General features: G+C 41.7%; 6 protein-coding genes across 12 annotated transcripts; all 6 read left to right on the top strand.

Annotated features, from left to right (window-relative positions):
* Positions 1-18,663: 18,663 nt before the first annotated feature.
* On the top strand, positions 18,664-26,976 carry onecut1 (one cut homeobox 1). 2 transcript variants are annotated; one of them, XM_010737196.3, is made up of 2 exons: positions 18,664-20,151; positions 24,393-26,976. In XM_010737196.3, the coding sequence occupies exons 1-2, from the start codon at positions 19,086-19,088 to the stop codon at positions 24,683-24,685; spliced, it is 1,359 nt and encodes a 452-aa protein (XP_010735498.3). In that variant the 5' UTR covers positions 18,664-19,085; the 3' UTR covers positions 24,686-26,976. The 2 variants fall into 2 exon arrangements, with proteins under 2 accessions (XP_010735498.3, XP_027137701.1); XM_027281900.1 differs by having other exon boundaries at positions 18,664-20,166.
* Positions 26,977-35,101: 8,125 nt separating this feature from the next.
* On the top strand, positions 35,102-63,844 carry atosa (atos homolog A). 3 transcript variants are annotated; one of them, XM_027281285.1, is made up of 13 exons: positions 35,102-36,358; positions 51,219-51,397; positions 54,584-54,768; positions 55,238-55,434; positions 55,961-56,086; positions 56,373-58,248; positions 58,876-59,001; positions 59,739-59,827; positions 60,924-61,020; positions 61,374-61,532; positions 61,689-61,757; positions 62,038-62,231; positions 62,582-63,844. In XM_027281285.1, exons 3-13 carry the CDS (start codon positions 54,724-54,726, stop codon positions 62,733-62,735), a joined length of 3,132 nt encoding a protein of 1,043 aa, XP_027137086.1. In that variant the 5' UTR covers positions 35,102-36,358; positions 51,219-51,397; positions 54,584-54,723; the 3' UTR covers positions 62,736-63,844. The 3 variants fall into 3 exon arrangements, with proteins under 3 accessions (XP_027137086.1, XP_010736649.2, XP_019134431.1); XM_010738347.3 differs by lacking the exon at positions 51,219-51,397; XM_019278886.2 differs by lacking the exons at positions 35,102-36,358; positions 51,219-51,397 and adding an exon at positions 37,916-37,961.
* Positions 63,845-66,835: 2,991 nt separating this feature from the next.
* On the top strand, positions 66,836-71,947 carry arpp19a (cAMP-regulated phosphoprotein 19a). Its single transcript, XM_010739476.3, has 3 exons — positions 66,836-67,072; positions 68,002-68,124; positions 70,278-71,947. Exons 1-3 carry the CDS (start codon positions 67,016-67,018, stop codon positions 70,446-70,448), a joined length of 351 nt encoding a protein of 116 aa, XP_010737778.1. The 5' UTR covers positions 66,836-67,015; the 3' UTR covers positions 70,449-71,947.
* A 2,405-nt stretch (positions 71,948-74,352) lies between these two features.
* myo5aa (myosin VAa) lies at positions 74,353-123,142 on the top strand. Of its 4 annotated transcripts, none has more exons than XM_019278890.2 (41): positions 74,353-74,611; positions 87,687-87,797; positions 89,226-89,397; positions 90,177-90,321; positions 92,093-92,249; positions 93,839-93,982; positions 96,066-96,147; positions 97,543-97,650; positions 97,793-97,899; positions 98,671-98,936; positions 99,048-99,129; positions 99,225-99,365; positions 100,641-100,766; positions 101,569-101,652; positions 104,013-104,015; positions 105,025-105,180; positions 105,579-105,676; positions 105,857-105,943; positions 106,495-106,603; positions 106,745-106,956; positions 107,125-107,281; positions 107,416-107,655; positions 107,743-107,991; positions 108,821-108,914; positions 109,026-109,171; positions 109,366-109,479; positions 109,580-109,714; positions 110,091-110,147; positions 110,280-110,507; positions 111,022-111,030; positions 112,576-112,676; positions 115,720-115,918; positions 116,648-116,741; positions 116,834-116,983; positions 117,321-117,475; positions 117,615-117,704; positions 117,803-117,953; positions 118,059-118,341; positions 118,423-118,597; positions 118,734-118,814; positions 119,307-123,142. In XM_019278890.2, the coding sequence occupies exons 1-41, from the start codon at positions 74,585-74,587 to the stop codon at positions 119,457-119,459; spliced, it is 5,478 nt and encodes a 1,825-aa protein (XP_019134435.1). In that variant the 5' UTR covers positions 74,353-74,584; the 3' UTR covers positions 119,460-123,142. The 4 variants fall into 4 exon arrangements, with proteins under 4 accessions (XP_019134435.1, XP_019134433.1, XP_019134436.1 ...); XM_019278888.2 differs by lacking the exon at positions 74,353-74,611 and adding an exon at positions 80,537-80,660; XM_019278891.2 differs by lacking the exons at positions 74,353-74,611; positions 111,022-111,030 and adding an exon at positions 80,537-80,660.
* Positions 123,143-123,663: 521 nt separating this feature from the next.
* gnb5b (guanine nucleotide binding protein (G protein), beta 5b) lies at positions 123,664-135,732 on the top strand. Its single transcript, XM_010741737.3, has 13 exons — positions 123,664-123,737; positions 124,495-124,645; positions 127,046-127,157; positions 128,757-128,893; positions 129,008-129,049; positions 130,193-130,269; positions 130,611-130,743; positions 133,256-133,399; positions 133,559-133,650; positions 134,169-134,217; positions 134,448-134,544; positions 134,737-134,903; positions 135,235-135,732. Exons 2-13 carry the CDS (start codon positions 124,520-124,522, stop codon positions 135,244-135,246), a joined length of 1,188 nt encoding a protein of 395 aa, XP_010740039.1. The 5' UTR covers positions 123,664-123,737; positions 124,495-124,519; the 3' UTR covers positions 135,247-135,732.
* Positions 135,733-138,195: 2,463 nt separating this feature from the next.
* Positions 138,196-141,982, top strand: bcl2l10 (BCL2 like 10). The gene is made up of 3 exons (XM_010742859.3): positions 138,196-138,350; positions 139,267-139,725; positions 141,035-141,982. The coding sequence occupies exons 1-3, from the start codon at positions 138,291-138,293 to the stop codon at positions 141,155-141,157; spliced, it is 642 nt and encodes a 213-aa protein (XP_010741161.3). The 5' UTR covers positions 138,196-138,290; the 3' UTR covers positions 141,158-141,982.
* Positions 141,983-144,179: the final 2,197 nt, after the last annotated feature.

Here is a 144,179-nt window from a genome sequence, read left to right as displayed (position 1 = left end):
GTGTGTGTGTGTGTGTGTGTGTGTGTGTGTGTGTGTGTGTGTGTCTGGTTTTTTGGGGGCTATTATGTGTAGTTTGGTGTCTGTGATGTTTTTTTGGGCATGACCTCACCCACCGAGGAGTGCTCCCGTGTCTCTAATCTGTTTTAGATGGGATGCCTCACTTTCCCATCATGTGTTTTTTCCTTGTGGCCCCTGGGTAATAAATCTAATGGTCTAAACTTCTACTACATCTCATCGCTATTTCTCCCAAAAACTATGCGCTTTATGTTCTCTCGAACTTCGTTACGCTGGGCCAGAAAGGAATGATTTCACAGGAAAATGTATATATCGGCTTTGATTTTTGTCTACTTTCTCGCAATATGGGCCCGCTTTAGTGGAATAAAAATTGATTTTTTTAAGCTTTTTGTGCATTAGCTTTTAAATTTGAAATTGTATTTGCAGAACCTGTTTGTGATCAATGAGAGAAATCAAGATTTATAGCTGTGATGTAATATAGGAGGAACAGCAAGATCTGACTGCCTGTATTACATCCTGTATTTGGACAGTGTTGAGTGCCTGTACTCACTCTATCTATCTATCTATCTATCTATCTATCTATCTATCTATCTACCTATCTACCTATCTACCTATCTACCTATCTATCTATCTATCTATCCCTATTTTTCTCATTTGTTCACTTAAAATAAAAACTCTTACGACTTTACTTTAGCCTCTTAAAGGCTAAAGAGATAAAAGCAGCGAATCCATTTCCTCTCATCTCCTCGTAATTACTCCTCCTCATCATCATCTTCATCACATGCCTCTTTATTTCTGAGAAAGCCTCTTTAATGCCTGGGTTTGATGTCCTGTCTCCAACATCATGGAGGGCTTCCTTGAAGACCAGCAAGTGGCCTTTCATAAATACACATACAAATACTGTAAACATTCACACACACTCACGGACCATGCTCCAGACTCATTGTGTGTATCCGCAGCCTTGAAGAATCTTGAGGAGAGTCTTAAAAGCATGAAGGGGGTTCTAAGAGGGACACACAAACAAGCACATACACTAATGGCCTCACATTAGCCTCCAGTGGCAGGGGAGACAGACAGAGACACACAAACACACACACACACACACACACACACACACACACACACTTCACAGGGTCCTTTCTTCTTCTTCAAGAGGAAAGGACTTAGAAACACCTAAAACATAATCTTTTTTTCTTTGTTATGTTTGGTCAAAAAAATGTCTAATTTTGCCTGACCCTGCAAAGCCCTGACAGTGACCCTGCAATTGTTTGTGTTTAATACTACAACTTGTGCGGCAGCCGGCTGTGATGCTGGATGTAGGATGTAGTAAGGTACTTTTATGTCAAATTCTTTTGAGTGGTTCAATTCACCCCCCCAAAAAAGACATTTTCTGCAAAGCAAACCGCTATTGACGACTTCTTCAAATACTGAGCAGCAACACAAGCCTTCAGTATCTTGAGTAAGGATGCTTTCAGCTGCTTCTTTTTTAGAAAACGGTATTGAGTTTGTTTTTTATTGGAGGAGGTATTTTAATTTTTACATATTTATGGAACTATAAGAACACATCAGTCCAATGGATGAAATGTTAACGTTTGAGAACATTTGTCTCCAGCATAGTCCCAAGATGTTAAACCACAAAACCTGAATAGATATTTAATGGAATGGCACCAATATTAACTTGAATTATAAATTATTTATTTGATGCCATGTGGAGAATGGACTATCCTTATCTATGAGCATAAATATTCATGAGCATGATCATTGATGATATTTACATACCAGGGCAGCAGGGCAGCATTTCTGAATTTGTCACCACCAACAACAGAGTTTGAGAAGATACATTACATAAAGTTTGTTAAATTCCTCTTTAACATTGAGTCTGCTGTTAAAATCCATGGTTACTGCCAAGCAGTCTTCTTCCTCCTTGCCATTGTTGACACATTCACATTGCTGCTTTGTTTTTGTTTTTTGGCATCTTACACCACCTGTAGATCAGTGCAATAGTGTGAAACCATTGGTGGGTTTATCGTGTCACCCTCATGCATGCGCATGCACAAGATAAAATAGTGACCCACTCATAAAAACACTGCTCTACTGCACAACTGGAGGTTGAAAAGTCGATCTTTTAATTTAGGGAAACTCTCACTGTTAGTTCAGACCGAACGCAAAGAATTTCAGGGGCAGTATCACTGTGAAAGAAAATAATAGATATATGGAAAACAACTCTTTTTACAGTAGTTTTCTGTTTCTTTTAATTCGAATTTATTGATGGATTAAAATCTTCTGCAAATTAACAATTATTAACTGTAACTACTTATTTGAAGCATTACGCCAATAAGGACAAATTACTATTTCTCATTTTTGTATCTGTGTTATTATATTATTATTTTTGTGTTACATAAAAATGTATGTAAAATGACAATAATGACTCAGTCCAGTCGAAGTGTCCAGAGCAAGATAGTGAACACCTCCATGGCTGTGGCACTGGTGTGTGAATGTGTGTGTTAGGTTTCTCTGCCGAACTATTAGTATTGTCACTTTATTGAAGGTGTTTGTAAAACCTTCTTCTTCTTTTTTTTATTGATTTCTAATATTTGACCTGCTGTCAGTCATTTGACTTTTTTTATTGCTTTGTTACAATGCACAGTTATAATCAGAAGTCGTTTTATGCTGACATTAGTATGTTGTATTCTGTGTAGATGCTTCATTTGTAATAGGTAAACTAATGTCAGTTAATAATGCTACAATTGGTGCTAGACTTGCATACAGATGTTAGACTAGATACTCTGAGACTGAGTGGGTTCAACCACCTATGTGTAAGTTCACTCCTGAGCTATGGTCGACACCAAAGGTTTAGTTAGTTTGTAATTAGCAACGAAAATGTGTTACACCACGATTACTTGTGTAATAGAAGTAGTTTGATTAACTTGCTGGCTAACCAAATCCTGATGTTATCCAGGGCCATAATGGCCAGATCTGGGCCTCGATCTACATGTAACTTTGTTACTCTCTGACCAAAAAGCATTTTAGTGTTTATTTCTGGAACCAAAAGAAAGAACCCCTTTAAAAGTTTTTTAAAAATCTCCGTTCTCTGAAGTCCATGAAGTCCATTTTTCTGCAAAGTGCTGCCCTTCTGTCCCTCCTTCACTGTTTCCAGTGTATCGCAGAGGCTTGGAGTACATCAGCTTCAGTTCAACGTTCAGACTCATTTTGTCACTGCATCAACATGATCTTGGCTTAGAACAGAGATACTGCAGGTTTACAACAGCATGACAAATGGCATCAAATATAAATATCTACAGCTGCAACAATTCGTCGTCAACTATTAAATCAGTTGCCAACTATTTTTATTTTTTAATGAATTGTCCTCATTTTTGGAGAAGAAATGTCCAAATTCTCTGACATCGGCTCTGAAATGTGAATATTTTCTGTTTTCTTCAGTCCTCTGTGACAGCAAACTAAATATCTTTGGGTTGTGGACAAAACAAGACATTTGCAGACTTCACCTTGGGCTTTGGGAAACAGTGATCAAAATGTTTTGACGTTTTGATCAAACTAATTGATTATGGGAATATGACGTCATATAATGCTTTATCCTGTAACTCTGGGTTTCTCTCTGAATATTCTGTTTACCACTATAGCAGATACATCTTTTAATGACCTGCTGAGATGTGTAAGACTAAATTTCACTGGTCTCCTCCCTCAACACAGGTAGCTACTGTAAATATGTTTTAAATCTACTGGTTATATGTTATAAAAAAGAGAATAGAACACATGTTCTTCTTAATCCCGCAGGATCGTTACCTATTCAAGCTGCTGTTATCAAAAATATCCCAGATATACTGCTGTCCACTTCCTTTGGTGAACAAAAATCAAATAAACAGATTTACGATGCAACTTTCTTTTCATTTTTCAGTCTCCTACTGTCTGTGTATGCATGTGTTGACGTGTGTACTTGCATGGCGGCAGCCTGCTAGGCTGAGACTGCTGTTGGTGATGGGGGACATTGATTTTTTTTCTCCCCCCTCTGTTTTCTCTGGGATTTTGACAGAATCATAGCACCATGGAAACAAAGAAACTGCTTTGTGACAGAGGAAAACCTTTCATTTCAGCCGGAGTGAATGGCGGCTTGCCGCTGATAACAGCATGGGTAATCACACGCACACACACACACACACACACGCACATTTCGAGAAACATGCACACACCAAAGCACTGACATATAAGGGTATGTCAGTATGATGATAAAGTATGATTGTTGCACGTGATTGTGAAAATAAACAACTCAAAGGTCCATTTTCACTAAGCTGCAGCTCAGACACACAATCACAGTCATTATCAGCCTCCACAGGAAGAGACGTTAGGCAAAGAGTTATTTCTTACTCTGTGTCACAAATAACATGCATATAACTAGTGTTGTTTTAATATAAAGATCTTATGTGTCAAAAGAAATGTCCTTAAATTGAAAACACGTGAAAGCCAGCATCCTACATGGCTGCAGTATTTCGTTGGGCCTATTTTACGGTAATATTTGGTAATGAGAACGACTGCAGAAAGTGTCTTTTTAGTTGCTCACAATATTTTTGTTGATCTAATAATCTTCTTTATATGTCTGTCCTCTCTCCACATACTTCATATGTGTCATATTTTGTCCATCTAATGTGTCATCTAATCACATAAATAACAAAACAATTGCTTGTATGTGTTCATCCGGTTATAATTGAAATTATAGACCTGTTCTCTTGCCGTATGACTGATGTAAACAAACTGTAATAATAACCGTAACAAACCTTTCATTACTATGTGGTGTTTTGCACGCTGTTCCTGTCAAATATGTGTCAATCAAATCTGAGAGTTGTAGCTGGTTTACATTTTTTGTTCGGACCCTTTTATTTCCCGGTGAGACTACAGATTAAGCCTCTGAGAGCTCAATCAGCCATATGCCTGAAATGTAATTGTACTGATTTGTTAGAGTTCCTTTAGACAATTTTGCAGTATCGTTTCAAGCCAACCGTAATCCAACAAAGCATCTGGAAAAACAACATCCTAATAGATAGCATGCAGTACGAACAGTGAAAATCCAGAGTCAGATTGCTCTTCATTAAACGATTTGACCCCAAAATATTAGATTTCAGAGATTCTATTGCATTTAGCATCTTTTCTATCATTATTGAGATGACGAGGGATCAAATCGATTCTGTGTCAAATTAACTTGAAGAACACCAGACTGCCAGGCTTTCTTTGTGTGTGTGTGTGTGTGTGTGTGTGTGTCCCTGTGTGTGTGTGTGTGCGCGTGTGCATGTTTCCAGATGTGTTTAGGTGCACTTAAATGAAATTAATGTCTATGTGCAGGCATGTGTGTCTTGATGTACAGTTTACAGTGATTGCCTGTGTGTGCGTGTGTGTGTGTGCGTGTACATGTGTGTGTGTGTGTGTGTGTGTGTGTGTGTGTGTGTGTGTGTATACGAGTGTGCATGTGCTGCAGCATGCTGAGTTTGTCTCTATTGAGCTGTTGGTGTAATCTGAACAGCTCTACTGAGAGGCTCCTAACCTGAACCTAGAACAGACGGACAGCGGTCAGTGGTCACTGCGAACGGACAGTTAAAGGGACAATCTGCTCTAAAAACATAACTTACCCTGCAGAGGTTACAAGAAGCTGTAAGCTGATTGGTTAGAAGGTACCTCTACCATCAGGCGGCCTCTTGAGAAAAGCCTTTGAGCTCCCCCCATTACTCCACCTCAGTGATGATCACACTGGCTGGTGGGACCTGCTGTAAAGAGTGAATTAGAACAACTGCATTGCATTGACTGAATAGTGGCGAGCCGGTGAAAGACTTTGGTTGAATAAACGCTCTTGTGGGAAGAACGTGTGATATGCAACTTTTCACAGGTTGTGAACACTGATGGTAATTTTTAAGCATTATTAATCCCTGAAAACGTGCAGTTTGATGTGTGCTTGCATGTAGTAGCTCAACAATTCCTGACTTGCAAGTTCACATTCACGCAAATCCGTTGTGCATCCGTCACGTTTGTCTGGTGATGATGTAGCAAGAGAAAACCTTACATTCCTACCAAGTTTGTGCCAATGTAAACCTGAATTAAAAATTGTAGTAAATTTCTAAGTATTGCCTTTCAGAAAAGACAAGAGTCTGGACGTCCCAGTAGCTTGATCCTTACATGAGTGGCACAGGTTCAGTTCCAGCCTGCGGCCCTTTGCTGCAAGTCATCCACCTTCTCTTTCCCCCTTTTCTGTCTGCCTTCAGCTGCTACTATAAGATAAAGGTGTAAAAGCCCAAACAATATAAGAAAAGACAAGGATCATGACTGTAATCAGAGGAGTTCAAGAGCAGCAACTATTTTAATTTGAGTGTGTGATCTTCAATGTTTGTTAGGCCCGGTGTCCGATGTTTGGTGTATCGGCTTCTCTAAGCATTCGTTCACTTAAACCCCAAACTATGAATTTAAACAGAACTCCAATGTAACTTCAGCAAATTCAAACATCTTGAATCTAATATACGTGCTAAAATCTCCATGCACATGAATTAATATACCTCTGAATTTGATGTTGAATTGAGGATTCATCCTGAGGGAAGGTCTGGACAGCATTTGGTGTTTTGATGTGTATTCGCTGCATCTCTCTGCCCTGGCCTTTCGAGGATGACTCGTCTCATCTGAAGCCACTCACAGCTAAATGTCCCATCTGGTAACATTTCCACGTTTCTCCGCCTTAAATCAATAGCAATAATTTTCCTAAGACCCTGATGCCGCACACACACATACACACACACACACACACACAAAAATACAAGGACACATGCGTGGGTCCGCTTCTCTTTGTTTCAGCTCCCGTTTAATTTGATTGCCATTTGTGTGGGTCTCTGTCCTTTGAGCAATTGGCTTTGAATGTGCACTTCAGTTTTGAAAACAAAACGACATGTCCGTTCCTTGATGCGCACCCCATATCCTTCTCATATTCTCATCTCCCGATTGAATTTTTGATTGTTTCCCCGCCAATATTGTTGATTTGTGGTTCATTCTTTTAGCGTTTTGGCTTTCCAACAAATCCATACACCGATACTGCAGATGCATACAGAAGCTAACACACACATGCACCGGTCTCCATCTTAGCTTGCCCCCGCTGCAGGTTGGGCTCTGTGATGGCCGACACTCTGCTTCGAGATGCATCGCATCGACGCGGCTTCCTTCGAACGTGCATGTGAACACACAAGAACGAACACACACGAATGCACACACTCTCTTTTCTCTCTTTTTCACACATGCAAACACACACTTCGCTACACTACGCCGTGATTGATTCGGGACCGGTGGAGCCGAGGTAACGGTGAGTGATGCTTCGTTATTAATGTATCCAAATGAGATAATTACTCAGCCCTTCTGCTCCTCCACTGGCCGGGCCAGTTAGTTAAACACGCGTCAGGGATTATGATGTCAGCCAGATTAAATGATCAATTACACGCATGCGGCAGAGTGCACGCTCGCTCTCCCTCTCTCACTGAAAGCGCACACATAAACACACACACATACAAACACATAGCGGCCTATGAACATGTATTGATATTGTGTGTGTGTGTGTGTGCTGTATGTGTGCGTGTTGGTCAGTTGCCGGTTGGTTGGGGGCCCTGGCTTTTGACCTTGAGCTCAGGGGTCAGGCAGCAGACGGCCAGCCAGCTGGACATTTCCATCTCAAAGACCCCAAGGACCCCTCAGCTCTCTCTTGTGCACACACACACACTGACACACACACACACACACACACACACACTACCTCTAAGATCCCCTCCCTCCTTTTACTTGTATCTCATTTTCTCCTGCTGTGGACGGTTGGATGGTTTATGAGTGCGGAGAAGCTGCAGCCATTCATTTCTCCCTAACTGGGGGTCTAATGGAGAGGTCTACACTGGAAACCTGAGCTCTCACTGAGTAATGAGCCGCCCCTTTACTGTCCAGTGTGTGTGCTTGAAGCCTTGTGTGTGTGTGTGTGTGTGCTTTTTCTGTGTGTGTGTGTGTGTGTGTGTGTGTGTGTGTGCATGTGCACTGCCCAGCCAGCTCTGTGCGGCCAGGCTCTGACCCTGTAAATGATGTCTCTCCTCCCCTCATCCACAGTGGCTCTTTACTGCTAATAACCTCTGATCAGATCTTAGATGGCAGAGCCCTCCAGTGGACCTGGACTACCTCCAGCCCAACTGCCTGCTAATACGCTCCAATCAACCGTGGGCTTCTCTATTGGAGGTTGATACGCGGGGATCCGCGGCAGGGACGGGTCACGCCCAGCGCCCCCACGTAGTAGCCCCACCAAAGCCCCACCGACTATCTCTGAAGGAGCGGAGGGAGCTGGGAGGGAGCGGGGTGGTAGCAGCGGTGTGTATGGGGGAGGGAAAGGGAGCCAGCCACTTCTCCACAGTCTAATGTAGTTAGGGCCGGGCCGATCAGTCATCCCGACCAATACTAACCATGTCGCTGGCTCTCCTCCCATCTTCTCCACACAGGAGCCACAGAGAGCAGCACTGTACATTTACCTGCAATTAGATTTGCCCGAGTATCCTGCTGGGAGTGATGGAGGCCCCTCAGACCCGGAGATGGCAACAACTCTCGCTCTTTGTGTGTGTGTGTGTGTGTGTGTGTGTGTGTGTGTGTGTGTGTGTGTGTGTGTGTGTGTGTGTATTTCATACATATGTACATGTATACAATGTACACCGTGCTTGTATTAGCTTGTTTTTTGCCTGTATGTGCATTCCTGTGAGAAGAACAAGTGTTAACATAAACGCTTAAGGAGTTTGTGTGTATGAGCCTTTGTGTGTGTGTGTGTGTGTGTGTGTGTCAGTAACATATTAAGGACTGGTGATGCTTGGTGACAGCCCAGTAGTGTTTGCCTGGCCCTTTGCTAAGGTGGTGGATGGATAATGATTTAACCATTGAAGATTAGTGATCAGACGAATACAATGGAGAGGCTGATAGCTGCCTCTGTCTGTTTGCTCTGTCCCTACTGGGAACAAGGCAGATCACACACACACACCTACACACACACACACACACACACACACACAGTTACGTTAGTTTAATCCCCTGACGTCGAGCTCAATGCTAAACTCAATGTAAGCATGCACACGACACAGGAGCACCTTAACTAAAGGGAGGGCTCGACGTGTGTGTGTGTGTGTGTGTGTGTGTGACTGTGTGAACCTGTGCTGTGTAAACACGTCTGCAGTTTCGGAGGGAGGCTCTCTCCGCCTCGTCAGAATGCACACACACAGATTCCATTCCCCTCGTCCCTGAACCTCTCCCTACCTCCCCTCTCCTTCTCCAATTGCTCCTTTCTTCTCCCCTACGTTCCTCTGTGATTTACAGCTCCTGGCCCCTCCCCACACATCGGCAGCACATTAAGAGCATTTAAACTGTGGCCGTTACTAAACAGGGGTCTTTATGGAGCCGGTCCACACATCTAAAGCCCATTACAGCTACATCAAAGCTGGATAACAATGACTAATGAACAATAGATATCATGAGAGACTGTGCCAAATCAGTATTCACTAAGAGAGGGTGTGTGCATGTGTGTGTGAGGTAATCATAGCTCCATTCATTTTTTTTTTCCTCTCATAAAATGTGTGTGTGTGTCTATAGTGTGTGTGTGCCGCATGCAGCAGGCCTCTTACTCCGAGATCTCAGTGTTCATGTGTGAATGCAGCTGTGCAGCTTATAAGGTGTGTTTGTGTGGCTTTAAATTGTGCTTTTCTATCAGCGGGTGTTGCATCCATCTCTACGTATATCCACACAGCACAAGTGTTTACAGTCCTATCTTGGATTAAAACAGTGGTTTACAGACACATTATAACCTCCAAACTCCAACAGGCACTATCCAACTATCTGTTGACCTAAACAGGACCACCCCCCTCCTCATTGAGGCTTTGAGCCTATATGAGTGCGAAGGTATTTCAAAGGCTTTGCCCTGCACTGCAGTGTTGAACAGAGAAGGTGGAAGTGGCATCCGTAATCCCATAATGGCAGGTACATGATGACAGGGGGAGCCTGTGTAATCCTCTTTTAGATGCAGCTATCGTTGTCCTTAGCCCAGCCACTTTCCCTACTAATCCTTCCCCCAACAACCCCAAAACACACACACACACACACACTCGAACACAGAAATACTCCTGGGTGTGTACTGTACATGATTAATTATGACTAATACACTTTGATACTTTGCACATGAGCATCATCTATTTCCACATTTTGCCAACACGCACCAATTCACCTGCTGACCGACTCTCATCAGCACAAACACATACTGTAGCCACATGCCTGCAAGTGACTGGAGGGGGATCAATTCATCTGAAATCACCTGACATATCCAATATTTCCTCAGAAACTGCAATTTACGGTGAGGACACATGAGCATATTTAGGGTCAGTGCTAATACAGTACCACCCAAAGAAATCAAATAGGCAGTGCTGAATGACACATTGGACAGTTGGAGAAGTGGAAATTAATAAAATAAGAGATAGCGCTGCTTTTAGTGTAAACTTGGCCTCCAATTTCATGCTGAGATATGCTGTCATTTATTTTTTTAAATCAAGGTTATTAACTGAAACCTCAGTATTTACTATAGGCTTGAGTACAAACAAGCCTCTCTGTCACCGCATCACCTTCATTGATAAATATATTAGGAACACACATAAACATCTTATCTCTGATTGGCCGATGTTAAAGTCTTAACGTTAAGGTTGATTCTCTGATCCACATGAATCATTGATTTATTGATTTGTGATCATTTATTTTCATTTGTCAGTAAAATCTGATAAAAAAACGTTGTGTGTTCTAGAAAATGTAACCAGGCCGTGTTGACTGAGTAAAGACAAATTCAAGGAAAATTTTCAGCTGTGAATACAGAGCTGGCATGAAGACGCTCACCTGTGTATTTACACGCCACACACACTGTCGCACCCATGCTAGCAGAAACCTAGTGTGCACAATGGTAAACCAATCACAGCCACACACACTCGCACAGAGGAGAGGACAGTCTCTTGTTGACATAAAATATATAATCCTTCCCCTTTCCTAGATATAGATTTTCGGGCACAAGTAAAGGACAGCAATCCTTGACTTAACCGCCGAGCGCCTTGTTAAATCTTCACACACTGTGCGCCGCACACACATCACTTTGAACAGGTGGATAGTTATTAAATATGGCACCTCCTATAGTGTAAGTGGCTGAGAGGATCTTAACTGATCAAAAGGGACCCTCCTGTTCAAAGAGTTATTAATGTTTAAACAGAGATTTTCACTTCTGAGCATTTCGGTCCAATGGGACACTGTACTGTTGTACATGTGTGAAATCACAGGAACGACCTGTATTTGTTTTGGAACGAGCTTTTAATGAAATTTTACTGCTCTTTATATGTAAACATAACAATTTAAAACAACTATAAGACAGATTAAGGTCTTTTTGACAGGTCAACTAGATATCCAAACCAACCAGGAGAGCATTGCACCTTATTGTTTTATCTTGTAGCTGGTCGACTAAAAAGAGGGATTATTATGACGTAGATACACATAAATACATCACTTCTCATCAAATATGGCTTTCACAACCATAAAGACAGTACATTAAACCTATAAGATGTCAACTCTTTAAAATAAAAGCTCATAAAAAAAATCATAAAACCCATTTATATATCTATACAATATATGTACATGCACAAAAGCCTGTCTCCTAAAATTAACATTTGACATACTGTACATATATATGTGTATACATGTTGTCCAAATTCCCTAAATTATGTAAGTAAGAATGTAAACATCTATGATTACATAACAACTGGGCAAACTCCATTTGTTTATGAAGGCCATATAATGTGTGTTATCAACAACATAGAACATATTGAGTAATGCCTACATTTTTATGTCCTTTTTCAGTACATAAAAACAAATTGCATTTCACATTAAGAGCATCAAAATCTCGTAAAGCGAACAAATAAAATGCACTTTCACCCATTTCAGTTGACTTGTTGTTAAGTAGACTTAACAGACTAATCATTTATGTTATCTTTCTGTGGGCTGCATGGTCGTGGTTGTGCAAAACAAAAGCATCCTCCTTTTTTTTTTTTTTTTTGTATTTACCTTATAATCCTGTCCGCAGTGTGTGTACCTGCAAGCGCACTGACCACAGAGCCCTCAGGCCAGCGGGTCGCCGACCCTTCACCCCTGACCCCCCCCTCAGCTGGTCAAAATCTAACCCTGGAACAGATGGATAACGGACTCTACGCTTTATCTCCTCCTGACCACACTCTCCTTCTCCCTCCCCTTGCCGCAGCCTTTCCTTTCACCTCTCGTTGCCCTTCCTCTCTTTTCCTTCATCTTCCCTGTCCTGTTCTTGATTGCTTAAACTCTCAGACCCACTCCTGTCATCACCTCTTTCTGTGTGTTTCACTATCACTCCTTTTCCTCCTCCTACACTCCTCCCCTGCACTGCTGCTCTTGTGTATTTCACTGCATCGCCTATTTTACATTTAGCCTTTTACATTTCCTCTCTCAGTCTATGCAGGTGCTACTTTTTTTGTTGTTTTTTTGCAGTGTGTTTATCAGCACCCCTTTAGGCTAAAGTTTGTGCTTTACTTAAGAGTATTAAATCCAATCATATGACATATGTGGCTATAAAACTGTGTTCATTTTACATCATTCAGCATTCAACGGCTCATTTCAAAACAAGTTGTTTGGTGGACAAAAACACACACATTTTGTTGTGTAATATCTGATCAAAATTAAGAGCTCTGGTTATATATATATATATATATTTTTTTTACACCTGCATACTCCAGTGATTACAGGCAAATTTACCAGAGTTAAAGATTAAACATCAGTTGTAGCTTATAAAACAGTTCATACACCCTGTGATGGGTGTGTGGGTTTGTGCCACTAAAAACTGTGTATGAGATATAAGTCTCAGGTCTGAGTCACCATCTACATCCTTACATTTACATTTTATTTATCCTATCCAGAAGCAAATTTTGGTTACATCTTAATAATAGTCCAGTATTTCCTCCCTCTCTCTCAGTGTGTGTTAATATATGGGATCATTATAAACATTTATGCAGCAAAGGAGCCTCTCGTGCCAAAGGGGCTGACGCTCAGCGGATCGAACCTTTCGATTGATACTGAAACAATTTGCATACTGATTCTCTTTCAGTGCGCACGGATCCATAACAACACCGGCCAGCTATTCAAATGCGCCTGCATCGAGAAAAGCACGGAGACAAGCAAACGGCACCGGAGCAGGAAAAGAGAGGCTTTTATTGCGGGATGGATAATTTGCGATTGGAAACGGGAGAGACGCGTGGAGCGGCTAAGGATGTTTACCTCGGTCAGGATTTGGGAGGACTGTGGCAGCTCTGGAGGGGGGGAAAAAAAGCTGGAAGCCGGAGAGGAGGAGGACGAAGGAGAGGGTGGGACGGGGTGAAAAAACGCAGAGAGACGCGCGGATGCGAGTGTTTCTGTTTTTAAAAACTCGTTTGTTGGAGAGAGTTTATATGTGTGTTCATGTTCATGCTCTGTTCTTGTGTGCGCTGCTGTGTGGGAGTGAGCTGAGAGACTGTTAAAGATGCATGACAGAATAGGATCCTGCGGTAAAGACGGGGACTACACTGAGTGTGTGTGTGTGTGTGTGTGTGCGTTGTTGATGCCTGTCTGCGTGCATGTGTATGTCTCTGTGCGTGCGTGTGTATGTGTGTGTGTGTGTGTTTTTATGCGTGGCACAGAAGATGAAGAGTTTAAATGCAGACATTTTGCACTCTGGCACCCTGTTGAGAAGAAACGTGGACAAAAGAGCGCAAGTGCGTCAGACTTTCTCTGCGCGCAAACTTAAAACACGCAGCTTCGACACAATTCAGCCTGTCATATGCGCGTGATGGCATCAGCTTATGGCCAAACAGGTTGTCTGGAGGAGAGGTTTCTTAATTAAAGATCAGGCCTCATTAAATAAGCAATATAATAAAACAGTGTCAACCCGCAGTGGGCAATATTATAACGCAATACTGATTGATTTTCTGCATAATGCAGCTCTGTGTATCTGCACAGTCTAGTTGTTGTATTTTAAATGCGGGCTTCCTTTACTTAGAGTCGCTTTTATAAGCTTTTACTACTGCTCTTAATAGTGGGTTAATGGTGTGTATGATCATGCGCACACACACACTTTTCAGACTCAGGTTTTAGCTGTTTTGTAAAATAAAATTTCAAAGAAAAAAACGCATCCTGATCTGAAACAGTAAAGTTTCTGTTGATAAACGGTTTATTTAGATGTTACGGCTCTGAGAAAGAGTGATTATGCCGGCAAACATGTTGTCAAGTGTGTTATCAGAAAGCAGCCCCACCCTCTTGTTGTTATCAGACCGAGAATTATCATTTTTATTTGACATCATGCTTTAAAAAAAAAGATTAAAATAATCCTTAATTATCAGGCTGTTTTTAAATGAGGAAATCTCCATGCACGTTTGTATTTTATGTCTATCTCAGAGAAATAGTTATTTCGCAGTGATATAACCAGCCCAATCATCCCTGTAAAACCTTGTAATTCACAAAATGGCAGATATTTTTTAGAGGTAAGTCATCTAAAAGTTTGATTAAAAAAAATATTTGGGCTGAAACGATCAAATGTAGAGAATTCAGGGCACCAAAAATCAAACTATATATATTTTTTGCACCAATCTCGGCATTGATTTAGGAAAAAACGCTTTTCAAACTGATTATTGATGTTCATGAAGCTGTCTCTCAGTCTGTCTCAGTCTGTCCACATTTGGAGCATCACGGTGGGGCTGGTTTGGCTATCGTTGACATGGTTTTGCTGTCATAATTGGACTCTTACCAAAGTTACAGAGCGTAATTGGGCGGCATATGGACACCTTAATGTAAAGTGATGCCTTATTAATTTCACATGAATGCACGAATCAGAGCAAGTGACGCGGAAATAACACAAGTGGAAGAAGAGGCAGTTGATTTACCCCTGAGCAAGGCAGCAGGTCCGGCATCTGCTGCTCGGCCATGATGGCATTTGTATTAATTAGAGAGAAAACTTAAAAACAAACAAACAAAAAAAGTAAATTCCTAAAACAACGTGGACAGATACTTTTATTAATATATCTCACAGGTTTGTTTGCTTCTGTTTGGTCACTTTATTTTAACTTTACACCAGTTCGTCTTAAATGCTCCAATGCGAGATTTAAATCTGTAAAAGTTTATACAGAAGATGATCTGTCTTTAATTAATGTAATCTTAACTAACTGTATATCACTGACGTCGAAATGGTAATTTTTTTATTCATGTTTCTTATATTTAATTTGTTTTTTTTCCACCCTCAGAATAAAGTAAAACACCAAAACAACAACTTAATATTATTTTAACGCGTGTATTAGTTGACGTGTGTGTTTTTCTTTGAGCTATAACTCGCTTTCTAATCTAAATAATCGACTTATTTAAATAAAAATGTAAGACATATGCGCCTAAAATACCAGAGACAATCTACACCTTAAAAAAAAACATATATTTTTATCCTAACAAATCAAAGGCCTGAGTTCCTCCAGAATTATAATTTTATTCAGTATTGATTGGCGCGGTGTGGTGTGTTTTCAAGGCCTATGTTTCAAATATGCTGTAAAGGCCAGCCACAAACACTGCAGTGCACTTCTTTTTTTTTTTTTTTTTAAGAAAAGAGCGAACAGAAGAATCATTTCTATCTCAAATATTTTCACGTTCAACATATCTGTATTTTCCACTAACATTTAAGGTTTGAGGATGGGTAAAAAAAAAAATCAGAAAATAGATTTGCAGGGCAAACAATATTTATGGAAGTCTAGAATTAAAAGGTGAACCGATAAATGAGTTTATGGGTCCAAAAGAAAGCATCAAACAAAAGCAATGTGATTTATTTTTCAAAAGGCTAATTCACTTTCCTCGTGCGTCCTTGTATCATACAGGGCTCATACGCCATAAATGACCATATAGGCCAAACTCGACTAGCCTCATTTATAAAAGTTTAGTTTCACCAGATGCCATTTAGCAGAGGCTTATTCCTAAACGAGCTGTAATTGTCATTTTGAACATCTATAACGCTTGCAACGCTGTGTCACTTTGCAGAGCTGGCGAAATATTGATCCACGGTCCCTCTCTGCGAGGCATTATATTGTTTCTGTTCGGATATGCTGCTGTGGGTTTCACGGGAATGATGCCCCTGATTAATAATCAGCGTGAAACCTTTAAGTAATTGACACAGTGACATCAGGTGCCCCATTGGGCTGTCTGACTTTATTTCCATATCAGGCTGGATTATGGTGCAAACTAAACAATACAGTGCATGTCCGTGGCTTTGTGAGCTATACTTGCTGGCATGTGCTTCTGTCTGCTTTGTACTAATTGAGTTGAAATGCATCCTCCTTTTTCGAGACGTGCTCCTGTTCCTTATATTCTCTGCAGAGCAAATGTCACCGGCTCGTACTAGGGCCAGGCCTATCTCATGCACAATGGCCATAGAGAGCCAACACACATAAACACACAGCTCAGGTCGTGCAGACATGGCAGGAGCCTATCGATCCGTATGAGAATGTGTAGATGAGGTTTGCTGCCATGTAAGGCCAAACCTTGGCTTTTTATACTCCTCTTGTTTTCCTGCATGTCGTTTGTCTCTGAAGCTCTGCAACTAAAAAAGAAATAGATATATATTATATCATGAGTAAGAGATAAAAGTGTGTGTGTGAACTTTATAGCCTGTTTTATTTCAATTATCCTAAATGATTGTGTGGAGCATGAGCTAATTTCAAATGTTTGTATTTCCCTGTTGGTCAGTCTGCCTCCAAAGTCTATTATGTCCACAGGACTACACGGTTGGACAGACACACTTCGAGGAATTAGTGTCCCTTTGTCTCGACACACGTCACACACACGCCGTTGACATTGACTTCACATCAGAGACAGTTTAACTTCTTCTCTCTCTCTCTCTCTCTCTCTCTCTCTTTCTTTTCTTTTCTTTTATTTAACTCGTTCAACCGAGCGCTGGGCTCTATTGTGGGGGGACTCCTGACAGATGCGGGGCCCCTATAGCAGGTCCAGGACAGGGAAAAGTCTGAAAGGTTAATCTGTCCCCCCGCAGATGTTGGCTTTGGGAGTCTTGAAGCGTCACCTTTGACATGTCCCTCATTCAGCAGGGGGTCCAGCAGGATACTGACCGCTGCAAGCTGTCACCTCGGCCGGGCTGAGGACGCCCTGCTCTACCACTCTATTAGGATAAACTGACATGTAGTAAGCAGGGGCCGGCTTTTCATCCGGCTGCAGGTCTGAGGAGTTTCATGCACCTCAGTGCAAAACGCAACCTCTTCACTTGTCAGCATGCCATTTTTCCTCCATTTGACTTCATAGAGCTGCTGTGAAAATGTCCGTGAGTGTGTGAATTTGTATTTATGTCAACAGAAAAAAAATAAATATTCTTTTATTTGAATAAACGATGTTGGAGTTTTGTTTATATATATTTTAAAACAATTGTTTTACTTCTCAAACTTAAAAAAAAAAAAAATGAAATGTGCATGTGTCCAACTCCAAATAGGACAAGTGTGTGTGCGCGCACACACACACACACACACTCATCGTGCTGGGCTTGGTTCGTTAAGCCTAATGTTTGAACAATAGACACATCTGCTCATCTTTTTTTCTATCAAAAGAGAAGGTACTACAGTCTTCCTCGTTTGGTTAAACCGCCACTTATTTGGCATGGGGAGAGGAGGGGTGGGGGTGGTGCAGACTGGATCTATGTGGTGCACATTAACAGCCTAACATGTGATCTAACTTTAGTGGCTAATTAAATAATCATGCTTTGTTTTAATCCCTGATGTCTCCTTTTTCTTCTTCTTCTGTGTTTTCATTGGAGGTTTTGAATCCCCAGACCTCACAAGTTAAAAAAATCAACTCCAAATGAACCCGGAAGTTTACTTAATTTGCACCTAATAATTTAAGGAGGACTGAAGGTAAAACCTCATTATGGCTCTAATGAATTTAACATTTCCCGAATAACAATTGGTAATCAAACATCAGGCGATGTATCCAGTCCATTCCCGCGGGTCGATTCCGTGTGGATTTTATTTAGGGATCGGTCTATTTGCAATTTTTGAACATTTCAGTGAAGGCTAAAGGCTGCTGAATATGGTTTATCGCGGAGAGCAGCTCTTAGCAGGTGGTTTGAGACCTCCCTTCCTTAATAAGGTGGCTGACGTAAGAGCAACGGGGGGGGGGGGGGGCGTGTGTGTTTGAGAGAGAGAGGAGAGGGACGGAGGAGGAGGATGAGAGGAGGGGATGGAGAGAGAGAGGATGGAGAGAGAGCGAGAGAGGGAGGTAGAGATGAGGAGAGAGAGAGATTGGGAGATGGAGAGGAGAGATAGAGAGGGGATGAGAGAGGGAGAGAGGGAGGAGAAGAGAGAGACGAGGAGAGCGAGAGGAGGAGAGAGAGAGAGGAGAGGACGAGAGGAGATTGGAGAAGTGAGAGAGAGATGAGAGAGAGAGGAGAGGAGGAGAGGGGAGAGGAGAGGGAGAGGGAGAGAGAAGAGAGGAGAGAGAGAGAGAGAGAGAGAGAGAGAGAGAGAGAGAGAGAGAGGATGGGTGTTTTCGCAGTGCGCATGTGTAGACGGTGATCTGCGCTGTGGAAGAGGGGCTTGGAGACACACAACTAGAGAGATGGCGCGGCACCCGACCGGAGCGCAAGGACAGCTGGTTGGCGGTGGGGGGGCTTGAATCATAACGAGAATCAGAAAATAAAAAAAATAATCACAAAAAAAAGATATTAAGAAAAAACGGGATTCGGGAAAAGGAGTTTCCATTCTGCTTAAAAAAAAAAAAAAAAAAAAACAGCGTCAGAGGTAGGATAAAAATAAAAACATATGAATATAAGGACAGAGAGAAAGCTGCTGCAAGAAGAAGAAGAAAAAGCAACTAAAGCCAATTGAACTTTCCTGGACGTGTTGGACTTCTGGACAGCAGCTAACTGCGGTAGGTCAGATAGATGGTTTGTCCACAGCGCTGCCCGGATCATGAACGCACAGCTGTCGATGGAGAATATTGGCGACCTGCACGGAGTGAGCCATGAGTCCGTGTCCGGTCACGGAGAGCTGCTGAGTGGCCACAGTCCACATTCCCGACCGAGCCCCCGGGGTCTGAGCCATCGCGCTATGGGCATGGCGACCCTGCTGGACAGCGGAGACTATCACCCCAGCCACCCCGGACACCTGCATCCAGCCATCAGCATGTGTGAAGCCCCCGGCATGAGTGCAAGCAGCACTTACACCACTCTAACCCCCCTGCAGCCCTTACCCCCCATCTCCACCGTGTCCGACAAGTTTCCTCCTCACCATCACCACCACCACCACCACCACCATCCCCATCATCCTCACCCGCATCCGCACCAGAGGATCCCCGGAAATGTCAGCGGCAGCTTCACGTTGATGCGAGAGGACCGGAGTCTGGCGCCTATGAACAGTCTGTATCCCGCATATCATCACAAGGATCCCTGCATGGGCCAGAGCCTCTCCCCGCTGTCTGGTTCCGGTCTGGCCAGCATACACACGACCCAGGCAGGCATTCCTCCCTACGCTCATCCCGGTGCAGCCATGCCTGGTGAGAAGATGCTCACCCCCAGCGGGTTTGAGGCTCACCACCCGGCCATGCTCGGCAGACACACGGAGCAGCACATGAGCTCCTCGGCGGGCATGGTACAAATCAACGGTCTCCACCACCACCCTCACGCCCACCTTGGCGCGCAGGGGCACGGCCAGGGGCTGGGGAACAGCCGGGAGCAGGCCTCCGGGCCGGGGCAGCAAGGGGGTGGCGGTGGAGGGGGTGGTGTTTCTGGGGGACAGATGGAGGAGGTGAATACCAAAGAGGTGGCGCAGAGGATCACAACAGAGCTGAAGCGCTACAGCATCCCTCAGGCCATCTTTGCCCAGCGGGTCCTGTGCAGGTCCCAGGGGACCCTGTCCGACCTGCTGAGAAACCCCAAACCCTGGTCCAAGCTCAAGTCCGGTAGAGAGACCTTCCGCCGCATGTGGAAATGGCTGCAGGAGCCTGAGTTCCAACGCATGAGTGCGCTCAGGCTCGCAGGTGAGCGAAGCCTCGGTAAAGCCCCCTTTTTGTTTTCATCCTCTCAATGTGTTGCTGAGAAAAACAGACGCTCAGGCAGCAGGATCATTAGCCCTGAATGCTACATTATAATGAGCAATGGGTTAAATGGGCTGGGAACCAAATCTGGCTTTGTAGTTTTTATTATAAGGGAGAGAGAAAAACAATTTCCAGCACTGGCTGTAAGTGTAATACAAGAATCAGGGTAGCATTCAGGACAAATGTCCCCTCTTGGCTGATTGTTCTTTATCAAAATAACATTCATCACATGTCTCCAATAATGAAACATTTAGTGTTAGATGAACTGATCCTGGTTTCTTAAGATCTGTCTTCCAAACGAGGCTCCTGGATGCGTCACACAGCGTTTTAAACAACACGTGAAGTCTGTGAAGTTGGAAAGTGCTTCACAAAGCTGATGCTTCAGACACCAAACGAGTGGCCTGATATCAATACGCATCCCTTTTTGGTCTCTACACTGATTTTGGGGTTGTGTGAAACAAGTGCTCATGTCATTTTACCTCAAAATATCGACCGCTGGACTGTGTGCGTAAACTGATCCTTCGCCCAGAAATCGTTAGGAATGTGTTTATTTTGGTGTAGATGCAACTGATCACCCTTTTTGGTGTTGCCCTTGGTGTAAACAGAGAGAGAGAAAAGTGTACGCGTGTGTGCACGTGTTCTTGTGGAGTCTGTGATAAAAAAAAGTAAATTTAAATGTCAAGTAAAGCTGAAGCCATGCATTATTTAGTGGGTGAAATGAGCTTTGTCTCTCACTTTGGTAAAATTATCGGCCTTCATGTCAGAACAGAGAAGAATCGAGAGCATGTGTTGATGTTTTTTGGTCGTAAACTAACCCTGACCTGACTGAGGTTTCTCTAATTAACTGATAGACCTCTGTATTAATTTGTCCCTGAGGTGGGCCTGTACACATGAGTCAATTAGGGTGCTCAATGAGGCCCAAACCGCATGTGCGCGTTCACAGACACCCAGTGGATTTTTTTTAAATATATATATAAACGTTATTTGGTTTAATCAATTACCTATAAAGGAGCTTTTCGAAAAGTCCACTTGAGTGAAAAGTGCGTGTATTTGCCTACGTGTAAACGTGCATGTGAATTGTTATTATTTTTCAGATTTCTGCTGCTCTGTGTGTGTGTGTGTGTGTGTGTGTGTGTGTGTGTGTGTGTGTGTGTGTGTGTGTGTGTGTGTTTGGGGGTTGTTGGTTGTTGATGAAGATGAGCTTTTATCACTGACGTTTGCAAATGAGTTAAAACAAATATTCAACTTCAGAGAGCTGTATTTGAATTGGATCATCCAGGTTATAATTAAAACAAACATCAGATCAGGTGACTTATTGATTAGTACCGATGCTTGTTTTATTTATTTATTTATTTATTTAAAGGTACAGAAATTCATACTGGTTATACTGGGCGAAAATGAATTTCTCAGGCCTGCTTCAGTTGTATTCAGTAATTTGAGCATGATGTGTCCTTTCTCGTTTTATTTCTACTTTTCATATGAACAAAATCATGAATAAAATAAATTACAAACTTTGTCGTACACAAACTTAAAATAATAACATTATAGGGTTTTGTTGCAAAAACGACAAAAAAGGTTGTGAGAGGATTTAAAAAATGTACATTTTAAAACTAAATGAATTTGAAGAGAATAGGCTGAGCGCCATTTTATTGATCCGTTCGTTCCTTGGTGAACTAGATATCTGATCGTGTGCTGAAGTAGATGTGATATATACTTATTGATTTTAGGCTTCTGAAATTAATCTCGGGCCCTTTCTCCCTTTTCCCACGTATTCAATTACACATCTGAATTTCTTTGTATAGAATAGAATAGAATAGAATAGAATAGAATAGAATAGAATAGATGCAGGCAGATATGTGTTATTACAGGACTTCAGAAACGGTTTTGGACTCAGTAAATCGGTTGTAACTGCAGAGACAGTTGTGTTTTTCTGCTGTTTTTAAGTGCACATCAGCAGCTCACAGTGAATTAGGCTCCATGTTCTGTCTTTGTCGGTGTAACAGTTGAATACTTGCAGCATTTTGAGCACAGAGGTCTGATTGTTGTTTTCTCTCTGTGAGATGATGAAACGCAGGACTATCCTCACACTATGTCACTGTGTGCAGTGTGTGGAGTTATCTGTGTGTTTGTAATGATTAGCCGGGAGCAGCAGCAGTGTGTGTGTGTGTGTATGTGTGTGTGATTAGTGTGATAACGAGGCCGTTGTTATGTCCCCCCCCCCCCCCTGTTAGTCCTGGGAAAGCTGCTTCTCTGATCGGGCCTCCTGTGCCGGGGCCAGGCTCGCTCTGTGGTGGCTCCTGCTGTCTGAGTGGCCTTCATACCTGCTGATTTATAGCAGCCCTTACACGAGGAGCTCCGGCTCTCTGTTAATATTTACCAGCACTGGAGACACCAGGCTGCTCATACTCACTATTAGACTCCAGTTTATGGTCATGCGGATATAGGTCGCTGCACTGTACTTTACCACACATCTGAGTGAGGGTGTGCTAGAATGAGGTTAGGCGGTGGGATCAGCTTGATTAAATAATGATATTTATTTGAATCACTCCGTGATGAAGCTTACTGTTTGCTGGAAAGCAGTGACACAGATATCAAAACGAAAGATCAAAAAATATGAAAGTAACGTGAACACTGTTGACTACATGCATATCGCTTATGTAATATAAAATGTTCATTTATAGTGCAGTGAGACGAGAGTGGTTTTCTCCATAATTGCGTGTATGAATCTCATTGTTTTATATTTAATTGGTTTTCTTCTTAGTGCTTTGAGGTTTTCTATAATGAAATGGTTTTATTCACTCGGTGCATTTTGAAAAAAAAATTAAATAAATAAAAAATAAGTTTAGGGATTGCTTTGTGGTTAGAATATACTCTTCAGTAATTTCCCTGGTGAGTCCATACTGGGCCTTCCTCTAGCAGCCTACGTCTGCCCCCTCCTGGTCCCTGCTCACCGGTGAGCCTCAATTTGGATGGCTGTACTGGAAAAGAGGGAAAATATATATATAATGAAATGACAAAGAGGTTCGGTGAACTGAGGTTTGATAAGCTGTCAAACGGATTCCCAAGACCGTCTTTCTAATATTAGACGATGTAGTTTATTTTTCCAGCGTTATAATATATAGTGGGGTACCGTTGTTTTCAGCACCGCGGACAGCGCTCATTGTTCCCCGGCTGACAGGTGTCCTGTCTCGGCTGCTCAACCTGCGGAGCCCCTGTTCTGGTCCATGGACCAACACGGGACCATGAGTCTCATAGGAATCCCGGACAAAATGCTGAAGTGTATACTTTCCTATGCAACTTAGCAGTTTTGTGCTGCATTAATATATATATATATAACAGACTGTAGCACTGTGCCCAGGACTATTCCCGCACAGGGGAAGAAAAGTGTACTCTACTCTGCCAATGAAAGAGACTATGTTTGAAGCAAGTGCCTCTGCTTCCAACCTGCAGACATGACACAGTTACACCTGACAGATCTTCTCAACATTTATAGTCACCATGATAAATATGGATTTGACACTTTTCCAGGTCCCTTTCCGTGACTACAATATCAGAGTCAATTGAGTGCATATACAGTGATATACCTGTTTATCATAGCTATTTAACATACATTAAACAGAGTGGAGGACCTCTTCAAATCAGCTGAAGCAATTTTTGTTTGGGTTGCAAAGATGCATAAGCTGTTAAAGTGTTAAAACTGTGTGTTTCCTGATGTTATTCATAAGTTACAGGTCAAAATGACAATTTAAAATCAATACTGACACAAGTCAAACATGTTTAGTGGTGGTATTATACTTGATACAAAAAATCTCAAAAGGAAAAAATGCTTGAATTATTTTGATGTAAGCATCTATGAAAAACTTCATTTGTTTTGGACCTGCATTTGTGTACTAAAATAGTCTATATTAGAGTTAGTTTTGGTCCAGGCAGAGTTGAAAATATCTGGTATTAGCTTTAAATAATGATATCAGTGCCAGTTAGAATTTAAATTAACCTGCTATGAAGGAAGGCGACTAAGACAACTCATTGGTCAGTCCATGGATTTACTCAGATCTTTTTTTTAAATCCAATATGTGATAGAGAAGATTCTTTTTTTCCTGCCATAAATCTTTATTTTTAAACAGATCTATTCAGCCCTCTCTCACTTTCACTTTTTGTTTGTCTCTCTACTGAATTCTCCACAGCATGTAAGCGCAAGGAACAAGACCATGGCAGAAGTGAGCGGGGGAACATGACCAAGAAGCCCCGGCTGGTGTTCACAGATGTGCAGCGGCGGACGCTCCATGCCATCTTCAAAGAGAACAAGCGTCCATCCAAAGAGCTGCAGGTCACCATTGCCCAGCAGCTGGGCCTAGAGTTGGCCACAGTGAGCAACTTCTTTATGAACGCACGTCGCCGGAGCCTAGATAAGTGGGTGGACGACGGCTCCGGTGGTCACTTGGGCAACTCTGGCCCCAACGCCTGCACCAAAGCCTGAAGACGGACTGATTTGACCAACTCATGGACTGACTCAACCTCGGTGGAAAAGCTTTAAAACTTAAGAGAAACAAAGAGAAACTTAAAAAGACCTTGAAGCAACGTTTTGCCCTTAAACCTGTACTATATTGATATTTATAGTATCCAAAGATGAAAAAACAAACCAAAGACTTCTTGTTTGACCTGCTTTGAAATGTTTGTTTCAGCAACACGTTTATGTGTAACATACTGCAAAAAGACTATAGTTTTACCCCCCCCACCCCCTCACACACACTCACTGTCACTGGTCTATAGCTTTACTACACCCCCCACGCCTCCCCACCCAGTATCAATCTGTCATTCGCCATCCTTATCTTTAATCTGATTGGTTGGTTTTAATGATGGGTCCCTAAATGGAGGTTTAATCAGCCTATTGGCAGTCTAATCTGCAGCTGTCCACACCCTTGAAAAACAGGCAGAATGTGGAGCTCCGGTGGGATTGGCCAATCAACTTTAAAGACAAAAAAAAAATCCTACAGGAGCGACTGGATTGTTGTGCAACCTTGTTTGGATCGGTGGCGGTGGACTGTCTGTCTCTCCAGCTGTCTGTCTTTCTATCAAGCATTCCAGACAGACAGGGGAATGCCCATGCGTAGACTGCTAACCCAAAACCAAAATCCCAACCCTGAACCAAACCCCCCTAACCTCAACCCACATGGTAGTGCTTTCTTCCAACATGCTGAAGCGTTGAATCATTTAAACAAGAGAAACCAAAGCCTTCTAAATCCTAAAGCCTCTCATGCAGCTTAGAAATAAAACCACTTGAGAACCTGTTATGAAGTAATTTGACCAAAGAGTATATTTTGTAGTTGATAATCTTAAGAGTATTTTTACCTCATTTCCTCCCTTACCTCCTGAGACTGACTGTTAGTTTGGAGCCACAAAGAAGAGAATGTTACTGCTTATGGTCCGTACAACATTTTGAGTCATACTTAAATATATGCTCCCTGCAAATGGAAATATTATATGACACAACCCTGAAAATTAACTATTGACGTTTGCCTTATAGATGCCTTCTTGAATCAAGCTAAATATTCCAGTTATATCTTTGCAAACAGTCTATGTGAATGTTCCTGTAAATGCTCGTTGTGAAGATTAATCATTACAGATACATCCTTTCCTGTAAGTCTGTTTAGCTAATGCCTACAGATGTGTTCCAATACCAGCAGCTGGCAAACAAAGACTAATCCGTTCAGTAGTGTGTTTTCTCTGCAAAGGTGAAAACAAAAGATGCTCTAAGTGTGTTCTTGACACTGTGAGGGAGAAAGACGGCCTCTGATGGGATTTTTGTTTTTGAGGACAAACTGTGTCACCCCTCTAATAATAAGCATTCAGCGTCGCTCCATCGTCCCTGTGTGCTTCATTTTATCCTCCTCATCAAAGATGTTGGGTGGAGGGGATGATATCAATGATCAAATCACTTTCAGGCGCTTACACAGCAATGTCAGCTCGTCACCTGAATACGAAAGCACCCCATCCTGCCTGTTGCCAATCCCCAGTTCCCCAACCCCTCCCCAACCCCTCCGCCCATCCTGCCTCTGCTGTCCTAGTAAGCTATGCATTTCAGCACTAGGAGGAAAGCACTACACAGGGCTGGCCCAGGGCAGCGTATCATTAAATATATTGAGCTGGCCCCTTGCCGTCATCCTCCTCATGGCCAGGGTTAGCAGCTCTACATTCATCAGAACAAGCGCTGAAGGAGAGGCGAGGGAGAGAGAGAGCTGCTTCTTCATCTCTGAAAGGAAAAAACCAAAAAGACGACAAGAAACAAAAATGTGTCAAGACCTGCTGATGTTTTATAGTGTGAACCAAAGATGCTACCTCACTCAAGTTCCATACGTGATTTCTATCACTTTGATGATACCAAAGATAACCAAAGATTTTTTCTCATTGCACGGCCTCTATGAGTGGTGTTAAAAGATGTTGTTTGTCTCCCCTCCCCCCATATCCTCTCTCTCTCTCTGCCCCTCTCTTCCTTTCTTCTCTCCTTTCCGCCTCCCACCCCTCCCACCTGCAATCAACCCCTGCACCCCTGCTATGCGTGCTCTTGCTTCATCTGTGCTCTGATTACAGCTCCATAGGTAGTCGTGCTGATGTAGCTATAGGCAGATATGCTGATCTAGCCATAGATACACACAAGCGGCCACTCAGGTGCCTGCAGGGTACAGCGAACTCGCAAGCCATGCGATCAGTCTTTCTTTGTGTTTGTTAGCAGTACCAAAGAATGCTTCTTTCTTTTTTTTTACCACTTTATTGGCAGAAAAGTCAGATAAAAATGTAAAAGCTGACATTGTGGCATATAAAAAGTTAAAGTTAAGTTTGGTTCATGATTCATTTCAAAATAATCAATGTGAAATTGATGGAGTACCCAGCTGGAGTCTCTCTTCTTTTTTTTTTTTTTTGCTTGCAGCTTTTGCCCTGCCTCTTAGTGTGTATCTATAGGTTGATAATATCGATCCGCCAAATAGGTCAGTCATCTTTACGTGACAATAGGCAGACAAGCTGACATAGCCATGGGCAGAATTGTTGACTCAACTATAGGCAGACATGTTCCTGAAAGTAGAAGCAGACGTGTTGCAATCTTTCTAAAACTCCCAGGACGAGTGCCTTGCTTGAACCAAAGTGTTAAACCGCTGTTGACCTCTCACCTTTGACTCTGTGAATACCTCAGCCTGTAGAAGGGCCACTACTGAAGTAACAAGGAAAAGGTTGTTGTTTTTTTTGTTTTGTTTTTTAATCACACCGTGGTGCTTTTGCCAGCGCAACCATGCAATGAAAACATACCAAAGGAATTTCTGTTGTCCACTTCTACAGTTTAAACCAAAGGTCTTTGTTTCTCCTCTCCCTTGCCCCCTTTTACCCCTCCATCCCTCCTTCCCCCTAACCTTCCTTGTCTCTCTGCTGTGTGTAGGAAGGTCCAGCACTCTGGCCGTGCATGTCTTTACCAATGTCTCTGAATACCTCATAGTAATAATTCCTTTGAGTTCTGCATTGAGACGTGTATCTGTGAGTAAGGCAGAACTCCACTCTTGTGGTAACTGTTAATGTTACTTCAAAAAGCTGTATGATTATCTATTTTGAAGTTGTTGTGTGTGTTTTGTTTTGTTTTTGTTTTTTATTTTGTTTGGTTTTTGGCAGAAGTGCTCTGCTTCGAGTCACGGAGGACAAGTTTCAGGGTTGATGTATGAAACTTAAGGGATGGAGGGAGAAGCGTATTTTTTATCAGACATTGGGTTATGCCAATATTATGATGGTAGACTATTGCTTTTACAGGGTAAAACCAACTGCTGTGATATTGTGTTCATATTTTCCCTTTTCTCTACTTCTGTGTTGTGATTTTAATTTAATTGCATTTTTGTAATGGTTAACCACTGCTTTAATTTATGCATTTGTAGAAACTCTAGATTTGTATATAGTAGGTTTTTGGAAAAAAAAAAACAAAGAAAAAAGACAGTTTTATGTTACAGCCTTATTTCCCACGCTTAGATATAACAAAGGAGTAGTTTGTATTCTTCTTCAGCTAAATCCTAGCCGGCATTTCAATGTGTGTTTTAAACACTGCCAGAAACCCAGACAGTTGATTTGCCAATGCAGACAAAGTTATACAGGAGCTACTTTGTTGAACAGCTGGCAAAAAGCAGTGTGTACGTGTGTGTGTGTGTGTTTTTTCTATTCTTTTGACTTTTTAAAACAGTTATTTTATGGGTATTACTGCACATCCAAAGATTTTTAAAACAAACCAAAAATTGGAAAAAAAATATGTATAATGTTGAAAAGCACTGGCATTTGTGAGGTAGACTTGTTGAGTTTTGATTTGCCATTCGCACGGGTATAGAATGTAGAAGGCGTAGGGCTATGTAGACAAGCTTACTCTACCATGTGGGGAATCTCCTGTTCAATGTACAATCTGACGCATTTGAAATGAGGGCTGCAAGTCCCGCTCACTTTGCTGTCTCATACACAGAGTGAGGTGGAGTGTAGGCTGGGCAGCCGGTCTGCCAGGGGCTGTGCCACGGAGCTGTCTGTTTTTATTGCCGTGGCACTGCCGCCTCGCTCCATCTAGTATCTGTTCTTTTGGTACGTACTCGTGTAATGACTATGAGCAAAGTCTAATAAAACTGCAAAGAACCTTACCAAGGAATCGGTGTATGTGTATGGGGATGATCACCTGGACTGCTCATTTCTCTTCCTAACTTTGGATGAGTGTGTGTGTTTGTGTGTGTGTGTGTGTGTGCGCGCGCAATTCAAATGTCCTGTACTGCTGAGTTTGTGTGTGTGCTCATATGCATGTATTTCTTTACTGTGTGTTCGTCCATTGTTAAAATGATGCATGTTACTTGCTGGTGTGTCTGCATGTGTGCGGCTGATTGGTGCATATCAAAACAGTAAGTTTGATTCCCTCTGGTTGTCAGAGGCCTTACTGTTAGTACTGCTTCCTCTCAGTCATGCAGACAGCACAGGTCTCCCAAGGACAGAAGGTCATCACCTAAATGTCCATGACAGATCACATCAGCATGTTATTTGGTCGTTATGTCACAGAATGGAGAATGTGGACGTTTATCAGCAAAATACAGACGCTTATAGAGGTCTGTATTAAAGAAGGAATGGATGATGCAGTGTGGATCTATTTTCTCTCACATTTTCTGTTTATTTATTTTGTCCATAAGGAGTTCCCATATGATGGGTAGCTTGGCTACAAGTCTCATAACAATACTGCAGCGCCTAAGACAATCATCTGGATCTCTTACGCTGGGGAACTAGTTTCTCACCCGCAGAGGGGTGTCCTCCAGCTATTCATATACAAAGATGCTTGAAGGGTTTTGATAAACAAGCATATTTGTTGTCATAGACATTTAGGAATAGATTACAGTAGTAGCTCATCTTGCACTTGCATTTCAAAATGAAATCTCATTGCTCTCGTCAGCCTTGTGCTCTTGTCAACCTTGATCGCTTTCTTTTGACCTTCTCAACTCACAATGCTTCTTCAGTTTTCAGTATGGGTGTCTCTGTGTGTATGTGTGTGAAGGTGTGTGTGTGTGAGTGCCTGTGTGTGTGTGTGCCAGAGAGGCAATACTGTAGGTGTTACTCTCAGATGTATAACTCCATGTCTCATGACTTGATTTGTCATTGCTGTTTCCCAGGCTTTGCTACTGCTTTCTCAGTGCCGTGCAATATCATCTGTTGTGATTGCTAAGCAAATGAAAAAAAAAAAGAAAAGAAAATTGAGAAGCAAGTGATGATGTCATCCAGCTTTTTTCAGTGTTCAAATGTTTCAACATTTCTGTAGTCACAAAAAGTAGAAAATAAACGGTTGGTATTTCCAGCTTCTGAATTCTGACTCTTGTTATTATTATTTTATTTTGGCTATGTGTGTTTTTTTGTCTTGCTCAGACAGACAAATTGAATCAATAAAACATCAAATTGGATAAAGAAGCAGAGGACAAGACAAGCAGGCATATGAGTCTGTCTTAGATGAAAACCTGCATGAAAAGTAGCTTCAGAAGATCACTGAATAGTTTATGTCCCTGGTTCCCAACCTGGGAGTCCAAACTCCCAGCAGGTGTCATGGAAGTTAATTCAGAAAAATCCAGTAGGCCTATATCCCAGCATTTCATTCATTTGTGTGAACAAATCTAAATGAATTTTTCATTTTTTAAGTTTTCGAGGGCCTGACTGTCTGGGAGTCTTCACTCTTTACCTCGTCCTGCATTAGAAAAGCACAGAGTTAACAATGGCCAAAAATCAAAGAGAAAAAAACATTACATTTGTCCAAAAAAGACACCTATTAAGTATGTTTTATTGTAAAAGTAAATAATGCAGACAGAGGGTTGTATAAAAAAGTTCCTAACAATATCAAGAAAACTATAATATTCACAGGAAATGGATCGGCTCAAAATTCATCAAAATCACTCGTTTGACATTAACTTCCTGTAGCTATTGCATTCATTGTTTGGGTAAATAGACCTTTTTTACAGCAGCCATTTTGGCATGACATACAATAGTTGGGTAAACTCTGGTGTTTCCAATGACACTAATTAAGGTTCCATCCCATTTATTGCAGCAGAGACTTTCCAGTGAGCCAACGTGCACCACAAAAGCACCATGACTCTGTTTGACCTGAAGGGAACAGAACCTGTGTTTACCCTGATTTACATACAATTGTACAGTTTATCAGCTGCTGTGAACTGTTATTGTAATGCACTGAATATTGTATAGGGGGCTCCATTTTTAAAATGACATGCACTTGTGTTCATGTAAAATCTAAACTTTTTCTGGTCATCAGCAAAATTCTCACACTGAGGTTCATTTTCATAAAATTATAAATTGTTCATTTTATAATACATTTTTTACAATGAATCACAGTCCTGTGTCTGTTTGGGGTCCACCTTTGTCCTTCACAGTGCAATGAGTGCATATTCCAATCTACAGTCTATAGATAGCACCAATGTTGATGGAACCACCCACTCTGACAGAGCACTTCTTATAGCACAGTGCTGGAGTACGTACATATAACCACTTCCTTTCCTTTGTCTGATCTGATCTGATGTTGCTGCTAGATTAAATTTCCAACGAGCAGAAAAGCAAGGTGCTCTGTCTCTTTAAATAATGCAAAAATCACAGTCATAATTCATACGTGAGAAAAGTCGTCTGGTCATAATTTAAGCCTTAATATGGTTTATCTTCAGTTACAGAGAATCACAAATTAATCAAGCTAAGCTGAGAGCTGTCCACACTTCAACTGGTCAATAATTTGATTGATTGGATTCAGCAACACAACAATAAAAGAAGTGAGGAAATAGATTTTTCAATTGCTTTCCTCTGTTTGTGGAGTTAAACCCCACAAATCTGTTAGTAATCTATCACCCCGATTAGACCGATTCAAGGCCTAGAGCCACACTATTGCATGTAAACAGGGGGCGCTAAAATATATTGGTGAAACTGGTTTGTCCTCAGGCAAACACTGAATTCAAATTCTTTATGGTCAAATGGCAAGATAAATACTTTATTTCTCAGTTAAACATTGAGTCTAAATCATTGATTCTCATCAAACTGAGACTGCAGATCTCACCTCTATTTAGGCTTATAAATGCTTCGACCAAGGCTAGATATATGAAATACTTTTCCTTTCAAATGACACACAACTGTTCACAGTGCGTGAAGACAATTAGCCTGGTTAATACCGTCTGACAAGAAATATACACAAGACACAAGACATTCTCTTCTTGTAAGCAAGAACATGATATGATTTAATTACACCTTTAGTGCAACTCTAAGGCCAAGGAGCTTGTGAGCTTGTGCTGCCTGCTACAGATCAATAAACTATTCACGTGTTTGTGAGTATATGTGTGTGTACACTTTTCAGAAATTTAAATGGGTCAAGGTGTATTGAGTAAAGACACAGCAGTGTGTCAGACAGATAAAGTGTGACCTCTTATTTATGAATGTACTTGCCTTGAATGAAGACCAAGGAGTCCCAGTGTAGTGACCCAAGGGAACCCTGAACACCTGGCAATGTGTCCGCACTGTTTCACCTCAGGTGCACTCTTATTTGTACAACATTTGTCTTTCTGTCTTTTTCTGGAGTGTCAGGCCTTCCCCTGCCCTCTTCTTTCCTTCTTCTTTTCACTGGATAGATAGATAGATAGATAGATAGATAGATAGATAGATAGATAGATAGATAGATAGATAGATAGATAGATTGCATTTTCTGTATCCTACCACTAGATGGGGCTATGACATGGGTTTTTCCAAAGGAATGAGCAGGCTGTCTTCCCACACTGGAAAAAAGAGCCCCAGTATTTAAAATTATGTACGCTGTGCACTGTGGATTTAGATATTAAATCCAAATGAGCTTTATATGAATACAGATCTTCCAGTGACAACACGTCTCTTTAAAAAACAGCCAGGGTGTTGTGATAGCTTTAGGGGTTGCTACTGTTAGCTTCAGGTTTTCTCTTTAAATGACATCATTGCAGTAACTACAGCTCAGACTATGTTGCAGGTCTTTGCAGCTCATTGCAAACCACAACTCACAATATTGTCTTCCCCTCGTCTCTTTGGTGCATGCTGGCCAGTGACTGGTCAGTTGCATAACTATAATTAAATAAAGTTTGAGTACTAATAGCACTTACGGTGGCTATTTGTCATACCAAGACGGAGACAATTACTCATTTTTGCAAATTAGAACTGATTATGAACAACATAAAATAAAAAGATATGTAATATCAGTTTTACCGTAGCATTCCCCTTTAACCGTGTAGCTCACAGTATTGTCATGTCATGCTGGTCTGTCTTTCAGTGTTGAAATCTTTGAGCCCTTTCACAACAACAGAACAATGGCACAGTATCTCTAACCCCTGACTGCCATCAACCACCCAGTCACCCTTTACACAGCTGTTTTCTAAGATAACATCTTGAGAGGACACCACATGGTTTCTCGTGTCAGGTGGTTTTGTCATGTGGAGGATCACAGACCAGCTAACAGACTGACAACAGTTGGTTTTTCACTTTAAAAACGTTACTTTGATGTAGACAGTAGACTGAGTTTGTAAGCTTTGCTCCCTTGCCAGACAAATTCCCATAATCACCTGGTTGACATTTACATTTTTTTGTGAACTTTATGAACCTATTCTCTGGGTCACTTGTCTCTTGTATCAGAAACAAAGGACAACTCAGTTGATTTAAATTCAATATGCCCACAGCAAACAGTATAGCAGGCACTATTTCCTCTAAAAATGCATATTATGTTTATAATGTGTCTGGCCCCTGTGACAACAATACCTTTATAGCCATTTTAAGCAGTCGATCCAACATGTTGTAATCATTTTCAGCTCTATAGAGTTCACTATGTGTAGCAAACAACAATAACACACAAAGTGCAAATGCAGCTGCCACACAGATTTGTGTGTCTAGTGTCCTCGTTTTGGCCTTTGCCTTTGTTCCAAGAGGTTTCAGCAGAGAAGAGATTAAAACAAAGAGCTCTCCCTCTGTCCTTTCTCATTTGTACCTCAGTAACAATGGACCACATCCTGCATTTATTAGGATCTAGGTCTTTTTTTTCCACTTTAACTTCACATGTTTAAGTTCACCTTTAACCTAGTTTTACTTTTTTTTAAATATATATATATATTATGTGGGGCACTCCTCACTACAATGATTGGCCAAAGTTGGATAATAGTAGAAATTTTGTTTTTCTTTACCTATATGTCCCCCAAAGATTATGCTCAATTCCTAGGTGCCTACTTCTACTACTAACTGTAAAAAAAAAAATCCCCAAACTACAGTATCTCTGATCCCTTTAAACACCTCTTAGCTTTTATGTGATCTCCTTTTGATAACTAATGTAATATTTTTTCCATTTATTGAGCCTCAACCGAAACTGTTTGCAGCCCCACATCCCACTTTGATATTGCTTTTACCATAACATTATCTTTGACTTGAATATGGGTCTTTCTGGTTGGCTCAATGTTGGGTGACAGTAGCTCAGTCTGTAGGGACATGGCTTGGGAACAGGAGGGTGACCTGGGCATTGCCTGGGTGTCCTTGTGCAAGGTACTGTAACCCTAACTACTCCCAGGACGCTGCTACATGGCTGCCTATCACTCCACCATCTCTCCACATTTGCATGTCTATGAACCCTTTGTGTGTGCATGTGTGTGTGGTTCTACAGTATGCCAGGCCTTTAAAAACCAAAAGATCCATAAAGTATTTATTCTATTCAATATTGGTCTTGCTATGTCTGAGATTTGATTTTGTAACTTACACTCCTTATCCCTCTCTGTTTATATTACACAATCGTTGCAAAACAAAAGATATGATGGTTGACTGATTTTGTTTAATAACACAACAATGAACAAAGAAGGCAGTTCGATTGCACATACAAGCACTTCATCTTAGAAATCACAGACTCGGAGTTGGTATCTGATGTAATAATTAATATGTGATGCATTTACTGGAAACTTCTCAAGCCTCCCCCCAGCTTAGTCGGGACTTTGCACTCCCCAAGATATTTAGCAGCACTGCCTTAGACACACACGATCTTTGGCTTCGTATAAGTGGAGGAAGCCAGGACAAAATGTTCACGACGGGAAAAAACGAACCCTCACGTGCGCACGTGAGCGCGCACCGAATTCCTCTGACCAATCAGCTCGCGGGATACTCTCTGTTGTTTAGTACTTTCACTCAACCGTCCGCTGTCATTCATGTTAAACACGTGCAGAGCAATAAATTAAAGTCTGTTTTTATTTTTGAATCCTACCAAACATGTCATTTATTTCCTTCACTAGTTTTGTTTTGTTTTTTTAATATTGTGGTACCACTAACTAAGTTGGCGGTTGCTATGGCTGCGAGTTCATGCGAGGATGGCGAGCACGCGAGAGAGAGAGAGCGAGAGCGAGGGAAGTGACGACTGGGGCTGTTGTTGGGACACGTGACTGTAGCTGCACTGATCTGTTTTGACAAGCAGCGGGGAGGGAAGTGAGTGAGGAGGGGAGGCAGACTGTGAAGCATCACGACTAGGGAAGGACTCACTGTTCCCTTTCATCTGCATTTTCGTCTGAATAACATTAGTATCGACCTTAAGTCGTCTAGCTACAGCTGCCAGCTGGCATGTCAACGGCGAAATAGCGACCGTTGTTCAGTAAACGGTCGCGGCGGCGGCGGCGGAGGAGGAGAAGGAGGAGGAGGAGGGAAACGTCGCTATCCGTGCTCCGGACTCGGTCGAGCAGAGAGTGAGGGGGTCCTGTTTGTTGTTGCTGCTGCTTTTGAAAAAAGTTTTTAATGAAGACCGCGAAGGAGAGTCAGCACAGGTAGCGTTGAGAGTAGATGGCGACGGCTGAGGTAGAAAAGTGGACCGTGTCCGCTCAACGTTTCGTGAGAGGAATTGATACGTTTTAAATATGTCTCCGTCGTAGCGTTAAAATAAATAAATAAATCAAATACCGAGACCGTCCGTAATCGGGATCGGTGTTGTGGTGGTGGAGGAGCTGAGCTTGTGCCTACCTGCGCTATACAGTGGGGGGTTGGGATGTTTGGAAAGGTCGTCGTCACCACTAGTCGCTTAACCAAACAGTCACGATAAAGTTAGTTAGTTGTGTTTGCTGACTAGCTGCTGAGTTAGCAGCCCCACATACACACACACACACACACCAGCAGCAGCAGCAGCAGCAGCAGCAGCGTTACAGGAGGGGAGACACAGAAATGCATCGCGACGTAACTGTGGTCCAGGTGGAGGAATTTGAGACAGGCTGTAAGAGTAGTCAGCTTGTTAGTTAGATTACTCAGTAGTCGGATTTGGTTACTCGACTCCACTTCACCTAACTGGCTTCAGATCAGCTGTCTTTGTGTTAGTGTTGTCGGACAATACAGTGCGACACGATGGAAGCGTACAGTAGCATGCTAACAAAGCACTGCTTTGTTGTTGGGTAGGGGGCAGCTGGCACCGACACCCAGGCTTCACAGCTGATATTATTGCTTGAGCTAATACAGCAGGTCTCAGTCAAGTCGACAGAGTGGTTCGGAGGGGAAGGGAAGAGGGGGGGTCCAGACACCGTTGTGTTGCTGTGAGTGTCTGTGTGAGAAAGAGAAGAACCTGAAGGCAACCTGATGACACTGGACAACATGAAGCCCGAGAGAGGTATGTGGAGCACCTGAAACACACACACACACATACACACATGTGAGGTGATCATGGTCATGGTCATCGGTGTTCCCACTCCTCTGGGTGAAGAATCAGGACATGGGGAATTATGTAACAGCTGGTCACTAGTGAATTAACAAAGCCTGACCTGAGTCAATGAGGACGTGTACAAACAACATTTGCTGCTCCATTTTTTTGTTAACATGAATGTCAGCTGTTTTCTTTTCCCCCCCCCCTCCCCGCCCACCTCCTTTTTTTTTTTTTTTTTTTTCACAAGCTGCAAGATCCTCTCATGCCTGATGCTGTTCCCTTTTTCCATTCGCTCGTGTTTTGACAGTCTCTTGCACACGGGGCTGCTGCAAAATGTTCTTGACACCCACCCTGTTGTGGAAAATAAGGCTCCTGCCGTATGCTCTGCAACCTGTTTACATGTCGCTGTATCTGCAGCGAGAGGTAAAACAGGGACAGAGGGGGACACCCTCTTGTTTGTCTCACTGCGATCGCGCTAATTTAACGATGACATTCATTTGTAAAAGGGTGCCTTCATCTCTGCCTTGACGCCATTAACATTAAGACACAGTATATGATCCTTTATTGTATTTAAACGATATGATTCACGGTTGTTTGTGGTCCAGGGTTAACTGGTGACCTGATCTGTTGTCAACAACACAATAGCACCATACTTGGAGGCAAGTGAAGGACCACTGTTCTCAGTCATGGTGAGATTAAACTGCAGTCAATATGTTTGCATAGGTTATGAAACTGCAGTCGGGCTGCTGACTGGCCTGGGATCTTCTGTAGAGAACAATGTGCTCATAATGGCACTGCAAGACAAATGGTAAACATGTGCCCTATTTGGGCTTAGATGTTTAACCCTAGCCTTGCCTGTAGGATCCTAAACCTTTATATAGACTCACTGACCCAGACAACTGTGTGTATGTGTGACTGGCCAGAGTAAAGGTCACACTGACTTGCACCGGACAGTGTAATTATAGCCTAATAATGGAGCAAAGCATGCTGGGTCATGTGTAGGAACAAATGCCAGCATTGTTTTTGTAATACTGGTTGGCATATTGAGATGATTTACAACTAAACACCATAACAGTACTCATTGCCAAAGCGATGAGAACTGCTGGCCTAAGGCACATTACTACAGCGAGTCTGTTCCTCACCCTTTCATGGATTGTCACCATGTCACGTTGGCTCACTGTCATGTTCTAATTATGAAAGCTTGTACCAGTAGAAGCTGCTCCACAGAAGTAGCTCCCTGTTTGACTGGCAGGCACTGTGGGGCTATTGTTATTTGGAACACACTGTACTGTTCCTGTGTTGGAGATACCAAATTACTTATAGCCCAGATGCCTTCCTTCTTTTACCTCCCTCCACTCCACTGCTCTCAGAGAAAGGGACTGCAGTGGTGAGAGAAGCTGTTTACTCAGTAGCCTGGACCACACAAAGGTCGTTCTGAGAGCACAGCGGACAGTTTCGCTGCTCTGATGTTGGACTGAGGCTTCCCTGGAGAACGCACTTATATTAAGTTTGAAGGGAGAGAGCTGAACATGTCCAGACATGGTCTCACAGGCTGTGACCTCCCCATCAGGTGGGTGTGAAAAGTCAAGCAGAGGCTTTGTGTGGGTGATGAGGTGTTAAGTTCGGCTGTACCCTGCAACACTTTGGCTCTTATGCCACCATAGCACCTTGAGAGGGGTTTATGGTTCAAATCCACTGGTTCTCAAACTGTGGTACATGTACCACCGGTGGTACGTATGCTCCCTTGGGTAGTATCTCTGAAATATACATAGCTTTGATTTAATTTTAGAAGCATTTTATACTACCTCGATACTTGTTTTGGATGAAAATAGTTCAATTATGTCTTCACAGTAATGTCATTTAAAACAAGTTTTGCGTTTCCTGTAATATTCTTTTGCTTTGTAGTCACAGTCATGCAGGTAAGCGCGCATACATCCATGAGAAGTCATGAGCTAAATATGCTGATGGCTGATGTGACCAATCCAAATTAAGTGCTGTGTCTTAGTCACTGCTGTCACAACACAATTATGAAAGCATCTAGAACAGGGGTGTCCAAACTTTTTTTTTTAAAGAGGGCCAGCTCTTATATAATGCTTCATTACGTCAACCAAAAAAAGCCTGAAAAACTCTTCCAGCCATACAGGCCATTAAAAATGTATTATAAAAATGAATAACCCTTTGGACATCCCTGATCTAGAACAACATAATTAGAAAGTATGAATGTCTCCACATAGCTTAAGAAGTGATGTCTGGTCAGAGTCTTAGATTATACTGAAAAACAAAACTGGTATCAGTTGGGAAGCCTTTCTCAGCGGATTTGTGTATCACAATTGCAGCATGGCGCCTCATCGAAACAGAATTTAGACTTCAGATGAGCTGAATTTCCTTCATGTCTGTGCAAAATCTCTTTGTGGCGTTTTGTGAACCATGCTTTTGTTATAAAAGGAGAAGGAGGGGGGGTGCTCTGCTCAGGGGCCTAACCAGAGTCATTTGACCCCCTTGTTTTTCCTGTGAGTCAGTATGGTGTGTGTGGCAAAGAGTACGCAACAGATTGCTGTTGGCCCTAATAAGCGCTGTACCGTTGAACCATGTGGCTCAACTGACACCTTTTACACGTCCCATAAAGAGCAGCTATGGAAAATTCAGGACCTGTTTACACCCACCGGGGAAAACGTGGCCTGTCGTATCGGGTTTCAGGCTGTTTCAGTTGAAGCGTGGTTTGAGTTGGGTTTTATTTGTATCCTTAAAGACATCATCATTTTGTTTTAGTGTGTTGTCTCCACATGTAGAAGGGAAGATTTATTGAAAAACCAAATTGGAATAGTTTGTATCATTAAAAAAAGGCTGTTTTCACTCGACTGTGATCCTTTTCACAACCGAATCCCTAAAGGGACATTATGAATAAAGAAAAACTCTGCATTAGATGCTGCTGTGAAGCCGTGTGGCGAAATATGTGAGCAAACGGCTAAGAATGGTGACTGACTGCCTCCTCCCTTTATGTGCTCTCATCCACTCCTCCTTTCAGACACGCATTGAACAACATACACAGAGATGACCTCAGAGTTAGTCATGTTGGAGAGACTCAGTCAGCTGGCAAGTCTCAGCTCTGTGCTCCTGATCTCTGTTATGTTATGTGGTGCGTTTGTTTGGTGGTGCTTCCTGTTTGAAGCCGTTAGTCCTTTAAGGAGGACTTGACTACAAGTCCAACCACCCACCCACCCCCACCCAACTTTACTGGCTGCTCTCTCCCGTGCACTCAGCCAGATTACAGCCGATCAGGGTGTACACTCTCACTGAGCGACAGTAGGTACAGCACCTGTGTGGAAGAAGGAAGAAGGAAGCTTCAACATATGTCTTTCTGTGTATAAATCCAAAACTCATCCTGTCACTTATCATGACATATTACGCGTATCACCATTGGAAAGCAAGTACACAGAAACAGAAACATTAAAAACCGTAACTTTGGATTTCTTTGAGACTGTTTCCACTCACACAATCTTCTAGTAGGTGTTTATTTTATCAACAACTTTAGGTCGACGTTTGTTTTTAATTCAGCTGCTATTTTGCTGACTGAGCTGCACCAAACAAGGATATTGTACTCGCCGTTGTACAGTGAGATTCAGAGATTGCCTTTCACAATGAATACCAATACTGGGTAGACATTCAGCTGTGAGTTACTATCCTGCCATCCCTGGAGTAATCAGCCTAAATCAAAGCTGTTGTGACAGGTTTGACTGTAAGTAGCCTAGACTTGCCCTGCCTAGCCACTGCAGGGGATTGGAGGCACCCAGTCCTCCCAGTTAAGCAATGCTCTTACATAATGCTGGAACATTTATGTCATATTAGGACACAAACACAAGTGTACTGTTACCCTATACAGTATAAGCTTAATGCTTAGAGTCAATAGTGAGCTCTGTGCACACACAGCAGGCGTGTATATTTAGTACAACTACTCATTAAGGCTCTGTGTTAACAATCTATATGCTAACAAAAATAAACCATCCAGACATCGTGCTGAACTGACCAAGGTTGAAAGTAGCAGCATGGGGTCATATTTCAGCTGCCAGGGTGCCACTGAGCAAGTGATGTCATTTGCTTGTGAGGTCGTCACATCCTCCCGCCCCACGGCTCCTCATAGCCAACCAGCAGCCAGCTCTGCAGGAACAGGAAGAGCCATCTGGGCCTGGTGGTTTTCTCTTGGTAGGGGTGGTGTTGTGGTGGGGACAGTGTCTTTTTTTTTTTTTTGTGTTTATCTCTGTCTGTCTTTGGCACATTCAGTTTGTCTTAAAGTAGCTAAGATGTTAAAAGGCAACGTGTTTCTTTTAGATTAACGCAGAACACATTAATTAACTGGGTAAGTAAAATGTCCAACCGTTTCCTTAAATGTACACAAAGTGGCTAAGACTCATTAACTTGTCCTCTATCGGGCAGCCGCTCTTCCACTCTAGGATTAATTATGTGACATAAGTAGATCTATGATCTGTGGTACCAGCATGCCTTGCTGAGAAACCACAAACTAAAGGGGAAAAAAAAGCACTCATGCCTGGCACGGATGTTTGGATTATGCCTTTGTCATGCTTCCACCATGTCTGTTATTGTTGTAACTCAGCAACCATCTTGTTACTGCCAACAGTGTTGACGAAGGTGCATGTTAGTGTGATTATTGTTATTCTGCGGGATGTTTGTGGTAAGACCTTGCACAAGGAAATTCTCTCTGACCTTTATGAATCAACTTTCTCACTTCTTGCTCCACTGGTCTTTTTTTATGTATCCTATCTTCCTCAACCCCCCTCTTTCATTTTCTCTCCTGTCCTCTGAGTCACATCACTTCAGCTACTGTAACACCTCTGTACTTAACCCCCCCACCACCACTATGTGATTGTAATATCTAGACAAAAAGAATATTGACATAAATAGAGCTAAGTTGACTTACTATCCAAAACACAAGAAGGAACTAGGCATAAGTATGACCCAACAGATTTGTTGGTATCCTCACGTTGATTTCTTTTGCAGATGCTGTATATTGCTATGAAAAAGTGGCCGATACACATACCAGCGCTGCTTTCTGAGCGTGCCTACGGTGTTTTAAGTCATCTTCCTTAAAAATAAAACAAATATTCTTCAGTCCATGTCATGTCTGGGAAATGTGCATTTGACGCAGTGTGACTAAGTCACCCCTGACAGGGTTTATTTGTTATTTGTTTATTTGCTAAATAAATATTCTAGTTGTGAATCATGAATTATGTGTATACAGTACATTGTAATGCTTCAGTTACTGAAGAGAAGCATAAAAAAAGAACAGCACTACTTTGATAAAAGTAAAAAAATGTTTTGACATCTTCAGTTAGTCATGATAGATAACTTTTCCCTTTTTAACATAAGTGTAAAAAAACCCAATAAAGTAGAACTTAAATAAATAAACTAGTTCTTTGTCAGACTTCACTGATTTGCTACAGGAGGTTAATGTTACTCTTGACAGACAGTCTAGATTGACACTGAAGAGGCTGGGATCCTCTTCATCTGTTAAGGTCTGTTACCAGACACCGTACAGTGTTATGTAAGCCACCGGCACTCTAATCAGGTTCATACACCTGACCGACACCCAACACACACATCTCATCTGTGTTTCCATACTGTGTGGTGTAGCGCTAAAAGTGCTCAGGTTAGAGGATATGTTTTAAATTTTTACATCTGGCCGTCGTAAGCCCAACAACCAACAACTGCAGATGTATTTGAGCAGGTGTGAGTGTGTGTTTGTGTACCCCTGAGTTTAAGCTGGGCATGTTTGCTTTGTTGCAAAAAAATAAATGAACCCCTCACCCTACACAGATTGTTAAGAAAGGAAGTATTCTTACACAATTTCCTTTTATTAAACAAAAATACAACCGTACTTCTGAATTTCTGCTTCAGCTCAGCTTGTCCGCTCATTGTAAAACACATTCAGGCGACAGACACAAAAAACGGCACCAAAGCCATCAGCCGTCTTCTTTCCACTGTTCCAACAATCAGCAACAAATCCTTAATCTACCGAAGTTCAACGTGAAAACATTCTGACCCTGCAGCTGTTTTTCCATACTTGGTGCTCTCTGATACTCTGTGGTTGTCACTCATTCTTTAGAGGCAAAATAAAAATGACAAAAATCTTGGTCAGGTCTCCCAACCCTAAAAAGTACCATAATAGATTATTAAGAGTCTCAGTGTCTGATAACAGTATGGAGAGAGAAAAGGGGGGACAAAAAAGAAAACTGGTTGAAGAATCTTAAGAAATGTTCATGTGCTTTCATACTGAGGGATATCACTAATACTGATTAATCAAGAGACATCTAATATCTTTCAGTTAATGTCCATAAATCTCTAATGTGAGCTATTCCTTTAAAGTAATAGCATCATGGTTGCACATACACACACACACACACACACACACACACCCCCAGTTTGTTAACGCAGAGTACCTCAGGGGCTCATCGTGGCAGCGTGAAGCACATTGTTTATTAACAGCAGTGTGAGGTTAAGTTCATTTGAGACTCATCCCAACTATCCCCTTTCCTTCTCTCCATTGTCTCATCTTGTCGTTTTCAGGCCGACAGCCGGCAGTTCCCCCATCACCCCCAGCACTGCTTCATCCTCACTACAAACCAGTTGACAGTCGGTCTCTAATGTCCTTCTTTTCCCCCTGACTCAGCTGATTTTAAGCGGTCAGGTTTTATGCTTTTCATGTGCGGTTAATGAATGCCGCTGTTGAATTTTGGCGCAAAGCTTGTGAACTTTAAGGTGAAGGTGCTACAGTAAATGATAAATACAAGTAGGCACAGGGCCGTTGGCCTTTTTGTGGCGGATGAATCATTCGTTATAGCGTAACCAAGAATAACAAAGTTTTTTTTGTTGTTTTTTTCCCCCAAGCTGTGTCTGGCCTTATGCTTCTCTGTCCCGAGCGGTTAGATCCAGTCACTGACCACCTTGATCTGCCTGCACCACAACTGACACACTTTTCTCGTTGGCCTCTGAGCTACACTGCTCTGGTTGCTCAATTCAGACTCCCCTTTCTTGAAATTGGCATGGGGAGCAGAGGATAGGTCAAAGGCCCGTGCATTCATGTTGGACAGGGTGGCTCCGGTTACACAGAAAAGCTGGATTGTCCTACTGCCCCAGTGTCCTGTAGCTACCAGCAGTCAGCTTGCTGAAATTGAAACTGCTATAGTAAAGATTAAGTGTCCGATGATGCTGCCTTTAGAGGAGATAAGATTTGGTCGGGGAGACCCCATCTGTGCACACGGTTAAATCTAGCAGCCTACAAATAAGTAAGTGACTAAAAATAAGAGGATAAAATTATCAGCTTTAACGTTGTCATCCTCAGACTCATCACGTTGTTGTCGCCTTCTTGCCAGTGTACCTGATATAATATTGCGCCCTCACGACATCGTGACATCTCTATAAAATCATTCAATCTAAAATGAAAGTCTGTAGCTATAGTGTACATTATTAAGGTTAAATCAGCTGTACCGAGGCTTTGTAAATCCCACTTTGCTCACCTTGCCCAGTACTCACTCCATTCCATATTACATAACCGGTATTAGTCAGACAATGAGTTTGCAGAGGACCACTCTTGCCTGAATAACGGGCTCTGGGCGGCCTGGCTACAGTGTATGTAAGTGAGGTCAGAAAGGGCATTGCAGAGGGTACAACAAGCCTTAGGTCACTACTTCTGAAGATGATCCCTCTGGCATTTCAGGAAAGATGAGAGGGAGATCAGGAGAGAGAGGTGTGATAAAACAAGTAAATGTCACAAGCGCATGATGTATACTTCAATATCTACAACTATGCCTACCTCATTGTTTTAGTGTTTATGAATCCTTATATTAGTATTCAGTGTGTCTTTTTTTTATCTCAGGAAAGTTTACAGCATATATAATTATTTTTTTCAGCTCCACTCTGCTTGCATTTACTCAGCCTAATGCATTTACACCTGGAAGCTGCCCAGTGCAGCAAGTCTTCTTCTTTTAGCCACCGAGCAACTCATCTGAATAATAGGGGGGTTTAAGTACCTTTCTCAAGGACTTCAGTTGCTATGGTCCTTGAAGATGAAGCGAGCACACTGCATTTCATTCCTAACCAAGAACATCCCAGCAGGGTTGGGAATTTAAAATTGACATCTTTGCTGTCAGTAGCTTGCAGAGAGTATGCAGGTATCTGCAATATCACCTCATTTTGACGCTCCTATATGGTTAAAGGTGTGCTACTTACTGAAATCAGCTGACATAGTGTGCGGCTGCAGTAAAATCCTACAGACTCTTTTGCACTCCTCGCTTACCTAACTGTGAGAGGCGACCATTGTTACTGGTGCTTTCATTACACAGTAGTGACCTAATACTGCAAAGAAGCTGTGATTTTAAAGAGGGATTCGTGTGCATGAACTCAACAAAAGTTTGCTGCAGTAAGCGTGGGTGTAAAGTAGATGACCTACTAATGCTGCATATTCAGCTGTATGAGAAAATATGCCTTTTTTTCCCCCCTCAGTAGTCATGTGCAAAAGATGTACAGGAATTTGTCTGCTTATCAAAAAGATTATATATAAAGCAGAGACATGGACATTTCAACAAGCAAAGATTGGTAATTGACAGCAACTCTCTGAAATCAAGTTTTTCCACATCAGCTGAGACGAGTTTTGTCTGTCAAGTGGTTACACCTCATGATGAATCATGATGAAAAGTTTTTTTTTTTTCTTCTCCAGAGGCTCACAGCTTGTTTCCCATGTGACTTCACTTGTATGCGAGTTGCGCAGCGTCCAAACAACAGCTCTGTTTATGGCTGACAATGATGGGTGTGAGAGAGAGAGCCAGAGAGAGGGCAAGGTGGTGTGTCAGTCTGGGTCGAGTGTGTGTGAATTGTTTGCTGGCAGTGGGAGAATAATAGCAGCTGAGTTCACAAAACAGAAGAAGGGTTCTCCTCAGCTTGAACTGTACTGACGCCTCTCAGCCAATCAGGGCGTGTTGCTAAGTGTGCCGTGAATCTGCCCCTTTTGTGTTGCAGAGTAGGAGAGGGACACACACACACACACACACACACACACCTCATAGACTCAAAGTTCATAGTTTGGAAGTAACGCTTCAGTTAATCAGGTGGCAGGAAGCTGGAAAAGTTTTGAGACTCAAACACAACATCAGAAACCTTGACTACAACTAAACTTCGTGGTACAGTCCAAAGTTTGTTTGCTTTGCTGATAGCTAACTTAATAGTAGAATTTAAAGATCAGTGTCCCCCAGCCTGTTATCAGACATTTAAAACAAATGTGACGTGTTTCATTTCAGCACATCAAACCGAATCAGCTCTTTACTCTTCACAGCGATCCTTGCCGTTTTTTTACAGTACTCCGGCAAAAACATACCAGTTTCTTGGCAGACTTCCCCGGCGCTTCCAGTGTATTTCAATGCTGTAACACAGGGCAGACAAAAACAGGAAAGGTGAGCTGGCAGTGACGTGTGATTTGTGTTTCAAAAACTCACTGGAAACACAGCTGACCCTGTTATGACAATTGAAATTTAGCAATAATCCTCTGCTGCTTTGCCACAGAAGAGAGACACAAAGACTCAGGCACACTTGGGAAAAAAAAATACACACACGCACACACAAGGCGAGTGTGATTACCAACAGCTTAACAGACACAACAGACGGTCTGAGTGTGAAATACAAGGACATGGTATACTTTCAGGCGTGCTATAACACAAAACAATCATATGCTGTATATACCCGGTGCACGCCACGCACACCCCGGCCGAGCACTTGAACTGTCTTCAAACTCTTTTCTCGTCAAGCTCACTGTCACGCACAAAGACGCAGATAAGTGCAGCTCATTCCTACACACAGACACTCTTCAAACACCGTGACGGGAATGTTTAACACAAGGTCTCTGTTGCCTTGGTAACACTTGTCCCTTTTTTTTCCCCCTCCTCCCTTTCTTCCCTGGTCAACAGTTGTGATCATTGATCACTGTTCTGCAGCGGTCTCAGGTCAGTCAGGTCTGTCCTTTACTCATTTTACATTATTGGGACGTAAGGATTGTCTCAAAGACAGTGCCACAGCACCACTGCTCAGTTAATTAACGAATTAAATGAAATCCATTTGCAGTTTCTGTAACTATATTGAAACATTTAACACCCCCATAGGTGTGGACGTGTTATCTGAATTTATCATTGAAGGCAGAACATTTGCTAAACATTATATCATTAAAATGTTATGTTCAGCTACTTGTTTGTAGCTTGTGACCGTCTGCCTGCTAAAAATGTATCAGCTGTAATTAAAATTAATTCACTTTTGGGCATCACTTGCCTGTTACATATTTTTGACATGACAGCTTCAGCACACGATATGCTTAAAGTCATGACAACGCATTTGCTAGGACAGCTGACTGCATAAATAAACACCAGACTTCTCCTTGGTTTGGTGTCAAAAACGGTGACTTTTCTTTTTCTTCTGCCCTTCAACATCATTTTGAGGAACAAAAAAATACTAGACGATAGCAATGTTTGGTCCTTTGATTGTTTTAAACAGCTTACCTCAGAAATGTGTGTGTGTGTTTTTTGTTTTTTTTTAAACAATATTTTTATTAATTTTTCCCTCAATTTACATTTGAAGGACACAATATTATTCACAGTAATGAAAAACAAAACAAACAAGTAAATAAAAGCAAATCGAAAAGAAAAAGGAACAAAAAACAAAAACAGAACACCAGCTCAGATCTATATAAACAGTACTCGGGGGTTACAATAATAATGTGCAGTATGAGCAATCAAGAAAATCCCTGCGGCATGATATTAGAAACACTCGGCTCTACATAGTTCAAATAGGGTTAGAACTGTGTGTGTGTTGATCGCAGCCTTCTTGTTTCACCCTCTCATAGCGTAAGGAAACTATGGCTGCTGTGAAACAACAGCCTATCTAGACCCAGTGTTTAGGTTGTCCATTCTGGGATACTGTAGAAATATGGCAGTTGCGCTGCCATGGCGGACTCCATGGAAGAGGACTATCTGTAAATATAAACAGCTCATTTTCATTTTTAGGTGATTATACATTAATGAAAACGTTTATGCATAGTACATTTTCTTTGATATATTCTGCAAATCTTACACATTGGACCTTCTAGGAAGCTGTAAACACAGTGTAAGCTTGTGACAAAGCACTGGATTTTAGCGCAAATACAGTCACACACTCAGAAATTCAATTCAGGATGCTATGATTCAAGTACGAAATGTTAAACTAACAGAATTTGCATCGTAATTGATAGTTATGTCAATGAATACTCGTCATGGAGTGTATCGCTTACCAGATCGTGTTACAGGATTCTTCATGTACACATTCATATGTACATGAAGCACATGGCTGTACATACTGAGGGTGAGACTGCTCGCTGTGATGTAGTTAGTGGTCTGCATATTTTCAGGACACACGGCACGTTTGGAACCACACGAGTTTGGAGCACACACTTTAGAAAAACATAAGCAAGCAGTTGTAATCTTTCAGATATATAGGAAAAAGAGATAGTTTAGTTGGCGTTGCAGACCAGCTGGTCTCCAAATATAGTCGTTCAGACTGCAGAACTGGCCATGGGACAAAAAAGGCAGCATTGCAAACAATTCCCAGGGTGTTGAAATGCATTGCCAGGGTTGCTGACACTTCGAATCTGCCACCTGTTTTGCTATTAGTTCATTTGAATGCTTTGGAAATGGATATGTGCTTATATGTTCTTGGTATCACCACACAGTGGACATCAGGCAGCCTTCAAAAGCCAAGCCCACTGGTGGATTTTAAAGGAGTGCCATATTCTGTCATTTGCAGATAATGTGTGTTGTCTGTGCTTTCCTTTCAGAAGAGGGTGGTACTTGTGCATTAAATGGTTAGCTTAGCCTACTAACTATAGTGCGTAGAAACCAAAGGAGCACAGTAATGGCATACGTGTCTGCATTTAGGCAAGTAACTTGTGCCCATTGGAACTTTTCTCACAGTCTTGCAGTTATTTTTAGCACTTCCATAGTGTGTGACTTCAGCCATTCACCACATTAGCCCTTTTTAAACATCTGGCAGACACCACCACAAAGTCTTCAAATGGTTGATTGTAGAAACCTGCACTTTGAAATCACACACAAAGAGACAAACAGAAAACGGGAGCTACCAAGTTGTGTCTATATTTATCTCACTGAGGGCTGCAGAAAGGACATTTAGCATGGAGGAACTGTCAGTGTAATCTCACATCCTGTATATTCATTATAGAAGTTGCAGACGTGTGTATATACAAAGATTTCTCACTCAGATTCAAGTGATTTTGTCTCACTATTCTTACTGTTTTGAAAATATAAATATTGCCTCCGTAATCTTCCTGGGCCTAGTCAAATTAGACGAGTATGATGTTGTGTAGCATTAAACAGGGCATCGGCTCCGTCACGTTGTATTTTGAGGTGATTATAAGCATGCATACATCTTCAGTGCTTTTGATTCTTTCCAAGTCCCACACAACAGAATATGACCTTTTTTCAGTACGAGTACAGCTGAACTGGAGTTAAATTTAGATTTTGTTTCTGTTTCTGCTTCCTCTGCCTTTGCACAGTTCAAGGGATTTGACACAGTTTTGTCATTTTGTTGAGCAACTTGGGGGAGCAATTAGAAGTCATTTGTTTGATGCAGATGAGATTCCTGCTAATGCAAGTGAAGCAGAACAGTTGAAGGATTTTTCATAGCATGAATTAAAATTGCCTACGTGTAACATACACAGGTTTAGATCAGTTTACAAATGCATGTCTATTCGAGTTCAGATTTGATTATTGATTATGTATTTTTCCGCCAATGGGATAATTTTTTTAATTTTTCCCATGTTGTAAACAGTTGTTGTTGTTGTTAGCATGTTGTTAGAAGCCACTGATGCGTTGGGTTGAGCCCATCGACCAATCGGACGCTGTGTTTCTGATATTTTTTCATTTAAGTGGAATAACATGAAATTGCAGGGATGACGGTAATTCACACAGCCCCGATTTAGGCATCACACTAACACAATTTTGAGGTCATCCAGTTAACGTCACAGCCTTACTAAAAGGTACAAGTGCAGAAAAAAAGTTTTTACTTTGAGTTGGTTACCATCAAGGACATCCGGTGCTGTACCTGATCAGAATGAGCAAGGTTGAACCTTTACCGTTTGCTTCCATTCAGACGTACCTGGATATCATTATGTGTTAAGCTGACACACCCCAGCGAGCTCAGCAGACTGATTGGAAATGCCTTTAACATACAGCCTTCTGGCGTGCTTGTTATCTGGAGTCTGCAGGTCCTGAAGTAAAAATTCATGCATCTTAAAAAAAACAAACATTTAAAATCAGAAATCTTAAGAACACCTCCGGTGTCCTTGCTGCATTGTTTGTGCAAGAAATGTGTCCAGTTATACAAACCTTTGTTCTGTTTTATTATTCATTCATCTTGAGAAAATACGTCACCGGAGCAGTTAGGAGCTTTAACGTCTTGCTCAGGGGAACCTCAAAACTAGCTGTGGACAGTTATTTATTTACTACACATTCAACATTTGAACTGGAAAAAAGCTGTTACAAGTGTACTACTCTTCTTTAAATTGCTTGTTTTTGTCACACATTTAAGTTGATTTGAATATTGGATTAAATAAACTCCTCTTCTTGTCTGTCCTGATATTTTTTCTGTGTGCTTGTTAGTCTGATTCTGCAGCAGCCACTTGAAGCACAAAACAAAATCAAGTAATCTCTCACAGCCAAGTCACGATTTGTTCAATTTTGTAGTACAACAGTTCAAAAGTGTCTTTAGACATTCAAATTATTTTCTGGAATAGATTTGTCCCCAGGAATCTTCCAGATAGTCACATACGGTCACATATGGCCTTGATAATAAGTCTGTTTTTCTGTTTCTGTTCTGACATTCAGAAAAATGACACCAACTTACATCAACTGAGCTGATGCAAATCCAACCTAATTTGCTTCCTCTCTCTTTTTTTTATTTTCGGGTTTCTGCAAAGGTACAAAAACTCTTGCATGAAATCTGACTTGACAGACAGATAACCGAAAACAGCGTGAATATGACTTCCTGTTTGGCTTTTAAACTAAGTGCGCGTGTTTCCTATCTGCCTTTTAGACTACTCGTCTGTCTCTTCCAATATCTGCGTAGACCTTCTGTCTCTCTCCTTATGACGTATATCTCATCTCTCCCCGGTCCCTGCCCTGCAGTATATTAGCTCATATTGTCTTTGATAAGCAGTAGTCCAGTCTCATCAGTGTTTTGTTCCCACTGAGACTTTGATCTGTTACTCTTTTTTTTTTTTTCTTTTCTCATCTGTCACTGGCTTTTGTCTCCAGTCCACCAGCTCAGACGAATCACTAATGAGGAAAGACTACCAAGACTCCAGCAGTGCTCTCTGCTTCATTTCAGTGAAGCGTGGTCATAAACAAATGGCACATACAGTAAAGAGAGCTGTGCTGGCTGAGCAGAGGAGGATGGGAGTGGTTTTATGCCTTATGGCTACTTACACAGCATTCAAATTAGCTGTGAGTGTATGTGTTTGTGCAGAGCAGGACAGCCTTTGGTAATAGAAAAAGGGCTAGCCACTGCAGTGACTGTGTGGCCACAGTGCACGTATTAATGGATCAGCTTATCTGAATTATCTCACTTGCAGTCTCTCTGTCCTTAACGTCCACATCCTGTCTGCCTCTGCGTTAAAATAGACACACGGCTGCATGCAAAAGTAAAAACTGATTTAATTTCATAAGCTTCGTAATCCTTTTGAACGAGGCACTGACATGTTTGACTTGTTCATTTGCCTCCCTGACAGGGCCTTAGGTAATGTGATGAATCACACCAAAGTGTGTGTCAGCGTGTACCACAGTGTGTTTACACTGAACATAGTCTTGGCTACCGAGTGAACGCTCCGCTCTTATCCTGGAGGCCTTTTTCCATCCCACATGACTCTATACTGATCTGTTGGCCTGAGGACACGGAGACAGCTGAGAGGTGTGTGCCTGAGTGTGTGTGTGTGTGTCTGTGTGTGTGTGTGTGTGTGTGTGTGTGTACGCATTACAGGCCGGACCAGCCGATCTGTAGGCGGGGCTCCAGCTGCACTTGGTGGCAGGCGGTCACAGGTCTAATAATAAGAAGGCTGAATCTAAATCCGACCTGTTACATAATTCAAATCACACATTATCAGAGACGGAGGAGAGGTCACACTCGCATGGAAAAGAAAAAGATCAGCGTTCCATTGTGTGTTATGTATTTGGGTGTGGGTCCATAAAGGTCCGACATGTATCAGCCAAGCTTCTTATTGAGACAGTGGGCCTAAGCCTGATTATGTTTTCTGTTTGCATTTCTCCAGCAATGCTAGTAGTTGCTATGGTGCTTCTCTAACTGCATGCAAGGGCGCCAGTGGAGTTTACACACAGATTTGAAAGGAAGAAACTAAATCACATCATGTAGCACGCAAAGACAAAAAGGAGAAATAGGGCAAACAGATATTTGTTTATTTAAAAAAGAAATATAAATGAATGAGAGACAGATTTTAAGAGATGGGGAGGCAGGAATGAATTGGTCACGGTCCGCTAGGAAAAAGAGGAGGAGGGGAAGCAAAAGCCAGGATTGAACATTGAGCCCCGCGTTTAAGGTTTAATCATTGGTAAACAACGCAGATTGTCCCAAATGATATTTACCATTTCCGCCAAGGGATTTAAAATGTCATATCCTGCATCGAGCTGAAACAAGCTTCTGTTTGTTTCCCCGACGATTTAAACATTTGTGAAGCTGTTAAAAAAGGGACAAAAGTCGATGTCAGCTCTGTAAATGTGCTTCTGTATGTTGAACGCATCTCTCTCTCTCTTTTCATGTCCATAGAAAGGTTTTCTTCTCCTTCTCTGCCCTTTTTTTGTGTTGTCCTGCATCCTGATCAGATGCTAGCCTCCATTTAAGCTGTGTCTTTTGTGTGTGTGTGTGTGTGTGTGTGTGTGTGTGTGTGTGTGTGTAGGCTTCATAGGAATGTTCTATTCAGACACGACGCCCTAAAGAATGACAGCTCTCATCTATGCGTATGCAAGCTGGGCCCCCTTAACCAAAGCCTCCATCACTGGTCCTTTTGTCCTGCACTGCACGTGTGTGCGTGTGTTGCTGCATGTGTCGGTGTATGTATGTATGTATGTTTTCAGTGGATTGTCTGTTTGCTGCTGGTGTGTCTGTTGGTGTCCATGTGTGTTTTTTGTCATCTGACACTTGCTCTGCACACATGGTTAAGGCAGTGTATACGTTTGTGTGTGTGTGTGTCTTCCCAGAGGCTGTTTTCGGCTCCTCCCTTAATCACCCCTTTCCTCCTTCCCTTCATCCATCCATGTCCCTTTTACCCCTCCCAGCCTCTCTCATGGATCATCACCTTTAGCCCAAATCTACTGATAGTACTGACAACTGGAACCTTCCCCCAGTGTGGATTGGGAATATACCTTAACAACAGCCCACTACTGTATATTTATCCAGCACATTCAGGCCAGCCGTCGTCGTAAAGGTGATGGACTCCGTGACCTTGAGTCTTGACTTCTGTCATATATTTTCTCCCTCTGCTCTGTCTCTTGCTCCCTTTTGTTCAAGCCTCTCCTATTGCAGTCCATAAAGAAAAGGACCCTGCATATAGCCTCCTTCTCCATCTCTTTCACCCTGCGCTTATTCAGCCTACAGCTGGCTAACAGACCCCCACCCACCCACCCACCCTCCTTTGCACCCTCCCTCCTTCCCTCTCGCCTCATGTTTTGTGTTGGACTGCGCCTCTCTCCACGTGCAGCAGCAGCTTAAAGGCATGTAGGAGGAGTTCCCTGAGAGGAATGTGCGTGACTGGCTGGCTGACTGCAATACGCACACGCACACACACACACACACACACACATGCAGCTCCAGCTCATAGCTCACACTTCTGCAGAGCCAGCTGAGAGGGACTCTGATCTAGCCAGCCTGACTCTAGTGGGAGGAGGACAGGCTGTGTGTATATATATATATATGTGTGTGTGTTTGTACTTCTAGCCTTATGAGGGCCTGATATCCTCGAAAATGATTAAAACACACAAATTATCCACACAATTGTGACCTAATATTTGCTTGACTCCAATTAAAATGAAGCCAGGAGGGAGGGCTCGGGATTGTAGGGCAGGCAGCTTCCGTGCGTCAGTGTTTTTGCTCGTGTGCTGTAAAGAAAGAAAGCTGTGATGATTCTCAGAGCTGTTGTGTATCAGCTGACCTCCTGTGGGATTCTGGGAGTTTTCTCTGGAGGAGTGCAGGAGAGCTAAGACGGGCTCTTCAACCTCCTGCTAAAAATACCCCTACTTTAGATTTAAGCTTGAATTACAACACAAACAGAGCATGAGTTTGTTAATTTTGTTGTGGCAGGAAACAAACCAACGAGCCACAGCTACAATTCAGCGGCTTCTGACTGTTGACCTAATACACAACAGCCCCCATCATGCCCCTTATGAAAGGTGCTATAAATGTAGTTATTATGATTAATAATGCACAATAAAGTGGCTCAATGTGAGCTATTATTATTTTTACAGCCACATGTGTCCTTCTGCTTCTACATAATAGTTAAAGTCTTGTGGTTGGTTCAGAGGGGAAATAGCTTAGCCCTGAATGGTGAAAGGTTGATTCGGCTCTTTGTCCTGCCATGTCCTGGTCACCCCGCCAACCCAACCCCACCCTGGCAAATTTGGTGTAGCACCAGGTGGTGCAGCATAACTCTATTTTTATTCATTAATGCTCTAGTTGAGTTTTGTTCGCAAATGCTTTGTCAGTGAGTGTGAATGACGTCTGTTTCCGCAGTGCCTTAAAAGTGTGTGTGTGTGTGTGTTTACTGTATAAGAGAGAGAGCAGACTGTGCGTGGCTTAACCCCTCAGCTCAGCTGACATGGAAGATCTAAATATATTCATTTGAAGCAGCCAAACTGGAAAAGTTGTGTCATTCAGTACCTTCCCCCACACCCCTTCTCTAACCACTTAAGTTAAAACCTAAACAAAGACTTCGAGACATTCACGTGTTCATCGTGTCAGTAAAGGCATTTCTTTCTGCATCTGTCCTAGATAAATGAGCAGTTTACCTGATACACTCCTCCACTTTGTTTCCTTGTTTTCTGCGAAGCGAAAACATATGCTGACCCCGTGTCTCTCTGCCTTGTCTAGATGCAACGGAGGAGTTTTTCGAGTATGACGCCGAGGAGTTCCTGGTGTTCCTGACCTTGCTCATCACAGAGGGAAGGACACCAGAATATTCTGTGAAAGGCAGAACCGAGGGGCTGCACTGTCCACCGGCCCAGTCGGCCATGCCACCTCTTCACAAGCATGAATGCAGCGACAAACTGCCCCAGGTAGCACACATGTACACGCACAGGATAATTGTGTGTTTTACAAAGACAGCTCGAACTCAGCACCCACTGATTCACTGCAGCAGCTGCAGAGAAGAGCAGATAACATTTTAAATGAATATTTCTCCTAAAGATGGAGTCTTTCATCATTTCAGTGGAGACATTTTTGTGCCTAAACCTAACCAAACCTTAACCACAGTGGTGTCAGAAAACGGTTGTTAAATCTCAACTAATATAGCCTAAAACTGTCTGTAGGCGGACTATCCGTATACAGTACACATCCAAGGTGGAAGGTGATTTTTAATATTGTGAACTGAGATGCGACCTAAATAAAGTCACTGAGAGATCCAGCTCTAAGTGAGGCTCCTTTAGGGTCCCTCTGCTTTGCCCCTAGATTTCAAGGTCCCGATGTTGACATTCACTAATGAGCACTAACCCTCCACCTTTTGTCTGCGGGTGTGTGTGTGTCCAGTGTCGGCAGGCAAGGCGAACCCGTTCAGAGGTGATCCTGCTTTGGAGGAACAGCATCCCCATCATGATTGAGGTCATGCTCCTTCCAGACTGTTGCTATGGTGATGAGTGCCCCCCGAGTGACCCCATCAGCGACCCGGTCATCAAACAAGATGCTCTGCTACTGGAGAGATGGACCCTGCAGCCAGTTCCAAGACAGTAAGGCACACGCTTGTGATCTTAACTGTTTAAACACGGTCAATGCTAGAAAAGTGCACGTTTGTCAGTGTTCATAGGAGATGATGTTCACACAAAGGAGACTATGTTCAGTTGTATATTTACACAAATAATCCTTTCACATACCCTGTGCACTTTGACATGAGGTGGAAATACCTTCAATGTATACAGTATATACAGTGCCTGTGGTGTGGGCACTGGACAGGTTTGAGTGCTTCTGTAATAACATTGTAAATGTGTCAAATTACACCAGAGAGATGCAGAAGTTTCATTTTCTACTAGGTGAAGGCTAAAAAAAATGCTAAAGAATGAAATGTGAAATAAAAAAACTGGCTTGGCACTTAGAGGGTTAATTAGTCATGCAAATTGTCCCACTTCCCTACTCACATGTGTAGAAATAGAGAACACTGTGTTTGAAAAACACACACACACACATCCTTGAACTGTTTTCTCATTAACGTGGCATACTGGCACAATTCCACCTTCTTCTCGACTGTGTTTTTAATAGAAGCGGCGACCGCTTCATTGAGGAGAAGACCCTGCTGTTGGCTGTCCGCTCCTACGTCTTCTTCTCCCAGCTCAGCGCTTGGCTCAGCGCCTCCCATGGCATCGTCCCCAGAAACATCCTGTACAGGTCAGACATAACACTCACTGAAGACTTTGACACTGGTGGGCTCAAGGTTTTTCACTGAGGCTGTTCGGATACCAGGTTATTAAAGCTGCAGGAAGAATTGAGGGAGCTTGATAAAGTTACGTCCTTTTCAAAGACATATCGGTATAAACTTTTGTATTGTGCTGTTTTTCAAAAATCTAATTAGAGGAAGTAACACTGAATCCCTCGAGGCTCTGACAATTCCTGGATATTTTAAGATGGAACAGTTCACAATGGCGTGTTGATTGAATCTTTCCCTGTCGAACAGGATCAGTGCTGCTGACGAGGAGTTGGTGTGGCAGTTCTCCCAGCCGCCTTCAGAGCACATATTCCCTGTCCCAAACGTATCCCACAGCGTTGCGCTGCAGGTTCGTGTCCAGTCGCTCCCACGCCAACCCACCTACCCCACTCTAGCCTGCAGCATCCACACTGGCCTGCCTCCACTTTACAGCAAGACCCCAAGCCTCAACCCGAACTTCAACAGCCATGGTGGCTTGCCCACCCACAAAAAGAGCCAGGACCCCAGCAAAGACAACCACCTTCAAAACTCCAACATGTACAGCAAGAGCTCCAGCTCCATGTCAGGCCTTCTCCTCAATGGATTACCCATTCCTAATCTTCCCATCAACAACATCCCCATTAATAGCCTTCCCCACACTGCCGTGCCACCTCCCTACATCAAGAAGAGCCAGGAGCCCGGTGAAGACCATACGTATCAGAATGGAGAGCTTCCGCAGGTCAACATCCCCCAACGTCAGAGCTCTCCACTGTTCCACCGGTCCTCTCACTCTCCCACGCCACCCCGCGCCCACTCCCCCTCTCCGCTCCCTACAAGTAAAGCAGGGAAGTGGCTGTACTCGGCTCTCAATGGCTCATCTGACCCCACACAAGTAGAGGACTTTGGGTCTGGCACCAACAGCAGTGACAGGTTAAAGGGGCCCATCCCTGAGCCACTGAGAGCTTTTAAAAATTTCTCCCTTGCAGAGCCACCCCGCTGTCCCTCCCCAAGGCCCACTGCAACCGAGACAAACCCCCTGATTGGCTCCCTGCTGCAGGAGAGACAGGAAGTTATCGCCCGCATCGCACAGAGGCTCAACTTCTGCGACCCCACAGCACCGCCACTCCCTCCCGGCCTTTTTGCTTCTGACAACCCTCCCAAAGCCATGTGGGGCAGTAACCATGATGACATAACTGCCAGTAAGACCAAAGAGCCCGAGGTACCACCCTATGAGTCTGTGGGACGTGTGTGGCCCGGCCCCTTCAACACACCTGTGACTGACGCTTCTTTCAGCAAACGGGAGAGCTCGTCCCCTAAACCTGCAGCCTGCAGGAAGCTGAAGATGACTGAGACGAGAGACGCAGAGGAGGAGAGGAACGGAGAGAGGCAGAGCGAGAAAGAGAAGGAGAAAGACAGGGAGAGGGGGAGAGACAGCTCCCTGATCGCCCAGGCAGTACAAGACATTACTAGACTCATCCAGGAGAGACTGTCTGTCCCCTCTTTGTCCCCCAGACACAGCAGGAGTGGCAGCCCTCTGCACCACACACACACAACAACAGTCACACACACGGTTCGCACATACTCTCACACCACACACGTCCCACAAGCCTCATCACACACTGCCACCAACGGTTACGCCAACGGCCACATACCTAGCCACGAACCTCATAGAGGCAGCACGCACACCGCCGCCACACATGCGCCCATTTGCACAGACAAGCCCCATGTCGATCCGGGGACCGAACGCCATTCGCCCCGGGCCCAAAATGGTGCCCATTTTACACTTGAAGAACCTTCATTTAAAGGCCAGACCCACACCCAGGCTGGTCAGCGTTTACGAACTCCCGCACAGGAAAAGCTCAGAGTCAGGACACCCAGCAGCCATGAAACCCCCTCTGCCTCCCCCGTCTTTGAGAATAGCCCAAGAAATGCCCAGATCTTTAGTTGGACTTGCAATGATGCCAGCCCAGCCATGAACTGTAACATAAGCCACAACCATAGCAAGCCTCAGCCTCAGTACCAGTCCCAGATGCAGACCCAGATCTCTGCGTCAGCCCAGGCCTCCTCCACGCAGGATGAGAATCAGGCGCCTTCGGGGTCTGGATGCTTCAGCAGTCCAGACATGACTCCCCCTTCTACTGTCCTGGTAAGGGACTCTTCATTTTTTCCATGTAATTCTGAGTCCATTTATCATGAGTTATTCCAGTGGTCATGTCCTATGCCTGCTTACAGGAGGCTTAACTGCATCACTAAAAATGAATTGTTAAACATTTTGGGAAATATGCTTTTTCTTTTTGTAGCTTGTGTCTGTATATGAATTTTCAGGCAGCAGCTGGTTAGCTTAACTTGGCACAAAGACTAAAAACTGGGAAACAGCTCGGCTAAACCTGTCCAGAATTAACAAAATCCTCCTCTGTAATATCTTTAATCTTCACAAAAACAGCAAGTTGTAGTTTTTTTTTTTTAGAGGTTATGTGTGGGACTACTTTTTGGCAGGGACTTCTGACACCTGGGGAAAAAATACATGTAAATACATTTATCTATTATCATTGATTTTATTTTGGTTAAAATTTTTCTCATTCCATAAGAAGAAGCCTGAGTTACTTGTTAAAGTACTGACAGTTAATCAGCGATTAGGTAACAACAGGCGTCTCAAACTGGAAGAAGCAGGTGGGACTGGAGTGATAATCGAGATGACATATCATTTCTGACATGCAGATGATGTCAGTTTACTTGCGAGCTGCCTTAACCTCTCTCCATCTCTGTGCTCCAGCGAGCTCACAGCCCCTCCCCTCTGCGTCCCTGCAACAGCTGGAAGAAACAGAATCGTCACTCATTAGACGCCACAGCGACCAAGGCTTTCCACCCCTGTACTGGGCTGCCTCTGCTCTCCAGCCCTGTAAGAAACACGCACTCACACATCTGTGCGAAAGTCATCATGAGTTTCTACTTTGTACATGTGTTAACACTCATAAGCTCACAGTCACACTCAAACACTTACTGACTCAGTCGTTGTCGGTGTCCATGCAGTTGTGTCATAACAACACACTCACTGCCCTTTATTTCAAGCCATCTGAAGCATTACTCGCTCAGTATATTGAGTAAGAAGTGAGCCTGTGAATGTTTGTCATAAAGAGACTTTGAAAGGTCTGGCAGGTGTTTTTTATTACTTCCGGGGAGTTTGCTGGCCAAGAGTAACACACAAAGAGACACACACACACACACACATACAAACACATAGGCGAGTAAGACACATGACTCATGTGTGCCTCACCAGCCACACTAAGTAAGTTCACTGAGTTTACCACACTCTTTGATTATCACAGTTTCCTGTTTTCTGAGCAATCTCACACACACACGAGCTCACAAAACAGTTTATTCCACATACAGATCACGACACACAGTGCACAAAATAGTTATACATTAATATTCACATCAGTTTATCTATTTTACAACATATAAATCGTGTATAATTCTGAAAATGGCTTTAAAATGTATTTCTCTCGTAACTGAAGCTTGTGCTGTTAAGTTTCTCTCCTGTGACCTTTCAGTCCTAGATCAGAACAGATATCTTGTTCTTGAAACTCTAACCTATGACCGTAGCCCTGTGTTAATCATGTCCTCTGTGTCTGGCAGGTTCCTCAGAGGAAAAATCAAACAGGCTACTTTGACCTGGACACCTCTCTGGTTGGCTGTAAGGGTTTACCTTGGGCCTCTGGGAAAAGGTACACATTTTCTCACCTGGGATCTTTTTTTTTTTTTTACTGTAGATACCTGACTCTAACTCAGTTTGTCCACAAAGATAAGATCTGGATACTTTTCCATGTTTACTGACTTATTAAGAGTTAAAGGACAAAGATTTTTTTGTTTTACAGTTGCCTCCCACATCATCTGTTTATTATAGTACCATCTGGATCAAGTTACTCATACTTTGCATCATCAAACTTGCTTACTTGTTTTTCTCACTTTGCAACGTTTCAGCTGTTACTATGTGTAAATGCCAGCAAAGCAAAGACTGTATTTATTGTTGTATTTAAAGTTAAATTATTATAATTAAAGCTAGTTTACTGCCGGTGTTAATCGAGCTGTCCAAAGCTTATAAGGGATCTGTATATAAGGGATCTATATTAGAGAGCAGATTACCACAGCTGCCATATTTAAACCCCTAACGCTGACATAACCTTGGATCAGCAGTAGCTTTTCGAAGTATTGTCTGCGTGTTGTGAGATCAGACAATAAAAGCGTTGTTCCTGGTTGGTAAGGTTAGGTCAGCCGTTCTGCTGACTATTCCTCTCACGCTGCCACCTGCTGAAGCTCTGCTGTACTGTGACTGCAGCTACAATCACACACATTCTGCTCAAAATGGCAGACACAGACACAGAGCTTCATGGCACTGCCTACACGCAGCAGATGTGGGTGGTAGCTCAGTGCTGCTTTTGATAAAGCAGATGTTTCAAGAGTTTGGCCTTCAGGGTGGAAAGTTCTGGTCAGTTTGGCTGGTAAAAGCCATTGTCAGTATTATTTCCGATTCTATTTTTTTTTATTCTAGAAGATTTGTTTGATTAAAAAAACATGAGACTGAATTACTTTGTATATGTGACCAGTGTAAATAAGCACCGGTAACAAACATTTCAAGATGGCTGATATCGCCTTTGTTTACTCACAAATGCGGTTCGGTCCTCTATCTCACCCTCGATCCAGGTGTTTTCAGACATACCAGGAATACCTGTCATGTCAAGCTCTTCAGATGCTCTTTCACACCCCATACCTTGAAAACAAGTTGCTCAAGTGTGTGTATGTGTGTGTTTTTTAACCCTTCAGGGTGTGTCCAAAGAGAGAGGGGTACACAGATGAGTCACAGCAGCTGTTCAGTGCCAGTGCTCCACCTGCCAGTCTCAGTCTGCTGGGAAACTTTGAGGTATAACACACAAACACACACAGAAATGTCTTTTTCATCCAACGGTTTATGAGAATAGCGTATTTCAACTCCTGCCAGTTTCCATCCCTAAATAATGCAAACAAACCCGAATGCTCACAATGGGAATCAATTTGGCTGCCAGACTTTGTTAAAGTGCAAAATCTGGACTAGCTATCACGTAGCAGCTTGTACATTTTGACGGCTAACTTTGCGTTTTTTCTTTTTTAAAAGATGACCTAATACTTTACTGGATGAAAAATTTAGTTTCTGTCCCGAAATAGTCAAAAGCTCAATGAAGTCTCCTGTGAGTAAAATTATGGAGGAAAATAAAATAATTGACCTGTTTTCTCCAGGAGTGTGTGCTGAATTATCGCCTGGAGCCTTTAGGGTTAGTGGAAGGTTTCACAGCAGAGGTCGGAGCCAGCGGGTCCTTCTGCCCCAGTCACCTGACCTTACCTGTGGAAGTGTCATTCTACAGTGTCTCCGATGACAACGCTCCCTCACCATATATGGTAAGATTACTTTTTCCTTCTAGTTAGTTAATCTATAATTCAGTTTTGTTTTTCCAACCAGCATGACTGAGCCTTGAACTGAAAGCTGTGTCTGTAATGTGTGTGTATTACCTATTACATGCGTGTTTGTGACACAGTGGTTGTGTTTTCCTGCAGGGTGTTATAAACCTGGAGTCCCTGGGGAAAAGGGGCTACCGTGTACCTCCATCAGGAACCATTCAAGTGGTGAGGAAACTTTTCTAGTCCCCCTCACCCCACAATGTTCTAAAAATATTTATTTCTACAAGAAATCATGATACATGATACACATGGCTGAGAACAAAGAGAGAATTACACTAAATAACAGAAGGAAAGGGAGACCCCTAGTGGTTATAGAGGTAAATTCATCATGAAGGGATCTGCACTGCGTGATGTTCATTGTACGTATCTATCAGAGCGTGTTGTGTCTGTATAGGTCGATGAGTTCAAGTCTTAATCCTCCCATGCGCTCTGGTTATCCCATCAGACCTTATTCAACCCCAACAAGACGGTGGTAAAGATGTTTGTTGTGATGTACGATCTACGAGCCATGCCAGCTGGGCACCAGACCTTCCTACGCCAGAGGACCTTCTCTGTTCCCGTCCGCCGTGACACAAACAATCAGACCAGCAGGAAGCCACTCGGCCATGGACGCACCTTGCGCTACCTCGTTCATCTGAGGTGAGTTGGCTGTCATTTCGTCTCTAGTGAGCACTAAACCTGGAATATATCCATGAGCGGTGACATTTCTCCTCCCTTACGGTGAGGCAGCTGTGGCTCAGGAGATAGAGCGAGTCACCCATGCGTTGACGTGTCCTTGAGCAAGTCACTGAACCCAGAGTTTTTCCTAATGGGCAGGCCAGTGCCTTGCATGACAGCTCTGCTGCAATTGGTGTGTGAATGTGAGTGTGTATGGGTGAATAAGGGAATATTACAAAAAGTTTTGTCCGTTAAGGTAGAAAAGGACTGTATAAATGTCCATTTACCATTCATCGTCCATGTCCTCTGTCTCCTTTCCTTTTTCCAACCAGGTTCCAGAGTTCTAAGTCTGGGAAGATCTACCTCCATAGGGACATCCGTCTGCTGTTTTCCAGAAAGTCCATGGAGGTGGACAGCGGTGCTGCCTACGAGCTCCAGTCCTTCACAGAGTCCCCCATTGACCCACCGTTCTCTCCACGCTGCTGAGGCCCGACTCCTGCCTCCACCACCGAAGCTTCAGTCACACCTCAATGCCAGCGTTAGACTCTTAACTCAGCCCATGGCCGGTGGAGAAAGCTCTGAAAGAGAAGCGATTTTAAAGATGGCAGTCAACAAGAATCAATTGGCCTGTGCCCAAAATCCCAAGTTTCATCCCCTCTGTCACCCAGAACTGACAAAGGGGGCAGCTAAGATGCTGGGAGACTCGTCAGAAATGAAATTTTGTTCTCTGTCAAGTGCACGACCATGGATCAGAGAGTTTGGGTCAAAGGTTGCAGTCATAGTGTATGTTTCAGTTCCTGTACTCATGGTTAAAAAGGCCTTAACAGTTGCGATTGGTAATTCTTCTTCGTCTATCCCCTCCAGCGTCTGGCAGGAGAGTAAAGACCAGTGATTGTCTACAGAAGCAGTTAGACACTTAAATAATTTCAGCAGAGATGAGGCTACTTTACTCTGTTTACTCAAATCAAAATGGTAATCAGATCTCTACACAATGAATGTGTTCAATCTCGATTAGTTTCATCATAAATAAAAAAAAGAATAAGGCCCGTAAAATTTGTTTTAAATACATGAATATTAGATTGATTGACCTAAAAGTGAACTCAGCTTTTGACCCTGTGATTCCTGAGCTCGGAGCAGGTGGCAGACTGTGGCACAACGCCATCCTCTCGTCCAAAAAAAAGAAAAAACCATACGACGGACCACTAAAGAAGTCGAACAAGCAATCAAGCTAGATTCAACTGAAAAGTATCACAGCAGAACATCAGAAGTGCACTGTGGATTTTTTTCTCATTATAACTGGAAAATGAAACAGAAAATAGTAATATTCTAATACTTTTGTACTGTTACAGAACCACTTTACTGGAAGTGTTGCAATAGGAAGAGTAACCTTAGTTTAGTGTTTACACATTCACTTTCAGTTTACTTAACCATCAGTTTATTTAATATTTAAATTAATATTTCAGTTACTACTTGTGGCGTCTGTCATGCTAAGATGATGTAGTGCAAACTGTATATCATAGTATGTATTTTTGACATTAATATTCAAATCTGAAAAAAATATATCTATATATCTTCTAAAGCAATCTTGAAAGCTGCTCTCTGTGTCTTTGTGTCATTATTTTTTACCCCACATGTTTTCTCTTTTCCGGCTACATTTGCAGACAGTCACATGGTGCAGGGTGGAGGGTGAGGTTAAAGGAACACAATGCATGTATTTCTGTTGCTAATATATCTAAAATGTCACACCTCTGCAAATAATTCAAGCGTGTCCACTGACTTGAAGATCAGAAACAAAAGCAAGTTCAAATGAGGAGTCTGGGTTTTTAGTATCATTTCTACACACATGAGGCAGGAATGATGAGGTGGTGTGTGACAGCTGAATTTCTGCTGATGTTTAAACATTGGGCCAATAGTCAGTGATTCAGTCAGTATTCTAGTACAAAACACAGCTGTAAATACTGAATCCATTACTGACATTCAGTACATTGTTTGTTTCAGATGTAGAACAACATGCTCCTCAGAGTACACAAACAATACATCTGCATTATGAGAGAATCACAAAACAAATAAAGGGTTTTAAAAAAACTACAAAAAATCTATTGTTGAAAGAAAATACAAATTTAAATGATTGACAAATATGACCATCTGCAGATGATCACGTCAGCGGTTCCTATATCCATCCATCATCTGTAACTGCTTATCCTCCTCAGGGTCACGGTGGGGCTGAGGCCTGTCCCAGCTCAGCAAGTCACCCGCTCATCACAGGACACATAGAGACAAACAACCATTTACACTCACATTCACACCTACGGTCGATTTAGACTCACTAATTAACCTGTTAAATTCATGTCTTAAGACTGTGGGAAGAAGAAATGGTACTGAACATCTGGAATATTATGAGAAAAACAGAACTCAAATATCTGATATATATGTTGTGTGAATTCAAACCTGTTGGCCCTGCTACTAGTCTTACCAGTTTTGACTTGTAAATAGGTTTTATTATCTATAAAATAAGAAAACCTGAACAAGACTAGTGTAAAGCTAGAGGTTATAACAGGGTTGAGTTTAATGGTTCATCTACAAGTACAACAGTGCTGGGGGTTTATGACCATAACCAGAAACATTTCTAAAGAAATTTTGAGTGTGCCTGACTCTGGACACAGTTTTACAGCAGGATGCTTTAAAGAGCTGTTCTGTCCACACTTTTCTTTATTGTCATTTCAATGTCATTTTTAAACTATGAAAACTGATACTTTTTTTTCCAAGCTTGTCTCAAGTTTTACTCTTTCAAATCATCAACCATCTACAGAACTTATCACTATGTTATTTTTCTACTTCTTCTTCTCATCATCATTATTGAGTGTGCCTGAAAGAGCACACTCTTTAAAACCTCTCGGGCTTATTCTTCCGCTTATTTTTCCGTTTCTTCCGTGTTTTTTTCTGTTCGCTTCTCCTCCCAGAGTTTTTGTCACACACACACAAAAAAGCTATCAAAACGACCGGCTCAGCCGGGAATGGTTGCTATGACTTTTCTAAGAGTTTCGGCAAACGGTTTTATATAGTTTTGGCGTGACACGCAAATATGCGGCAGCAACTGCCATCCTCAGCCTCATATACCCCCATGTTAAAAAGGCGGGAAATTTTCTGGAGGAAAGCAAAAGTAACGTTTCTCTGAATTGCTCCTAAGGGCACATTTCTTCATTTATCGACACAAAAGGACTATGTAGACGATCAGGAAGGGCTCATCCTGCTATAGGTTAAGCCGGTTCAATGATTGGAAATACGGTTTGGGCAGAAATCCTTCTTCTTCGAGGGAAGGTCTCAGCATTTTCTCTTAGTCTGTGTCAGGATTTCCAACTGACATTTTAACAGGTGCAGATTAGCTGCTGCTGATTGGGTCCTGGTTGCTTGGCAACCTCAGCCTGCTTGAAGGAGGAGAGGGGGGAGGGGCCAGCAGGCAGAAGCCTAGCTAATGTTAATTGCTGGTGCATCAGTGCTAACATGCTAATGTTGACATGCTAATGCTATTGCTAGCGTGTGAGTGCTAGCTGCTCCTGTGTCTAAATAAACATGTTAAAAATGACTATTTGAGGTGTGCTTTTTGATTACAGACCCCCGGCAACAGCCCCTCGTCAGTCTCAAAATTTCTGCGGGAATTTTCTAGTACTGACTTTTCTGAGCAGTGTCAGTAATAATGTATGGGGCCGACGTGTCAGAGTCAGGCACACTCAAAATTTCTATTAATGCTGTTTCCAGTGAGCCTCTTATAATTTAACAGAAAAATACATCAAACTAGACAATTTCTATATAATATAATAAGTATAAGCAGAATAAGCGCGGTGGATAACATATAGTGTGTGCTTTCAGGCACACTCAATAAAGACAATAGGTGGACAAACACAGAGGCAACCACTCTTAAACCACTTACCTGTGGTTCTGTGATTCTCAATACACATATTTGTTACAATAGCACATCTAGTTTATTAATCAAATGAGAAAAACAATACTTGTAATGCTTTTCTAAAATATTAAGTCTAATATCAGTCATGCAAAACTGCGTCCCACAAAAGTGTCCTCATAATATTTGGTGGTATAAACAGTCTCTGTGTAGTATAACACTGACATGGTGTGCAGCTTGACGTCTACCGCTTCACGACTACAGGTTGTAACACCTGGAACAGCTGACAACAGGAGGTGAGCGCAGCTGTCAGGTCTGCATGCAAAACTGCAAATAGGTTGCAGTTATTTAATATGGCGGCCAATGACCTCTCTCTCATCTGCAGACCTCATCACCACATTTACACCTTTGACCAAGTCACGCTGTGTATATGTTTATTATGTATGCTGTGCTTAATTCGCCTGTCATTATGCGGGCATAGCAACCGCATATATAAATTATATTAGCACGTGAAACATGACATGGACTGCACTGTGTTAATCTGCGCATCTTTCATCATCCTCTACATTTGCGGATTATTTGACTTTGAAATCTGGATTTGCCTCACAACACACACGGGGTCTTAACAGCTGATCGGTTATGTTACGCAATGTAAAATCCGAAACCCCAGCACTGTGTGCGGGTGCACGGCGGGAGTGCCAACGCGTGAGCGCGCATGGTGTCTCCGCATGTGACGTAGTATTTCTTCTGCGGGATTGCGCGCTCGGCAGGACTCGTATGGGTACGGAAAGTCACAGAGCAGGGGGGTTTGTGGATCACTTGTCCAACTAGTGAGCAATCTCTTGTCTGAGATCACGATAATATAGACATGTCGGGGGAAAACGAAGAAACACAGACGGCCGAGGAGACATCAGTGGACGAGAAGGTAACCGTGCAGCGGATTAGCAGTTTAGCAGCGCTAGCACCACTGACTTTGTTATAGCTAGCTAACGCTACCGCGTATAGCTTAGCTCCGTCGCCCCCTGCGCTCGTTATTGTTGACATATCTAGCTTGCCACTCAGCCACTTATTGTAAATGCTCAGTGTTTTCTGTCAGGCCTCGTCGTGGCTGCTCGGCTGGACTGTCGTCTCGGTTTCTAACCGAGCGGATGTTTGCGGGCGGTTGGTGTGAATGTCACAGCTAACGTTAGCATCGCCGAGCTAACTGTCATGACATTCACACACAGTGGGAAAACAGTTAGCTGCTAACGTTAGCAACATATATGTACATATATATTTATATGTGTATGTATGTGTGTGTGTGTGTGTACTCTGGTTAAAGTCCAGTTACAGTAACGTTGTCTTAAATTTGAACTTCACCCGTTGCTTGTTGCTACACAGCTAACCGCCGTAACAGCAAGCTGGCGGTTATTAGCCGTTAATCCCGACCGGTGGTCCAACCCACTCCACCCGGTGCGGGTCCGCTCGACGGTGACTACTTTGTGTCGAGATAATGCCACACCATATTTCCCCCTTTTCTTTTTTTTAGCTCCTAATGAATAAGGACAGCATCCAAATACAATGCAGCAGCCGTAATTTGAACCTGTACTTTAACAATAAGCTCTTACATACTGCTGTGCTTTTTGTTAATGTCACTTAAACCGGTGGATCTTATTCAGATATGCTGGGTTTGTTTACGTCAGCTAATATTATCTCTAACATTTAACCACAGTGCTATCAGATGACAGGTATTTCAGTGGGAAAACCCAGTGGATGTGCTCTCTCTCTCTCTCTCTTGTTGTGCAGTAATTGTGTGTTTTTCTTGAGCAAACCTTTCTCTTAACCCGAGGCCATATGTTTTCTGTTTGTTTCCAGGAGATTCAGGACAAGGTGATCAGTCCTGAGAAGGCGGAGGAGGCCAAACTGAAGGCCAGATACCCAAATTTAGGAAACAAGCCCGGGGGCTCTGATCTGCTTCGCAAACGCCTGCAGAAGGGGGTGAGTTAATCTGTTTGTTTGCAAAACACTCAGAGTTTAAATTCCCTGAACCCGCTCACCCTTTGCTTAGTAGTCGACAGTTTGGTTAGTTAACTAAACTAACGCAGTTTGACAATATATCAACTCGTCGCCTACTTACTAGACTTTTCCAGAGTGTACCATTTATATCAACGCAAGCAGAACGCTTTTTAGAAACACCTCTCAGTATCACACAGTACAAATCAACAACACCACAAACCGCAGCCCCCAAAATAACTACGAAGTTGAATTAACGCGAACACTATAAAACTTCATGAGGGTACGATTTCTTCTAGACTGCGTTAGTTATAGCCATGTGTATTTGGCATTAATTGGCGACTGTCTCTGTAGGGTGATGATCTATGACGTGTGATGTTGAAATGATTAGTGCATAGACAGAAAGTGGATTATTGTGATGAATGACCCATCCAGTAAAAATACAAGCAAGCACTTGCTCATTTCACTGTAGTTAGTAGTAACGTGTGATAGCACTTGCCGAATGGTAACACTTGATTTATTTTTCTGTAATTACACTAATTAAAAAGTAAACTAAAGATGTTTTTCTTTATACTTAAAAGTGATTTTATAGAATATTAATCTAAACATAATTTCATATAATCGTAAAGTGATTGCTTTTAGGTTTTGTGAGACATACTGAGCAGTTTTGGAACTTGTGTTGAACGTTTAGCAAAAGTTGTGACATTTTCTAGCTTAGTCTATAAAAACTCTTCAAATGAAGCTGTGATACAGATGACAATGATTAGTTTCAACCCTACATTTATCTTTCCTGCACCTTTAAAGGTCACCCGTGGATCTTTATCCTAAACAAAATATCCAGTGTTTAAACATTGTGTGAGTCCGTGGTGTTGAATGCATTTCCTCTCTTGTAAAACAATTGCAAAGTTCCTTTTTTATGAATTGTGATGTGCAAAATGAACCTGTTTGTCAACTAGCGAATCATTTAGTTTTACCAAGCACTCAATAGTAGGGTTGGGTTGGTTTCTGGTGTACAAGTTCAAACTGGTTTGATTTTGTGCAAACCGACTGAACGAGTATTCTGGCAAATTAGAAAGACACAAAAGCAGCTCTCCGTGACGTCAGCCATTTAGTGGGCACTCACTAAAACGCTCTCAGCTCTGACTGCAGCACTTCTAGTTAGCAGAGTATCTATCAATGCCGACCAGACGGTGATGCAGTAGGCAGTGTCATCACAGTGAATTGCTAAATAGTTTGTGAAATACATTGCTATATAAAGTGAAGAAACAATGATGCCATCATTTTCCCTTTTCAGTGTAACTCTAATATTAGCCTCGTCTCTGACAGCTGTCATGTGCCTCATGTTTATCACATCTAGCCAACAAGTACAGTCCGTACGAAGCCTTGATTTGATCCGCTTCTGTTAGCCCCGTTAATTCAAACTCAGCAGCACTTTGCGTGCCCATTTAAAAATTTAAAAAACCTCCACATTTGCAGGAAGATGTTATGGAAACTTGCAACTCCATTCTCATTCATGGCTCTCAGTATGTTTCACTCAGGAAGCGACTGAGTCACCTGCGACACCTAGTGGTCAAACTCCAGTCTTTGGCATGATGTCAAACTGGTTTGAAAATGTATAAATCAGCCTGAGCCTGCTCAACAAATAAATATTAGCTGTTGTTTTTTTGGCTGATAAGTCTAGCAAATCTACCAGTTACTTGAATATTTTACCAGCATTTGGCAGGTGGATGGTGCTAATTTTAGTTTACATCCTTTATTGTTTATATGAGCAGAATAGTGCAGAACCAACGTAAAAAAAAAAATGTCTATCACAATGCATTTATGCTCGTGTCTGCATGTTTGTCCTTGTATGCATGCAGGAAACAGACTCAATCCACAGGATACCTTTTTAAAACAAATCACACACTGTGCCATTTGTTCTTTGTACCACTTAAATAAATTCAGTTAGGGGAAGTAGGCTTAGAATAAATATTATTGTTATTTTACCAATATCAGCAAACCTGTTTGTTACATAATGAAAATTAAAAATTCATTTCTCTTTGCGATGTAATTTTAAACAAAACAACAGAAGTGTTCACTGGGAGCTTGTACTGTTCGTGTTTCATAGTTTTAATAATTCAATCTTCGTCTCTCTACAGCAAAAGTACTTTGACTCTGGCGACTACAACATGGCTAAGGCAAAGATAAAGAACAAGCAATTGCCGACAGCTGCACCGGAGAAGACCGAGATCACAGGGGACCACATCCCCACCCCCCAGGACCTGCCGCAGAGGAAACCTTCTCTGGTGGCCAGTAAACTGGCAGGCTGATGCACTCAGAGCCTTGTCAGCCCCTGCAGCAGCACCTCCCAGCCCCAACCCTCTCCACTCAAGTCTCAGAGCTGTAACATTACCTCTCCCCACCCCTCACCGTACCACCTGTCCCCTGATCTTGTCCCCTCCCCACCAGCCTGGACCCCTCCCCAACAGGAACCCACTCATATCACCCAGCAAACTGGCTAGCTGGTACCTTCAAACCCTGTTTATTTTATTATTTTTGCACCCCATCTCAACCTGCCCCTACTACCTCCTTATCCTTGTTTTTGTCCCTCACTACTCCCCCCAAACTGACTGCCCCTTCTGTCATCGTCCTCCTACATTTCCACGTTCCTTTTTCTTTTCTTTTTACTTTCATGTAAGATACGTTGAAAAACAGGACAACCAAGTTTGATGTGTTGAGCGGACTGTGACGCCTCTGCGCGACTGTTGGACGACTGATACCGCTGTGTTTACTGGATGACGAGAGGGGCACGCGGCAGGAGCTGTGTCTTGTATGGTTGGAGGGCTTTAGTGTGGTCATCAGGATCCCTCAGTTTGGAAGTGTGTGTATATATATATATTTCCTTTTTGTTTGGCACAGGGGCAGACGTCAGCCTTTTAGAGCGTTTTACATCAGATTTGTATCATTCACTGTATGTCCTTATTCTAAATTATGCTGTCAATATGCTTGAGTGATTGACTGATTAGTAATCCAGAGGCCAAGCTCAGTTTTGTTAACACTTTGATTGTGAACCACGAGGAGGGGGAGAAGCTGTACTAAAGGACCAGACAGTGAATGCCAGAGTGCCACATGAAAGTGCATGTGTGACGCAGAGCTCCCAAAGGTGAACATCACTGAGCTCTGTTTTAATTCATCAAGGTGCAAGCTCAGGTGCAGCATACGAGCGCTGGGTGGTATGTAGACGGTGCATTCAAGACATCTTGAAACTGGGAAATGCTTTCAAGAGTGAAAGAGGAGGGGATTGTGGTATTGCTTCAGTTTGAACGGCAACATTTGAAAGCTTGTATTTGTGGTGTGCCATGCATTTCAGCCTCAGATGGCGACACAGTCACTCTCCTCAGGCCAAAAGTCTCTAGTTCCAAGTTGTCCTGAATCAATCCTTAATGCTTGCAAAGGGTTAGAGGAATATACAGGACCTGAAAGCTAAATTCTTGTCAGCAGGGACCAGCCTTTGCGTCCTCTATGGTTTAAAAAAAATAATGTACTGGGAGCAGCTCTTGGCGCTGGGAACAAATAGTGTTATGAATTGTGTTCAGACTTGGGGGGGGAAAAACAAACTTCTATATGCATAAGTAGTTTTATCTTTAAAATATCTTTGGCCCTGTAAAGTGCTTTTCCAGGGTTCGTACTGACTGGATGAAGTTTACCCGCAATGTGGTAAATCTAAGCTAGCACTACATCCGTCTGAGCTGTGCATGTATATGGCTGCCCTGCTGTCACTTTGTGCCATTTTGTTTTGTAAATAAAATAGTTTTGCACAAATGTTTAATTGCTGTGTCGTGTGTGCCTTATGTTAACTTTGATGACATATTGTATGTTTATGTGCTTTAAATTGTCTAATTAGTGCAGAAGTTTGACCACAAGACAGTTTTTAAATCTTGCAGAAAATTTACCAGTTTCAGAACACAAAATCCGAACATTCAGGTAATCTGCCACTTTTAAATTCGACTTTTACATTTTGCCTTTATAGACAAACCCCAATGCTTCCACCAACAGCTGTCAAAAACAATACCTCTTTGATAGTCTTAACACAAATTAAGATTCAAGGAACCCACCGCTGAGGGCCCTCACACATTATTTCAATATTATTTTATTTATTTTCTGCCTCAGTAGCTCACGTGAGAGAGAGTGTGACCCATTTAACAAGTCCTTCCAACTTGCAGCCCTTTGCTGCATGTCTCCCCCCTTTCTCCACTTTCCTGTCTGCCTCCAGCTGAAAAAGCCCAAAACATTATCTTGCATTTAGATCTTCCCCCCTGTGTCTACATGGGCAGAACATGCAAGCTTTGAACCAGGAACCTTCTTACTGTAAGACAGTGGTGCCATGCCACCCATGGATGGAAGTGTCCAGGGAAAAAATATATTTTTCAAACACTAACATGCAAAAATAGATGTGTTTGTAGTGGTGTTTAGCTCAGCTGGCAGAGCAGCCGCCCCACATGCGAAGGCTCAGTCCTTGCTGCGTAAGCCCAGGGTTCGAATACGATCTGTGGTTCTTTCCCACATGCCTCTCCCCACATTCCTGTCACTCTTCAGCTGTCTCTATCCAAATAAAGCTTGAAAAGTATGACATTATTTTTACATGTAAACATGACCATCTAATTACTTTGGAGAAAATTCCAAACATGACTGCATATGAAATAAAAATGTTTCCAGACTTCTTCATAACACTTAGAATAGATGCTGTTTTCATCCCTCGAGGGGAAATTCTTTTTTCATTCAAGTTTTTACATTATATAGTCATGAAATACACATACACACACAAAGGGCTCAAAGACATGCAAATATGCAGAGGTGGTGGAGTGATGGGCAGCCACATAGTGGCGTCCTAGGAGCATTTAGGGATTTGGTGCCTTGCTCAAGGGTTTCTCCTTCAGCAATGCCCAGGAGATGAACTGCCACCTTTCCAGCTACTTGTCCACTTTCCGGTTCCCAAGCCAAATGCCTAGCTACTGCCATTTTGCAGATACTACATTTACATGTCATGACCCAATATTTACCAACTTGACTGCATATGAAATAAAAATGTAATGGTTTATAGACTTCTTCATAACACTTTGAATAGATACTTTTTTGATCCCTCAAGGGGAAATTCTTTTAAATATATAGGCCCGAAATACCACACACACACACACACACACACACACACACAAAGGGCTCATAAACATGCAGATGTGGAGAGATGGTGGAGTGATGGGCCGCCACACAGACCAGCACCTTGGGAGCAGTTAGGGGGGTTAGGTATGAACTGGCAACTCTTCAGCTACCAGTCCACCCTCCGGCTCTCAAGCCAAATGTCTGACAGACTGAGCTACTGCCATTTTGCAGATACGAACACAGGACAAACAACCGTTCACACTCATATTCATGCCTACAGCCAATTTGGACCATTTAACCCAGACACTTTTATACACATCAAAGCAGTAAGCACAAATTATTGCACCTTATTAGTCCATTTGTATATGTTTCTTATGTATATTTTTTAATGATAGAACCATATGTTCCTCCTCCTTAGAGTTTATTCTATTTTATTCTCTCTAGATAGATAGATAGATAGATAGATAGATAGATAGATAGATAGATAGATAGATAGATAGATAGATAGATATACTTTATTTATCCCAAGCTGGGAACTTACAGTGCAGCAGCAGCATTACACACAGTGATAATAGACAACATAAGAATAAAACATATAAAGAACGAACTATACATAATAAAATATCAAAATAGCAATAGTAAATAAAATATATTGCACAAAAGTATATACAGCAAATTGGCAGTGTTGATTTTTTAGCTGTTATTATACAATGTGATGGCATGTGGCAGGAAAGATTTTCTGTATCTGTCCCTTCGACAGTGAAGCTGTAGCAGCCTGTGGGAGAAGGTGCTCCGCTGTCTGTCCACTGTGTGATGGAGAGGGAGCTGCTCATTGTCCATGATGGATAACAGTTTATTCAGCGTCCTCCTCTCCACCGCAGTCTCAAGAGACTCAAGTCTGAGTCCAAGAACAGATCTATCTATCTATCTATCTATCTATCTATCTATCTATCTATCTAAACACCCTTCCCTGCTGCATAACTGTAGTGTGTTTTTGTTGGTGTAATTCCTGTCTCGGCCATCAGGGGTCGCGGTTTCCCAGCAGCCCTCTCTCTGTGTTTGGCTGAATCATTTCATCCATCATACCCAGAATGCAAAGTGAGACGCCGAAACCTCAGCAGCAGCGGCAGCAGCAGCTCAAGCTTCCCAGGTTATCATGGCGATAAGAGGCACATCTTCTCCCTGAATCTCCCGCAGCAACAAAGGATATTTCCCCCGCTACATGGTAGCAAACACTGGGTCTCATGCAGCGAGGAGACCTGCCGGAGTTTTAACCCAGATTGGAGAAAGGACATAGCGAGTGACCGTCATGGCAGCGTCGGAGCTGTACACAAAGGTAAAACAAGTGTATGTTTATATGGATGTAATGGTTATAGCTGGCTGTTAGCAGGTCGGCTAAATAAACATCATGCCCGCGGGGTTTAGCGTTAACATTTCAGGCTTTTTCCTCCGGGCACTTTGTGTTTCTGCACGGATATAAATGTCTTTTTAATAGGAAGTGTGGTGTTGGTTTAAAATGAATGAAAATGCGTGTAGAAGATGATAAAACATGCAGGTTTGACACTGTTTGATGTGAAGGGTGCAGCTGACAGCAGATACCCCAGAGAGTCTCTTACACGTACGTCATTAAATCAGCTTTATTTGTGTCTTTATTTTTGTAATTGTCATGGTATTTATTGCCCAAAACAACAATCATCTCCTCCTTTTTTTTTTAAATCTTTTATTTGACATCATCCCCCTTTACTGGAGGTTAGGGGGCTGCGATGATGCAAAGGCGGTGCCAGCCATCATGGAGGCTCTGTTTTTTCCCCTTTTTCAAACCATAATATTTGACTTTAGCAAATATCAAAGCTTAAATTAAATGCTGGCGTTTTATTTGGATGTTGTGTCTCAGGCTTTGTTTCTTTGCGGAGGGGGGGGATGTGAGCCGAGTCCTGCAGGTTGGGGGTACCGCTAAAGATGCGACGATGCTGCGCCGCATCCGGACACTTTAGCATCCTTTAGCATCCAGGATGTTCAGAGCAGAGGAGGAGGCCCTGAAGCCTCAGTGTAGCTTTTTATACCCTGACATGCTCACTGGACTGAAAATGAAACTGCTGCCTGTTACACTCACAAGGTCATAAGTGATGCTGCTGCTGCTGGTGGTGGTGGTAATTTCTATGGTTGCAAATGAGGTGAAACCAAGACAAGAAAGTGGTCTGTGTGTGTGTGTGTGTGTGTGTGTGTGTGTGTGTGTGTGAGGGAGGGTGAAGGAGATGACTCACCCATCCTCCTATTTTGGAAAGCTGGTGTGTTTCAGCTCGAATAATGTTGATTGTCATACTAAACAGCAGCTTTCGATGGGATCGCTCCCTTTGACAGAGGATTTTCCAGCCTCGTCTTAGATTAGCGCAGGCAGTGACTGTCTTTGAAGCAGACGACAACAGATTTGAACCCTGTGTCAGCAAATGCACACACTGCTGAGACGTTCGAGTCCCTGCCGGTTACTGGGAAGCTGTTCTGCAGCTGACCCTGACCTCTGATCTTTAACGAGAGAGCTGAACAAAAAGGCACCTAACCGAGTGTTGCATTTGGTGCTGAGACACTTACACGATTAGTTGATGAACAGAAAATTGATTGGCAACAGTGTGAATATTTGTTAAATTTTCTGAGTTGTCGGTTTTGCACCGTTAGTCAGACAAAACATGACTATTGACAACATCATCATGGACTTCAGGAACTTGTGAAAGGTCATTTTTAAAACTATCTGACATGTTATAGCCCGAGAGATCAATTGATTACACGTGAAGCTTATTGAAGTTGTACACAAAGGTCAAAGAAGTGAATATTTATGTAAGGGAGGCAGGTTATTGTTGTGAAATAGATGATGCACAATCACCCTGAAGGGATTTATTTCACAACAATGACCGACTCGTTGTACATTTCCTCACTTGTTACAAGAGAAATCAATATTTTGTGTCCAAAGATCGATTTTAAAAAATGATTTTACTGATTAAAAAATGATTTTATAGCGTCTTCTCTCGTCCTTTAGAATCTATAATGAGACCTGTGTTCATAGAAGCAACCGTGTAATGCCGTAACTGACCAATCATGATAGAGTGTTAAACAAAGCCGTTGTAATGAATGTTTGTAGCTGGGAGCCAGCAAGTCGACTGGGCTTTTTTTTAACATTTAATGTCCTAGTTGCACGTTCAGTGTTCTGCAGAATCTCCAACAAACAAGTTTTTTGCTTTCTGTCTTTCTAATAGTGCTGGTGGCTTTAAATTATTTTAAATGAATGAAAACATGCTGGTCTGATGTGCGGTGTGAAGTCAGATTTAAAAACGTTAGTTTCATTAGACATGTAAGTCAAATGGGGCTTGCTGCCTTCTTTTGCTCTCTATAATCAAGCATAATATGTGTTGGGTCTGCTTAAATAAGACCTGGGTGTGAAATTACAACCAGCCTCCGAACCAAATGCAAGTACATTTTGGCTGAAGCTGCAAAATCTGTTTCCTCTGCCAGCAGGATTTAACTTGTAGCCAACCACTGGCCTTATTCCATAAGAATCTTGATCGGTGTCAAAATAGTTATAATTGCAGTGGAAGAGGGCGAACTTTGGATGTGTGTGTCAGCGTGGCAGGGAAACACCAAGTTAGTTTTCTGGTTTGAATGGTGCAGTCTGTTTTAGAAGTCAGCCTCTGATGTCAGACCCTTCACTGTGATTTACTTTTCCAACACAGAGCTTGAAAACACTCTGCTCTTTGTGTGTGAGAGTCTGCCTTATACAAGCTTATTGAGCGGGTCCAAGCTGCTCGGTTAACATGCACAAATACACACACACACGCAAGCATCAGATACATTTGGCTGCTGTCTGACCTGACCGCCAGCATAAAGAGAGGTGAGTCAGAGGTGAAGGATAAGCAGACGCAAACATTAATTGGCTAAATAATAAACATTTTTTAAAATATTTGGGTTAATTTGTTCCGTCTATTTGGGCCAACGTAATGAAATCAAATCACGATCATAACTTATCAGAGGTGGTGTGAATGAAATAGTGCTGTGTAACTAAAGCAGAAATGGAAGAGAGGGAGGATATTCTCATGGAAATGGAAGTGAGCCGATGCTCCATTAGATGACTCAGAGATGGAAAGACGATTCAACGCACAGCCTAGAGTTTTAGAAATATCTGCTGCACTTGAAGGAACCACAAACACATATTTTATTTTTAGAGTTACTAGACTCGGCATTGATTCATATGGTTATAAGAAGACCATCAGAGTTCAACAAAGCTGTGGTTGGCTGTCAGGCCTCAGAAGGAGTTCTGGAAGTGAGACCTTAATGAACTGTGCTCACCAGGTTAAATTACGATAAATTACAATGATTTCATGCCCATTATAATGATGCTATCACAATACAGGCAGTTTTCAAGTATGTGATTATATTCCAAGATGATAATTATCTGCATTACTTTGAGATCTTTGGGAAACTGATGCATCTTAAAGTAGGATGTATTCATACGCTGTGTATTCAATGCAGCATGTGCAGCTTTCAGGTTCACGTCAGCCCTTTGTGATGAAACACACGCATGCTATTGGTGCACACGTGTCATCATTCATAACGCACAGATGGCTGTTCCACATTTAAAATGCTGTTAGCAAAGAAAAGATACACGTCTGCCTCAGTATCACAAGAAAGCCTGTCGCTGTGATTGTACAGTCCCACCTCATACATAAAAGAGCTGCATGTGGTACAGGGATGGGAGACTTCAGGGTAAACCCCAGCTGAATCGTACGGGTCATAAAACAGCATTGTGGGGGTTGAAGCTGTTAGGCACGTTGTACATATGGCCACATGCCACCCAGTGATGTGAGGGAGCGAGTGTCATCATGAACAGCTGTTGGAAAGGAAAACACCTGATTTTGCATCATTTGTTGGGGTGTTTTGCTAAAGCGCAGCACGTCGTCGACTGTTTCAGCAGTGTTTTTTTGTGATTTAGTGTTCATTTAATTTACACCACCATTTTTAGCCATGATGGCAGCAGTTGGTCCACAGTGAAATATCTCAACAACCATTGTTTGATTTGTCATGACGTGGTTCAGACATTCATGGTTTCCAGACGATGAACCCTACTGACTGGTTTTCCTGTAGCACCACCACGAGGTTCACACGTGTGGTTTTGAGTGAGATATCTCGACAGAGATGAAATCTGGCACCAACATTCATGTTCTCCCGAGGATGACTCGTTTAAACTTCTCTGTACTTTAATGATCAAATACCTGCAAAACTAATGACATTTCCATGAGCCTCAGCTACGCTGTATGTCCACTGCACATTAGCATATGTTAGCATGCTACACTAATGGGCAAGCAGCAAACCTCTTCCATTAAAGATGGCTTGTTTGAGCACCCAGGTGTCATTCAGCCCGCCTTAGGTCCGCTGATGATCCAAGCCTTTGCCGGTTTTTAAGATTAGCCTGGAGGCGATAGAAGCAGGAGGCCAGAGCCACATATTCTGAGCTTCAAAGCGGCTCTTCGGTAACCTCTGATGTGACGTCTATTCTTTATATTGTCATTGCTAAGGGGTGAACATGATGTACATACAAAGAGGCTGTGGTCTACAATGATTTTAGGACCGCTGTTGTTTCGCCCTGAAACCCACTTAGCTGTTCTCAAATCACTGTAAATCACAGCTCTACTTAAATATAACAGTTAATACATATATCTGGCAAGATTTCATAAAATAGGTGCACAGCAACAATAAATGATTGATTAAAAAAAAATAATAATAATGATAATAATCTAGCAATGCACTTGTGCACAGTGATGTTTGGTCGCCAAGCAACGCACAGACGCAGTTAATGTTTAAAGTAGTGGTAGTAGTGGTCAATGATGTTAGCACTTCTCTTTCTGGTACAGGCGTGTTTCACTCTTGTTGAGTTTTAATGATGCTGTGCCAGAGGCAAAGATATCGCTCTAGTATCTTCTCTCTTTGTAGTTTGGACACCAGTAAGACCGCAGGACGATTCACATGATGACATGATTTCTCCTGCCTCCAGGCAGAGTTTTTTTTATTTTATTTTTTTATAGTGGTGTCAGAGGCTAGTGTGTAGATTGCAAGTTAGTCGAAGTTACATTGTTAACTTGGTGTTTGAGATAAAAGGTTGGTGGATTGGGTGACACCAAGGAGAGGTATTTCACCAACGAGGCGACATGACTCAAAGATAAATCCACGTAGGCTCTATTTGTTTCTTTTCCTGGTATCTTTGTGTGTTTTTTGTACATTCATTGAATGACAGCTTTGTCTACTTCTGTCCCTGCTTCATTTATTGACTTTAATTTCAGCTTGTCTACTTCCTTTTTTCATCTTCCTCCTCCATCCTGTCCATCTCTTTCAGGCACTCATCCACGCTTGAAAACCAGTAAATGAAAATAAACAACAAAATCTGACATTTTGCAACTGTTTGTCTGCTGTATTGTGGTCACTGGTGTGTGCTCAGGTTCAAACATGGCACAGCCAATCATAATCAAGGACCAAACCTATACATTATATAATTAGTATTATAGCGTAGTAGTTTATATAAATATGTCATGGAGCAGAACAGTCATACTTTGTGTGCTGTAGGTGTCAACTCGTCTACATCTGATGGCAAGTTTCACATTATGTAATGCTAGTGGTTTATTTGTTTTCTCTGCAGCTCTAATTGAGAGCATGTGCATTAGATTACTGAGATAACATGGTTAAAGTAATTGTGCAGTCATGTTGTATATGCTCTGGTATTTAGGCTAGTCATCGCAGTCCTGTCCTGACATACACGCCATGGATAGATGCACAGAGTGGTCCTACATGTTTATAGTTGTAATGAATATTACGTTGAGTGTGACGGTGCAGCAGTTATATCGTAGTGATTTGAGGAACAAACTTTTAGCATCCTTCAGTGTCACAATGCAGACACGAACAAAATTATCTTTATAAACCAAAACTTGCATTCACTTTTGGATATTAATAAGTTGTGCTCCTCTAAAATGGGGAAGACGAGACATTAAAGGTTTACTGCTCATCTGTGCCTCTGCTGTCAGTGGTTTGTGGGAAAGTCCTGTTTTCTGCTGTCTGGCTCCCGACTCATGTGATCGAGAAAGGAAGCCCGGATGTTTGATAGACAGCAGGGACGGCCAGTCATCTGTCACAGGGCGAGAACTCTGGGGGAACGTCGGTGAACGCAGCTTGTGTCTGTGGACACAATGGGAAGGTTTCATTCACCAGCGGGTGCTGGAACTCAGCAGTCGATCAGCTAGTGTCTGGTCTTGTGGTTGGAGGCATCCAGAAAACCATCAGACTCACAGCATGAGCTAGAGACTTGATGAAGATACAAGATGAACCGGGAGCTGGAGTATATGTTTATTGAAGTAAGTTTTTGCTTCTTTAAAGGTTTCGGCTCTCATCCCATCCCTCCATTCATTGATTAAGTTGATGTGTAGCCTAAAAAACCTTGTGAAATTGTTGAAGATGATCGTCTTTGAATTGAATTTAAAAAGTTTGATCTTCCGGAAGAGAAGCTACTTTGTCTTTTTAGCTATATGCAGTTCTTTGATAATTAATCTGTGAGCTCTGGTCTTGAATTTGTCATAGCAATATGTGCAACATGGAGCCCCCGGCTCCGGCACACCCTCCTGTAAAAAAAACATTTTGTGACTGAAAGCAACAGGGCAGTAATCAATCCAGAATAGACACAAATCAGATTTTAGCCCGAGCTGAGTTTTAGTGTCCGAACAACAGCAAAATCTTTGTTTCAAATTTAATCACGGGAAGTAGCTCGTCCTAACCTTTATAGATCCAGGACTGCATGTCTGGCTTCGAGATGACTTAGTTGGCGACATGGAAGAAGCGGTATGTTCTCCAGTTGAATGAGAATCCAGCAGCATGTTGGTGTAACAGGTTGTCTTTGGCAGCGAGGGAAGAAAAGTTTTCGAAAACCAAGAAAATTGTGTTTTCTAAAGAGCATTGCTTATTTTCCATTTGCTGTTTGTCTTTTCCCCATTGATAAAACTATTCAGGCCTGTCGCCTGCTTTAAACGTGAGACAAAGACACAGCTGTGCACTGATTTGTACTCTGACAAAACATACAGAAGTGAACTACACTACTTCAACAGTTAGCACCAACTAAACTAATGCAATTAGGTGCTGGGCAGCGTCACAGCGTCTTAGTAAGTGACTCGGATCTGGCAGTCGCTGGACATTGGCGCGCTAGTTGTGCCAAGAGTTAAGAACTGGCAGGGTTTATTTCTATCCCAACTCTCCACCAGCAGCACTGAGGTCTCTATATCTCGGCGTCATGCTGCGTCTGCCCAGCTGAGCAGAAAAACAGCAGATTCTCACATGAGTGGCATCATGTGACGAGGCCTCTGCAGTCTGGGACTCTATTGACAGCTTCACTGAGAATATGCGAGCTGAAAAACTTTTCACACACCACTGCAGCCGGCTCAGTTGTTCCTGTCAGAACGTACTGCAAAGTGTTTTAATCTGTTTCTTAATAATTCCTCGTCTGTAAAGTTAAAAGAACTCAATTATTCAACTCGCTGGAGCAGAGGAGTCGTTCTATTTGAGGATACATGGATAATGTATCAGCCATCGATGTAATATCTGACTTCTTTGGTTAGAAGTCTCAATATTGTAGGTACGACATGGGACGGTATAGTCTTCAGTCAACAGTGCTTCCTTTCAAAGTCTTGTCAGATCTCAGACTGGCTTCATTCTTCCAATAGAGCCAGTCTGAGATCATAAACATATCATATCTGATTAAGAAATTAAAAATAACAACATTACATCTGATGCAAAAAGCAGCTTGCTCTTGTAAGTCTTGCTGAAATGACACAAATCAACTGAGTGAATCTGATGAGTCTTCATTCAGGCCGTGTCCTTGTACTCAGGAGAAAACCCTGGCAGGGTTCAGAGGAGTCACAGCAGGTCAGGGTGACTCCCCGTCCAAGAGTGAAAGCTCAGAGCTCAGTATTAGCAAGGTGAAGTCTCTCTAATCTGCTGTTGACTTTGTGCAGATTTGTAAACAGTTCTCACGGACGCCCCGCCTTGCCAGTAAAGCCCTACAACCCCAAAACACACACACATATACATACAGTACATGCACACACACACACATACTCTCCCAATGCTCTTGTTGGAGCAGTCTTGTGGTCACGTTTAAATCATAATATTTCTGTGTTTATGTTGTTTTCTGTCTTCACTGTCGGGCCTGAAATACGAACATCCTAAATGTCATCCTCAACGGAGACAAGAAGTTTCTGTAAGGAGACCCTCTGAACTCAGCGCTCAAGTCTTCTTTTAATGTCCTTGCAGAGGTGTTGAAATAGTCAATAGTCAATCATCTTTTGACTTCCATGTTGTTTGATCAGTTTAACCTCACCTCTTTGTGAATGTAAACGCCTACCCGATGTCTCTCTCCTGCCTTAATGTGTCAATTGGATGCAAACATTGCTCCGTGTTCAATATTTCTGTCTGTGGTTCAGGACGACAGTGAGGCAGACGCTTTTGTCACCGTGTAGGCAGCAGTAGCTGCAGTAGTAGTAACCTGCAGTCACGCACGAATGTAATGAAACCTCAGTGTAGTTGACTGCAATAAGATTAGCCGTTGTTAAACCCAGAGTTAGCCTAATCAGGTCTTGATCCTTTGTCTCAGTTAAAGCACGATTAGCATCAGCCCGGCCCTGTACCTTCGAGAGCGGCTTTTCCTCTGCTGTGAACTGACCTGCTGACGGCCACCAGGAGAGAAAGTGAAAAGTAGTTCACAAAAGAAATCGTGTCGTTGAATGTTTAACGTGTCAGAAAACTAGCACACTGATGTTGTCCTCCAATATGATTGATACGATGCATGCACCAGTAGCACACCAGTTGTTCATGGGAATCTCTTTAACTTGAATAGTACTTTAATATCTGGGAGATATTAGGTGTGCTCTCTGGCTTTTTGAGTGGGATTATTTTATGATCCTGCATTTAGACAGAGAGTATAATCTCTATTATATCACTGTTTTCAAACAAAATTTCAGTCCAAATTAAAATGTTGGGAAACATGCATCTTCATCTTCAGTAACTGATGGTTATGATTAGCTTTGATCACAGTGGTGCAGCAGGATGATCTGCTCGTATTGATTTTTACACACTCAATAAACTGAGTTTGTGAAGATATTTACCAGACATGGAAGGTCTTACAAAAGTTGCATTATAGGAAATGTAGGCTCCCTTTTTTTTTAGAGCTTGACCCATACAACAGCTGAAGGTCAGGATATCTTGTGCCACTGCTGCTTCACTCTGTTTCTTGTGAACCCCTCAGCCATATAGAAGTCCAGTACTGAAGTGCAGTATTATCTCAAGAAGTGACTTGTCTGGGTCTCCGCTGCCTTTTCCTAAAGTGAAAGAAAAGCAATTAAGCGTGTGTTCAGGGCGGGATCACACTGAATACATTGAACATGTCACCATTCATTTCTTACTGACTGGATGCAGATGGAAGTTGAAGACGGTGTTGCTTTGTTTCACCATGTCATAATTCTGATTTTCTTTCTGATCCCTGCTTGCATTTAAAAGCAGCACTTATTTATCACACAGAAACGCTTGTGACCGTCACATCAGTGTGACCACACCCAGAGCCCCGAGCTAAAGAGAAAGACCTGCAAACAAAATCTAGTGTTTCACTGCTGGAGTCCATGCAGCATATGTGGAGCAAGCTCAACGCAGAGACATTTCAGTCATGTGATTTCTGATATCACAGATGCTCTGACGTCTTTGCCCATTTTTTTTCATCACCCCTTCTTCGTCTTCATAACACAGCGGCCTGACCACCATCCATCCCCTCTGTAAGGCAGAGAGAGAGAGATAGAGAGGCTGCACTCTGACTCATCACATTTTTCTCCTCAGCTTTCAAACGCTCCAGCTTGTGTTTCATTTCGGAGGATTATGTCCTTGAAACATGTGAATGTCTGTCAGTGTTTGTTTGGCTTTCATCCTTCATCTCTCCTCTGTTTTCTGAATCCTGGGGGATTTATTGGTCTGTAAATATGATTCATAACCTCTGCATTGGCATTATATTGCTGTCTGTCGGTGTTTTCGTCCCATACTCAGGTCAACAGACACAACAACAGACACACACTCCTCTGTATGTTAAAGAGAAAGAAACGTGTTCCCTGTTAGCAGATTACAGCGTTAACTAATTCAGGATAATACTGATGTGTGAAACAGGTGTGTGTGTGTGTGTGTGTGTGTGTGTGTGTGTGTGTGTGTGTGTGTGTGTGTGTGTGTGTGTGTTTGAGGATAATTATGTGGATCAGGAAGTGTGCTCAGTAGCGCAGCGATGTCTCTGCGAGGTGCGATGCTGCTTAAAACTAGCTGCTTCTATTTTTAGCCTCTGTCCTCCTCCTCCTCCTTTCCTCTCTCTATCTCGGTTGCTAGGAGGCTGGCTGATGGGACGGTCTCCTGTGGGGACCAAAAAGGTGAAACGATTAATGAAATGGAGGCATGGGAGTGATGAAGAGAGGCGGGCACAGCGGTTATGTTTGTCTACAATTGTGGATTTTTGTTTTTGTCTACCTTTTTAATCTTGTTAGACAACATCAATTGTGTCAACTTGTTCCAGATCTTCATTGAACTATATGATGATTTCTCTGAGTGAAATATTCAAGACCTCGTTGCTTCCTGGCTGCATCGTTCTGTCAGGTGGAAATATTCTCTTTGTACATATTTCACTCAAGTTTAAATTTGATATCATTAACTTTGGGAACACTATTTCGAAAATAAAATAAAACCAGGTTTCCTGAACTGAATAATGATGTGCAAGTTGTTCATCTGCCTTAAATTAACATTGGTTAAAACAAAAACATGCATTAGATAATATTTTGATGCACTCTTTGATTGACACGTGAACATAATTGGCTCTTCTTTATGGCTAAAAGTGACAGCAGCTTTGACAAATCTGTCAGTTCTGGCAGGCAGAGAACATCATCACAGAAACAATATAAACATTTCAATCAACGGGCTGATTATGCCATTAATATGTCAGCGTTAATTAGATGTTAGCATTACTTTACTGTTTATTGCTCAGATCGTTTATTGGTAGATTTAGTAAGAGATTTAGGTAAGAGACAGGGATGTTTGACCTCACAGATATTTTAGTTGTGAGTGTTTTTGAGGTTGTAACCTGTTGTATGACCGCTCTAGTTATTTGTAAAGGCTTCCCCTTTTTTAAGCTGCCTTTTGATCGCTGACACTCAGATACATTGTGTCTGTCTGTCCGTTTCACTTCATGCTCTCTTATTTCTTTCTTTGACCTCACACGACCAACACAACTTTCATTACGACTCCTAGAAAACCACGTGTACAGATTTGAGCCTGGTGTATAAATCAGCCAATAGCAACAGATTTATCAGCTGCTGTTTGCGTATCACAGACATATTCGTATCAGCGTATGCGCCGAGTGACTATGTACAAAAAAATGCAGGGCAGAAATACCAAACGTATGTTTAAGATACTTAAGTCCAACAGGGCGGGAACAAGTTTACTTTAAATGTCAGTACATGCTGTATAGTGCTCCCAATTCTTTAATAACTGTTTGTTTATGTAAGCTTAATTCTCAAATATCAGTATTAGTTTGTTATATTAATGTATCAGTATTGGCCTCAAAAATCCAGTATTACACACACACTTAGTCTCTGCACACACACCTCTTGCGACCTCTTTCCCACTTTAAATGATTGTCCATTATTCGTCATTTACCTATTCCTTTTATAGTTCTTTATTGCATAATAACTTTTTTTTTCTGATTTAGTTGTGTCCATCAAGTTTGTTCTCTAACTAATAACACAGGCTGCATCGCTGCTTTTGTAACGACCACACGGCACGCTATCCAACCACAGTGATCGCAATGTTTCGTGCTCCTGCAGGCGTGAAAACAGAGAAAAGTTGAAGAAAGGGGAAAAAAAACTGGGACCACCAGCAGGTTTGGTGGAGGTGGAATTTTGAATAAAAGCACTTTTTAATCACAAACACATGACAGAAGTAAAAAGACTAAACACTTTCTGTTTCCTGCGTGCTTTCTGTTCTTAACATGAAGACACAGACAGACATAGAGAGAGGGAGAGGGAGAGGGAGGGTGTGTGTGTGTGACCATGATGTCATTACTCAGATGATCGGTAGTGAAGCAGCAGACCAATTTAGCCAGTTTCTCTCCCGCCGTGCCCTCCTACAATGAGGTCTTTCTCTCTCGCCTCTCTGAAATCATCCTCAATGAAGCCAAAAGAAGCCATGAAATCGTTGTCAGAAAGATTCTCATCGCTCATCGTCATGTGCTTCGGTTGTCCTCATCAAGAAAGTGTCATTCGTATGCTCCATTTTAGTAGTTCACTGTGTGTGTTCATCATTAGATATATGATACAAAGTCCGTCTGTGTGTCTGAATAATGCTGTAACAAAGACAAAAAGATGAAGATTATATTTTATCTGCTTTCTTATGAGAATAAACATTGATTTATTTTTACACTTATGCCATTGAAATATTGAAATAAATAATAAATGTCAGGTAATACAAATCCCATCAGACCTAATTTCCTGTCGTCTTTGACCTCATGTAATGCCAGATGTACTGACAAACAACTTCACCGCTGTTTGACCACTGACGTCATGGACCACAGGCCTCGTCTTTCAGGGTCTTTAAGGTCACAATGTCTTCTCACGATGTCAAATCTTCTAATCGCTGCAGAGTCGTCCGGGAAATCATAAGAAATAAAGTTTCTGTGTGTCTACGCTTCAGAGCTGGATTCCTTAGCCATGTGACCGCCAGTGTTCATCACTGTTTTCACCGCATGTCTGTGATCAGCTGATTGCCTGTTCACTGTTTTATAGTGAACCGTGTGTGTGTGTGTGAGAGAGATAATTTAACAACCGCATTCTTCATCGTCGTTATTATCTTGTTCAACAAGTTTGTTCCCACAACTTTACTGACCATTACGAACTGTGCGCTCATGACTTAAAACACAACAGCCCAGTGTTTTCTCTGTTGCCCTTTTTAACTTACTACTCTTATAAAACTACTCAGTCGAGCATCACCCTTAACTTACTACTCTTATGAAACTTGCTTGAGTTGAACTGAGGTGAAGCAAATTTGGCTCACCAAATAATAATGAAATATCGACTCCAGCCTGCATGAAAAATCAGATGAAGTGGGTTTATCTTACACTTGAAATGTTGTATTATTTTAAAGCTATAATATGTTTTGTATTTCAAACCTGATGCCATCTGCATAAATACTGAACCAGTGTCTAAGAAGGCATTAAAATCTTGAAAAAGTTTAGTTTTGGATGCCGAGCTCTTCCTGAAGTGCTATGACATGTCTTCATCTAACCTTTCTCGTTTCCCTCCTGTTTCTTCGTCTCTCAGTGCGCTCGGGTGTGGATCCCCGATGCAGAGGAGGTGTGGAAGTCGGCTGAGCTGACCAAGGACTACAAAAATGGCGACCCCTCCCTGCAGCTTATGCTGGAGGATGGAACGGTGAGGATGAATAGAAGAGGAGTAGTATTGGGATAAATCTGTCTCTTTTTTTTTTTTTGTCTCTTCAAAGTGCTGCGTCTCATTAGCGGATATCGGTTTAACCATTAGCTCTCTCCACAAATGAGACCAGCTTGCAATGATGCCCCGAGGAGCATTTTAAATGTATAGCAGTAAATTGAATCCGTCATCGTAGAATACAAACAGCCACAAGCACACAGCAACAACGAGCACTTCTGTTAATGAGTGCATGCTGCAGGCAAAACCATTTCATATATTGCTCCTAGTGATTTATTATTTAAGTTATCATATGTAAATATAGCCTGCCCCATTAAGATGGTTTCTGTTTTTGGCTCTGGTTGTTTAATGTCTTCAAAACTTGTCAACAGTTTGGCTGGAAAGTTAGGTCATGAGCCAAGAAAAAGTGAGTTTTGGTGACAGTCCAGGCCAGGTGGAGATCAAGTTAAATATCACATACCATGACTCAGTGGGCTCTACAGGCCCACAGCAGCAACTGTTTTCAACGTAGCTCATACTCTCAAAGACGACCACCAAACCCCAATCAAAAAAACAATGTCTTTGCGTTGCATATTAACAAATTTCTGCACATTTTAAGCACCCTGTCTGTCATTGTGGATTAAAAGTTTGAATATTTTCCGTTAATAACACATTGAAATGATTGTGACACCTTGATGGAATCGTGCTCTCATGTTCATAGGCTAGATAGCTGCTGTTCATATCACAACGTTTTAAAAAATAACACTTAATTAGTTCATTCCTGATGCTTATCAGATTGAAACATGCTAGTCAAACATGCTTCATAAAGAGACAGAAATCCAATTAATGGGGATATTTAACAAAAACGTGTAAGCATGAAGCTGAACTGTTTACACAGTTGAAAACAAGGTCAATGCAATACAATACAATGCTTTGAGCGACTGCCGCTTCTGTTCCAGAGCTGTGGCAAATCAGTAGCCCGTCTCATGACATTTCTGAAAACATTTGTATGAAGTACTGTATGAATTATTTTAATGGGAGTGGACATCTGTTTTTGATTCTTTAAACGATGGGTCACTGCTGAGAGTCAGCCAGAGTTAGAAAGCTGCAGCAGCCAAACATGTAAAGGACCAATGGATTTTATCACAGGACTTTATTTAATGTAACATTTGGGGGGAAACCTTTTCACTTTTGGTTTTGAGCAATGAGCATAAGGGCATGTATCACTCTCATCATTTGGTGAGTATAAACACAGTTTACACATTAGTTGTATGTTTACGATGGCCACAGAAAGTCAGCACACTCAGCCCAGGTATGATCTGAAGATGCAGATACATATCATGAATGATAAGTTGCAGTCTTTTTTTGTATAGATATTTGAATTTCCAGTGTGTGGACTGTATCTCTGTTATAACTTTCCTGCTTCATCTTCAGAGCCTTGAGCACAAACTGGACCCCAAGACGAAGAACCTGCCTTACCTGCGAAACCCCGACATCCTGGTGGGCGAAAATGACCTTACAGCGCTCAGCTACCTCCACGAGCCGGCCGTGTTGCACAACCTCAAAGTCCGCTTCGTCGACTCCAAGCTCATCTACACTTACTGTGGTGGGTGACACTTAAACTGTCCTAGTGAGGACTTACTGCATGTTATGTTCATAGTATGAAGTCTTTCTTTCAACCAACATTCAAGGAACAATGATGTGAAACAACTAAAAATATACTTCTACACACAAACCTCACTTTCTTATTTATACAGAATACATTAATTTATCTACGACTCAGTCAGTCTGAAAAATGAAAACCTTTGAGGTTTGACTGCAGTAAACCGACAAGGTTGTGATTGATCTGTTGTTGCTGAAAACAATAGAAATACAATTCATTCGAATCTAATTTTAGCACTTACCAGTCCAGTGTTTGATGTTTGTTGTTTCAGACTGGACAGTTTAATGGTTTTTTAGTTGAGCACTGGCCTTTAATAACTTCTGCTGTATTAATGCTATAAGTCAAGCATTGTTTATTGTCTCTATTCGACATTTGAAATGCTGTCTGTTGTGTCTATTAACTGTGTTTACACTCAAAAAAAACTCCTCCATCATTAGCTATAATCTCATATTCAACACATATAGTAAAGCATTGCTTGCAGCAGGTTGTCATTCAGCAGCGTAAATACACACTATGTGGTGTGTTCCATTTAGTTTGTATCTTGTTTTTTCAGACAAATAGTCACTGCTTTGTTCTTGAAACCATCGAATCATGTTCATGTGTGATTTCACAAGTGTTTTTTTTTTATTTTATTTTTTTAAACAAGACCCTTCAATCCTGCCCTCTCAGTTTGAAAAGTGTGTTACCTGTCTCATGCTTTCTCTCTCTGTTTTGTGCTGCAGGAATCGTTCTGGTGGCCATCAACCCATACGAGACGCTGCCAATCTACGGCTCAGACATCATCAATGCCTACAGCGGGCAAAACATGGGCGACATGGACCCGCATATCTTCGCCGTGGCAGAGGAGGCTTACAAACAGATGGCCAGGTTTGTGTGTGTTACCTGAGTACCCTTGGTTCTAGTCTTCTTGTTGCTCAACCCTCCCTCTCCCTCTCTCTCTCTCTCTCTCACTCTCTTCGGGGTTTGTAGGTCAAAGCCGAGACAGAAATAGGCTCATGGTGGTCTCACCGTCTCTTGTTCTCGCTCTGTTGGTCTCTTCCTCGTGCTTTTGATCATACACACAGCGCACACGCTGCTTTTCTCTGCAGGAGCCAACCAGTAGATCTCTTCAACCCCCCTCTGAGACACTATCATAACATGTATACTAACAGTGCTGTATACAAGTTTAATCCGCACTCCCTCCTTCTCTCACAGAGCATAGTGACCCTTCAGTCATACAGTAGCACCAGTCCCTGTGTGAAGAATGCAGTGTCGAGCTGCACAATTAATCATATTCATAATCTATATTGAAGTATGTATTATTTATGTAATATAATTTCTGTATTAATGTCACAATTTAGTAATAATCTTAATCATTTTTAACTGTATCTGTCTTAACAAAGTTACAAGGTGCTTTTCAGGAAAAATTAAATGCAGATAATGTTAAAGAAAATTATATAATCAAACACGAGAGAATATAATTTTAATTTAGTGGAGAGAAAAGAAAGAAAGGATTCATAAAACCTTTCTTATAAATGATTGCCAGGCGTTACAGCCTGTTAAATCTCAGTGGGCATAGTGTCACATTTGCTTATTTTTTATTATATTAATTTATTTGACAGGGACAATACATATAGGCATTGTTACAGTCAAAGCAGCCTGTCTCATGACATTTCAAGTTAAATGTTACTAGTGCAGAGTATATAGGACGTCTAGCTGTAGCTAATTTGCAATGTCACCAGCCAAAACCTGGAATCAACCCATCAAACGATGTAATGGGACACACAGACACAGTGACAATGAGTCAGTAAATAATAATATTTTAATAATAATACAAATATGTGATTTGTATTAAGAAACATTTTGTACTTTGTCAACTCAACAGGGAGCCGGCGTTACTTGCCTCGCACGGGGGTGAAGATGACGCACATCTGAATATCTGACAATAAGATTCAACATTAGTATTATTTATTGTACTGAGATGAGTCGTGAAACAGTAGTCGTGCTTCCTGTAATCCAGTGGGAGTCGGGGTGTGTTGATGTACGTCAAGTTGCTATGAAACACAAGTTAAGTTTATTTCTACAGTTTGACAGAAAACGTCTCAATACGCTTCACATGTCCACAGCATCAAAGGTTCCTGACACAGCCAGAGGAAAACCTCCTAAAAACTGTGTAAGAAATGGAAAATGAAAGGAGGGCTCAGTGGGATCGGGACGCATTAGGAACCATAGGTGGGAAAATGCCAGATGCAAAAGAACAGAGCTAACTTTCCCACCACCAGCTGGAAGTTTATTCCAAAGAAAGGTGGTACAGTAGAAAGAGACAGTGTCGCCTCGGGATTTTATCTCAGTTCTTGGGATAATGAGGGGGCCAGCCTGCTGGGATATTAGAGCATGCAGACGTACACAGGGGCTTTTAAGGTTGTGTTAACACCTGCTCCTCCTGCAGGCGTCAAACATGTTTGTTGAGGGAGGCATCTGACACTTTCTGTCTGCACAAGGCCTAACCCTGGCACTGGTTGCATCACACTTCACAGAATCTGTGCACATCACAGTCAAGCTTCACCCTTAACCAAAAACACTTTACCTTACAATCTGTATGTCTCACACACATGATATGTGCAGTTTACTCATGGTTTTTTTTTTCTGTTTTGTTCAGGGATGAGAGGAACCAGTCGATCATTGTGAGCGGAGAGTCCGGAGCAGGAAAGACTGTATCAGCCAAATACGCCATGAGATACTTTGCTACGGTCAGCGGCTCTGCCAGCGAGGCCAACGTAGAGGAGAAAGTGCTGGCTTCTAATCCCATCATGGAGGTGAGGACTGGTCGCTGTCTGTTGACGAAGACGTTTGACCTTTTTATCTTAAAGACTGACACTCAAAGAAAACCCAGAACATTTCTTGACATATCAAAGCGGAGGGTGTTTTAAGCTTTTCGTGAGTACTCGCTGAATTTGTGAAATGACTTGATGCAACTTTGCACTTAAAGTTACACGTCCAAACGAACGCTCGTGCCTGTGAAGGACTGGGAAAAGCTCAGTTTCATAGCTGTGAATTTGTCTTGCATCATTTTTCCGGGCAGGTTGTGTATAGACGTTTGTTTCTTTGGCCTAATCACGCTACAGTGTATTCACTTAATAATATGGACTACATTTTTAGTCCTTCTCCTTTTGCTCCTTTCCTTTCTCCTCCACTGACATTTACTTACTCCCTTCCCTTCCGTTTCTCCACCACACTCTGTCTTTCTGGCCTCAAGCTGCTCTCTGCTGTGAAAACACTGGTCTTATCCTGAGCTGTGTGTGTGTGTGTGTGTGTGTGTGTGTGTGTTTTTTATTTCTTCCTGGAGAGTCATAAGGACAGGAGGATTTGGAGAGCTCTCCTGTGCCCATATGCCACGACACCCCCCGAGCTCCCCCACCCCCTCATCCCCTTCTCCTCCCCTCCTCCACCTCTTGCCATCCCCCACCCAGTCCGAGCTTTCCGACTGCTCTACCAACATCGCTCTCTCATCCTCCACTTCCACCTCAGGCCAATCACAGACGAGCTGACAGAATGAATGGAGAGCTTTCTTTCAGTGCAGTGATGTCACTTCAGCCTCTAAGCTCGGAGTAGACGGTTGCATCAGCCTTTTCAATATTACAAAACCTGTGTGTGAGGATGTGTGCGCGAGAGAGGCAGAGAGTGTGTGTGTGTGTGTGCGTCTCTGTGTGTTTGGCTGATGCAGGCAGAGATTGGAATACCTGCTCCGCTCAAAGACTCCTTGTCTGCAGTGAAAGACTGTGTGTTTGGCCTTAACTCAGCAAGAACCCTCTGTGCTCACACTCACACATGATTTAACTCTACTCAAGCTGGGTGGTTGTGTGTGCGTTTGTATGTAGCCCCATCCGTCTACTGACAATTCCTAGTAGGGTCATTGATCAATCCTCTGTATTGAACTAAGACTGCTGACTGCAGATGGTTTAGTTTGCCGATGTATAGCAGGAAGAAGCCTCTTGACATATCTAACTCTTGTTAGTGGAAGAACACAAGTCCATTAAAACACATACAACTGATTTGGTGTGGAGCAGTGGCAAATAATCTTAAGCTTATTTCAGGTTGTAAGACGCAGTATGAAAGGTTCTGGTTTGTAATGATGAGACCAGAACCAGGCTAGCTGTTACCAGACTTTGTGCCGTGCTAAGCTTACTGGCATTAATATCATATTCACTGCACAGACATGATCTGACTCTTGACTGCCCTCTCACACTGCTGTTGTGATATTCTGGGACAACTGGAGCTACTGTTTGTGCACAAATGGAATTTAAATGATAAAGTACCGCTGCACCGTCTGCTGTATCTAAATTTACAGGCCACCACAGTACGTTGCATTCATTTTTTTGCATTTTGTTTTCCTTCTTACACCCAGGCCATCGGAAATGCAAAGACAACCCGAAATGACAACAGCAGTCGCTTCGGTAAATACATCGAGATCGGTTTCGACACCCGGTTCCGAATCATCGGCGCCAACATGAGGACATATCTGCTGGAGAAATCACGAGTGGTGTTTCAGGTGAGCGCACAAATGTGTTTTGTTGTGGATATTTCATTGACTTGCACTCATTCCTTTACTTACAGTCTATTACCTCTGACTCAGCCATCACAGATTCATGCATAAAGTTAACCTTTGTACAGATCTGCATTTTAGAGCTGGACTCTCGAATAGACACGACACACAACACATTAAGCTTCAGCTCGTGCACTGCAAAAAACGCTTTTCCGGAGTTTGTCAGTCTTTGCAAAGCACAGCCAAAAGTCACAGTGGCATTGTCGTGTCCTTCAGTCATATTAGCTTAATTTCTGATAGCAAATGGCGTTCCTGCGGAAGTATCCTTGTTACTGATGTGTTTGTTGTCCACGAACACATACAGTCCTTCAGTTGACCTTACAAGTAAAGAGAATTTAATTTAATATCACCTGTGATTTGTTTTTCCTTGACATTTCTGGATGCGTTTTCAGCAGTAATGTATTTACACCATGTATTACAACACTCAGGGGTTTGCTGGCTGGCATCAGAATGATTGTATATGAGTTATAGCTCATTGTCTATTATACTGCAAAATCCCATCTGAGATCTCATGGATCTGGAAATAGTGAACAGTCTGCTTTCATCTTTAAATTATAGTAGAATTACATTTTTATTATGTGTATTGATGCTTCGATTGAAACCTCAAATTAAAAAGACACTCTCCCACGTTAGTGACAGTAAATTACACAATCCAAAGCGCTGAAACACACATGCCACAAACACACTGGAGCCATGACTCAGTAGTTTATTGGTTTTAAGTGGTCTCACACATGACTCTAGTGTTGCTGCACACATTCACACATGCATGCATGCACGCACGAACAGGAAATAGTCTGACTTTCAAACTTTGTTGGACAACGAGCAGGTGGGAATCAAACTTTCACTCTCTGAAAAGTAAAAAGTGAAAAAGTGAAAATGCAGTCAACCAAACACACACACACACACACACACACACACACACACACATCAAAGCAGTCTGTTCAGTAGGAGTCATAAAAAAACTCAGCCAACATGAACTGTCAGTCTGACCCTGGTGTTATTTAGAACAGAAGAGGTATGCAGCAGTAACTTCCTTCGAGCCCTTTGTGGACAAAGAGGAAGAGAAAACAAGCTAAACCTCAATCCAGCTATCCGTCTGTCACGCTGTCTCGCTACAGCGAGGCGTTTCTTTCCTCTTCCCCCTCTTTCTCCCTCTCCTTGGTGTCAAAGACATTTTTCCTCAAGTAATGATCCTTTCTTATCTTTGTAATCCTGTCGTTTTCCCTCCCTCTGCAGTCCTCGCTTTTTAAATCACGTCATAACATTAATATTTTCTGGCTTGCACGTGTGTCCAAGTTCTGTCTTGATAAAGTTTACCTACCTCTTTATTGTATAGCTTTACTGTATATTCAGCAGGTGTATTTGCTCACCGGTGGAGCCAGTAGGGCAGCGTCTAGATAAAGAACAAGGACATTTTAAATTTGCATGCACATGTAGGTGTGAGTGCACACACACACACACACACCCACACACACACACACACATACACAGCTGTCATAGGCAGTGCTGTTGAGGAATGAGGATGTTGGTGTAAAAAACGTGATCACTCCCTTCCTCTCATTTTCACACGCTTGTCTCAAGTGTCACCTATTTCTAGGTGTGTGAGTGTGTTTGGGTGCAGTAATGTAGGACACAGGTAACCGTGTGTTTCCGGCTTTACAACACACTGCCAACATATCACAACACAGCACTTATCTATCAAGTAGTATCTCTTCATGTGAATAGATGTACAGGTGGGCCACATCTTGTGTTGTGAGTGTAGGAAATAACATGTGATATCCTCATCCTCCTCTGTAATATCTGTTGACATGCCCTTGAGCAAGGCACAGATGCTCCAGTGGAGCTTCCAGATGTTAACTGTGGAGCTGTGTAATTGTAAAGCACATATGATGATACACTTAGACATATTTTCTCTGCATGAATGAAGCGTGCGATGAGGACTGAATCCGTGCAGGTGAATGCCATTCATGCTTTAGATGTACATGTAGGAATCCCCTCATATCATGTGATCTTCACGCTTTTCTTTCAGGCGGACGAGGAGAGGAATTATCATATCTTCTATCAGCTCTGTGCTTCATCCCATCTGCCTGAGTTCAAGACTCTGAAGCTAAGTAAGTTTCACCCACGCACATGTACATTGACGCACACAAAAACAGTGGCTTCAGTCAAATCTGTTCACTTTCTGGCAGCAGAAGGAACTTAACTCTTGTCATGTTTTTGTGGTGAAGCGGGCCGCAGCGCCCAGCCACATATGAATATTATCTGACCTCGAGAACTTGGCAGATCCATTAGCGACAGCAAAAACAGCATTGAACGCAGAGTAAGTGATTGTAAGAGCATTGTGTTAGCTGCAGCGGCTTTCCACAGCAGCAAATCTGAAAACAATGCAGATCCATCATGTCAGTGACCCACTGACTCAGCCAAGCACACTATAATTAAAGTTTAATTACCAGTTTTTCCGATTAATTGTCCCCGAAGGACTTTTTAACTGCAGTGTCTGCTGGAACTGATCGCACACTACACTCCATATATGAAATATTTTTAATCTACCAACAAAATAAAGCACAGTGGGGTGCCTGAAGATGTCACGTTTTTATCTTTTAGAAGTACTGAACTCACTGAGTGTGTGTGGTTGAACAGGCTCTCATACAGAGCGCTCCCACTGTGGACCTGCACCTGCTAGTCCTAGTCATGACACACACACACACACACACACACACACACACTGCTGGCACTGTCACTTACAGCCACTCATTTGGCTCTCTCTCTCTTTCTATCACACTCACACACACACACACACACACACACACAGCTGCTGTCTTTTCCTCTCCTGCTGACTTCCTGGCCTCGGTAAATAGAGTGGTTGTCACAGTCGTGTCAGTGGCTCTCGTTGCTAAGCAACAGGCCATGCCTTATATTCGGCGTAAAACGCGCACAAAGAAACTGATTGTGGGAAAGTTGAGCTAACGTCATTCTTGCGCAGAAGTGCTCTTGATTTCACGTCCTTTCTAAGAACGCTGAACCATCTGCAAAATCATGACATGGCGTCTGTCTCGCTTTGAGTGAGTCATCGTTTTGAAAATCTGATTTCTCTGTAAAGAACATTTACACCCACACTTAAGTGAAAGGGGACACTGAAGGAACCCACTGTAAGAATATAGCTTGGTGAATTATTCGCTTTAATCCATGACCACTTAGAAAAACCTCTCTCGTCTGTATAGTTGGTTTACTTGCGTTACCAACAACAAACCAGGATTGTTGCTATGGTTACATGGAGGACTACCCTGGACATGCACTGAGAATGATCCAACGTTTGTGGATCAGTGTCACTGTGATGATTTTAACAAACTGCTCCTCTCACCTCGAAATAAATGTAATATATTTTCTAGTTCTATATCTTAAATCAGAAGCAAGTTTAGGACGATGCATCAAGTCGTTGCTCTGTGTAAAACCGCACGCACTGCATGTTTTCTGAATGTATTCACCCTCTCTGTTTCTCCACACAGGCAGTGCAAACGACTTCTTGTACACCAGACAGGGCCGCAGCCCCGTCATCGACGGCGTGGACGACACCAAGGAGCTTTGCACCACTCGCAATGCCTTCACACTGCTCGGTAACACGCACACCCTCGCGTATAATTAAATACACATTCAGATGTAATGTATTTTAAAATGTGACTGGTGGAGTGAAGTGTATAATAATCAGAAAATGAATTGAATTTGGGGATATTGATATATATGTGTGTTCCTCTGCAGGTATTAATGAGTCCTATCAGATGGGGTTGTTCCAGGTTTTGGCTGCTATTCTTCATCTGGGAAACGTGGAGATTAAAGACAGAGACTCAGACAGCAGCGTCATTCCTGTGAGGATAATATTTGTACTGCAGTTCTGATTGTCAGCAACACTTAAACTTGTTTTTGTTCTTTTTGTGGCGGGGGGGAAAGTTTGTCTTTTTGATTTCAGCTGCCCTCCTATAACTGGATTGACAAACATGACATGATTGTTGTGATGAATGGGAGCAATTCAAATGTCTGAAAGTGTCAGCAAACATCCCCAACACGTCACTCCATGTGACGGGGATATGAAGGAGAAAATTCATTAGAAATATGTCAGAAATATTTCAATACATGTCACTCCTCAATCATACCTATGTACTGATTTAATTTAAGTTGTGCTGTCATGAGAACTGTTGCATTCATGTTCAATCTATTCCTTGTCTCTCTGTCATAAAACTCACAGACAGTTTGATGTGTTTGTGATTTTCGAAAGCCTCACACTGGACTAACTTCTCTGTGGTTAAATTGGCTATTAGCATAAATATGATGACCTTCAGTATTGTAGGTTATCTGAGAACAATTATCGGACTCCCACACAGAGACATTATGTGCTCATTCACTTTCCGAGTGACAGAGCAAATTCTTTGTGGTTCACTGACAGCAGTATTTGCATCATTGATAAATCACTGGTAAAGTTTATGTTAGCCAGTGACAGACAGAAATGTGAAAACGAATGTTATGTAGATCCAAAAATATTATAATTTAATGTCTCTCCGAATGATGGAATCCACCTTTTCATAGCTGACATCTTGTTGGGTTTCTCGTTTTTAATGATTCAAATCTGCTTCTACCCGTAGCCCAATAATCGCCACCTGACGGCGTTCTGCGACTTGGTAGGCGTGACCTATCAGGACATGTCTCAGTGGCTGTGCCACAGGAAGCTGAAGACGGCCACAGAAACGTATATCAAGACTATCCCCCGCCTGCAGGCCACCAACGCCCGTGACGCTCTGTCCAAACATATCTACGCCAAGCTTTTCAACTGGATTGTGGAGCACGTTAACAAAGCCCTAATCACCAATGTCAAACAGCACTCCTTCATCGGGGTCCTCGACATCTACGGGTACATCTGCGAGTTGTACTAATAACTCAGCTTTTGATTTGATCATTTAATTGAGTTAGCCATGTAGTCGATGTCATACAGCTGTCTGACTCCTCTGTTCTTCCTCTCAAGGTTTGAGACATTTGAGATCAACAGCTTTGAGCAGTTCTGCATCAACTACGCTAATGAGAAACTCCAGCAGCAGTTCAACATGGTGAGCAGCATATTTTACCTGATGGAGGTCTCATTTCTTTAATTATCTGATGCACAGATCCAGCCTGATCCCCACTTTTTTGTGTATGTGTGCAGCATGTGTTCAAGCTGGAGCAGGAGGAGTACATGAAGGAGCAGATCCCGTGGACTCTGATCGACTTCTACGACAATCAGCCCTGCATCAACCTCATAGAAGCCAAGATGGGCGTCCTGGACCTGTTGGATGAAGAGTGCAAGGTATGATCCACAGAGTTCACTGAATAATAATTCAAATAACTTTTATTCCATAACCTACTCTGGTAAATTACCATGATTAAAACACATGACAGACAGAACCAGATCTTACTCCTTTGTCACTGTTGCCTTTTGTTTGGTTCAGTCTATAAAACAATCAATCAGTTCATCTTTTAACAAGTCTCTGCATTGATTTCTCGCTGACTTGGTTGGTGGACTGAATATAAACTAGCAGGAGAAGTGAGTCCATGCTGCATGTTTTATCAGAGGCCTGTAGGTTGAAGTTGAACGCCCCCCGTTCTGCTTTACATTTGTGTTTTTCACAGTGGACCTGTCAGTGCCTCGCACCACAAACCGCACCCAAGTCTACAACACCTACACTTATAGTTCACATCAGAGTTTAGCTGCAGGAAGGAAACGATGACCAGAGGCATGAAAGCTTCTCTTCTCTTCTTTCTTTAAAGCTTTTTTTTTTAGTTTTTATTTTGTCGTAAACGCTTCACATAGGTTACAGAGACCTGACAGCAACGCTGGGCTGAGTTTAAGTTGAATATGTATGAAATAGTTGTAGTAAAGACGGATCACTAACGATGCTGAGTAATCTCTCTGTGGCTCTTTCTTTCTGATTTCACAAGCTGTTGACTTTTGAGGTGGTCCACATTGCTAACATTATTGCACTGTAAAGCAAACACAAAGTGGACATTTGGTTTGACTTTTTTGAAATATTAGAACACAATAAGTCCTCACACCCTATGTAACCAGAAAAAAAGAGATTTGATGCAACACCTTTTTAAAATGTTCAGTTTTCTGGTCTCTCAGGTTATTTATAAGCAGGTGGTTACCTGTGAATTGCTTAAACTAAAGGAGGACAATGACTCATGTTGGACATGTGGTGAGGAGGTGGGGACTTCAAAATATTGTGAAGAGATTCGATCTTTCTTGAATAAAATATTAGGAGGATCTCCCACCTTGTGTCTGTTGTTACCAAGTTGTCATTAATTGACAAAACATGTGAGGTTGTGGTTACATTTAGCCATGAGTCTATTGAATTCATGTGTACAGTAGCTTCATATGAACAATTGACTCTCGACCACGTAGGAGAGAAGAATATGGTTTCTGTCACAGTTAGGTGGGTCACTTTCTCTCTCTCTCTTTACTCTTCTTTTATTTTTCTTAGTTAGTTTTTTCTGGTGGTTGTCGCCTTTGTTTTGTTCCTTCGCTTACGTACATGTTGTCTCACTGACAGTTGCCATTGTGTCCTCTCTCTTCCTGTACCAGATGCCTAAAGGTTCAGATGATTCATGGGCTCAGAAACTCTACAACACACACCTAAAGACCTGCTCCCTCTTCGAGAAGCCGCGCATGTCTAACCGCGCCTTCATCATCCAACATTTTGCTGACAAGGTGGGTTTGGCCTGACGTTATGTTTGCTACATGTCTGCATAGTCAGCTATAAAAGTAATGCCATGGTGACTAAAGGTTTGAAGTGTTAGTGTTTTGTGTCACAAAGTGCCTTTTTAGCTCAAAAGACAACATCTAGGGACAGATTGGCTGCAGTGGCTGCTGCAGTGCTATTTTTAGGTTTTGGCTGGAGGACAGATGACTTTTTTTTTTTTATTGTTGTCATTGTTTTCACACAAAAAGTTAAGCAATGCAGTGTCTAAAGTGTGTGTGTGTGTGTGTGTGTGTGTGTGTGTGTGTGTTGGTATAATCCACTTTAGTGTAATAGGTTTCGTATGCTATAATGAGGTGCTGTGTGACGCAGGGTTATTTTTCATGTCTGTTTTTAGATCCTCGCTATAAGGTTACAGATAAATGGGTCAAGGACTAATGCAGGCTTTCACATGAGGGTCCGCTGATATTAAAATGGGATCCTTGGAAATGTTTCAGACCAAACATTTGCAGAGATTAATGTTGATGTATTTAAAGTAACTCGATTCAGAAGTTTGGAGCTCATGTGAAGATTTTACTGGCCACCTCATGTTGACTTATAACTAAAAGATGAAACATTTCCCATATAAATGTACACTAAACATCTAAACTAAATGTTTCTATGAGTCAGGTTATTTGTAAATGTGCAGGAATGTGGATAGGAAAACAAAAATGAACCAAACAAGTAAACCGTAATTTCTCATTGGAAATGAATGACCTGGAAAAATCCTCTCAGGTTTATTGTAACACAAACTGTGCTGTGTTTGTCGATCAGGTGGAGTACCAGTGTGATGGCTTTCTGGCGAAGAACAAGGACACAGTGAATGAAGAACAGATCAATGTCCTGAAGGCCAGCAAGGTGAGGAGCATGCACACACATCTACATTACACTATGTACAATGAGTCAAAGGCAGAAGATTCATGCGCGTTCGAACACATCAGTGCACAATACAAAGTGCTACGAAGCATTCACTGATCAAAGCCAAGAGGCCTGCAGCTCACCTGATCTATTGTTTACGGACCATGAGTCCCACCTGACTGCTCAGGGAAGCAGCGCCCTCCTCTGGCCATGTGGTGACAGTGTTGAGACCTGCAGTGATCAGTGCATCAGTGCAGTTTATGTACAAATAACAAAGCTGAACACATACACACACATTAAGTTTGGATATCATCCAGTTGACCCACAGAAGATACATATGATTGTAGTTCATAAATATTTCACCATCTTATCCAAATATCTATTTAATGACTTACAGAGAAGCCTGACTGAGTCGAAATAATAAATGAATGATAGCAATGCATCCTGTACTTATGCAGCAGCAACCTATTTTTTATTTAGTTTTCATCAACAACAGGGCTGCATATATGTTTTCTTCTGTTTCTTTCCAGTTGTAGGCAGCATTTGTACACATCATAGACAAATTATAACCAAATAAGACAAACAGAAACAACTTAATACTCACTCCAAATGAAATATATGAAATTAAATATACATAATCAGACGTTCATACATTCCACATGATTGTTTCGTTTGGAAAAAGGAAAACCACCTACACATACGTACGTGTTTGTCCAAAATGTTCACAGTGACCTTCAAATGTTCTTTTATAGACTTCAGCAAGAGCAGAATTGGGTAAGGGTTCAAATAATGTCTCCTCTAACCTCTAACACAACCACTTAACACACAAACACACAATCAACATATAGTCTGAATGTCACTGTAGAAATCTGTGAGAATCAGACAATTAGGATTAAATGTAAACGAGCTCTTAATCAGATTTAATCTAACTCCGTTCTTCTCTGCCAAGCTTATCCCATTATTCTGAGTGTGTGTGTGTGTGTGTGTGTGTGTGTGTGTGTCAGCTAGTACAGTACAACAAGCAGCACATCTGTAAAATGTCGATTAAACAGAAGTTTTTCTTTTTACAAGTCAAACCGTCTAATTTATTCACCCACTTTATTTTCTGTATTTACCAATACCCTCAACTGAGACAACAACTGACTGAAATATTAGTTTATAAACATTTGTCAGCTATCAGTTTTTTCATTGCAACCCCATGTAACAAATTAACATGCAAAACGCAACATGACCAGGTAGAATATCCTCTCTATGAGACATGGAGGCAGGTCTGTTGAGACAGATGATCAGAGTTGGAAGACCTCAGGCCAGCATGGAGAGGACGTAAGGTGCTGCCAATGGAAAATTCAGTTTTATCAAACAACCTGAGTTACATTTTTATAGTTTTGATCATCATCTGGGAACACAACGACATCGCTACAATGATACAGTGTGCAGTCAGATGGATCATACAGCTGTGTGCACAACTATGGCAAGGATAATGAGTCAAAGTAGCGCCAGGAAGTTGGTCTGTAAATTATTATGAATATTTACTTATGGCAGAAATAAAATCTAATTTTAATAAAGATTCATTAGTGTATAACCACCTGAAAATAACCATCATCTGATTTTGTTACCTTTTAAAATCAGCCTTTTATATCTACAAATACTACAGATGTTCCTCCAGATTGTTTTATGTATATTTTATGTCCACCATAATGTCCCCCTTCACAGTAGGAAGGACTTGGTGAGGTGATGGTAGCAATCAGCCACTACAACACTAAATGCTAAATCCCACACACTGCTCCTTTTAAAACCAGCAATCGTCTGACCTTTAATGTATCACAGTAATAACAGATCATATTGGCCAAAAACTACAAAAACTTCCTTTGGAAATAATACAGTGAAATATTTCACCTGCATCTCTCCAAACTACACTGGGACCTGCGAGACACACAGGAGTCTAAGCATTTGTGCCGACGTCTAGTTGCAGGTCTGATCGATACAGTGCACTGCTGCAGAGATTTCCCGTGATGCATTGCAACCCAGGGATGTGATCAAAATAACAGATAAAATCCAACCATGTGACCGATTTCCAGCCGCAGATGAATTTGGCTTGGAAACGCACCCATCATCTTCACCATGTTCCTTCCATCCATTTCAGCTTCATCATCAGTCCGCCTGGTTTTATTTACTTTGGAATCGTAGATGTGTATCATAGTTTTTGATGTGGGTGATACTGATTTTGAACTTGAGCTTTGGGTTTCCTTTTAAACTTTCCTTTTTAAATGTCATTGTGTTTCTTTTGTCACTGTGTCTCCATATGTTGTCCATGTATGTTTGGTTCTGTCCTCATCATGACAACCCTTCCCTGCCAGCAGAAGGTAAACAGAGGCGTTCTTACAACGCTGGTCCGCCTGTAGGTCTTCCTTTCCTCCTTCCCTTTCTCTCTCTCTTTCTTTCTGGCAATGAGTTGTTATCACTCTAACAGCACTGAGGAGATTGAAGTCGTGTATGCCTTTTGTTTGCTGCATGGGGAGCACTAAAGGCACTCTGGCAGGAGAGAGGCAGGGGGTTGGACATAAAAACAAGAGACAAAGGAAGGAGGGTATTTTTATATGTTTTCAGAGTGATGCTGACAGCGAGCAGCACATAAAGCCTTTGTAGCCGCGGCTGTCCTGGCTTAATGACGCTGGCGAGAGGAGCAGCATGGCAGTGCGTAACGCAGCATCCTCCTCATATAACCTCAGTGTTATATGGAACAAGACTGATGTGTGTGTGCTTTACTAAAGAGTGTACATCCTACATATGATTTAACACCATGGCATAATATATGTCATATATGGCCACTTCATATTGTCATATATGATCAAACATTTATTGTTTTTATTGGCTTTTCATAACATTGCAACAACTCTCTGACTGCGAATGAGTTTAACAAACGCTAATCAACAAATCTAGTAACATCTACTCACTCATCTACTGAAATGATCAAGCAGCTTTTCAGCTATCTGTGTGAACATCTTGATTAATTAGCTCTCATGTATGTTAAACTGTTCCTACACCTGATTACAAGTACGGTGAATATAGATTTAGTATAAATTAAATTAAATCAATCATCAAGTCAAGTTGAATTATTAAGGCTTGTGGCAAAATAAAGCTGTCATTGTGCTTTGTATGGCTGTATGCAATAGGTAAGAGAAATCCATATGCATGCTGTACGGTAAGAATCAATTTTAAGTCATGAATATGCACTGAAGCTTAATTTACCAGCATATCCAGAGTGAAATGCTTTGTCGTCAACTTATTTCTCAGTGAATCAATAATGCCTGCAGTGTCCAATGCTGCCATCAGCTGTTCCATTTGTGACTCAGAGTGTGCTGCTCTTCCCAGTTTGACCTGCTGGTGGAGCTGTTTCAGGACGAGGAGAAAGCCACCAGCCCCACCGGTCAGGTCCAAGGCACCGGAGGCCGGACCCGCCTCAGCATCAAACCCGACAAGAGCCGAGAGAAGAGCAGCAAGGAGCACAAGAAGACCGTCGGCTGCCAGGTTGATATATTTCTCTCTGGTGTTTTCTTATGTGGTCTGATGCTGTTTCATGTTTTGTACACTGCGCTTAGTCTAGTCTAACAGCACAAAGTGAGGTCAAATCCAGCTTGTTTTGGCATCCTAACACATTGAAAATATATTCTGTGTCCAAGGTTTGTTTTTATCACTGTCAGGATAAAAAAAACAAAAAACAAAAACAAAGAATGAAAACTTTCCAGTAGATTTAGAGGGATATGTTGTATTTCTTTTAATTGAATATATATATTTGATGCTCATTATCTTAATGATAATTATCCAAATCTGCATTTTACACTCACTCAACTGGCTTGAAGCTACAAGAATGGTGATGATGGTGATCATGAAAGTAATGTTGTTGACGTCGACGTCTCTTCTTGCAGTTTCGTAACTCTCTACAAATGCTGATGGAGACACTGAATGCAACCACTCCGCACTACGTACGCTGCATCAAACCCAATGACTTCAAACTGGCCTTCACGTGAGTCTTCTTCCTCTCTGTTTATGAAAATGTTTTCCAAGCATTTTGAAACACTATGATATATGACATGGTTTTATTCTTTTTTTTTTCTGTGCTCAGTATGGATATGGATATTCCACCATCTTAGCTCAGGTGTAATTCCTGGTGGCCATATTGACTGTGGTTATTTGTTGTTGGCAGGTTTGATCCCAAGCGTGCAGTGCAGCAGCTCAGAGCCTGTGGTGTCCTGGAAACAATCCGCATCTCTGCTGCAGGTTTCCCATCCAGGTACTGACGCAGCACTGACACCGATTCCCATAGATTCATTTGTGTTGTGCACCCAAAAAGACTTTTTTAAAATAGCTAATTTATGAATGAATAATACATCCTTACCACAATACAGTCGGCTCAGTGCAGCATTGATGAGATTTGATCTCATGTTTTTATCATTTATCGTCACTCAAGTTGTGCACAAGTGATTAGCTTTCTCCCTCTAGAGGAGGCTGTTTTATTTTAGTCTTGCTTTACTTACTAGTGTCCTTACTGCATTTTAGATCGATATTAATGCTGACCAAGTTTGGATTTCTAAATGTTTTGTCAGTCAAGGATATATCAGAATTATTTTTACATTTACAAATATTTTACAACTTGACACAATAAATAAAACATGCATTGCATTTAGTCATTTGTGGTTTTCTTTCGAGAAAGACAATTAGCAAAACAAACAGTTTCCTTCTTTTGGAAAAAATAAACTTGATTGAACAAACAATTAAACAAACAATTAAATCAGATGTTTAGTTCATGGCAGTCTTCTCACAGTTTTTATTTGTGTGTCTCAGATGGACGTACCAGGAGTTCTTTAGTCGTTACAGAGTGCTGATGAAGCAAAAGGATGTGTTACCTGACAAGAAGATGACCTGCAGGAACGTTCTGGAGAAACTTGTTCAGGTCAGTCAGATTTTTTTACTTCTCTTTTCTCTTAAAAGTTAAACATGAAGGCTATACCATAGTATGATTTCCTTTGCCTGTCCACTTTGGTCCATCTAATCACTGTTTTGATCCCTGATCTTGGCTCCTGTCTTCCTTCAGGACCAGGATAAATACCAGTTTGGTAAGACCAAGATCTTCTTCAGGGCTGGCCAGGTTGCCTACCTGGAGAAGTTGAGGGCAGACAAGTTGCGTGCTGCTTGCATCCGCATCCAGAAAACTATTCGCTGCTGGCTGGCACGCAAGAAGTATCTGCGCAAGCGCAGCGCTGCCATCACCATCCAGAGATACACCAGAGGATACCAGGCTCGCTGGTGAGTCACTTGAACCTGATATTAACCTCCTTTCATCCAGTCAGACAGGAACAATCACATCAGAGACATTTCATTCCTTTTTACTGATTACTGCAGCCAAAGGTCTGAAGAAATATTCAAATTAGAAATGCATATTTGTTAAGACATGTATCTCTTGACACTCCACAGCCTGGCAAAGTTCATGCGTCGCACTCAGGCGGCCACCATCATCCAGAAGTACCAGAGGATGTACGTGGAGAAGAAACGTTACAGGCAAAAGCAGGCTGCCGCTCTGGCCATGCAGACCATTCTCAGAGCCTACATGGCCCGGCAGAAGTACCAGGCGGTAAGACACACACAGCACAAAGTGCAGTTATTTTCCTATTTTGTCTCACTGACACTTTCTTCTATTAAAAGCCTGTAACATGTGTCCACATGTGCTCTCATTCTGCCTCTCATTTACTCTTTCTGTGTCTGTAGCTGCTGCGGGAGCACAAGGCGGTGATCATTCAGAAGCGCGTTCGTGGCTGGTTGGCTCGGTGCTGGTACAAGCGCTGTCTCGTCTCCATCGTCTACCTGCAGTGCTGCATCCGCAGGATGAGGGCCCGGCGCGAGTTGAAGAAGCTGAAGATCGAGGCTCGCTCAGTGGAGCACTTCAAGAAGCTCAACAAAGGCATGGAGAACAAGATCATGCAGCTACAGAGGAGAATCGACGAGCAGGTGAGTTCTTTCCACGTTTTTGTTTTAATGTCCACATGCATTGATTCATTTTTCTAACGACCTTCTTCTCCATCCCACGCCTCCAAGAGCAAGGAAAATCGGACGGTCAACGAGAGGCTAATCGGTCTGGAGAGTTCCTACACAGCAGAGACCGAGCGTATGCGTGGCGACCTGAACCGTCTCCGCGGGGTGGAGGAGGAGGCCAAGAACAAAACCAACCAGGTCACCTCGCTGCTGGAGGAGCTGGAGAGGCTGAGGAAAGAGCTGAGCGCCACACAGCAGGAGAAGAAGACCATCGAGGACTGGGCGCAAACCTACAGGGACGAAATGGAGAAAGTAAGATGGGAATCCAGAGCCATATCCTTACATTTACCTGTAGTTATCCTGGTCCTCTGTTCCTCCACCGTGTACAAGAGTGATACATGTCCATCTCTCCTTGTCCCCTATTTTCAGAGATATTTCCATAAATGTTGGTTGCCTGTTCAAACCATTTTTTAAGAGTAATTTGGATGTTTTGAATTTCACATTTGATCAAATTTAAAAACAAGTGGCTTATTTACGCTCCTTGAACCTCCTCTGTCTTCTCTTGACCACTTAGATTTCCATTTTTAGCGAGACAAAAATCCTATTATTAGTTTAGTTCAATAGAAATTGGTCCCATTGAGTACAGTCTCCCATAGTTAGCTGGAAATATACATATCACAAATATAAAAATGTGCATATTGGCATCAGAGGAAAACAGTTTTTCCCCAATTTAGGAGGCAGAGCGAACCAGGGGAAACTGGGCACGTGGTGCGCTCAGAGGGCAGTGTTGCCCTGTGGCAGGTGAGCGCAGGAGATAGAGTAGTGTGCTAGTGAGGTAGCCACTGAACTGTGCGTGTACTCTGTGCTTCTGGCGAGTGTTTTTTCTTCTTTTGTATTCACATAACACAGTAAAATAAAACAGTGTTTGATGACAGGCGTGCACAATAAATGGATCATGTGTGTCAGGGTGCATCAACTTTTTTGTCCAATTTAGCGAAATGAATGTTCAGCTTTTACCAGCCACTCAATAGATTACTATTGTTTTTCTTGGCTGGTTAGTGAAATAAATCACTTATGTTATATATTTTACTGACATTTGGCTGGTGGCTGGTGCTAATTTTCTCCCCTGATTTGTATGTAGATGGTCTCGGAGCTGAAGGATCAGAATGGGTCGCTGAAGAAAGAGAAGGACGACTTGAACAGGTTGATTCAGGAACAGAGTCAGCAGATGACAGGTAGGCAGACATCTGCAACACATCCATCTAATCACGCAGTAATCGTCCCCTGAACCATACAGTATGTTTCCTTTTTTTTAACTGCTTCTTCTGTATGTTTTATCCCGTCAGAGAAAATGGCTCGTGCAATCGCACAGGAGACTCAGCAGCTGGAGACGGATCTGAACGAGGAGCGCTCTCGCTACCAGAATCTCCTGACAGAACACCTTCGCCTCGAGGAGAAGTACGACGACCTGAAGGAGGAAATGGTTTCCTCGGTGAGGGACACACGCGCACACACACAGGCAGTACTTAAGAGAGGATTTCATAATCAGACGTCATTTTTATGCTACACATTTATTTGGTCTATTTTTCAATATTTCACCTCAATAGCAGAAAGCAGATGGTTTGTAACATTAAACACAAAGTGTTTTCAGATTAAGTCTAAGTATTAAAACCCTCTCTTCTGCAGAACGTCTCCAAGCCTGGCCACAGGAGAACAGATTCCACCCACAGCAGCAACGAATCAGAGTACACCTACAACTCAGAGTACGCCGAATTGGAAGAAGGTTCCCGTGCCGCAGAAGTAAGACCTTTACCTTTCAGAGAATGTTCATTTATAGCATTTAGAATGAAGACTTGTCATGGGGGTTCATGCTCTGTTCTGACATGTCTTCGTCATGCAGGATGTGACACGAGGAATAGATACCTCGCTGACCCTCAAGCTGCAGAAACGTCTCACAGAGCTGGAGCAAGAAAAGCAATCGCTGCGTAACGAGCTGGAAAACAAAGAGGAGCAGTTCCAGCGGGCTAGAGCCAGGGTACTGACACCTACACTGAGCTCTGAAACATGTCACTTTATTATAAAACACTTAATATTATAGACATACAGTAATACTTGGATAGTACTTAATGAAAAGCTTGTACATAATAGACATGCATAAGCATGTTACAAACCAGTGTAAGTACAAAAACTTTTCATGACTCTTAATATAATAAGAAGTGTTTCATCATTCTGTACATAATTTAAGTCCCTCATTAGTTAATAAATGAGTTATTACATATGAAAAAAAGGGTGGTTGTTTTTTTCAGATGTAGTTAGACCACAAAATGAAATCACATTTTTTCTTGTCAGACATGTATTACTGACTTTGATCCAGTCCCAAACAAACCTCCATGTTTTGCTCCTTGTTTCAGGATGACGCAGAGTTTAAAAAGGCTCGTGGTGCGGAGCTGGAGTACGAGTCCCTGAAGGTAAGCACTCAAAGGAGAATAAAGTAACAACACTTGCACATGTTCTTCTGAGACGACTGGCTTCAGAAAGCCTCATTTCCCACCTGTTATTAAGACCATGGTCCCCTGACACTTCACTCTTTCACTTCTCAGCGTCAGGAGCTGGAGTCAGAGAACAAGAAGTTGAAACATAACCTGGCGGAGATGAGGCAAAGCCTGCTGGGTGACGCAGCTGCAGGCGCAGGGGCCCCGGGCTCCCCGGCTTACAAAGTACTCCTGGAGCAGCTCAACGCCTCCTGTGAGGAGCTGGACGTCCGCAAGGAGGAGGTGCTGATCCTGCGCTCGCAACTGGTCAGCCAGAAGGAAGCCATGCACCACAAGGTAGAAGAACATTGTGCTTACTGGTTTTCAGCCTGCAATCATCCAGATGTAGTCAAACATCTGGGCACTGTGGTCACATGGTGCTGTTTTTCTTTCATAAAAGGAAGCTGGATATAAGTAAATGCTACACTGCTTGTTTGTATGCACCTTTTTACATGTGTGTGTTGTGTGTTCACCCATGTTATTTCTTTGTTTGTCTATTTGTTGCACAATATCGCAGAAAAGATATCAAAGTCATCAGAACAAAATCTCTCTGGTCACATTTTGTGATCCTATTCTCAGATTTCTACCAGTATTCATTTTTAATATTTCATGAATAACTCAAGAAGGAACCTGAAATCTGTGACTTTTATTTGACAACTGAATTGAAGTTAGTTGTTGATTTTAGGTCCAGTTCATAATTAAATCACATTATTGTTCACACTGTATGTCGTTGTACACATTTTCACTGTACCCTCAGTGTGTCTAACTCTCCTGTCTCCACCTTCTCTCCTCCATCCATGCTTTCCCACAGGATGAGAAGGTACAGTGGAAAAAAAAAAGCATGAGTCTTTGACACTGCCATGATGTGTCTTGTATGTAAAACCCTCTCGAGTAAGAAATCTGATCAAGCAGAATCAGTTGTAGCTGTTGCCACGATTGTGAGAAGATTTATTGAACATAATCCTCTTATACTTTTAAGGTATAAAACCAGGTATCTTTATCATGGTTGTTTAGTGGTGGGACTCTCTTATTCTTCAGTGGTAATTAAACAAAACTGCTATCGGTTTAGTAGAAGACTTAAGTGATGTGGTACTCGATTTGAGGACTCGTGTAAGGAGATCAGGTGGAGGCAAACAAACAAACAAAGACTCCTGGGAATGATGTGATCATCAAAATAATGTAATGTAGGGGTGGAGGGGCGGCGTTTAGCTCAGCTGGTAGAGCAGCCGCACCATGTGCAAAGGCTCAGTCCTTGCTGCAGAAGCCCAGGGTTCGAATCCGACCTGTGGCTCTTTCCCGCATGTCATTCCCCGTCTCTCTCTCCCCACAATCCCACTCTTCAGCTGTCTCTATCCAAATAAAGCTTGAAAAAAATGTAGGGGTGGAAAAGCATCCAACGGTGCAAAAGTATGGCATCTTGCATTGGAAGACTTGACTTAAAATCACATCAGCATTCTTCCTATAAGAGGATTTACATACAGACTCTGCAGGCTGTAGTTAGACTGTCTCATCTGTCTTGTCCTTTTGTTTGTTTCACCAAAAGTCACTGAGAGTTCTCCTCAGTGGTTTGACAGCAGCCACTTTATATCCATTCTTGTGTGAACACTGTAAAACATTCAGATTACTGTTAACACATGACAGTAATCTGAGAAAATGTCATATCAGATGTAGCTGAAGCTGCAAATTTAGAACTCAAAATTTAAAGTATGGTATTCAAGTTAATTTAAATATTTAATGATACAACTCCAAAGTGGCTGACTTCACAGCACTGGGCAGTGGTGACATGTGTCTGTGTTCACTAAAGAAATACCCTGTGTGCTGCATGTTAGTGTAGCTCCCGGTGTCACTCTTTCAAAGCTAAGAAAATGAGCCTTGTAATCATATCAAACTGTTCACAAGAACCCTGCTTAAACACTTTGGTCACGAGTCAAACCTCAAGCCTTGCACTGTAGGCTGAGAGCATCAGCTTACAAATCAGCTGATGCTCTCAACACTGTCGGGCTCTCTAACAGTACCTCTTGTCTCGTGGCCGCTGGTAGAAAAGGTTACCGCTGTGAAGTGATGCTCCCCCGTAGTTAGACGGCTGTTGCAGTGGTGTCATTTGATGGCTTGTCAGTGTTGCAGCCCGAGGCGCTGACTGGCTGATGATTGTCAGAGTAAAAGGACACTCATAGCCAGCAGCTGCACTAATGAGACTGCAGAGTGAAGCGGCATTCGTGAAACCACTGACTCACTTCATTTATGCACCTACACTGTATGAAAACGTTTACGGCCGTGATCTGATTCACGATGCAGCAGCCAGGGCACTCTCTGAATGTGTTGCTGCTCTTTTTCATTCATCTTTCCTTGTCTACTTTTTTTCTAGGAGACCATGACCGAACCGTCTGTCTATGCTGAGGACGTATCCAAACTGAAGGATGCTGATGAACTCAAGCAAGCTTGCATAGGCCTCAAAGACACCAACAGGTACTTTGTTACAGCCGGTACTCCGCCCAGTCTCCAGGTCTTCACATTGAATTCACTCCAAGCCCCGACTCCATCATCTATGTTTTGTCCAAGTTATGTTACCAAGCTTATTACCATGACCTGCAAGAAATGTGTGTTTGTGAACACTGCCTTGTCCTGTGCAGATCTCCTCGGTTCATGCGTAAGCCGCTGGAAGTCAGTGATCTCCTGAGTAGGCTGAGGTAACCAAAGAGACGTGGCCTATGCATCATGGAGCAGAGCATGCTTGGCCACGCTGATGCCAAACACAGTTGAAAACGTTACAAATGACTGATATTACTGAAGCTGAAACAGCTGATTCTACGTCCTAGTGCTGATGAAAGCTTGGGTAACTTTGCGTTTTCTGCCCTAACAGCATGTGGAATAATGTAGCACCTCTACAGCTCCAGTTCAGGTTTTCCTTATGCTCTAACACGCCGCGGTTACCAGTTTTTGAAGTCAAGGAATGTGTGTTTGGCTTTGGAGAAGTTTTAGGATTCACAGGTCTGCATGGGTTTTAATAGTCCAGCATGAACAAGAGCAGAGTCTCTTAAACTGAAGCTGACTCATTAAACTCATTGAAATAATCGAAAAAAAAAGGATGTTTACAGTGGCTTCTGTTTTTGGAGATGCTGCAGAACTCAAGAGGGGTGTTTACAAAATGTGCAGCATGAAAGCATGGAAATGTCTGAGCTAAAAAATATAAACATCGGCTTCAGTTGTAGTTTAACCTTCATTAACACTTAGATTTACAACATGGCGGTCTGTTCAGCAGTGATAGATACGATGCCTCCCGTCTCAGCTTTATGGAATGAGTTTGGCATAAAACCTGCATGAAGGCTCACTCGTTTCTTTGTTGTTTAAGCAGAGATGCACAGAACAATTTCAGGAGATCGAATTATATTTTAGCTCTGTTTTTCACATTTACATATTTTCCTGCTCATTTCGTTGTGCTGCTTCATGATGTCAAAGCAGACACACACTATTTGGTATTGTACACTTTAGGTAGCTAACGTTTCTAAGCAGCATTTTTTCCAGTATAATTATAAAATAACAGTGTTATTACACTATTACTTAAAAAGTTGCACTGTGCATCACTGCCTTTATCACTCCCATGTTGCTTGTGACCTACTCTGGTCAGTTTAGTACACAGCAGGCTACATACACACACAATAGACTCAAAACATAAACTACTACTACTACTACTACTTTTTTTTTTCATTGTCACGTTTGTTTTTCTTATATTATAACATCCCGTCATGAAAACTGATAAAACAGTCTGAGACTAGAAATATGTACATTATACACACACACTTTCCATTTCCATCTTTAATGGTATTCATGCATGGTTCCCTGAGCTTGACAAAATCTTTACACTTGCCCTCAGCAATGTGAGACTGATATAATCCGAAAGTGCCCTTATCTACATCCTTAATGATGGTGCATACGTACTCCTCCAGCATGTGGAAAAGCCCTTCAGGCTTGAACAAGTCCAAAGTCCAGAAGTTTAGTCTGTGTCGATGCCCTATTATGCACAGAGTTTGGCATTTCAAGGGACTTTGGTTATTAAAGATGTCTGACAAACATTTTAAATGTTGCATTTTTAAGGAAAAACTGTATAATAAAGCTAAATTAGATAAAGAGCCACCAAAATGTAGTGCCAAATAAAGCTAAATTAGATAAAGAGCCACCAAAATGTAGTGCCAATTGGTTCAGATAAAACTCCAAATGTACTGAAGTCTATGCACACACACACACACACACACACACACAGGCACCTCAGACATGATCGTGTTGTCTTTGCACACCTCTCCCCTCGTCCAACCATCCCGCACTTTTCTTTTTGTCACTGTGTCGTTCATGTTCCTTTGTGTTGTGTGTCGGTCAGATCTGCCGCTCCAGACTTCCATAAGCTGAATGAGGACGGAGAGCTGTGGCTGGTTAATCAGGGCTTAAAGGAAACCATCAGGTGTAACTAAAGTGTGACTTTAGAGCATGACACGTTTGCCTTTTCACAGGAAAGGATGTGTGCTGCTGTTTTTCTTCACTCACACCTTTTCTCTCTCACACTTATCATCATTTTTTCCAGTTTACTGTCATGTCAGTCTTTATGGTTATTTTGTATAGGTAGCCAGTTGGTTACTTTCACACAGCTCATCATATGGATGGTCGACATTAAATAAGTTTGGTGTTATGTTGTGAGTTAGTGTATCATCTGGTGATGGCTGTGTTACATGCTGTATAAAAATTATACAAAAATCTTCCCCACATATATCACACATAGATGTATTTTTTATATCTAACACAGTGCAGCAAGTTTTAATCCTGTTACCGGTACTAACCTAGTTCCACTGACAGCCTGTTAAATGTTCGAGCTTTGTGTCAGAGCTTGCTTCAAATTAGTCCAAACACAGTGAGAAAAGAAAACCCTAAGGATTGTTCATAAATACTATTTGACCGTCATTGTTTCATCCTTCAGTTTATTCTTTTCCTTTCCAACGTCTTGTAAATTAACCATGGAGAGAAGAAAGAGAAGATTTTTGCTGCATGTCGTCTTGTCTTATATAACTGACTGACAGTGAACTAAACTAGTGTGATGAGATCAGTTTATGAAGCAGGTCCAACCCCCCTATGAAGCAAGAAACTGAACCTCTATCAGCTCTACTTGCTCCGTTGCTGAGCCTGACCTCTGACCACAGTTTGGGATAATTTCTACCTTTTCAAGCAAGTGTTCAGAGAGTCTGGGCTCTGGGCTGCACAGCATGCTGCTGTCCTGCATCACCACACTGTGGTGAAAGCTCTCTCTCTCTCTCTTTCTCTCTCTCTCTTTCTCTCTCTCTCTCTCTCTCTCTCTTACACACACACAACATAATGCTGATGTCTTTCTCTTTCTTCTTTCTATTTATGCCCCTTCTCTTCCTTTTCCCTCATCCTTGCATCTCCTACCTACCCCCTTCCTTGTGTCGTTTTTTGCACGCTCATCCTCCCTTCTTTCGTCTCTCCCCACCTCCCAATCCACCTCCAGGTTACTGGAGCACCAGGTGCAGACTCAGCGGAGAACTTATGAAAACGAGGTGGAGGCTTTGCGCGGCGAGCTGCAAAATGTGAAGGAGGAGAACAACCGTCAGCAGCAGCTCTTGGCACAAAACCTCCAGCTGCCTCCAGAGGCCCGAATCGAAGCCAGTCTGCAGCACGAGATCACCCGACTCACCAACGAGAACCTGGTACGCCACAGCACACATACAGAATTAGTGTTAATCATCATCATCCTTTTATACAAATGGCAAATAAGAAAATAATGTGTGTTAATGAAGTTTCACTGAAGCTGTTTGGGTTGGTGGTTTCATCCCCCTACATGGGCCACACATAGAAAAGATGAATCAGCCACTACAGTGCTGTACCACACACTCATTTGTGTGGTGTCACCTGACAGGAACTCTTGGCTGAAGACCCTACAGCGTCCCGAGAAGCTCGAGTCATCATTTTACGACGGATGGTTGTATGTAGAGAGTGTGTTTGTGTGCCTGCATGTGTGTTTGCATGTGTTTGAACTAACTGAGGTCGTGTGTTTTTGAATGAAATAGCGCTGAACGTCGCTCTAACTCTCCACAGCAGTGTTTCTTTAACTCACAACGGAGCAGCTCGACACCTTTTTCTCTTTTCTAACAGCCAGTGAAGTCCTGTAACTTCTCCTCCTCTGAAAAAATCAGCAGAACAGCTCTCGTGTTGATTTAAAATCCCTCTTCTTGTTTGTTTGTTTCCACGTTTTACAAGACAGAGCTGAGTGAGATTTACAAAAGTGTTGAAGTGTTGCTTCTTACCACTGGATGGCGACAGTGTGAAGCAGTCTGAGAAGTCTTTGCCCTCACTATTTTCTCTCTTCTTTCTCTTTTTGTCCATCTCTTTCTCTCTCTCTCTCTCTCTCCATCACTCCAACTCTCGGCCTCTTTCAGGATCTAATGGAACAGCTGGAGAAGCAGGACCGAACCATCCGCAAGCTCAAGAAGCAGCTGAAGGTTTACTCCAAGAGGATCGGAGAGATGGGAGGTACGGGAAAAATCATCAGTCAACAAAGGCTTGATGTGTGTGATGTGTGTTTGAGTATGTTGACTGACTGTCATGTCTTGTGTGTCTCCCAGCGGGTCAAACCGAAGGCCAGACTTCTCCGGGACAGATGGTGGAAGAGCCGATCCATCCTGTCAACATTCCCCGCAGGGAGAAAGATTTCCAAGGAATGCTGGAGTACAAGAAGGAGGATGAGCTCAAACTGGTCAAGAACCTCATCCTAGGTAAGAACTGATAATAAGCAGGTGAAAACGATTGATCATCAGGTTATTTTAGGAACTTTCAGGCTCCTTCTCAGGTTAAAGTTTGACACACCATTTTTTTAGATAACTTTACAATGCCTAATGCCCGTTCTGAAAGTAAAAAGGTAGAACTGAGGGTAAAAAAAACCCCCTGCAAAGTCTTGGTAAGTTTTAAAATGAAACATAACACAGGGTGATGTGAAGCTTCTTCCACAGTTTCAGTTTCTGAAATCATCAAACCATCTGTAGAAAGGGAGGCTTTGTCTGACTCTTTCTCCTCAGTCCATCACTGAACTCGCTCCTTCTCTCGTCTCTCCAGAGCTGAAGCCTCGCGGTGTAGCCGTGAATCTGATCCCAGGTCTGCCAGCCTACATCCTGTTCATGTGTCTGAGACACGCAGACTATGTCAACGATGACCAGAAGGTCCGCACTCTGCTCACCTCGACCATCAACAGTATTAAGAAGATCCTGAAGGTTTGTATACTCTGTTTGGTTGAAACAACCTTTTAAATACAGCGTCAACTACAACAACTTGAATTGGAAAGGCCCTGATAGTTCCAGCATGACTAATAACCAGCTGGTTTACTCACTTTGTTCTACCCCTTCCCGTCAGAAACGAGGAGATGACTTTGAGACCGTTTCCTTCTGGCTGGCAAACACCTGCCGCTTCTTACACTGTCTGAAACAATACAGCGGGGACGAGGTGAGACTGACACACAAACACAGAAACTCAGGTGTGTATATGTTCCATCCTTTTGAACTTTTTCTAACCCGTCTCTGCCTGTCTCTGCGTCCCTCCAGGCCTTCATGAAGCACAACACATCGAGGCAGAACGAACACTGTCTGTCCAACTTCGACCTGGCAGAGTACAGACAAGTGATCAGTGACTTGGCCATCCAGATCTACCAACAGCTGATCAAATGCATGGAGAACATCCTCCAACCTATGATAGGTGTGTACGTGTACATGTCTGATGGTGTGTGGACATGTATTTGCTTATGTGCATGATACAAGTACTAAATAAGTGTGTGTGTGTGTGTGTGTGTGTTCCCTGCAGTCTCTGGTATGCTGGAACATGAGACCATCCAGGGCGTGTCTGGGGTGAAGCCCACAGGTCTCCGCAAGCGAACATCCAGCATCGCTGACGAGGGCACCTACACTCTGGACTCCATCCTGCGGCAGCTCAGCGCCTTCCACTCCACCATGTGCCAGCACGGCACCGACCCCGAGCTCATCAAACAGGTGGTGAAGCAGCAGTTCTACATCATCGGAGCCGTCACCCTCAACAACCTGCTGCTGCGCAAGGACATGTGCTCCTGGAGTAAAGGCATGCAGATCAGGTAGGAGATGTCACTGCACAGAGAGGAGGCCCTGATGGATTTATTTTTTTGTATTGATTTATGATGTGTGTGTGTGTGCAGGTACAATGTGAGCCAGCTGGAGGAGTGGCTCAGAGACAAAGGTCTGATGACATGCGGAGCCAAGGAGACTCTGGAGCCTCTGATCCAGGCCGCTCAGCTGCTGCAGGTGAAGAAGAAGACTGACGAGGATGCCGAGGCCATCTGCTCCATGTGCCTGGCCCTCACCACTGCTCAGGTACAACATCCTGTCACTTATTACAGCATATTTAACTTTAAACCTCAGTCTGCCTAAAAGCTAAAAAGAAAACTCAACCACTGTTGATAAAGTGCTTGTTTAGTTGGACTAACCTTTCTGTGTTGTCTCTCTTTAGATTGTGAAAGTCCTGAACCTCTACACTCCAGTCAACGAGTTTGAGGAGAGAGTGTCTGTTGCATTTATACGAACCATACAGGTAATTTACTCCAAATGTAGCAATTCAACACTGTGTACTCGATCTCATACCTCCAATATAAACATAAGGACATGCATTGTTCTGGAAAACAACACTTTCTAAATTATAGGATCAATTTAATCTAGTTCTGTAGTTACTCCTTCGTGTTAGGAAGGAGAGGGCAAGGCAATCAGCAACTGCACCACTAGATAGCACTAAATCCTACACACTGGTTCTTTAAATCATTATGTGTAGGACTTTCTTTCATTTGATAATGGTCTCAAGCACACTCCCAAACACAGGGACACAAAATTAGTGGCCTGAATGTGACATATAGATTGCGTTATTTTTCAGATTTGAATGCACCATGGAAATTTTAATAAAAGGAATAAAATAAAATAAAAGATTGTCTGGCTGGTGGGGAAAAAATTTCAGGTGTTCACTTTATTTTCTGCAAATTAAATGTAACTGTATATTAACTATTTCCATCTGCTCTCCCCTTCCTTTTCTCAGACTCGCTTGCGAGACCGCTGTGAGAGTCCCCAGTTGTTGATGGACACGAAGATGATTTATCCGGTCACTTTCCCATTCAGCCCTTCCTCCCTCGCTCTGGAAACCATCCAGATCCCCAGCTCACTCAACCTGGCGTTCCTCACCCGTGTCTAAACCCATACACAATCATCACAGGAGAAATAAACACGCAGTTATGTCCAAAAATGAATTGAAAAGTCTCAAAAAGCTGCTAATTTGAAACACGGTAACCAGTTCTCATGTGGATAAACCTGGTCTGAACACACAAACACATGCTGAACTGTCAACATGCATCTGTACAATACTCCCATCCTCTGAACCTACACATGCACGCCTACACTCACGTGCACCTCCTCTCTAATAAAACGCACAAATGCACCTACAGTCGCGGCCGCTGGTTTAAATCTGGCTGTTCCATCCACCGCTTGTATAAACGCCTGCCTCTTAGAGAAGCCACAGGACCAGATCAATGCCTCCAGTACTCGCTCTCCGCCAACACCTGGGTCTGTCTTAGTTGTCTTGGACCCCTGTCACCCCAGCTCCTTCTACTGTGTTTCAACTAGCTGTTAAAATAGTTCTTGTCATCGTCTCGTTCTCCAGTGAGAATGTACATACCGACACACGAAAGCAGGCTCAAAAGGAGGTCCTGAGACCTCACAAGGAGGAATAACTTGATAAGCTGTAGTCTAGCTTGATACGTCAGGTCTCTGTTTGACAGGTGAAGTGAGTCCCAGTATGAAGCCAGATGAGTGATCGAGTTAGCTCTCTCTCCACCCCATGTTGAGGAATCCTGGACCAGGCTTTGTTCTGTATGTTGTCAATTTACTCTCTGAACACAGTCAAGCCAAGACAGTACTCATTGTCTGTACTATATTATTTATACATATATAAATATATATAAATATTCATAATATATATCGTGTATTTTATTTATTGCGTTCATCTCCGTCACCGAACCCTCCCCTTTTAAGATTAGACGCTTCCTCTCTGCAGAATACGGGTCCGACATGAAGGATGGGACCATCATTTCTTAAGATGAACAGCTTTGTAGGGACAGTTTTTAGTTTTAGTTTCATTGTACGCTATTTATGTCGATATCAGGTAAATGATGTAGTATAGTTTAAGGAGTGCCGGCACAGGTGATTATTTGTTAGGTCACGTCTTAACTTAGAGATGTCGCTCTGTCATGTTTATCCTGCATTTCAGGCAGATGACGTGTAGCATGGGTTTTAACTGAGGAGAGATTTAGAAGGTGCAAGGTTCAAACTCTGGCCAGAGGTTTGACCTGCTGCAATCTCTACTGTTTACAGCTGTGACCAGAGCTGAGTGTCACAGGAAACACTGGCACAAAGATATCTATTCACACACACACACACAGACACACAACATGACACTCTGCTTACTGCTGTATCACCGGGAGGTTTGCGCTCCCAGAGCTCTCTTCGCTCTACTTGTCTTCTCTGGTCACAGCTATAGTCAGAGCTTTGAAAATGTTTTACTATTATCAATATGGAGTTATTTATTTCAGTATTGTCATGAGTATCAAAGTTATGTGTATCGTAAAGCCATGTATCACTGAGCAGAAGGTTTCTCTGAAGTTGGTTTTGGAGCCTCAAATCTGTCACAACAGTGTTTTATTCCCACAATAATACTAACTGCTAACAGCTTTGTGGGCCGATTCCTCTCCTTCCCCTGCATGTCTACCCTATGCCTTCCTGTTTTGTGGCCAAGAAAGAACAATATGGGCTTTTGTTACCAAAAACAAGTAAACATGTGGAACTTTTGCGCTTTTTCCACGTCTCAACTGCACCGTAGGGTTCAGTTCAGGGTTAGTGACATACAAAGATATTATTTGTCTTTTCTGTTTGGTGCACAGATTGTTTTGGTTTAGATATCCAGACATATTTGATTGTCAAATGCTGAGGGTGACATTGCACCACACCCATTACTCAGTATGGCTACTCAGGCTACAATGTGGTAGAAAAACTGCACAGCATGCACTGCTGCTGTTGCTCTCATCTAACCTGCACGGGCTTGGCTTTACCAGCATTGCCAGTTATCAGAGTACAGAGAAAACCTCGGTGTAGTTGAGAGTCGTTGGATGAGTGTCAGGGAAGCTGCCCACATTGTTACAAAAAGTCCTCGTCTGTGCATTCACGTCATCCTTGCTGCTTCGTGTTTAGCACTTTTGCTCTGTGACTTCCTGCTGTGCCATTAGTATTAACAGTCAACCAAATTAGCCTCTTGCCCTCATGTGAACCTTATTTTTGCCTCATGACCTTACCCTTTCAGAAAGGTTTTTTTTTTAAGGTGCTTACTTATATAGGAAATTGTAAATGGTCACCACAACTGGACTTTGTGATTTAATGTTTTATTAAATCTAAAAATGATTCTTCTCAAGCAGCAAATCAACCGAGGGAACTTAGCTCAAAATGTTTTTGCAGTACTGAGAGCCGGGGAAACATCCGTGAACTATTACTGATACGATACATGGTACAGAGGTGAAGTATCCTATTAGATGCCACAGACCGCTCTCACTCTGATGGGAACAAGCTACAGGCGAGAAACAAATTGTAAGTGAAGTAAAGCAAAGTTAGTATGTGAAGATGTTTTGTGTTGCTCTTGTAAAAGAATTTGATATCCATATGTTCTCATCGGGACCACGTGTTATCAATCTGCCTTTTGTTATATATTTTGGATTAATAGGTAGTTTTAAAAGTATGGTTTGTGTAAAGAGTACATATCTGCAGGTTGTGGCAAGAAGGAGGTAACCGAGGAATTAATTAACCATATGAATGTTTAAAATTGTTATTGAAGTGTATCTTGATTTAAGCTGCACATTGTGGACAAAGCCTTATCTAAATTGTTTCCTATCCGAATGACTGTTTTGTTCTGTCAGTGTGTTTTTCTTTCTCCTCCCCACTGTAAAATGAATATAAATTGTTAAATGTGATCACTTTTAGTTTGATACGGTGTCCTTTTGTCCTACAGTCGGTGTCACAGATGGGTTGCACTGGTTTAGCCATCAATCGAAATGCACTTTTTAGACGTTGCTGAGGAAGTCAGATGAATAATAGATGGATATCAGCCTTCCTTCATTTGATTCCCACCATCTTTTTACTGAACTGTGGCCCGTTAAGCTTCCTCTACCACATTCCCTGTGTGAGCGAGCGCTTCACTTTTCTTAATCAGTGATTTTTTTTTTTCTTGCTGTTTTATTATCAATTAATGTACAGTAAGCCACGGGTAAGAAGACTTGTGAGTCTCGTGGATGCAGCACCAGCCTTCTCAGACTCAGTCAGACTATCCGTGTGGACTGATGTACTGAGAGTGCAGAGTGGGAAGGCTGGCCTAGTTTCAGTAGGAGAAAAATAAAAGTACACGTTCATTCATTGGTTGGTATTGTTGAGCAGAGCTGCGGCGTCTTGTTCCCCTGGGCTTCTCTTGGGCTCTCAAACAGGAGAAAATGTCATTCCCTCACTCTGCGTTTTTACCTGAAGGAGAGAGTTGGTTGTATGATATGATGTAGACATTATAAATGACCATTGTTCTCATCAGCACTAGCGTTGATTGTGCCATTTTAAAAAACTGTTAAAAACAAAAAGATATCTCATCACCCCAGCTCTTTGTGGTTCTGGTGCAAACATGCTGAAGCCAGTACCAAATGTTTCCTCTCTGACCCATGTGTACATTTGACAAACTGGACTGTTTGTAGTTTCTGGTAGCTGTGCTTAGTGAATGTGTTCACCGTTAAGAAACTAAGAAACTTGGAATAAATTGTCAAATCTGTAAAAGTAAAATAAAAATTCAGCACTGTCATATCGTCTGTGGTATATTGTTTCCTTTTTTTAAACACTGATTCCTTCAGTCATGTAAATAAAGAAACACTCTTATGTAGCAGGAAAATATTACCAAATGTCTGGCCTGAAATAAACCCGTTTGCAGTATTAATCTCTACTAGACTTTTTTTATTTTCAGAGTTTAAACTGTATAATTTCTGCTGTTTAAGGCAGCAAATAATCAGAGCTAGATGTAATAGATTACATTTGGTGCAATTGCACAAATCAAATTACAACATAAACATTGTACAAAAAGGAGAAAAATATCTTATAATTGCGTTTTTAAGTCGGATTTCAAATGTACAGGAATATTACATCATGCAGTGTCAGGTAATCCTCAGGATTTAAACATATGAAAGTGTGTATTGGATTACACTATAAATGTACTTTTCCACGCCTTGCAGGTAAGTAATGCTGCAGGGACGTATGAAGCATGGAGGTAAAAGCAGAGCAGAGTCACAGCTTAAACACTAAGAAGCTTACTGTTCCTTCTCTGTCCCTCGCCGACAATCCTCTTCACTGGAAAAACTCAACTTAGTTCTCCAAGGACAAATACCTGCTGCTCTTTTGTGAGGTAAGATTTTATTAAACTGATTTTTAGTGTGTTTTGTGTTAACGTGGGGACAAGTTATGAAATCTGTTCTGTAAATCTAACAAGAAGAGGGCAACGTTTATAATTTGAGGTAAATCTGTTCCTGCTGAGGTGTTTTCTGCAGGATTTGTACATAGTTGCTTCAACAGTAGCCATCATAAGTGACAAGTTCACTCAGCACTGACGATCAAAATGACATATTTCTGTATGAACATAAAGGCAATGATGCTCAGTGTGGGTTCAAACAGCTAGATTTGTTGACATTCATACAAAAAGTAACTGAACGAAGTGAAGGAATTTAGACATATCAGTATGTTATGACGTTGTTGTGTCTTATATGTTGTTTATATTGGAGAAATTACAAGTTACTGCTTCAAGTAAAGGTACAGTAAATGTACAGTAGTGTGCAAATGTAGATTTGTTGCATGAAACGTCATAATCAGTCATCGAGTACGGTGTTGTGTTAGACTGAGTGTTGTTCCCAGAATAGCTGTGCTGCACTCCTCTGCTCTGGAGCTCAGAGAAGGATCAAGCTCGAGTAGATTACCAACTACTTATCTCCGGGCCCACACACACACCAAGTGGTCACAACCCAGTACAGAAATCATAAAACAAAATATCTCTTACCACCTGTCATCTGTCTGATTGAGTTGAATCTTTTTGTTTGTTTGTTTGTTTGTTTGTTTGTGTGTTTGTGTGTGTGTGTGTGTGTGTGTGTGTGTGTGTGTGTTTTCCACAGGGTGTGTTGGTGATCATCTGCAGCCATGTGTGACCAGACGTTCGTGGCGGCCACTTTTGGCCCATGTGAAAGTTGTGGGAATGCCAGTCCTCTTATGAACATCTACATTAAGACCGACCCCATCAACTACTGCTCCTTCTGTGTGGAGATGGTGCGTGATCCTTGATCCTTTTTTCTGCAAACTGTGGCATCAGTGGAAATTTTACTGGATTATTTAAGTGGATGAAGTGTAGAACTAACAAGATTTGCTATTTTCTGCTGTAAGCCCATTATTTTGACTGTACACAACGGGAACTCCGGGAGCTTACAAATAGTACACCGACTGATCAGTAACAACAACTGACTGATGACTGTTTAATTGAAAAAAAGGGGATTAAATCCATATAAATGAACTAAATTCTGCACACTGATTCAACCCTGTGGCCCTGAAGCTACAGGCGTATCCTCCTCTTGTATTTATCTACGAACATGATGATACCAGCAGACTGTAAGGCTTGAGGCTTAGTTTGGAGATCACAGTAACACTTAGAGCAACATCTGTTCAGCTGAGGACACACTAGCAGTGTTTGCATTAATGCATCTTAAACACACACATATATACGCACCATGTGCACTGTGTGTATAAGGAGATAACGTCTCCATCAGGAAGTTATTAGGACATTGACGAGAGAGATGCATATGACTGAGCCCCTTCCTTATGTCTGGCTCTTTGTCAGCGACTAAATACTTGTACCAATCCTAAAATAATTTTATCGGTGTCTGTCTTCAACCAGTCGCAGCAGATGGCCACCTACAAATGAGCTTGGTTTGCAACATTTTTGGAAAGTGTCATGAGATAACTTTTGTTATGATTTGGGGTTATATAAATAAAATTGAATTGAATTGAAATGAAATGAAGAAAATATTGACAAAGTTTTCAAGAAAAGTGCAATAAAATTAAAGTAAAATAGATAAAACTGTGATTAAAAATATTCATAAATGAATTAAGAAATGAACCCTAAAACTGCTGATAGAGACAACTCTTTTTAAACTACATCTTCCGTCACATCTCCTTTTACAATATATTTAATGTAATCCCTTAGATTTATAATTTGTTACACTGTAAAAAAAAAAAAAAAAGAAAAAAGATTTTAGATTAGATTTTACGGTAAAAAACTGCCAATGGCAGTAAAAGACAGTAAAATATGATGTATGCAGTAAAAGACTTCATGGCAAAAACTTGTTTTATATGGCATTCATATGGTATTTTCATGTCAATTATATAGTAAAACAGCTTTTCTTTTTATGTTAAAATATATAACCATTTATATGGTAAAATATGGAATAAAACACCAACCTTAACCATATTAAACAGTACTAACATCCTATTACCATCGTAGCAGAAAAAGTCATATTGTATTTATTACGGTAAATCCTAGTAACCACAGTTGCCAGTTTTTTACTGTAAAAACAACAGGTTTATTTTATAGTGTAGGGAAAATGAAAACTACTGTTTTGGCTATGCAATCATGATTTCAATTATGTCATTTAAAACATTAACTTGCAGAAAAACTGATTAATTGTTGAAGATTTAACCTAATTATTATAATAATAATCACAATGCCTTTAATGTTTTACTCAATATTAAGGTGGCACACTATCACAACATTAGTCTAATCAAAACCTAATTAGGAATTGAGTATATTAATTAATCAAGATCCACTGTGTAGGAATTAGTGGCACCCAGCAATTAAGTTGCAGATTACAACCAAATGAATACTCTCCCACGTCAAAGCATGTAGGAAAATTCACATAAAAAAGCAAAAGGCCATAACTAGATCAGTGTTTGGTTTGTGTGTTCAGAGCTACTGTAGAAAAACGGCAGTTCAACATGGCGCACTCCATAAAAGAGGACCCGCTCTCACTGCAGATATAAAGGAGTTATTACACACAACACAACAATTCTTATACTCGGGTTATTATACACTAATGAGCATTGTATTCAATTCCTGCCAATAAATACTGCCACTGGACCTTTAATTGAATGTTGTCGTTCAAAAAAAACTGAGCTAAGAACATTTAACCAAATTATCAAAATAAGCACAATGCCTTTAATGTTTTACGCAACGTTAAGGTGGCACACTATCACAACATTTCTCTAATCGAAAGCTAATCAGTATAGGAGTGTATTAATTATTAAGAGACGTTTAAAAACACTATTAAAATGAAAACAATAAGGACATGTAGCAGTGGGAGATGCATCGGTTGCAGCAAAGAAACAGAAATAAAGTGTAACTTTTACGTTATCAATGTATCAGAACATTTAAACTCTCCTGCAATAAACAAGCTGTATAACAATAAGGGAAAGGCTGCATTAACAGGGGGGGGGGGGGGGGCTGAGAGCAGAGCACGAGCTGAGTCTGACCTGACACGCGCTGCAGCATCACTGTCGCGCTCGAGGACGATCTCCAACTAAACCGACCCGTTCACCTTTCCTCAAACCCGCCACACTTTGTCCCGTGTCTCCCCCTCATCCCGGTGCTTCTGAGTGTTTCCTTGTCGCCTCTCAAAGATGGCTTGTGAGGGGCTCCAGAGAGGGGAAACCCTGGCCACACTGAAGAACGAGAGCCAGAGTCTGAAGAAGAGGCTGGACGAGGAGCGGAACAAGCTGAACGACGTGGAGTGTAAGTGTCCGCCCGGGACAACTAAAGAATAACAAGTCTTAAACAAGTCAGTCACATCTTTACTGTCCAAGTTTAACTTTAAACACGACCGGAAACTTGGCAGGTGGCAGCTCGTGAACTTAAACCGACGGTTTGTTTTTTTTAGTTTATTGATGATTAATGATTACTGATTAAACTGAGGTGCAGATATCTTCTGTGAATCAAAACAAATCAACTTCAGTCAGTCAGTGGTGCAGTGTGTCATCAGCTGTAAGTATATTAACTCAAGTACTGTACTTAATTACAAATTTGAAGTAGTTGAAGTATTTGTACTTTGAGTACAAAGCTGCCAGTAACATTTTCAGAATAACAGTTTTAATAATAGCCTATAATATAAATAGTAATAATAATATTTTTTGTATTTTTCTACCTTGTGTTGTGTATTGTGAGCAACAAATAAGTTTCCCCCGGTGTGTGATCATTAAATTCTATCTTATCTGTAACTTTTTATTTTACAATATAATTGTTATTTGGGGCTTTTATTGGAGAGGGCAGCTGTAGATAGACAGGGAAGCAGGTAGAGAGAGAGGATGAAATGCAGCAAAGGGCCACAGGCTGGAAATCAAACCTGCGTCACTGCAGTAAGGACAGTAGGTTTTTTTTATTTTTATGCTGCACTACCAGAGCAGAGTAACATGCCACATAAAAAATGTATAGTGCATATAACATGCACAGCCTCCATAAAGCCCAAATTGGACTAGCCAGGAACATTTATTATTTCTTTTTAATTTACTGAATACATATTTTTAACCATGAAAGAGAGAATTTCTTTTCCAAGGCAGAAGAGACAATAACGTAGCAGAGACTTTTACATGTTTAAGCATTAGTCATTACAAGTCAACAATATTTATTATAATAATTTAACACAGACAGGCTCCATTCTGCATTTTAAGTGCTTTCGCTGAAAAAATGGATGTACTTTTACTTAAGTAATGTTTAAATTAAAGGTTTTTATTTGTAATACACTGAGTATTCATACTCTTAATTAAAGTCTGTGTAAAGGCAATTCTGAGATTTCTTTCAAAATAAATTAAATATGTTGGAAAATAGTTGCTGAAAACGTGTGTAAAGATTTTGAACGATATATTACTGAAATGTTTTTCACCAGTTTTCAGTCCAGGATATTTTGGGCGGTCCTAAAAGGTGGCTCGATGATGCATTGAGGCCACCCCGAGCATAATCCCCCCTGCCTCCCTAACCAGCAACAGTATAAAAGCCTTCGGCATGCTAGTATCTGTGATTCTCTGTATGCTAGTTATTATACTTGTTTATACTCAGTTGCTTCGAAGTAGTCCAAATGCAGCTTCCCTGGATGAACAGCTTGGAGAATACCTTTACCTGATTTTGACACCTAATTTCATAAACTTGTTGATATTTGTAATCATTTAAATTTGGCTGTGTGTTTTATAACACTTTCTTCTTTGGTCTGACAAATCCAGAGCACATATTTATTCTCACTTTACACAGACTTTAGATAAAGGCTTTCAGTACTTCGTCCATCACTGTTGGCAGTCAGACATCGCATAAACCTGAAACTGAAGTTTCCGTGTGTGTTGACAGTGCACCAGGTTGCTGAGAAGGTCGAGGTGTTGGGTGCTCTCTCCATAAAGACCAAACGTGTGCTGAAGGGTCATGGGAACAAGGTGCTGTGTATGGACTGGTGCAAAGACAAACGTCGTCTCGTCAGTTCCTCTCAGGTACACACATGAACACACATGCAGCATATAAAGAGAAATATTATGTAAATATTAATTCAAATGTACATATTACATGACATGTATATTTCATGTAATGCTGTTTTTTTTTTCTAGGATGGAAAAGTGATTGTCTGGGATGCATTCACTCTTAATAAGGTGAGTATGTGGTACTTGTGTGGATATAAGAAAACATATAATAACTAATAATAACAATAATATTAATAAAATGATTGCTATAAATTCAGGGTCTGGATGTCAAAAAAACTTACACTGTTTTGAAAGAAAAAGGGACGTCAGAAATGAATTTCTGGACGTGAATTAAGGACTCAAAATTTCATATCATTTGGAAGAGTTCTGATATTACTTGGTGGGATTTATTTTTATGATAGGAGCCAAGTTTTATTGCTTTTACCAATGTAAATTTGTATTTAAGTTTTTAAACACACATACAACATATTGACTAATTTAATATTGTCACCACCTACCGTTAATGTTTTATCTTCTGTCTCTCTGTCTGTGTAAGGAGATGTTTGATCAGTTTAATATGTCAAAAGGCATTAAAAACTACAATAGCCCTGACACTTCGGAGAGGATAAGGAGTTAGAAATGAATATAAGTAATTCAACAAGTTCTACAAACTCAGGCTTTGAAAAACAGAATTTTCTCAGGCTCAGTTGGATGTCTTATTATATACGCAGTCTTGTTTTTTTTCATCATAAATCAAAAGATTGAGCTTCTTGTCCGTCCAAGAGAGAGAAGAGAAATGCACAGTGCAAACATGTCTTTGATAAAAAATAAATAGGACTGTTACTTCCAAAAGCTCAGTTCCCAGATTTAATAGCACCCTCTTCTCTGCTCTGTTATATAAAGTGAGTCTTGTTGCTCGTGAGCATGCTCTGATGCTCAGATGCTCTCTTCAGCATATGCACTGGTGTTGAGTGGATGGGTGGGTCATCCTCTGCTACCATACTCCTCTGAGAGAGAGGGTGCAACACGATCACATGGAAATATGCATTTAAAGATTATCTATCCATCTGTCCCCCGTAATGACTGTGTGTGTGTGTGTGTCCGCCTGAGTGCACTTAAATGGCAGCCAGGATTCAGCCTGGTTTGAACTGAACATAATTTCTATTAATACTCTCCACATCAAGGTTTAGAGCATATCATTTGTTTATGCTTATTAAAGAGAGTGCATTTTCTTACCAATAAATTACTCAAGTTTTCTGTGTGTGTGTGTGTGTGTGTGTGTGTGTGTGTGTGTGTGTGTGTGTGTGTGTGCATACTATCTGTGTGTTACAGGAACATGGGGTGACGCTGCCATGTACATGGGTTATGGCGTGTGCTTATGCTCCCTCAGGCTGTGCTGTGGCATGTGGGTGAGTACAGAGATTTAATGAACTGCTACTCCTTCCAATAATCGACAACAATTAACAACTTCACTGTTAAAGAGAGGGAAATTATGAAAGAGAAGTTATACTGTACTTATTGTAGACGTATTCTTGTAACTTTGTTTGATATCTTTGATTTATAGAGACTTGTTTTGTGTATGGTTGTTACTTCTTTGGCTGTAGACGTGTAGTAACTATGTATTTATGTTATGTGTATTGTGTTTTATTTAATATACTGAATCTGACACATAATGGAAGGAAGAAGAAAGGTCCCGGTCCCCCTCCACTTGCAATAATTTATCTGCTGATGTTTTTATCTCCTTCAAAAGTGGCTTGGATAACAAGTGTTCAGTGTTCCCGCTGTCACTGGACAAAAATGAGAACTTGTCTGCAAAGAAGAAGTCTGTCGCCATGCACACCAACTATTTATCAGGATGCACCTTCACCAACTCTGACATGCAGGTAAGCACTAGATACACGAACTGGAAATCAGAGCGTTTCATATATTATCTATGAGAAATGATTTATTTATTTTTTCACTTGGACCAAACAAACATGGATTCTGAATACATTTTGAACGATGTTTTGTTTGTATTATCCAGATAACAAAATTGACACTGACTAAAAGCTCAGGGTTATAGTAAGATGTGAATCTGAAGGCTTTGGTGTTGCTGGTGAAGCTTGGAGAGGACTTTGTTCAGCTGATGGTCTGCCATGAGATGAAACAGCCGCTGATTCCCATTCATAGTGTTGCAATGTTTAATGAAGGTTTACTTATCTACTCATGCTGGGATCAATATATGCTCGATAAGTGCCGTGTTTTGACCTGAGGCAATTAATGGACTGTTAAACTATCAGCCCTGAGAGCCCTCCATTGACTAGGAAAATTGTCGTGGTTGGGATTTGAACCCGGGACCTCTCGAAACATACCCCTAGACCAACGAGCCACTTGTCTGCCTATCCTACACAGATTGTCATCATCAAGATGATCTTAAAGATATGACAGTTATATTTAGATGTTATACATTCACTTTGAATACTGTAATTAATGATTATTATTTTATCACGTCATTTTTCTTTTTGCATCTATTGCAGCCCAATGAGTCATAAGTCACTAGACTTTTTTACTGGCTTTGCATGCGACTCCAACACGATAGGAATATAGGAGTGAACTGAAAAGGAGAACACGACGGGCAGAGATATTTGGCTTTAATAATTTACTCCACTGGCTTTCAGCAAGGCGAGCCCAGTGACAGAGGACAAGGGAGGAAGGAGAGATGGTAGAGCTGAGGAGGGGCCAGTAAAGAGACCAGAAGGAGGGGGTGATTGTCCTCTATTCTGAGTATATTAATAGACACTGAGTGGCTTTTATCTGGAAAAGAGTGGAGCACACTGACCTGAAGGCAGGACATTTAACACAGAGACACGCACATTCGTGTGTTATTTCTGTCTTTCTCGGTCGAACACACACACACACACACACACACACACACACATATGTGTCTCTTACACACCTCTCTCATATCGCACACAAAGACACATGCCATACCATTAAAATAGCCCCCCGAGCACAAAACTGCAGACTACATTGAAGCCTCAGAAAGTGTGTTAATGTCTCCTGTGAGCAGACATTAAGGCTGCTTGGAAATAAAAACACTTTTCATTTTGTGTTTCGGTGACATACAGTCGTGTATTTGTGTGTCTAACTGTGAGAGCCACGCAGCTGACTTGTGAGTTATGAGTTGGGCTTTTTCATTAATGACATTTACATGTGGGATTGGTGGGTAATTTAAGGAACCCCCTGCAAGTATTTAATATATGGTAGCATGCAGGTGGCTCTCTGTTAGATCAGTGAGGTTCCCATCTGTGTGCGTCAGTAAATGTGGCTTACTGATAATTGCATTCATGTTGAAACTGGAGCTACCTCTCAGTGCAGGCAGGATGTGGTGTGTTTTTGTGCCTGAGGTCATCCAGCAGGAGCTCTCTAATCCACCAGCCAGCAGGGATCTCTGATGTGTCTCTAAGTGCCCATAATCTGTTTTCATCAGAGGAATCGCTGACATTTTGTGTGCGTGTATGTAGATGTGTGATGCACAGTGAGAGCTGCTGACCTTTGTCTTTTGTTATATGCTAAATTTAGTCATATGATATAATCGTTATAGAAAGCAGATGTTGATGAGGCTGTTCTGTTTCTTTTAAGACATTGTTGAGGTCAAAATGATCAGATGTCCATCTGTTGAACTTAAATGAACTTAAACTTTACCATTGAAAGATTATTTGAATCACGTCAGTCATTTTGTCTTTATTTTCGGCTGTTTCATTTCTCAGTTTTTAGTGTTAAAATTGAAAAATGAAAGCAAAGTCTGTAGTCAGAGTCATGTATAAAGTAGAGAACAACTAACTCCTAAACAAGTAACATTTAATATGCATTGTGTCAGTGTTCGTAACAGAACAGATGCTTTACATCCTCTAGACTCGATTAAATCCTGCTGGTTTATTGTTATAGCATGAGCAGTACATTTGTTTGCAATTTCTCTAAAATAATTTGAGATACATCTTTTAGTATCACTAAATTATTTATGTTCTTTCTTTCTATGACCATCAAAGCGTCATATTAAACCTTATTCAGCTTAGTTTCACCCTTCGACTCTGGAGTTTCCAAAAAAAAACATAGTTTATCCATTTTAAGTCCCTCTCTGATGGCAGTTCCTCTTGTTTATGTTCTACAGTTTGTAGTGTACAATGACTGCCAGTGTCTCCACACTTCCCTTAATCAATTACATGAGAGAACAACTTGAACCATGATGAGATGAAATATAGAGAACATACATGTCCTGCAATGGATCCAGAATACTTTGGGAAATAAAAGAAGCTTTATGTTTTCATATTGTTGTTTTATTTTTGTGCATGTTGAACATGTGTGGTGTGTGGGTGCATTTATCCATGTGTATGTATATATGTGTTTGCGTGTCAGATCCTGACCTCCAGTGGTGACGGCACATGTGCCTTGTGGGATGTGGAGAGCGGACAGCTGCTGCAGAGTTTCCATGGTCACACAGCTGATGTCCTGTCCCTGGACCTCGCCCCGTCTGAGACTGGAAACACTTTTGTCTCTGGGGTAAGAAAGAGAGAGAGAGTTTGTGTGTCTGTGACATCAATATTATTAAATATTTATTTTTTTCAATACATATTTTATTTCTCAAATGTGTGTGTGTGTGTGTGTGTGTGTGTGTGTGTGTGTGTGTGTGTGTGTGTGTGTGTGTGTGTGTGTTATCAGGGCTGTGATAAGAAAGCCAACGTGTGGGATATGCGCTCTGGACAGAACATTCAGTCCTTTGAGAACCACGAGTCTGACATCAACTGTGTGAAGTGAGTCCAGCTCTTTATTAAAAAAAAAAAACGTAGTGAAGGGAAGAGTCGTAGCGGTAGTAATATTGTTATTTGTACTTCTGCTACTACTATTACAAAAGGGGACCTAAAGATCATCAAAATGCGTAATGAATAAAAGCATTTTACCCACACGTCTGTGCACATGCTCAGCGTCATAAAGAACATCTGACGCACTTTGCTACCCTTTAATTCTTTTGTCTTTAATGAATGAGGGACTGTCATACGCTTTCTTTAGATCATGTGTTGAAGACAAAATACATCTAATCTGATCCAAAGTCATTTAAATCAAGCTTTTCAGGTTTGTGATTGCAGTTTGATACTAACTTTGTTGTTCTTCTAAAGAAATATTGTTGAGCTTTATTTCATCATAAACTTTTAAAAAGTGAAACACACATTGGCTGCGTGTTCATTTTATTTAGCACCAGGCTCGTTTTTATTTATTGTTTCACTAGAGAGAGTAGAGAGTCGATTTTTTACCTTCTGACTTGTGTGTTCAGGTACTATCCCAGCGGAGACGCATTTGCATCTGCTTCTGATGACGCCACAGTGAGTCACATTATATAACCTGCTTGTTTGTTCTGATGTGTCCTGTGCATAACAAATCAATATCCTCAGTGCATGTGGAGGAAGTAAATTGATTTACTGGTCTTACTCTTATATGTCGGAGCGAACTCAGAGAACTCTCTGTTAACACATATTAAGTGTAGTCTGATATTAGCAAAATTACTCTTGTAATGACAATCTGTGCGTGTCCTGTGTGTGTCTGTGTTTCATAGTGCCGTTTCTATGATCTGCGAGCTGACCGTGAGGTAGCTGTCTACCAGAAGGACAGCGTCATATTTGGTGCTTCCTCTGTGGACTTCTCTATGAGTGGTATGAAGCTTATAAAGCACTTTCTTTTAAATATTTCTATCAAAAAATATTTGATAGAAATCATAGTTTGTTTTTGTTTTTTTTTAAACAACCTCTAAAGAAATCTATGATCTAAAAAAAACTGTCTAGCTTTGTTTTTTTAACTTCCTCTTATTCTGAATTCCCCTCTTCCTCTTTCTGTCCCGCCTCCAGGACGCCTACTCTTTGCTGGTTACAATGACTATACTATCAATGTGTGGGACGTTCTGAAAGGATCTCGTGTCTCCATCCTGTATGGCCATGAGAACCGCATCAGCAGGGTCAGAGTTTCACCTGATGGCACTGCGCTCTGCTCAGCTTCCTGGGATAACACCTTACGGGTGAGCAGAAGTTTCCCTACACAAAGTCACCATCATAACAACTGGGTTTAATAAATGTATTTGGTGAATAACAATATGAACTGTGATCTTTTTTTTTGTAAAAAGTGTTGAGATTGTAACTGATTAGTCCAGCCCAGAGCTTAGTTTGGGTTACTTTGGTACACTAATAAGGTGAAAATCAGGAACCCTCAATTCACATATACAACAGGCTTATAGTCTGACATACATTTGCTTTTTTTTTAGACCAAAAGGGTTATGTACTGTATGTTGTGCATGAAAATGTGTTGTTTTATTTGAACCCATCTTGATTCTTCACACTTCTCTCATGCAGATTTGGGCCTAGAGTTTTGGTCAGAGAAGACAGCGCCAGCATCATGTGACAGCCAAGACTGCAAGACGACTGTGGAGTGTGTTCATACAAACCTTCAGTGTGACAGAATGAGAATAAATCATTGTATCATAACTGTAGGGTTTTGAACATTTGAACAAGTTTGGATTCGTCATCTTCGTTATTGTTAGCTTGATTATTGTTATTGCTAATATAGTGGGAAATAACAGTGAGTATAAAGAGCGAAGATGACTTGTAGGAATCAGCAGCATGTGTCTGCTCTGCCATGTAGACCTTCAGACAATATCAGTGATTATCTTGTAAATTATGTGCATCATCTCACTGTGACCTGCTACACCTGTCCAAAATCACACCGTAGGTGTGTACACACAGTTATTGTTGTTGTTATTATCACACTGCCATAGACATTGTCGCGGTTATCCAAAAGAAGTTTAAATGTAGCCACAGGTTTTTCTTATTTCAACATTAATAAACCTCAACAGCTTAGTACTTTTGTTTCTAGTGTCTCAAGTATCAAGAGTTTGGTAAATGTGCTGATTTGAACTGATTGTGCCACACACACAGACACAGAGGCTCGCCTGGTATCAATCCTAATGAGTGAAATTTGCATTCCTCCTATCCTGTGGATGTAAATAGGCTGAGACCTGATGGATCTGTCGCTGTGGGCTTGTGTTTAGCTACCAGAGTTTGTTGTCGTGAAAGTGTTACTTTTTTTCACAGACTTGTGTGTGTGTGTGCGTGTGTGTTTGTGCATGTGTTTTGAAGATGATATTCTCAGTAAGATATCCAAGAAAGAAAAACTGTTATTCTTTCAGAAAAAAGTTCTAAAACTAAATGGACTCGAGGACAGACAGGACACTCTGGGGGTCTTAAATAACACTGCATACCAGCAGGGGGCATTGCCCTGCATCACAATGATACTAGGAACAGCTGGCTGTTGATCCAGTTAAATTTACTGTAGCCGTGTTTGTTTGTTTGTTTCTCAAAGGAATCACTTAAATCATTTAAGAAGACATCCTGAAAGAAAAGCATATTAGATATGTTTAAAATCACATGTGATCCGTATTCTCAAACCTTAAAGGATCATACCAGTGATTTTGCATGTGCTTTGCATTTGTATTTTTAGTTTTAGATATTTAAATGTGTGTTGAACCAGCATATATTCATGTGCTGTGTATATACTGGTTCACCTGAATTGAATAATATTTATTATAATTTATTTACTATATTAATATCAAAAAACAGGTTACCTTACATCAATATAACACTTAATTGTTGTAATTTTGTATCTTCAAGTGAAGAATATGTCTCTGTGTTTTCATGACTCATGACTCTCATGACTCATGTCCAGTTGTGCATCCTCAAAACATTATTGATCAGATGAGTTTCTCCGTCTTACACGTCTCTGTTTTCTATAACATTGATCAAAGGTCAGCCGTCTTAATCCACATCATCACTTTACATATTACAACATACCTGACCTGTCTAACCTATGGTGACCAAAATCAAAACTGACCTGCCAGTACTGCACAGGATGTTTTGTCTCCACTTTAAGGACCTCAGCATGCTTCTCCTTTTCACTGAGAAAAGAACCTAGAATATACACATCCACATTTAAAGCATATTCAAGTGAGCTCATCTCATTTTACTTTTACTGTGCCTACTTTTTCTTTTTCATAACTACCCCTAAAAAATTTCTGGGAAACAGACATCCAAAGGGAAACCACAAATATGAAGTGGTAGCGGGCATAGACAAAAAGGAATTGACGCTCTCTCAGAAGACAGAGGGGTATTACCAACGGACATGAAAGTACCTAAGAATATCAAATAGTCTGCCATAATTTGCTTTGACTGTCATTCATTTGGCTTTGTGTGCAGTTTTCACTTCCTCATATCTGCTCACTCAGGTGATTTGTGTGTAAAGTTTCCAAACCGTGTCACAGAGTGAGAGTGAGAGCAGTCCAGCTGTTTAATGATGAATGAAAGTAAATCTTACAATCACGAGTCTCAAACTTTTGATGACCGAGCTGAAACTTGGCGGTCCCACCAAAAACCAGTGAACTATATTTAGTTCATATTGATTTATCTATGAATGGACCTGGACATAAATTTGTGTGAAAGCATTGCTGCAATGAAAATCAACACATTTTTTTGTTCTATGTCATCTCAGGTCTCCTGTGAGCCACCACTTTGTGTTTTAATTTCTGTAGAAAGACATCAGTCAATTTAACACTTCAGTGAGATGTGATGTAATGATAGTAGTGTTTTTCAAACTGTGGGGTGGGCCCCACTGATGGGTCATGAAGCCACTGCAGGTGGGACATAAATGAGGAGGGGAAAAATATGGAGTAATACTAAGTTGAATGAATATGTAGGGGAAATAACAAACAGTGTTTAATGACAGTTTCAGTGTTTATTATTATTAATAATTAATACAATTTACTGATTGTGCCAGAAAAAGTTATTTTTTGTGGATAAAGATTGATTTATCTCTTGCTCAAAACACCTGTGAAATTAATCACTTGAGCAGGGCCCCAGCAGATGCTTATATTCATTGATGAGTAATCAGTTTAATAATTCAAATCATTTAAAAAATGATAATTTAGTCTATAAAATGTCTGAAACAGAAAAGTGACACACTGACAGACCAAACTATAAAATGTCTGAAACAGAAAAGTGACACACTGACAGACCAAAACTATCAATAAATACTCGGTTTACTTTCATAATTCTGATTAAAACCGTCTTCAATGATTAATTAACTGTCAAAACAGCTGCAGATGCATTTTCTTTTATTCTAATATTCTTATTTCCTAATTAATTCGACACTATATAAACAGAATACAATTTAATTTAGTGTCAGTATTTACTGCACTTTTCCTTTCCGGGGTAAACAATGACGAAAGGCAGGCGATAAAAGTGAGCAGAAGTGTCGCTCCCATTGCGCATAGGTACTTTTTGCGGGTTTTTTTGCGGGCAGCCGTGCGGAGGAGGAGTCATCCGATAAATGTGTCGCTGAGGGGAAGCAGCGAGTAGTAATGCGAGGTTCTCCTTCCGCTGTCCGTGTGTGCAGAGCGCAGTCTGATATCGCTGGGAGGGTAAGCTTTTGTCTCTTTTACGCGTGTAAAAATGTATTTTAACTGTGCGTACGCGTGTCCCTTTGTACATATAAAGCCCCCTGCCTCATATGGGTGTCTGCATCATGTCACACAGCGGAGTTTAACGCGTAGATGTGCCGCTCGTAGCTGAGTTGTCTCCCCGCAGCCTGTGAGTGTTCCTTTGTGTCCTCCATTGCTCTGGTGACAGATCAACGGGTACTTAGACTACCGGCTGACCAACTGCAAGTTCACCGGTTTAAACCGCTTCACAAACGGATATGTAACGCTGTGCAACTGCAGTGTTATATTTCTATATATTTCTATATATATTTTGTTTGTTGCGTTGTGAGGTATTAAGTCAGTTATGTGTAGCCTCCAGCATCATCCGGCTTGTATGAACCGAGACGTAACGCCTGTGTCTGCCTTCAGTGCTGCCATTACTGGCGCTGCCGGTAACCGTTAACCGTTAATATAGTCAGCCGTTAACCGTTAATATAGTCAGCCGTTAACCGTTAATATAGTCAGCCGTTAACCGTTAATATAATCAGTCTGTCGTGTTTTTTTTTTTTAGATACATCTATCTGAACTGGAAACGCGTTTTAAAAGTCTGCATATGAATATATATATTATTATATATTATAATATAATAACGTTACTTGGTTCTAAGCCGACGCTATGAACTAGGGCTTATGGGTAATGTAGTCATTTGCGTGACATGCTGATTGGAGAGCTAATTGGTTAAAGTTGATAAGGCAGTTAAATGGCAGCAATTTTAGTAGTTAACTCTGTTTTTTGATCGTTTCTCAAAAAAAAAAAAAAAATCCAAATGAATGCCAACTGTTCTGTTTTTAAGTTGAAAATATTAAAGGTTCAATTTGTAGTCTAATGGCTCTCTCTTTGTCCTCCCCCTTGGTAGAATATGTCGTGTGGGCTGTGGAAAGAGACCCTGGCTCTGGCAGAGGACTACCTGTTCCTGTGTTGCACAAGCCCACGGGCAGCCCCTCCACCTCCCAGCGAGTCAGCCGCTGCCATAAGGCGCTTGGCCCAGGACATGGAGGCGCAGCACCAGGCTCGCTTCAACTCCCTCGCTCAGACCTTCCTGAAGCAGTGCAGCTCGGACCTCTGCACCAGCCTCAGGAAGGTGATAGAGGAGCTGGTGGGAGACGGACACTTGAACTGGGGGAGGGTTGTTTCTCTTTTTACTTTTACTGGGGTGCTGGCCAGACAACTGCAGGAGCAGAAGGCCACAAGGCCGGGGCTGGACCCTGGGCAGGGGCAGGGGCAGGGGCTCGTACACTGCAGAGGACTGGCAGAGACCATAGCTGATTACCTGGGAGAGGAGAAGAAAGACTGGCTGCTGGAGAATGATGGATGGGTAAGTCCTAACAACACGTCTGCTCTTAAACTGACTCATACAGGAGACAGTGCACACCTGATTGAATCAACGCACACTGTAGATAAGAGTGTTTTGATTATGTCAGGGCGGTAACACGTTAAATAGACCCCGTATAAAGAAAAAAAAACAGATAAAGCGAAAGTGTCGTTATGCTCCTGGCGATGGAAAGCACCTAGTTTGATAGGATCATGTCTGTGTTTCGCTTCAGATCTATGTGTAAACGTGGCTTTAAAACATGGCCAGGCCTTAGTTTAGATGCACGTCTTTTTGACTTTACTGTTTGCAGATGAGACGAGCACTCAGACGTCTCATGTGGCTGCTGTGATTATGTGAATTGTAGAGTAGCAATAGGCCAGATTCAGAGGAATGTATTGTACAACAAGACAAACCTCAGCAGTGTAAATTCAGGGCCATGATCAAACGGTGTCTGGCTTTTAGATTATCAGAGTTTCTTTTTGTAATGGTCAGACAAAGGCTGCGTTGTCGGGCAGTGTAAAGATATACTGAGGACAAAGCTAATTTTAAACCTGCTTGGTGTGGCTTATTTAACTGTAAACACTTAAAGGGATAGCCATGATGGACTAAAGTCCCAGAAGCCTCACAAAACTGAACCCAACTACAGTCTTCTTTTGTGAATGGGCCCCTCTCCCAAACACCCACGTAAACACACACACACACACACACACACACACACACACACACACACTTGCCCCTCCTTCCTCCAGCTGGCAGCTGGTTTCAACAGACACGTAACCAGCTCAGCCAGATGGACTTTGTAGTAACAGTTAAAGCTTCAGGGTGTTGAATTTGGCATTAGCCGTATTTTAAAGTCAGTGTAGTATGACTGAGAAAAACAAGCAGCTGTAGAGCAGCAAAGACACCTGGAGACGAGAGCAGGTGCACTCACTGGTCCAGAGTGTGTGGCTTCAGTTTGAAAACACGAAGGAGAAATGTAGCTGGTAAAATAAGTTAATAATTATTCGAACAAAACTTCTCCGTAATCTCTCTGACACATTTTTACAAAGTTGCAGACCTCAGCAGAGCCTATGAAGTGCAAATATTTTTTTACACAGGGCTGTCAGTGACTGTGGAATATTTTCCAAAATATATTTTATAATTGCTGTCAGCCTTCAGCTAAGCAACCGTTATTTTGGCAGCTCGTACTCGCTCTTTTGTTTTTGAAGTAAATGGAGAAAAGCTGAGAGTGACAGATAAATATTTTCTCCTGCTGGTGAACAAAAAGTTTCAAACTAACCCATCCTCTGTTTTTTTTTTTTGTCTTTTATAGGAGGGGCTCTGTAAGTTCTCCCGCAGTGCCAGAGAAGTGAGTCAGGACTCGTCCATGAAGACAGCACTGTTTGCTGCTGCAGGTGTGGGCCTCGCTGGACTCACCTTCCTCCTGGTGCGCTAGCCAGCCTTCTGCACCGTGAACACATCCTCATCCACGTTCTCCTTTTTCATTTGGCACGAGTAGACAGTTAAGTTCTAACATCAGCGCTGCAAGAAACCAGCTTAAATCTGTAGTGAATTCAGGGTTGTAATCTTACGTCATCAACTGAATGTTTGCACATACTCAAACGATGCTGGCATTTTGTCACTTGCTCCTTAAGATTGTACAAAAAAAAAATCTCAAGGCCTTCAGAAATTTTGGAGTAGGTGGTGTCAGTTTGCATATCTTTAGACAAGATAATTACTAAAGCACAGAGTCATCTTTTCTTTTTGAACGTTTGTATTTTCAGCTACAGCTAAAAGACTTCTTTTCAGTTTCCCCCCCTCACATGTTTTGATTTCAAAATTGTCAGCTGCCTTTTTATTCACGTGTTTACCTGAGTTGTGTATGTGGTATCGAGCCATTCTAGTGTACAATGTATAAATTAATATATTATATTTATATGGAATTAAACTGTAAGCAGTGGCCCTCCTTTTCTTTTTTGAACTGATCCACAGCTAATTCAGTTGTTTAATTTTTCTCACGTCTGTCCAACATGTGAAATGTCTTATGTGGGTCAGCAGAGCTCTACAGACTTGATGAAGACGGTGCTACGATATGTTTTGAATTCTCATATCAACAAACCAGGGACCAATCTGACTTTAAACATAATGTTATTACATGTAGAACAAACAATTGCTGTGGCACCCCCCTCCACAGTCCTCTTAAACATTATATTTTTACATTTGTTTTGTTCTATTTATTTGTCACAGGTTTTTTTTTAAATAAAGAAGCAATCAAACATTTTGTCTTGTGATTGAGTGCAGTCAAGTCATCTTTTACTTTCAGTTTGAACCACTGCGGTGACGTTTTCTGTTCCCCACCACATGTTTCCGCAGAAGCTCATGAGTGCGTAGAGGAATATGAATATTAAACGATTCCCCTTCCTTTCATATGCAGACATGTCGTCATAAATAAGATATGTTCTGCTGTCTGTCCCGTGACCTCTCACGTTACACAACAAGGGCAAAATATCTAAGGCTAACAGTGGCTCCTGAAAGTTGAGTTGTGTAAGGACTGAAACTCTTTAAAACAAAATGTGTGTCAGTCCTAACTTTTGGATTCCTACATTTTAATGTAGTTTTATGATAATCCTAATGATCCTAAGTTTAAATACTGCAAGTTGGAAGAAGTTCAGACACCAGACGTGCTCACAATCTATATAATCTAGATATAATGAACTTTTAAAAGTATATTGTAACAGCAGATGAGGAAATAATAAAAATTAAAAAACAACCCAAAAACACTGGAGTTGTTGAATTTAAAATATCTCGTCTGTGAGAATCATAGAGATGGAATAAATGAAAAGAAAGTGAGAGAGTGAGAGTTTTGTTGTTGTTCTGTTGGGATACATTAAATATCTTACTAATTTGTGACAATTTATAAAATTTGAAAAGCATTTGTTAAGGATATCTATCTTAATATATTTAATCTTTTTTTCTTATTTTTTAATCTAATTTAAACATGTTTGATTTGATTACATTTGGATTTAACTTTTATCTTAACAGTTCCCACAAATAGTATTTTTTTTCTTTTAGTTGTTGACAAGATAACTCGAGGTCGACTTACTAGCTTCTCTTCAAGCTTTCAGCTACAGATGAAGTTTATTTCTTGATGTATTTGAATTTGCACAGTTCATGAAACATATTACATTTAATTTCCTCCCAAATATTTGCTGTTGATATAATAGTATTTTATTGACGTAGTCAGCGTAAAGAGTTGTAATAAAACTGTCAACACTAAATTTAAAAAAAAGATTTGTTCCACATGATTCTGGCTGTAACATTTTAGTGTCACTAAGTAACACAAAGTTTTTAATTGACAGTATAATATTTAGTTTCCAAGTGGGCACTATGTTTTTGTTGCCACCCAGTAAAAAGTGCTGGACTTCACCGTTACAGTCACCAGAATGAATCATCTGATGCTGTGGCTCCGCAAAAAAAAACATCCATCAGTTAAATAGAGGAAGAAAAATCTGTCAAATCATATCATCTTTCTTTGTTTTACCATCTGCTTACACAACACAATCAGCCCGCTATCTACAGAATCACATGACATCGGAAGTCATCTAATGGATAATACTTGAATCACCCACTGGAGTTCATGTACACACATGGAAAAACACAACAAATGAACATAAAAATGCAGATGAAGATGAAAAAAAGGAAAAGATCTAAGTGAGTTTGAGGAGGGTTCATTGCTGGGGCACAGACTGTTGGAGCTTCACTGGCTGGTTTCCCTTTAGTATCACTGCAAATCAATACACGGTTGTTCAGAGTGATCAATTTTATCCTGTGATCAAATGTTTCTATTCTCACTGGAGTGGTCTCTTCCAGGATGAGGCCTCCATCCACAGGACACAAGGCGGTCACTGAATGGTTTGATGACACCTTACTAAGACACTTTATGTTGGGTTTTCACCTGCCTGCACACATCCTGAAATATGCTTTAAAGTAATTCTTCAGTATGCTGAATGGATTGAAGTAATTAATTATTTATTAGTTTTGCTAAATAAGCTGTGCAAGGAACTTACATTCTGTCCACAGGCCACTACATGATAAAATTTGACACTAAGCTACTTTACGTTTTGCAAACTACATCTATTTAATACTTAAGTTTAGGAGTGATAACATTATATGTAGTTTACAGTATGTTATGGAATTTTCTATTCTTAGGTTACAAGAGGTCATGTGGGGGCCTTGAGGTCCTCGGCAGTATTAATTGTTTGGCTTTGGTTGGGAACAGTAGGTGCCAGTCTATTCCAACACTGTGGTGGCCAGGGTCGAAGAGACCTATTGCTGCCTTCCTAGACATAATAGATAGCTTGCTGTTGACGGCCCAATCTGCGTAAACAGACGTCTATGTCTCCAGACTAGAATATGCTGACAACAACACCTCCATGAGTAAAAACATTCTCTTTGACTAATTCTGGGCGTGTAGTATT

This window comes from Larimichthys crocea, chromosome VIII, assembly GCF_000972845.2.
Source record: "Larimichthys crocea isolate SSNF chromosome VIII, L_crocea_2.0, whole genome shotgun sequence".
Lineage (NCBI taxonomy): Eukaryota > Metazoa > Chordata > Actinopteri > Sciaenidae > Larimichthys > Larimichthys crocea.
This window is presented reverse-complemented; position numbering and strand designations above follow the sequence as displayed.

Bases quoted from the DNA above. Each gene is read 5' to 3' on its own strand.
- onecut1 (XM_027281900.1), top strand. From the start codon at position 19,086: ATGAACGCACAGCTGTCGATGGAGAATATTGGCGACCTGCACGGAGTG. The intron at 20,167-24,392 runs GTAAAGCCCCCT...AATTCTCCACAG, and splicing joins CGCAGGTGAGCGAAGCCTCG to CATGTAAGCGCAAGGAACAA.
- atosa (XM_010738347.3), top strand. From the start codon at position 36,328: ATGACACTGGACAACATGAAGCCCGAGAGAG. The intron at 55,435-55,960 runs GTAAGGCACACG...TGTTTTTAATAG, and splicing joins CTGCAGCCAGTTCCAAGACA to AAGCGGCGACCGCTTCATTG. The intron at 56,087-56,372 runs GTCAGACATAAC...CCTGTCGAACAG, and splicing joins CCCAGAAACATCCTGTACAG to GATCAGTGCTGCTGACGAGG.
- arpp19a (XM_010739476.3), top strand. From the start codon at position 67,016: ATGTCGGGGGAAAACGAAGAAACACAGACGGCCGAGGAGACATCAGTG. The intron at 67,073-68,001 runs GTAACCGTGCAG...GTTTGTTTCCAG, and splicing joins AGACATCAGTGGACGAGAAG to GAGATTCAGGACAAGGTGAT. The intron at 68,125-70,277 runs GTGAGTTAATCT...GTCTCTCTACAG, and splicing joins GCAAACGCCTGCAGAAGGGG to CAAAAGTACTTTGACTCTGG.
- myo5aa (XM_019278888.2), top strand. From the start codon at position 80,628: ATGAACCGGGAGCTGGAGTATATGTTTATTGAA. The intron at 93,983-96,065 runs GTGAGCGCACAA...CTTTTCTTTCAG, and splicing joins AATCACGAGTGGTGTTTCAG to GCGGACGAGGAGAGGAATTA. The intron at 117,954-118,058 runs GTGTGTACGTGT...TGTTCCCTGCAG, and splicing joins CATCCTCCAACCTATGATAG to TCTCTGGTATGCTGGAACAT.
- gnb5b (XM_010741737.3), top strand. From the start codon at position 124,520: ATGTGTGACCAGACGTTCGTGGCGGCCACTTTTGGCCCATGTGAAAGT. The intron at 129,050-130,192 runs GTGAGTATGTGG...TGTGTGTTACAG, and splicing joins ATGCATTCACTCTTAATAAG to GAACATGGGGTGACGCTGCC. The intron at 133,651-134,168 runs GTGAGTCCAGCT...TTGTGTGTTCAG, and splicing joins TCTGACATCAACTGTGTGAA to GTACTATCCCAGCGGAGACG.
- bcl2l10 (XM_010742859.3), top strand. From the start codon at position 138,291: ATGCGAGGTTCTCCTTCCGCTGTCCGTGTGTGCAGAGCGCAGTCTGAT. The intron at 138,351-139,266 runs GTAAGCTTTTGT...CCCCCTTGGTAG, and splicing joins AGTCTGATATCGCTGGGAGG to AATATGTCGTGTGGGCTGTG. The intron at 139,726-141,034 runs GTAAGTCCTAAC...TGTCTTTTATAG, and splicing joins TGCTGGAGAATGATGGATGG to GAGGGGCTCTGTAAGTTCTC.